The sequence below is a fragment of the Bufo gargarizans genome, chromosome 4 (genome assembly GCF_014858855.1).
Source record: "Bufo gargarizans isolate SCDJY-AF-19 chromosome 4, ASM1485885v1, whole genome shotgun sequence".
Taxonomy (NCBI): Eukaryota; Metazoa; Chordata; class Amphibia; order Anura; family Bufonidae; genus Bufo; species Bufo gargarizans.
Window position 1 is genome coordinate 323,549,440 of NC_058083.1, and position 118,007 is coordinate 323,667,446.

A 118,007-nucleotide genomic window follows, 5' to 3' on the forward strand; every position below is an offset into this window, starting at 1 on the left:
CTGACTTAAAGGGAATCTGTCACCAGTGACCTCCCTATCCAACTGTTTGTAAAGACACATAGCTGTAGTTCTACTGATAAAAACTCTGCTTCTCTTTTGATGATCTGAGGCTCCGTTCCTGAGTTATGATACTTTTTCTTAATATGGAACTTAGGCCTTTGGTGCAATGAAGGCGTCAACATTGATCTTCTTGCACCCAAGCTCCACTCATTTCTATGACCAGCCCCTGCCTCACTGCTTTGCCACTTCCTGGCCCTGTCAATCAAAGCAGCAAGGGAGGGGCTGGGCAGAAAAAGGAGCAGAGTTCGGGTGCAAAGAGAGCAGTGGTGATGCCCTCATTGCACCAAAGGCATAATTTGCATATTAAGAAAAAGTATCATAACTCGGTAACAAAGTCTCAGATCAGCAAAAGAAAAACAGGAGAACTACAGCAATATGTCTATACAACTGACTATAGGTGGATAGTGAGGTTGCTGGTGACAGATTACCTTTAACCCCTTCACAATATCTGTAAAAAAAAAGGAAAAAATATGTTTTTAAAACTAAAAAAAAGGAAAAAAAATCTCCCTTTCCCCAGAATAAAAATAAACAATATAAAAAATTAAGATCATTTGCACCGTCACATCCCAAAGTGACTGAACTATTAAAATATAATTTTTAATTTATCCCATATGGTGAACACTGTGAAGGAAAAAAAATGAAAATGCTCATTTCAATGTTTTTTCGTCACTTCACCTCCCCATACAAATTGAATGAAAAGTGATAAAAAAGTCATACACACTCCAAAATGGTATCACTGAGAACTACAGATCAGCCAACAAATAATGAGCCCTCACACAGCTCTGTAGACATAAGTATAAAATGTTATGGGGGTGGCAACATATGGTGATGAAAAGAAAAAGAAAATTTCCCAAGTTTTTATTTCAAAGGGTTGTCTCACTTCAGCAAATGACATTTATCATGTACAAAAAGTTAATACAAGGCACTTACTAATGTATTGTAATGCAATCCAGCAGTGTTGCTGTGCTTGCACACTATAGGAAAAAGCACCAGCCTATGTGAGCTCTTATGGTCTCAGTCACCAGAGAGGCTGGCGCTTTTTTCTATAGTGTGCAAGCACGGCCACCGATGCTGGATTGCAAGGTGGTCGTAACTGTGGAAAAGAGCAGTGTATAATGTGAAGGAAAAATGAGTTTGCCAGAAAAGGAAGCAATATGGACAATCACAATACATTAGCAAGTGTCTTGTATTAACTTTCTCTACAGAATAAATGCCACTTGCTGAAGTGAGACAACCCCTTAAAGTATTAAAACACAAGAAAAACTATTGAAATGAGGTATCTTTGTAATGGTACTGACCCAGAGAATAAAGAGAACAGGTCAATTTTACTACATAAGGCACGAAACCCATAAAACTATGCAGAATTGCGTTTATTTTTATTTACAGCTTCCCACTACATTGTGTATATATATATAAAATGTATAATATTAAATGGTGTCATTAGAAAGTACAACTTACCCCGCAGAAAACAAGCCCTCATACAGCTATGTGAATGGAAAAATAAAAAAGTTATGGCTCCAGGAAGGCAGGGAGTGAAAAACACAAAAAGTTGCTGCCTCATGAAGAGGTATGGTAAATAGCATAAAACATTATGTAACAAAAAATATAATCAGCTTGATTTTTTCAGCAGATGGTGATTGTTTAGAGCAGGCGCTTAAGCTGAATTATCTACCATGTGCTTCTCATGAACCCACATCATTTACAGGCCACTTATTTACCTCAATTATTGGTAGAGTATTAAAATTGCATTACTTAGAAATGCTTGCTACAGGCCTCAAGTAATGCACAGAAGACCCAGTGTACATTTAGCAGCAGGGGATCACTTGGACAATCTCCACAAAAATGATTCGCTAATCAGACATAGACATATCCAGAGGTGCAAGGGCATTTTATAACATTGGTGCTTAAATAGGAGATGTTGGAGGAGCGGTTGAGTTGAAGTATGGGTCATTTTTAAAGAGAGAAAACTTACATGGATATATGTGGGAAATGTAGTGCCAGGCAGCTGCTACCAAGCAGCCAAATAGTCACGATCATGGCATGCGTAGAACAGCGTTCTCCCATACATGGAGTATTTCATTCAGTTTTGGGGAGATGTCAGGAGCGGGCAACCAAATATATGGAAAAAAGGTTTCCACATTTGTAGAATGATTTCTTTACTGTAAGACTATGGAACTAGCTTGAAGAAGGTGTCTTGTTATTTAAAGGGGGATCTAAATAATGTAGTGGGGAGGGGGCGGCACCATTTGGCAAGTTTGTGGGAGGACATTTATTTCTTAGGAGGCCGGCTGGGCACTGCAGGGGGGCGTTACTGGGCACTAGAGCAGAGTAATAACGCCCCCCATGGCACCTTGAGACTTCATTTGCATATCAGAAAAATCGCTTTTTAGTAAGAATGAAAAGTTGAATAAAAGAAAGAAGACACATGTAGGTAAGAAGGTACTTTATTGCACATTGCTATGTTAACGGATTTATATGGTCAAAATAGGTGACAGATTCCCTTTAAGATGGTAAATAATAATACTTTTTGAGCAGGGCAAAAAAGTTCACACAAACTCAAAACTTGTTTATGTCAAAGAAAAACTGTATACGTATCAAACTGTTTTCAGGATGTATCCTCAGAAAGCTGAAGCTTCTGCTTCTATTGATTCTCACTGATCCACTGCTCTGCCAGGAACATAAAGGACCATCAGTAGCCTTATTACCTTTCTGCCGACTGAAGAATGAAAAGGCTTTTGTGGTTCACAACATTCCTGTATTTTCCTTATTCACCAGCCCACAGCCTGAGCGGAGAACAGCCGTTGTGTATTATTGTGAAAATGTCACCAATAAAAATCTGGACAATCCTGCACCTCAGGAGACCAAAAGAGAGGCTACAGTTAGAAACAAGAGCCCCCCAGCCATCCTTATTAGGGACCACTGAAAAGGCTTCCTTTTCCATTACTTATAACTAACTCAAGCATGTCTGCTTCCCCAGGTAACAGTCTTGTAACACTCCTGTGTCATCTCTTCAACGTACATGGGCTTATCCATCATTTTCAGCTCGACATGGTGAAATTGCACAGGTTTCTAGGTAAGTCTACCCAGGCTGTATGTAATATGTGACCTCCCATGCAGGGATCTAAAACTGTACAGAGACCTGACATATCTATTTTAGTAAATACTAGTACTTCTCCTCAAGTCATTCTGGGGGGATGATTTCTTAAAACGAGACATTTTTTCATCCCTTTGTTATTCCTCTTGGAGATATATAAATACATTGACATTACAATTACTCAATAGGGCATGCCCTTAAACATTTACACAATGCTGTCCAGTCTCTGCCGTTTCAATTCATTCATACATTTCCAGGATGAGTAACAGAGGAGCATCATAGTACAGAGATCTCAGAAAACCAGTTGTTTTTTCATGGGAAATACAAGTATCTACTAAAACTGATATGTCAGTAGAATTGATAGGTTAAAAACATAGGGGAACATTTATTTAGACCTGCGTTTTCCACTGTGGTTTCAAGTCCCTCTCACATGCTTCTACATAAGTTTGGCGCTTTGTTGGCAGGCCATGCAAGAGACTTAACTCTATGCCAGCCTTTTTTCTGACATAGATTTAAAAGGCTTTTCCAAGATCTTTTGACTAGTGACCTATCCTCTGGATAAGTCGTCAGTATCTGATCATTTTTTTGAGAAGGCATCGGCACTGGCAGTAGCACCACAGCCTTTCAGTTCACCAAGCACAGCGCCGTCCATTGTATAGCTGCTGTGCTTGGGATCGCAGCTCAGTCCCATTCACTTCAATGGGGCTGATCTAGGCCATGTGACCAATGAATGTGACGTCACATGGCCTAGCTGTGAGAAAGCAGTAGCGCTACTGCCAGCACCCGTGCTTTCTCAAACAGCTGATCAGTGGGGGTCCTGGGTGTCGGACCCCCAATGATCAAATACTGATGGCCTATCCAGAGGACAGGTCATCAGTAAAAAGATCTTGGAAAACCCTTTTAAGGTATTTTCCACGCCAAAAGCCAGTGAGGAAAATGATAAATTAGACACGCTTACCACCTTTCCCGACACTTTTCCAAAGTGGCAATGTCATTACCATTACCTTGCATACGTTTCTTAAAGAATTTGACTAGACAATGTTAGTACACAAAGTAATGAAGCATTTAGCTATAGGTTATGTGTTTTTCTTTATGATGGGAATGACTTTGTTTAATACATATGTTTACTTGGTAACTGTTTTTAGTCATGGTTCAGGAAGACTACCATAGTCAAAACCCATATCACAATGCTGCCCATGCTGCAGATGTCACACAAGCTATGCACTGCTATCTAAAAGAGCCAAAGGTATGTATATTCTGTGTTTTTTATGGAATGCTGTGGTTAGTTATAATGCCTACATATTACTGCATATGCAGTTCATGTCATATATACTTCTTAAGAATGATTTCCTGGAACTCAGATAATCTGCCATTGAAGGGTTTTTTCAGTCATCAAAAACATGCACATGATTTATCACTTACAAATGTAGGGGGTCATTTACTAACCGGAAACACACCTATATTTCTGCCGCAGATTGGGGCACAAAGGTTATTTGCGCCACAATCTGCAACTTCTTCTATGCTCATGCCAAGTCTAAAAAAATTGTGATGTTATTGTGATGTGGGCGGGGAAGGGAACGGGCTGGCCCGTCTCATTCATCATTTTCTACACCTGGTTTAGGCTTAGAAAATGGTCTCAATGTAAGACAGCAAGGAAGCTGTCTTACATATTTATTTATTATATGCACGTATATAGCGCTGCTATATTCCACAGCTTTACTGACAATAGCATTTAACTGTCCCCAATGGGGCTCACAATCTAAGGTCCCTATCAGTAGGTCTTTGGAGTGTGGGAGGAAACCGGAGTATCTGGAGGAAACCCACGAAAACACATGGAGAACATACAAACTCCATGGAGATGGTGACCTTGGTCAGATTCGAACCTAGGACCCCAGCGCTAACCACTGAGCCACCGTGCTGCCCATATAGAATCAGTGGTGGATGCGCCGAAGTTATGGAGAGGCCTGCGCCTCTACATAAATTTGGCGATCCACCGCCAGCTGAGGGGTTATTAAGTCTGGCGTCTAAAATGCTGGTCTTAATAAATGTGCCCCTGTATTTCTATAAGCGCAAAAAAAAAAAACTTCAATTTTATAATTTAATTGCTGTGCAAAAATTATTATAATTAGGTTGATAGATCTTAAAATTTTTATGGATCTTTTGTTTTCTGTATATTATGATTTTGTTAGTTAAGGAAAGAGGCAAAATGGCTGGGTTTAGGGCTATAGCTATCCTATAGCAATTGCAGGTTTCTCCAGTAAATATACAGAGCAATGACCTGTTAGATATAATATACAGTAGATATAGGACACGTAGGTATGTCATTAGCCTCTTTGAGGGGATGGATGTCATGGCAGATGCCGCTGTGTAGCCATACCATGAAGGATGCTTCATTAATATTCCTAAAGAAGCTAGCTGCAGAGGTTGCTATGTTCTTGTAAATCTTTACTGCTACTACTAGGTCATTTAGCTGCTGCTTGCAGAAAGTAATCATCTGCTTACGTCACACAGCTTGCCAGCTACCTAACTCCTCTGGACATAATGCTCGGGCTGCTGGCAGCAGCTGCACACGATGTGGATCACCCAGGAGTAAACCAGCCATTTTTGATAAAAACTAAACACCATCTTGCCAGCCTGTACCAGGTAACAATATGTGAGCTTTATGTGTCCAAACAAAAGTATTTACTGTATGTATACAAAATCTGTGTTTTTGGGAATCCCCATGTGTATCGCCGTTAGCAGTTATTATCTATATTAAAAAGAACCTATCAGCATGAAAATGTTGCCTGATGTGAAGGCATCATTTCATAGATTTGGAGACGCTAAGTGCAGAGATGTAAAGGTTTAGTAATTGTACTTGTTAGGCTACATGCACACGACCGCAAACTGCAAAAAAACGGAAGCCGCCCGCGTGCCTTCCGCAATTTGCGGAACGGAATGGGCGGCCCATTGTAGAAATGCCTATTCTTGTCTGCAAAACGGACAAGAATAGGACATGCTATATTTTTTTTTTTGCGGGGCCACGGAACGGTGCAACGGATGCGGACAGCACACCGAGTGCTGTCCACATCTTTTGCAGCCCCATTGAAATGAATGGGTCCGCATCCGAGCCGCAAAAACGACGGCTCGGATGCGGGACCAAAACAACGGTCGTGTGCATGAGGCCTTAGATTGTGATTTCCTAAAAGCGGCTCTGTCACCTGGATCCGCCCTACCCGACCAGACATATAGGTAAGGTTGATGACGCTGTTTAAAAGATACCTGTCTTATGTCTGTCGGTGGTATAGTTGCGGAGAAAATTCACCAGAAGGTGAGCTTATGCAGTTTAAACACCGCTCCAGTGACAACTCTCTGCTTTTCATCACCCCCTGCCTTTAGATTGACAGCACTAGATCGCACTCGTGTCCAGAACGGCGCGTGCGCGCAACATCTTCAGCTCCATCTCGACAAGTGAAGATGTTGTGTGCATGCGACGTTCTGGACACGAAGGGGGTATAGGGGCGTGATAAAAAGCAGAGGGGTGTCATTATGGAGCACCAGGGGCGCCGCTGCAGCAGTGCTTGAATCACATAAGCCCGCCTCCTGGTACTCATTAGTTAATTTGCATAATTGTTAAAGTTAATTTTTCTCCGCAACAATACTACCACTAGATAATCATCGGCTATATGCCTGGTAGCGTAGGGTTGATCTGGGTGTAACTCAGTTACACATAGTATATACATAATAAATGAATAATAACTAACCTATAGTTAGCACATCATAAACCATAATAGTGACTGCATTATGGATGCTCTCTGATCCTTCTCTGACAATATATATTCATGCCATTTTTGTTTCTTCCGAAGAACACATCTGTTTTAGAGAACCATCACTGGAGGTCCACTGTCGGCATGCTGAGAGAATCAAGCCTATTTGCACATTTGTCAAAGGAAATCACGTAAGTATTATAAAAGAGCGGAACTCTGATATTTGTATATATCCTTAAAATGTAAAAAAAAATACGCCCTAAAACACAAGGTCATTCTCTTCATACACTTTGTCGATAGAAAGAAAATATACAAAAAACTTGCAGGAAATATCTCTGATGTCAAATGGGAGGGTCATTGGGGATATAGATGGGTAAACCAGCCACATGGCGTGTCCAGAGCTTCTAAATGAAAAAATGATTACAACATTCATCTTAGTACTGCAGTAAAGAATGAAATGATGAAGACTGAGGAGGAATGGTTCATTATGACATCAGTGAGTCCCAAAGAAACAGACAGGAGCTGCTATGATGTTTTAGTAAAGTAAAAACTGTCATGAGCCCAGTCTAACTGGTGGTGTGGTGTAAGGCCTCTTGCACACAAACGTTTCTTTTTTTCAGTTTACGTTCCGTTTTTTGCGTTCCGTATAAGGACTGTATACGGAACCATTCATCTCAATGGATCCGCAAAAAAACGAAAGGTACTCCGTATGCCTTCTTTTTCCTTTTTTTTTTCAAAGATAGAACATGTCCTATTATTGTCCGCATAACGGACAAGGATAGTACTGTTCTATCAGGGGCCAGCTATTCCATTCCGCCAAAAACGGAATGCACACGGATTCATCCGTACTTTTTGCAGATCCGTTTTTTTGCGGAACGCAAAATACTGAAAAAGCCATACGGTCGTGTGCAAGAGTCCTAAGGATAATTCATATGTATTGGGTCAGGTTTGGACAGAATGACTTAGAAGGGGGTCTGCAATTGCATTATAACCCCCCTTGTGACTACCACTTGCCCCGTAGAGTGTAGGATAATATACAATGGAATGTTTCATGCAATATGATCATGATTTGACATTGCTGTTGGTGGCTTTGATGAGATGGAACAAGCTGTGTCTGGACTCCTGGACCGATCACAGGTTTAATGACCCGAACTTACTGCATCGTAGGGATCTGTTATGCTGAGTTTGGGTCATTAAACTTGTGGTCGGGCCATGAACCACATCCAGTATCTGGAATCTAGCCTTAGGGGCCATTCACATACTATCTTTAGCTGACAGAATTTGGCCATGAGGTCGCTGCACAGAATCCGCCTTTCATTGTTTCCAATGGGAGGCTGCCCTGCCGCAACCATTTCAAGCGGAGACTACCATTGAAATCAATGGCATTCCACATTGCCCACTGGCGGCTTGCCAGCAGAAGGCACCTCCAAATGGCACCTAAGGCATTTAAAAGCCAAAGCCAGGATTGAATCCAGAAAGCAGGAAACTTATAAAGAAAAGATTTGATACTTTTCCCCTCTTTGTTATATACTCATGTGTTTAATTCAAAAACTGTATTAAAAATTGCCACCAAAACCTAATTCTAACCTTATATAATCACACAAGGAGCATCTTGCATCTCATTACTCACCTTAACCACTTGATGTTATTTCAGGCTTGATATTGAACAGCAGTTGGGTTCTCTAATATTATCGACAGACATCAATCGTCAGAATGAGTTTCTAGGCCGATTTAAAGATCACCTTGACAACAAAGATCTCATCTTGACAGATTCAGACCACCGGCATTTTATGTTGCAGGTAATAACAAAAATATTCAAGTCAAAAGCGTGAGCAAGTCCCATGAGCAGTTTGACTCCTATTAAGTATTGCATTGTATATCCTGAGAGGGTACAGACCATGTTGGGCACAACCTCTGTGTGTAAAAACACTGGGGCAGATTTACTAATCAAACTGATCCAGTCTACTGCTGTACATGCCACAGTTATTAGCTGTTTTAGACTCTTTTTGCACTTTGCCTGAAAGGGCCCATGGCTTAGGAAAGGAGGTGGCTTAAAATGTGCTAAGGTGTATCAGAATTGTGCCAATCCTTAGTCCAGAAAGTAAAGTAGTCGTAAAATAAATCAACTAATAGTCGGTGTCAATTTAGACAAAAGTGTCTAAAGATGCAACAAATTTATCATACAGCATGAGCGTCTGTGATAAATTTGTCACATTTCTGGACTGTCTAATCCAAGCTTACACTTTTTAATTATTAAGATTAGTGAATCTGTCCCTTTGTGTTAAAAAAAAGTATAAGAGTGATAGATTAGGGTCGTTTTACATAGTGTATATCACCCCTGAACAAGTGGCGATCAATGATATACAAGCCTATCAGCACTAATTTTCACATGGCCCTTTGCAAACAGAATAAGAGATATATGATTGTTACGACAATCATGAATTCAGTTGCATATTGTCAGCAGTACATCCCCCGTTTACATGGGGTGATGTACTGCTGACAAATTTTGATTCTTAGTTCCGCATATAAAATGTGATCATCCGGCATTTGTTTATTTATCGGGTGATCGGTGGTATGTTTACAGGGGGCAATGATGAGAAACAAGTGTTTTTCGTTCCTGATGATCAGCCTGTGTTAAAGGGCTAACACGAAATATTAAAATTACAGGCTAGTTTTACAAGAAAAAGAAAAACTTTGGGGCCTGTAAAAGCTTGTAATTATAATGCTTCTGGTTTGCCAGTAAGGTGTCACTTTTACTTTTGTCTTTGCACACAGAGGTAACATTGTACATGCCTAACGTGTGGGCAACTATTTGACTTGATCATCATACAGACATTTACTTAACTTTCCCAGTGTTTATGAGGAGGGAGCCAAGTGCTTTGCTTGGTGCACTGAAACGTTAAACAGACAATCCCTGCAAAATGTTACAGTGTACATTTCAGAGCTTGAGAGCACAGTATAGCATGACAAAAGGAATAGAATCGGCCAATATGGGACATGAACTGTATGTACAGACATGAGACCTGACATATGATTATTAAAGGGAACCTGTCATCAGCTTTCTGCTGACCTCACTGAGGGCAGGATAAAGTAGTGACAGAAATGCTGTTGTCAGCAGTGTGTCACTCATCAGCTAAAAGTAAGAGGTTGCTGAGAACCAGCATCATAATCATTGCAGCCCAGGCGTGAAAAGAGTCAAATCTACCTGAGAAGAGTCATGGTTATTCATAATCTCATGCACTCTCACCCATCTGCTGATGATTGGCAGTTCTCTCCTAGAGAGAAAGGGAGAAAACTAGGTAGAAGCCTGTCAGTCATCAGCAGGTGGGCAGGAATTCATGAATAACCAGGACTCTTCTCAGGTGGCCAGGACTCTTTTCCAGGCCCAGTCTGCAATGATTGTGATGTTGGTTCTCGGCAACCACTGACTTTTAGCTCCTGAGTGACACACCGCTGAGATCAGCATTTCTTTCACTACTTTATGCTGCCCTCAGCGAGGTCAGCATAAAGTTGATGACAGGTTCCCTTTAAATATTTTAAACCTATTGTTCATGTACCGAATTACAATTTCAGATTGCCCTGAAGTGTGCTGACATCTGCAATCCATGCCGTGTGTGGGAGCTGAGCAAGCAGTGGAGTGAGAGAGTCTGTGAAGAATTCTACAGACAAGGTTAGATACTGCCAGGAATTGATGGCAGCTTGTCCAGCATTGCTGGGCCAAACCAATAACCTCCATCTATTTTTTTTTAACAAAGTTTAAAAGATCCTCTCGGGACAAAGCCAAATCTCAGGATAAAGTGAATTAGCATTGCTTGTCTTCATTTCTGTAATTATGCAGTGGGTAAGATAAGCTGTTCAACAGAACCTCTGGCTGTGTTCACACTGGAGTTTAGTAGCTCCAGTCTCCTGCCCATCATTCATCAAAATGAGAAAGGAAAACTTTCATAAGTATGGAGCTGGGAGCTCTTCCTGTAATTCTAACGACAGAGAAAAAGGGATGTATTATTGTACCACAGGCTTCCTTATCCTTGTACACTGGCATCTACTGTACTGACTTCTACAGGAAGCGGAAAACTACACCAGTCAAGCCCATGGAACAACTCTGTGCCTTAACTGTTATAGTGGCACATACTCACCACCACTGTTGTTAGTAAATTCGGGACATTTAAGCACCAGCCCCAGGAATGTACCAAACCCACATAGGACTTCCCAATTGGCAGGACTGTCTCTAAAAATTAGGGACAGTCCCTCCAAATTGAGGACTATTGGCAACTATGGTGGATGCCATGGTTATGAGAACAATGAGCCACATCTAAGGGGAAAACAAAACTGCCTGTATCAACCATAGCATAGCTTTCATATTTCCAGAGTAGATTTCTTAGGAGGTTTTGATAAATGAGCATGTCTGGCACTTACTGGGATATAGTGCTTGACACTAAGGAGGTTACTTTGGTTGGGGCATTCCTCTGGTCTTAGATGGCTGTTTCTGTATCTTCCAAAGAGTTTTATGGACCTGCACTCTATACAACTTCTCAACTGTGGACATGCTGCTAAGGGGGGACAGGGGCCTGAGACTAGTGATATGTAAGGGTCCCAGTGATCTAACACTGTGTATAGGTTAATGGGAAAAAAACCCTGTTATGTTGGGGCCTTGTGCGAAAATAAAAAAAATCTATTTTCCCCATCATTCTCTGCTCAGTACCCCGTAATGGCAAAGTGAAAAAAGAATTTTATAAATTTTTGCCAGTTTATAAAAAAATAATATTCAGACCCTTTACTCAGGACTTATTTGAAGCACCTTTGGCACCAATTACAGCCTCCAGTCATCTTGGGTATGATGCCACAAGTTTTGCACACTTGAGTATGGGGATTTTCTGCATACATGTCCCCATCCAATGATTCTGTTTTCTGCAGGGTCCCCTTTCACTGCTAAAGACCGTTCCATGAATATACTATCAGAGACCTGGCCATAAATGTGTTGAACCCAGGATTATTGAGCAACGTATAGTGTGTCTTTAAACAAAGCCATTCCAGAATGCTATGTTCAGGAATGTACAAATACATGTCTACCGCACAAGTCTCTCATTAAACCCATTAAATTACATTGTGCAGTTGCATTTCCAGCATATCTGTCTGAAAGGGATAAAGCAGCCTATTAAATGCCTCTCTACTGCTGTGAATTTTATTTCTGGACTCCCAATGGGCATGTAATGGGTATGCAGTCAGTTAGCAGGGTAATGGCTAAAATGATTTTTTTTTTATCTTCTGCCTAGGAGACCTTGAACGGAAGTTTGGCCTAGAAATAAGCCCACTTTGCAATCAACAAAAAGACTCAATACCCAGTATACAAGTTGGTAAGTACATTTAAAACCAAATCATCATTGTCATATCTAATTAGTAACACATTTTAACCAGAAGCAATACATCTATCCAGTCATCTTTAATTTCTTGACATAGCTCAGGAATTATTATTAAAAGAATGAGTGTGGTAAAAGTAACAGTAGAACAATACAAAAAGTGAAGCTTCCATAGAGTAGTATTCGGCTGTGTTCACTCATTTGGGGCTATTTTTAAAGGGGTTGTACGGCAGATTAAATTTCTGTAAAGAAAAGGTTAATAACACTGTTCACATTTTGGTGCTTACTGGTCCATCGAAATACAGGAAACGACTGTCCAGCCAATCACCAGCTGAGGCGGGTTACCACTATGGTCATTGACTGACTGAGTGCTCACCAAAAAGTAGAGACCAGCAGTGGACCAGGAAGCAGCAGAACAGGAGCGGTAGGGGAATAGTAATATGAGTATGGTTTATTTTTCACCATTTATCCTTTCACGTCACCAAAGGTGGATCTTAAACAAAGGAACATTTACATGAAAGGCAAGGTTCACAAGTAGAGATGAGCGAACTTCTGTTTTAAGTTCGGCGTCTAAAGTTCGGGGGCGGGTTAGCGGAGAATCCCGATCTGGAACCGGATATGGATTCCGACTTCCGTTGTGGTCCGTGGTAGCGGAATCAATAATGGCCGATTATTGATTCCGCTACCACGGACCACAACGGAAGTCGGAATCCATATCCGGTTCCAGATCGGGATTCTCCGCTAACCCGCCCCCGAACTTTAGACGCCGAACTTAAAACAGAAGTTCGCTCATCTCTATTCACAAGTACAGTATGGTGCAGTTTATGATGTGCTTTTGTAGCCAATGTATAATGGGATCTGGCCGGTTTCTGACATAAATGTTGGCATTCAGCTGGACAAAAAGTACTGCGTGCAGTATCCTTTCTCCGACCAAAAGACAGCATTAATGCTAGAAAGCAGCCTGTTCCCCGTTGGATCCCATTATAGTCAATGAGTATTCGGTGATGTGCGGCAGTGTGTGGCTATGCCAGATATACGATGAACTCCGGCAGTCTGCTCCTCTGCTGGAACAGACTGCCCAAGTTCACAATGCATATGTAAACCTAGCCTTAGCTAAGGTTGTGGTTACAGAACAGAAAAATGAAGAAGAAAACAGATCTGCTTTATTTTAATGCATCAGTTGTGCTCAGTTTTCATCGGTTTTTGTCCGTTCCGTCAGGTTTCAGTTATTTTTGACGGGAGAAAAAGTGCAGCAGGCAGGACTTTTTCTGCCATCAAAAATAAATGATGTCTGTCAAATCTGAAATTGAGCACAACTGATGCCCATTCAAACAAATAGGGATTAAAACTGATCCATTTTTTTTTCTGTTCTTCTGACGGATAAGAAAAAACGGAAACCCCTTAGCTAATTTAGGCAAAAGTTGTTTCTTTCTTTCATACATTTATATACTTGCAATACGTAGCCAGAACAGGGAAGCCAATCTTATTAGTAAAGTTTGGGTCCTGAGCTGGTGCTATCTGCTCTATGATCAGTAGGGGACATCCTTATCTTACCACATTTGGTCAGTGGTTGGCCCAGAAGCAACCAATTGAAGGTAAAAACGTACAAAAGTAAAAAATACATTTATTATTTCAAAAAGTTAAACTAATGCCACATTATTGCCCTTTTAGACAAGATACGAGTTTGCATTTTTCCAAACGTATTTGAACTTATTTTCTTTTCAATTGTCCTTAGGCTTCATGACCTACATTGCAGAGCCACTGTTTGTGGAGTGGGCAAGATTCACTGGAGACACTCCTCTATCTGTAAATATGATAAATCACCTCAGGAAGAACAGGTCCAAGTGGAGGGCCCTTTTACATAAGCAGCGCAGCAAGAGCAATGATCGATTGGGGCCAGTTACTGAAGGAAAAGATGACCAAAAGATCGGTGAAGGTGGAGGTCCCTAGAGACCAGATCTTTTTATGTCATTGCTGCCTTTTCCTTAGCTGCTTTCAATGAAGAGGGATTCATATCAACCTCAGGTGGGCTGTTGTTGCTTTTCACAACAGGTCTAAGAGAGGTCAGAAGGAAGCGGCGTATAGTTATCCGGGTAACAGTGGTTGCCTACTGCCCTGTCTGGTATCATGTTCTATCAGCCCTTTTTCAGCATTTCTCACTTACTTCAGAGTGGGCAAGACCAGCACCCTAATTTCTAATGATCAAACTGATTAGACAGGAGGACACCGGGATAGGTGGATTCTCCTGAATGAACCTTCCAACTGGAGGATGCCATATGCAGACTAATGTAGCAGCATATAGCGCTTTTTACAAGCTATCCCCAACCTCTTGAGTGACATCCAGCCATGTTCACTAAAGCAAATACGAAATAACGAACAAAACCACAGCCTAAAGGGGAAAAAAAAACACCAGCATCAACTGGACTCAGAAGAGATCTATCTGACAAGACAACTTTATATTCTCATGTAAAGTATCACAAGCGAGATATTGTCTTTATTTTTACTTTTTATATTATGTAGATCAGAAGAAAAGATTTGAATGAAGCACTAGCCACACTACCCTACAAATGTACAGACACTTTTGAATGTTTTCACACCACTTTCGATTTAACAAGCGACTCTCGCTGAAAGGAGAGATTGAATAAACTGTTAGCTGGACTTGTTTGGCTTTTTACACCTCATTTTCATCACAAAGAGTTTATAAATGTCATTACAGCAGATGTATTTAGCATCCGCTCTATTTTCTGTATCTGCTCTATTTTCTGTATATACGGAGCTACTGATCCCCATGCCAAAATACTGATGAGTTGTGAAACTGCTACCTGTACAGATATTGGCACTGTGAACAGAAAACTGTTACATTGAAGAAAAAATATATATTATATCATGTGTAAATATGGTATGTAGAGGATTATTTCTAATAGAGCACTCATTTACAGATAAAGGCCTTAAATTTGAACTTGTAACGTTTCAGTCGTTGTATTATCCACCTAATTCACTAATGCCTTTGGTCAAACGTTAACAGTCTCTGTACGGATAGTCACTTTGAAATCGAATACTAGGACTTATTTGCCAATATCGCATTTTTAGTGGAGGATTAACACTTGATCAGAGCAGTCAATCAGAATATATACTGTATGTTTGTACAGCAGGCTAAAATCCTCAACACAGAAACAGAATACAGTATATTCTAAATGTGGACAGGCCCCAATTATACATTTACCTGCTGTTGCCCTTGTAATAAGGTGTTGTACCGTTCCCAAGCCACATAGACCTTGAAAATCCTCAATGTAATGCAGCTACTGTACAGCAGCAGCAAAGATTACATTTTATTAATACCGACCTTCAACTTTGTAATTACTACAGAAGACAAACACAGTTGCCCAGATTTTTTAATAAAGCAGGACAACTGTTTTCAGGATCCTCTTATTCTGATTTTAAATCTCCATCACATTGATAAATCTGCTACCTCTGTGACATCTGCACCAGCTTCTCCAGCTCCAACACTCTGCACCACCATGGAGCTTCTGTAAGGCAAATCTAAATATTCGCCACCCATAGAAAGAGAGTGTGGGGGTGAGGTACAGTACATGCGTGTATGGAAACTCTTGACGGGTCATCTGTGTCCAGTGGAGTTAGGAGTGGAAACTAAAATGACAATATGTTATATTTATTGTTTTTTTTATGTTATTATGATATTAGGATGATACATTGATAGAAAAAGAGAGCCTAATAATGTGCTTTTTATTTTTAAGTAGTTTGTAAAAAAAATTACTCCCTACATATAAATGCATGCACATATACAGTATCTTATGAAGACAAGTCATAGGAGGAGATTCGTTAAAGGGAACCTGTCACCTGGATTTTGGGTACAGAGCTGAGGACACAGGTTGCTAGATGGCCGCTAGCACATCCGCAATACCCAGTCCCCATAGCTCTGTGTGCTTTTATTGTGTCAAAAACCAATTTGATACATATGCAAATTAACCTGAGATGAGTCCTGTCCCTGACTCATCTCAGGGACAGGACTCATCTCAGTTTAATTTGCATATGTTTTAAATCTTTTTTTTTTACAAAATAAAAAAAAAAACAGAGCTATGGGGACTGGGTATTGCGGATGTGCTAGCGGCCATCTAGCAACCCATGTCCTCAGCTCTATACACAAAATCCCAGTGACAGGTTCCCTTTAAGACCATTGTTTTGTACACTGGTCTTAATCTGTGTGGCCCTGGCATGAGGTGCACCACAATTATTAAGAGGTGCACGACTCTTAAAGGGGTTATCAGAGTGTTTAATACTGATGACATAGCCTCAGGATAGGTGATCGTTATCTGATTGGTGGGAGTCCGACACCTGGCACCCCTTCCAATCAGCTGTTTGAAGAGGTCGCAGTGCTCCGGTAAGCGGCACGGTCTCTTCCTAGGCCAGTGCTGTCACATTCTTTGATCACATGGCCTAGATGCAATGGGGCTGAGTTGCAATACCAAGCACAGCTGCTATCCAATGGACGGTCCTGTGCTTGGCAAGCTGTGAGGAGGACCCAGCACTCATCGGAGCGCTATAGCCTCTTCAAATAGCTGATTGGCGAGGGTGCAGGATGTTAGACATCACCAGTCAGATGCTGATGACCTATCCTGAGTATGGGTCATCAGTATTAAACATTTGGGAAAACCTCCTTAACAATTCTGGTATACCTCGGTCACCCATGCCAGGAGCTGGCGTAGATTTTAGGTGTAATGTGCACCATTTTTCTGGCACGCATATTGTTAAGTATTTTAGGCCCTGGCAATCTTACCCTCTTCCTGCCTATGCCTCACCCACTTTGTTTTACAAAAGTAGTAAGGGAGATGAAAAAAGGGATAAAGTTGCAAATTGTGGCGCAAAACTGAACCGAAATTTGCAACTTTTCCACGTTAATAATGAATAGAATATGGAAATGACGTGTTAAATTTAAAGAGCCTGTGGACATCTGGGGAAGCAGCAGAAGATTCACTGTGCAAACGCCGATTTGCTCAGTAACTTGGTGCCTGCGCAGTGGATCTGATGAACGCTGCTTTTCGAGCTCTTTAGACCCACTGCTGCAAGAACTCAGGATTGGACGAGATGTCTAGCCCTGCCATTCAAAAGGGGGGATTCAGAGAGCAGTTCTAGAGGTGCTCTTAGCACACTGGCCAACCCCCTGCTGCTCCAAATTCCTAAAATACCTAAATATCAAAATTAATATATGTGCACACTTATTAAGCCTGGAGAGGGAAATAAATATATTGTTCTACTCAGCATTATCAACCCTACCAGGCAATATGCCTGGTGTAATAGGGTTGATCATGCTAACAGAGGCTCTTTAAAGGAAATCTTCACCCAGATTTTATTCTTTAATCCATCTTAAACAATTTTTAGTCAGTGGATAATGCTGGCCATGATTTCTACTTGCAACTCATAGGCGACTCACACACATTAGATCAATGACGGTCAATCCTACTAATAGCAGTGCGATCCACTAACAATTTAATTTGTCACGCTAAACAAGGATCAGACTTGTTAGATTACAACATGTCAATGTTATCTTACCTGAAAATAAGCTAATGCTACAGGAGTCTGGAATTTTTCTTTACTGGTTTGAAATTTGATAATTATGGGTTTGGAGAGAAAGCCGTAAGACAAACCAGTGACTAGGGCCAGTCGTAGAATCAATGTGTTGACTAGAACATGACCATGCATCATTTATATCTCATTGAACATTGGGTAACAATTATGGTTTCATTGAGCCTAGTTATTGTATATGTATAGAATGGAGGATGATCACTTCCATTTGCAGAAACAAGTTACAATATAGTGTGCTAAGATCATGCTTTCAGTCCGAGCTGTGTGATCTACTCATGTATGATATTTAGTGTATCAGATCAAATGTACATACAGGAAAAAAATATATAATTGATGACTGCCAGGATATATTGCCATAAATACTTGGTCTACTAATAAGAGTAATGATAGTAATATATTTTAAACTAGCTTCACTTCCAAAACCTCTTTTTCTGTAATCTGATAGCAATAAAATACCTTATAACATGCTGCTGTGGAATGTCAATACTGAAAGCTGTAAACCAGTCTTCACAAATAGTCCCAAATCTGGACCAGATAGCCTGGTCGTGTAATATCCCGATATGATTGTAAGCACTGGTGATCATAATATCATATGAGTGCAGGACAATAGCCCCGCGGGCGGCCCGATGCTCAAAGCATGATAGTAACCTATGCTGCTGTGCTCTCCCGTGCACACAATGTATGCCGCTCCGGGACATATGGCCCGCTCATGGACCGTATGTCTCAGAGGGCATACGGTTGTGTGCATGAACTCTTAATGGGAACCTGTTGTTCATTTTATGCTAAACTCATCGAGGGCAGCATAAAGTAGTGACAGATGCGCTTATTTCCGCGGTGTGTCACTCATCAGCTAAAAGTAAGAGGTTGTCGAGAACTATTATCCTAATCATTGCAGCCCAGGCCTAGAAAAGAGTCAAATCTACCTGAGAAGAGTCCTGGTTATTATAATCTCCTGCTCTCTCGCCTATCTTCTCCTTACTTTTCTCCCTAGTAGAGAACTGCCAATCATCAGCAGATGGGCGAGGAGAGCAGGATATTATAATAACCATGACTCTTCTCAGGTGGCCGTGACTCTTTTCAAGGCTTGGGTTGCAATGATTAGGATAATGGTTCTCAGCAACCTCTTACTTTTAGCTCATGAGTGACACAGCGCTGACATCAGAGCATCTGTCACTATGTTATGCTGCCCTGAGTGAGTTGAGGACAGGTTCCCTTTAAAATCAACAACATTTCATTTGTGCTGAGCTTTCACAAGTATCCTGGGTTTAAAGGGGTTGTCTGTTTTATTAAACCCATCTTCAAATGTGCATGTTGAGCTAATTGAGCTCATCTGAGATCAATAAGCCAGAGTTGCGTGCAGATACACAAAGCATCTTCATTTATGACATCACATCTAGTTTCAGTGGGCATCTAATGCTTCTTTACCAGTGGCAGCACTGTAGATTTGCTGCCAGGTTCCCCTGAATAGTACAGCTGATTGCTAATATTATCAAGGGACTTTTCTAACAAAAAGGGCTGTCAAAAAAACACACAACCCCTTTACGTGCATTAAAGCAATTTAATCAAGCCCCATCTATGACTTAGGAAAATATTAACTGATTAGATGCATTTAGAGTCTTACGGTGCAGATATGCAATCTTCTATATTGTATAGAACCTATTGGCCTTTATGTCCTCCCAAAGTAGCGTCCATCAAGCAGTACTATTATACCCAAATATTAAAGGGCACAAAGAGCAGGAATGTTAAGGGAATAAGGTGCTGCATAATACTCTGCTTTAGAAAGCCTCAAAAAGTCTATATTTTTATTTTGTAAAGGTCGTCGTAGAGTTGTGGATAGGAGAAATGTATAACTAATAATCGAATATGATTATTTATAGTGCCATTGAACAGTCTCTTTATGTCAGTCATGCAAGAAGTTCATACTGTATTTTAATTTAAGTTTTTTCATTTGATTCTGTACATAGTGTGTATGGCATTTGATATAATATAGGTAAAATCTATATGAACTATATAAACATATTCAATAAGTGCCTACCTAGTATGGCGACAAATCAGTAGGGTTAATCTTTTTCTTTTTAAGTTACTTTGTGCCACATTTGTAATAAATTAGGGAAGCATTACATTTCATGAATGAGGCTAGCTTGTGGATGTGCTCTGAACTATGGAAGCGCTGTCGGAGATGTACCTTAACAACCACTGGTCTACTGAAGGATCTGAGAGAACATATATATGTGCACCTTAATGACTCTTATGTAATATTTTGTCTCATCCACTGCTGCAACAAAAATCTGCATGGAATCCACGCCTGTAGTGCGTATTTAAATCTGCAGCGTGTCGATGTATTCTACCACGGATTTCACCCTTTGCAATGCATAGGGTGAAATCAGTGGCAGATCCGCAGCACATACACATGTAGATTTTGCTTCACGTTTGTTGTAGAGTTTTCTGTTGATATGTAAGTCCATAGTGGATGCACACTTTTCATGGGAAATTTAATATTTGGATACAACTTTTTTAGAATTAGAATGTATATTCATCTTTAAAGGGGTTGTCTGGGCTTTACAAAGGGATGGCCTATCATCAGGGCCATCACTAGCCGATTGTTGCGGGTCTGACCACTTGCACCCCCGTCGATCAGCTGTTCGAGTATAGCTCAGTCAAGTGGACAGCACTGCTGTCATTAAAGTCCACTACAAGGTTAAGTTCTGTTGCGGACTGCCAGTGATGGACACCCAAACAGCTGATAATCAGGGTTGCGGAGTGTCGGAATCCCGTTCCGGGACATAACCCAATCAGCTAGTTATAGTCCATCCTGAGCATAGGTCATCAATTGGTAATGCCCAGAAAAACCCTTTACATCTAGTTTCAGAGCTTAGATGGCTGTTGTAAAGTAGAGCTATTATTAATATACCTCCTCTGCTAGACAGTACGTAGGTCCTACTTGCTTCTTGAAGAGGACCTGTCATTATCTTGACATGTCTGTTTTAATGAAGCTTGCAATCCTCATGCAATAACGATTCTGGGGTATCTTTTCCTATAAAGGCCGTTCACACCTCAGATTTTGTCCCCGGAATTTTGGTGTGGACAACGTGTGTTCTGTCTCCTATTGTTTTCAATAGGATAACTTTAACCAACTGGAATACACCTTTAAGGATGCCTAGACTCGATGGCCTAGTTCCCTATGAAAAGGTGCAAAAGTTATCCGTGTGTCTTCAGCAGCAAAAATATTTAGAAGGTAATCTAATGTACCCGATAGAGTGTACTCAACAGATGTAAAGACTTGGCCACATTTTGACACACAACACAGACAATGGGCAGTCCATACTAATCTCTCGGTAGACAATAAAGGCTTGCTACATGATCATTTTGTCACGTTATTTCTAATATGTTGTTGACCACATACTTTGACTCCAGTTTCAAGCTTTAGGTTAATAAAACAGTTGTTTCTACTTATGCTTAGTACGATTGCATAGTTGTAACATTTACATTCATTAAAATAACAAGACTACCACATTTTGTTTCCTTTAGACTATAACTAAATTGCCCAATAGAATTTGGCGATGTTCTTCTATCTGTGAAACAGATTATGGCTAGGGTTACATGTCACATGGCCAAAGATCGCAGTGCATTGCTGCCTGCATCGCAACTTATGAAAGTGAGTGGAGCGGTGTTGTTGAACCGCAGGTTGACACAATCCGAAAATATTCTGCAGATTTGGATTTCTTCCAGCTATCATGTGGGCTGCAACCTGACCATATTCACTTTCATTAGCTGTGATGTAGGCTACGCTACACGGCAATCTTTTGGCAGCGGCATAATTCACTGTGTAACCCTAGCCTAAAAGTTAGCTATGATCTTGCATGTGGTTTGATTTATTCTGCCCAACCTGATCAACACTGGGCAAATGTCCCAAAGTTATAATTTTTAATTGAGGATTTACTACTTCATTTTTTTCTACAGTGCTAAAATATGTTTCCTTTAGACAGACTTTTGCAGTGGTTGTAGACAATTACTGTAGCCTAAGTAGGACTGTAGAAGAAGCAATGCTTTAAGAGAGAGAATACCTTCATAATTCAGCATGTGATGGAGCAACCCTTTGAGGTACAGTATGGGCCTAGACTACGCTTGGGGTATTATGGACTGTACCAGTAATACGACACTGTAAATTTACCCTAGTTATGTTTTATTTCAGTCATTATCATGACAAACGACTGGCCCAAGATAAAAAAAAAAACACATACATTTCAATACCAGGCAGAATGTTATATTAGAATCATTCAAATCCTATTGGAAAATCGTGTAAAATTGTACAATAATTAGTTGCTTTGTAATATAATTAATTAGTGCCAAAGGTTTGTTGTGTTAAGGTTGTAGCAGTTGATTTACTCAGACGATAGCATGCTAAGGCTTTAAATGTGTAAGGATCACCTTTATTCATCACATGTCACTGAGACACGTAGGATGGAATTAGTAGGGGTTTATGTAGTGAGACCAGTGTTGATTGCCAGATTAACGGATTTAGACAGCCCGACCTGCAAGGCAATTATTGGGAAGGGACCCTTCCTTTCCAATAACTGCCTGCTCGTCAGTGCCGTAAAGACCTGCATTTACAGGCAGCAATCTCCTCCACTGGTAGCAGCTTGTTCACACAACATGATCTGCCTAGAACCGATTATTTAATGTGCTGCACAAAAGATAATTTCACCCAATAAACAAGAATTTTGCTCATTTATCCGGTGATGGGCAGCACATTTAAACTGGCTTATTATGACGAGCATTCATTTCTGACAGTTGGGCCATTCAAATCACGCGTTAAGAGGCCGCAGTGCGCCTGTATTGTTTTTTACTTGAGGATCTCTGCAACTGACGGTCTCATAGTCTTAAAGCAGTATTCTGCATCAACCTGGATAGGGGATGTGAACTCCGATCCTCCTGCTCAATAAGATGCTACCTTTTCAACCTTACTGGTTCCCTTCAAATAGGAAAACTGATGACCAAGGCTACATTTGGCACCAATGCTTTTCTTAAAAACGGCATTCTCTGATGGTATGGGGGCCGTGGGGACGTGAAAATGGACAAAATAGGACATTTTTTGGACGTCTGTTATTCATGGCCAAAAAAAACAACCATGTCCCAGCGCCATGTCTCTCTCAAACAGCTGATCATGGGTGTGCCAGGAGTCAGACCCCCACTGATCAGATATCAGGTCATCAATATTTAGGTCCCCCCAAAAAAACACAATCATGGTGCCCTTTAGGAAGATATTTTTTTAATAAACGCATTATAAGAAATTTTTATACCTTCTATATATATTCCGAGTGTACATAATAGTAGCATATAACAATAATAATATTTTTACCACATTATTACTTTATTGGAAAAAAAATAAAACAGATTCCTGTATGGAAACTGTAATGTCTTTTCACTAAAAGGCAAGTCTTTCTCCTACGGTTAACCTACAGCATTCCAGGGAATTACTGTCAAATGGGTCTCAAATATATAGTCCTGTAGGTGAATGTATGGATCATCAGGCGATGACGCTTGAGGATCAAGGAGAAAATATGAGAGATTTTCCTTTCTGCTAAGCAGAAGTTCATGTGTTCTCATTCTAAAGTTTGTACAGGAATAATCTTTAATGAGAGATTGACGTAAAACATAAGGGCAGAAAACTTTCAGCAATTACTTTTCAGCAGGATGAAAATTGTCAGATGAAATGTCAGCATCCTGTCATCACACACTGCGATGTAGCCAAGGTTGGAAAAATTTCATAACTTTTTTGGCGCCAGGACAAACAAAAATATATGGCCTGTGGTCTTGCAGCATCTTATAATAATAAGGAATGTAGCCATAATGGTTCAAAGCTGTATCTGCCTCTAGGATTGTCTTCTACTACGTGATCATTTACATGGGTCAGAAACTTACCAGCTTTGTTTATGTCTGCCACTGACTAAAGTTAGTTTTGTAAATTTTTGAATGCGTGCCATCATATGTGAAAGAGAGAAATAAACAAGCGTGCCCAAGGAGGGGGCAGAAGCAAATGCCTTGTTTTTATGCCTGCCAGGCCTCATCTGTTATGTGGGGTTGAAGTAAATCTCTCAGCAGGCTCTGAGAGTTAAACCTATGGATAAAGCGTTCCTGAATTCTGCAGGCCAAGAAAACGTGTATGTGAAAAGTGTCTTTATCACCCTAGGCACCATCTTACTGTGCAATCATTTTAAAGTGGTGGCACTATCACAAGTGAAGAGCAACTTACAGTCAGTCAGGAGCAGCATTGCTTCTGTGGGACAGTAGGAAAATGCTCCCTGTGGAAACTCTCAAATGGCACAAGAGAGAGTCCCCCCCCAAAAAAAGATCAAAATGGGCAACCAATTGTGGTTCACAGTTTTGCCACCCAGCACAGATACAGTAGGCCTTGTATTTGTTTTCCCCTCCAAATAGTTTTCATGATCCTTGGGCCTATGGGTCCTGCACAGATTCTTGCCATCTAGTAGCACCACCAAGGGCAGCCGCAGATGCACTGCGTGCCTTGGTGGTGTGCACACCCTTAAAAAGTGGGCCTCAGACTTACCCTTATTTGCCGTTAACATGTTTTTTAAAATATCCTATGGCTGCCATTGGGAAACCTCCAATAAATAATGTACCACAGCCATCCAGGTTGTTTCTAGATCTTGCAGAATGGGAGCATGTAGGTTTATTTTTCTATTCTTAGAAGAATAACTGTGGTCTCCAAAAATCTTCTAACATATGAAGTTTTATCATTATCTGTATGTTTTAAATTATCATCTGTAATGCGATTCTGTCGACCCCTGGACTTTTATACAGCTTGTCATATAATGCAATGAGAAAGGGTCAAATGAAGATTGTTTTTGTCTTGTAAATGTCTCTTCTTTTTGGGTAATGGCTGTTGTGAAGCATATTCTGTTATTCTTGTACAGAAAATCACATACTTGTATAAAACACAATTATTGTAGAGCATTTTATATGTCACACCAGTCAAGTTGAAAAGAAAACATTGTGTAACAAACAATGTGGTGACTGCTTTGCAGTGATGCCAAGAATTAAATCACAGACTTAACTGTATCTTTCAACAATTCTGCTGTAAATTATCTATCAAGTCACGAGATGACAACTAATAAAAATATGGGAAGGTTGTCCTGTGTTGTCTGCGGTCCATTTGTTTGAAGGAGTGATTAGAGTCGAGTTTTGTTGAGATCTCGTTTAACTTTTGTCAAATAAGATAAAGCATGGATAAATGCTGTCATTTATCATTACACCACCCTGTACAGTTCAATGGGGAGCACATTGTACATAGATATAAATGAACTTCTGTGGATGAAGAAGGCCGAGATCTCAATGATAAATCACACAAACTCATACAAGAGTGAAATGTTTTATTGGTTAAAGCACACAAATGTATTTATTTTAAGCACTTATATAACGCTATTATATTCCTCAGCCCTTTACAGACATTAGCATCCAACTGTCCTCAATAGCGCTCACAATCTAAGTTCCCCATCAGTATGTAGACAATCTCCTCTCCCTGGCATCTGTAGGCATACAGTAAAGTTGCAGGCTGAAGGTTGGTACAAGATAAACCCACAACATTGAAAACTATGGTCTTGTCTCCTGCATTGATTGAGTGTAAAGAACCCCCTTCAGGTTATTGCTGCGTTAGGAGTTTGGTACATTTGATCCAAAAAGACTTGAAAACACTCAGAAATCATATCCTCTCCAGCACTGTCACCCTGATTGTCCCGCCAGTGTGTGTTGACTTGTCCTACAGTTATGACGTGTTGTGCATTCATTCATAAGAACTACAGTGGCCTCATGCCTCACATAGCTACCGTGGTCATGTACATATGTACAGTGACTCGTTGCCGCAAGGAAGTAAACAGAGACCAAATGGGAACTGCTGAAGTGGTGGTGGAGGACTTACTTGGGGTGTATGATTTTGCCACATTGACTGCTTTTAGTTATTAAAAAAAAATCCTGGATAACCCCTTTAAAAACTTTGCAAAACTATACTTCGAAATATAGTAAAGATGCCACAGTAATGTTACCACCTAAAACTTTGCATAAGACACAGGTGAAATAAAATACTGTGAAATTCTCTTTCAACCATCCAAAATTACACAGAAGAAATCCCCACCACTGTAGTGGACCTTATAAAGAGATACTGCAGTTCAAGAAAGAAAATTCACATTAACCAATAGAAGACTTACCCGGTGCCCTCCTTTTCACCTTTCCACTGCAGATCCGGATGTGAACTGCATTCTAGCATCAAAACATCATCCCATCTGTACAAATGCGATTACAAATTGTAATGGATACTGGTCAGTACATTACGCATTTTGCAGAATGGAATGACTGGACTCTAATAGAACAGGCCTATCTTTGTCTGTAATGCGGATAAGAATAGGACATGTTGTATAATTTTGCGGACAGCACAGAAGGACACACAGAGTGCTGTACGCATCTTTTGCAGCCCCATTGAAGGGAATGGGTTCGCATCCGACCCGTCAGATTGGATGTGGACCCAAACCATGGCCGTGTGCTTGAGCCCTAACAGAGTTTAAGCTGTTTTGTACGCAGAATAGGCTAAAATTCCTCCAAGCCGAGGACTGATTGACAATTGCCAGAAATGTTTAGTAGTAGTTATTGCTGTACATGGGGGTCACACCAGATACTGAAAGCAAAGGGTCATATAAATTTTGCCACTCACAGATGTAATATTGGATCATTTGGATCTCATTTCTTTGATTTGGTTATCTTTATCTACTTTTAGGACATGTGAAAATCTGATGTAGCATTAGGTCAAATTGATGCAGAAATGTTGAAAATGTTGAAGAGTTCCCAAACTTTTAAGCACCTCTGTATATGTGGCTGACCTGATCCACTAACAGTTAGGGCTGTATTACACCTGCAGTTGAGCATTACGATTGTAACGCTTCCTTCCCGACAATCGCCTGCTCATCAGTGAAGTAGACCATTGTATTTACATGCAGCGATCTCCTCCACCCAATGGGAGGAGTAATCGCTAAAGCCATCGCTCGACCTTATACAGAATCGTTATTTGCTGACAGCATGATCTGCCGCCAGCAAAACATTTTTAGCCTGCATAAAAATGCTATTGCCTGATAGACGATTGCCGCCACTTTTACACAGACAGATCATCACTAACGAGCATTCCTACAAACGCTTGTTAACGACCCTCTGTAGGTCTGATACAATCATATATTACTATATTAACTGAAAAGCACCTGTTTTCTTCCAACCTACTAACACGTTTTCTTGGGATAGAAACTTTTGTCTAGGGAACTATGTTGAAAGTGAGCCAAGTGGTAAATTCCACGTCACACGGAAATACTGGTTTATAGAACACATTGTGCAAGAAGCATCCCCACAAACTTAAAAACATCTGTGTTTCCAGCTGCTGTGTAAGCCCCCGGGATGTTATTTTGTGGGAATGTTAACTCCATTTTAAATACTTCTCCAACTTGGAGGTCAACAGATCTACATCATAAAGCAGGTGTCACTTATATTAACAAAAAACACAGGCTGACACAATAGGCTTCAAGTGTACATTGCTGCTAGGAGAATAATGCGCTTAGGTTCCGCAGGCCAAGCAGCACTCAGTAGTGGCGTCCGCAGGATTTTGTCACACTGGAATTTATATTTGCTGCGACAATCATATCCGTCATACACTGCACAGAATATACCCGTGGGCCTCCAACAGAAACAAGAGGGAGAAAAGACAAAAACTGTCTGTTGTCCATAACCACAACACAGCCAACCACAACACAGCTTTCACTTCTTGTGAAACAATAGAGGAGGGATTTGAAGACTGAACATTTATCATTTTCCCCCATGCCACTTTTCTGGTGTAAAGAAGATGAAAACCTTGTGCTTGCATCTTTTAAAATGCCACTGTGCCTAAATCTAGACAAAAGTGGCATTTCTATGCCACCCTTGCCACTTTCCCAAAAAAGGGGGCATGATGTGGGCAGACAGTTTGCCCAGTGAATTCATCGCCTAATTTATGACGAAGCGTCCAGCGGCAGCACAGGAGATATCATAGACCAGTCTATGATAAATTCCCCCCAATGAGAGCAACATAATAAGCACTAACACATGCTAGTACATTAAAGGCTGCCTGACTTGTCTGGGTTCAGAGCTGAACCTGGACATATCCCCATCTTCACTCCTCCGGTCCTCCTGCCCTAAATTGCGCAGGGCAAAGGCATTTTCTGGATATCCAGTGATGTACCGGGCTCTCCATGGGGACTGCTAGGTGGCGGCTTCCACGTAGCAGTGAGTCCGGTGATGTCACTGGCACTAATGAGCGGGCAAACCCGCCCATAAGAGCCACTGACATCACTGGGAACACTGCTGGGTGGAAGCCTCCACCTAGCAGTGTAAAAACATAAACAAAACAGCCCTTGCCCTGTGCAATACATGAAATGCTCCGATGCTCATATCAGAGGGGCCGAACAGGTGAAGATGGGGATAAGTCCGGGTTTAGCTCTGAAACCGGACAACCCCTTTAACAGTTATAAGTCTGGCTTTACACACTGCATTTACCAGCAGTTTTTCAGTCTTTTTTGGGGGAGGACGAGTCTATAGGAAAGATTGTACTTCTCTTTTTAGACTCCCTTCCTAGTTTTCTCTTAAAGCTGGCATAAAAATAGCATCACAGTGGTACATGTAACAGAACCTTAAGACATCTTTGTTCCAAAGTTTTAGATCACTCTTAACACTCTACAGCCAATAATGCACTCAACAGTCTTGACCACTGTACAAGCAAATGTCATCGCCCCATCTCAAAATGGTACCAATAAAATAAAAATGACAGCCCTGCAAATAAATAAATAAATAAATAAAAAGCCCTCACTTATTCTGTACATAGAAATATTTTTTTTTTTATGGGTGTGAAAATATGGCAATGCAAAAAAAAAAAAAAGTTCTCTCAAAGGTTTGTATTTCTTTAAAAGTAGTAAAACAAGACAAAAACCATATAAATTTTGTATCACTGTAATTGTACTAACCCACAGAATGAGGTTGTCATGTAATTTCTAGTAAACAGTACACACTATAAAAACACAAAAAATTACAGTTGTTTTTTTTTCTAATTTCAACCCACAAAGAATGTTTGTCTTGTTTTTCAGTACAAGATATGGTAAAATTACTGGTAAATGGTTCCATTAAAAAAAAACAAAAAAAACAACTGGCCCTAAAAAAAAAAAAAAAAACAATAAATTAAAAATAGGCAGTGTGCTGAAAGACTTAAAGCAGTGTGCGGTTCCATTGCTAGGGATGACTGACAATTTTTGGGAGACAGAACGGGGCTGAGTGGTGATACCAAGCACAGCCACTATTAAATAGACGGGGGCCAGTGCCTTCTCGGACCCCAACCAATCAGATATCCTTTTAAGCCTGCTGTGTGATTTCCCTTGCTGGAAGAAAACACACCATAACTGCAGGTATTTTGTTGTAAAAACCGCATGGGTTTTTTTATGCGTTTTTTGCTGTACCTAAAACGCAGCACAGTCGTGACATGTCCCAGCATCCTTTGGGAATACTTAAATTTACTGCCTGACCTAAAGGAGGATAATGTTACCCAAATGTTGCTGGTCAAGTTTTCCATATCAATATACACTCACCTAAAGAATTATTAGGAACACCTGTTCTATTTCTCATTGGTTGACTAGATAATCGCATTAATCACATGGCAGTTGCTTCAATGCATGTAGGGTTGTGGTCCTGGTCAAGACAATCTCCTGAACTCCAAACTGAATGTCAGAATGGGAAAGAAAGCTGGGCTACAAGAGCAGAAGACCCCACCGGGTACCACTCATCTCCACTTCAAATAGGAAAAAGAGGCTACAATTTGCACGAGCTCACCAAAATTGGACTGTTGAAGACTGGAAAAATGTTGCCTGGTCTGATGAGTCTCGATTACTGTTGAGACATTCAAATGGTTGAGTCCGAATTTGGCGTCAACAGAATGAGAACATGTATCCATCATGCCTTGTTACCACTGTGCAGGCTGGTGGTGGTGGTGTAATGGTGTGGGGGATGTTTTCTGGGCACACTTTAGGCCCCTTAGTGCCAATTGACCATCGTTTAAATGCCACGGGCTACCAGAGCATTGTTTCTGACCATGTCCATCCCTTCATGACCACCATGTACCTATCCTCTGGTGGCTACTGTCACAACTACATGTCACAAAGCTCGAATCATTTCAAATTGGTTTCTTGAACATGACAATGAGTTCACTGTACTAAAATGGCCCCCACAGTCACCAGATCTCCACCCAAAAGAGCATCTTTGGGATGTGGTGGAACGGGAGCTTCGTGCCCTGGATGTGCATCCCTCAAATCTCCATCAACTGCAAGATGATATCATATCAATATGGGCCAATATTTCTAAAGAATGCTATCAGCACCTTGTTGAATCAATGCCACATAGAATTAAGGCAGTTCTGAAGGCAAAAGGGGGTCCAACACCGTATTAGTATGGTGTTCCTAATAATTCTTTAGGTGAGTGTATATTAGTGTAATCTCTTCAGCACATGCTAGTGAATTGCCATCAGGTGAATTGTATTACATATGAAATTCTCTTTATAGCTTAAGGATGCCCCCTAGTGGAGCAATATGGTATAACACAATAAAGGAATGTAAAACAAGATTTTTTGTGAAACTCACCTGTAAAATCTCTTTCTCGCAGGGTTCATTGGGGGACACAGGACCGTGGGATGTCCTAAAGCAGTGCACGGGGAGGGGGAAAAAAAATCCACGCCATGGAATAGCTCTCTCTCGAATGCTTAAAGCACTGCTGCCTGCGTGACCCGGGGGCCCGGAGCAGCACTGGCGATGCCTAGGAAGCACCTGGCAAAAAAAACTTGGTGAACGTGCGCCAGGAACACCAAGGTGCTGCCTTATACAACCCCGAAGCTGATGCAGGGTGAAACATGTACTGTATCTCACAAAGAGCTGACCACTGGTCAGATGTCCCGGTCCCGAACTCCGCTGGGCGGTGTCTTGCCCCGGGAGCGGAATGCCTAAGCAGCCGCCAACGGATCCACCTGGAACACCCCTTGGAGACCATCGAGCGCTTCCAAGGACCTCCAGGAATGACCAGGTAAAAATCCGCACAGCGGAAAAAGCTAGTCATGGACAAGCAAACCTCCGAGCTCGAATTCATTCTGATGGAGAGCTCACTCGAGGGAGAGGGAGAAGGAAAAAGAAGGGAAGACAATGTCCTGTCGACGTGGAAGGCGGTGACAACCGTCAGCAAAAATAAGGTAATGGGCGGAGCACTGCCCTGTGAGAGTACCTGACAAGAAAAACGTACGTAGAAGAAAGGCACTCCCAAATCCCAAATTTGTTGGGTGGAAAAGCCCGCCCCCAGGAATTCCACCTTCCCAGAAATAAAAAGAGGGGAAGAAGACTTGCAGAGAGGGGACATGATCCTCACTGAAACGCCACCAAATGACCCATCGGTCATCTGGACGAAACCAGGTACCTGGCCCTAACTCTGGATGCAGAACCAAAATCCCAGGCAACAGGATACACCTCTGCTAAAGAGAGACGGTCCACAGAAGTGGTCGCTTGGCAGACCGATGCCCTAGAGCCGAAGAGGCTTGCGGAGAGACTGAAAAGCTGGTTGATAACCCACATAGAGAAACGCCTGAATCAGACACGCCCCACCGCAGCCAAAGGAACCAATACATGTGAGATAGGTAGAGTAAAGCCGGTGCGAGAACCGCCAACGGTGAGGAGCTCCATCAGTGACCATATATTGACAGCGTGGCAACGCCGCCTGACGAAAATTTCGACCAGACCAAGATAAGAGAAATACCCCTGCTGGATGGAGTGCGATGACGTCGTCCAACGCCCCACCCGTACCAGGGAACACTGGTCAGATAGGAAAAAAATTATGAGGGGAGTCCAGAGCAGTGGCACGCATGGCTACTGGTCAGGTAGATAGAAGGGAGAGACAAGCAACCAGCGGCTCGAGGAGGAAGAAGAAATAGAAAAGGTGTTCCGTTCCCAGAACGAAACGTCCATCAGTGGTGGTAAGGCATGACAGGACCCCCGCTCCGCCTGGCATGGTGAGTCTTGTAGGTTACCCACGGAATGGGTAGTGAAAAGGTATGATCACCATCGGACTGATCTGACAGACATTATTCATGTCGTAAGAGAGATCATTGTGGATACAGGTAGCACACCCAGGATCAAGAGGAAAGATTTACCTGTAAAAGGAGGGTGTGGAGGAGTCACAGTCCACCAGCCAGGACCGGAAACAATACCCCGTGTCAATGCAGATGAGGGGAAAGTAGTAATGTAGGAGCCACCAAGGCTTGTGGGGTGGCCGTGAACCCGGAGCCAGAGAAGGAAAAAGATGGAAGGAGAGAAAAACGAAGGAGCTGTGGAGGAAGAACCCTATTATGTCGTGACAACGCAAATACTCCTCGTATCATCGTAGTCACAGCATGTCCCGTCAATTCTGAGGGGAAGATCTGAGGACTTGCAGTATGTCATGGAACCCTACTGCCCCAGTTAAGTAGAGCTAGCCTAAAACATCCCACCAGACAAGGGCACTGAACAGGAGCAACCGCCAAGCTAGCGTCAGGGAAGAACCCATACCTGAGGGGGAACGCCCCACTGCAACATCTACGACCCTTAGCACCAGCGTAAAAGGTGCTATTGACCACAGGGGCGTACAATGAAAAACAGAGGTGTTAGGAGCGACAATACGCCCCAAAGAAGCTCCTGTACTTCTTGGGACGTAGGGCGTTTTACAGCGTGTTCGTACGCGCTGTAAAACGCTCAGGTGAGAACCATGCCCATAGGGAAACATTGGTTTTTGCCTGTTGAGTGTTTTACAGCGCGAAGGAACGCGCTGTAAAACGCTCAGGTGTGAACCTAGCCTTAAACTTAAACCAGAGTGTCAGCATAACCACTTTCCCAGATAAGGAGGAGTGGAGCTAGAGAATACAGAGTAAGTGCGACCCTCGACTCGCTGAAGCGGAATTACAATATTATGTGCAATGGCGTACGCCCTTCACATTGTTGAGGACAAATACCATGACCAAATGAGATGTGGGTCTCTAGGATACTGAAGTGTTGCCGGGTAACTCCCTGAGAGGACAGAGGGTGACATATTCAAGCCCCAAACCAGTACCGAAAAGGAAAAAGGCCACAACGGCCATGGTATCCACTGTAGGTATCCATAGTTACCAGATGAAGAGTCCAGGGCACCAAAAGAAGCCAAATCTAGAGCCCTGGCACAGTGGGGGTGCAGCGTCTCAAGATGCTTAGTTATCCACCCGTTAGCGATCACTAATGAATGGGTAAAATAAAGGTAAGCATGGAGATGTCGATGTGACTGAAGAAATAACCTCCAGTGGTGGTGCAATATTCCGCTTAAGGAAGAAAGTAGCGCAACCGTCAGAACCGTATCCAACGGTACTGGAAGTACCCCATCAATGGAGTTTGACAATGCCTATGTTGAGCACTGCCTCAGTGGTAGTGCAACAATTCCACCCCAAAGGGGGAACAATGCATACTGCAAGAACCGTATCCCGAGGAAGTGCAAGCACCCCTCCTAAGGAAAGGGGTGATGCATACGGCAGGAACTGAATCCAATGTCAGAGAGAGTATGCCACTTAAAAGAGTATGCATATCGCGAGTCCTGTACCCGGTGAGAGTGCAATTACTCCACCTAGAGAGGGGTAATGCATACGGGAAACACTGTGCCCTAACGCCACTTATGGAAGAGGCTAATGCATACGGTAAGTATTGTACCCGTGGAAATGCAATTCCACCACCTACAGAAGGGGGAACGCCTACCGCCGGCGCTGAAGCCAGTGCTAGTGCTGTTAGTCCACCTATGGAAGGAGGTAATGTCTAAGGCAAGTACTGTATCCAGTAATAGTGCAAATACTCCGCCTAAGGAAGGGAGTAATGCATACGACAAATACTGCAGCCTAACGTGAACGCAAACTTGGAAGATTGCGCTGGGTAATGACAGAGTCCAAATGACAGAGCAGTTAAATGCAAGGTATAAAAACCAACTGGCCAAACACACACATAAATAATAAGTTTTTCCTACAGAGATAAAGGGACTATAACATATACCAGTATGTACCTGACTAGGGTCCATGGGTGCATGGCTCATCCTGCTTTCTGTACGGCTGTCCAACTGAGGCTTGGTACACATAGCTCTGGAGCTGGCTAAAGCAGAATGGCAACATATTCTATTAATGCACAAAGGCCACCATATGCAGCATGCATCACCACCAAGACTGGTAGCAAGGGATCTTCTATTACTGAAGATCCTGGGAATGAGACAATGGGCACACCTGCTGATCTTTTCCTAAAAATGTCATAACCATACTACTAATTGTAATTCAAATACTAATACTGGAAGACTGGCACTCTCAACACATGGAGTTGTATGGTTTGAATGCAGGTCACAAAATTTATTGATAGGTACATAAAAGGTTAAAAAGCTAAAATGTGTTAATACATATACTAACAGTAATTATCACAATATGGTGCCAGTGATAGCAAATATATCAAAGTCATATATTTCCTTATTCTATATTGCAGATCATTCCTTATAGTAGTCCACAATTAAATGCCTGTAAAGAAAAAATAACAAGAGAGAATAGCGAAAAGGGAAGATCCTCCTTCTTCTCCTCCTTAATGAGAGGAAAGGTCCAATGGGAAGGGGAGAAGCGTCCCCGAAACGCGTCTGGTTTCCAGTGATCCGACCAAAGATCCAACTATGACCCACTTATAAGAAGATATCTTCTATACCCTGCGAGAAAATAGTGCACTTTAAATTCTATTGGCCGCAACAACTAAAGTTTGAGCCTTAGAAAATCGGAAGAAAGGACCAACGAGCGAAATCCTGAGTGCTGATACGTCACTTCCGGAGCGACGAACTCGTCTCTGAATCCACGTGGGACGCTGACCAAGTAACAGCCGGGACGCCGGCTCTCAGCGGAACCCCGAAATATCCGAGTGACCGACCGGCATGAAGAAAAGGTAAGCCCACATAGTGGGTTGTTACTAGGCATATTCCAAATTGCAAAGTTCGCATAAGATACAAAAAGAAACATTATATTTAAAGTTTATTACAACCGGAACACTCATACCATTGGACCTTTCCTCTCATTAAGGAGGAGAAGAAGGAGGATCTTCCCTTTTCGCTATTCTCTCTTGTTATTTTTTCTTTACAGGCATTTAATTGTGGACTACTATAAGGAATGATCTGCAATATAGAATAAGGAAATATATGACTTTGATATATTTGCTATCACTGGCACCATATTGTGATAATTACTGTTAGTATATGTATTAACACATTTTAGCTTTTTAACCTTTTATGTACCTATCAATAAATTTTGTGACCTGCATTCAAACCATACGACTCCATGTGTTGAGAGTGCCAGTCTTCCAGTATTATATATTTTGTAACCGTAAAGGGTGAGTCACTCATAGACTAGAGCACCTCTTAGTGGTTGCGAGCGGGTGTAGCTATTTCCTATATTACTCCTTTTTGTAATTCAAATACTACCTGGTCTGACACACTATATGGACAAAAGTATTGGGAGACCTCATTACACCTACAGGAGCTTTTATGACATCCCATTCTAAATCCATAGGCATCCATTTGTAGTTGCCTCCCTTTGCCACTTAAACAATTTTCACTCTTATGGAAAGGCTTTCTATAAGATAGCAATAAAAAATTAAAATACATTGGTATAGGATGGTATTTCTAAGCTACTTTTGTTCTCCATACTGTAACATGAAAATCTCTTGCCAATAAAATCGCTGCTAAACCTGCAGCGATTATATCACTTCAGCTGCTGTGATTTATAATTGATATTCAAGTTACTAAATGGATTCCCTACAGACAGAAATTTATTTTAGTATTTTCTCTTCTTGAATCTTTATTAAACACTTCAAAAAAAAAAAAAAATACACAGATTTTTTGGTAGTGTGACAAAAAATGTCTCAGCCTTACTGACCCTCCTACATACTGTGGTTAGCATTGCTGCATTGTATAGTACCTGGCTAAAATAAGAAAAAAGGAGAATTTTTATATACTCACCTGTAAAATCTTTATTACCAAGTTCATTGGGGGACACAGGACCATGGGTGTAGCTGCTGCCTTTAGGAGGTGGACACTAAGCCAAAAAAGCTCCTTCTGCCAGCTAATACACCCTCCTGCCAGGAGTGAGCTACCCAGTTTGTACACTAGCAGTAGGAGCAGTAAAAAGGCTAAATAAAAAAGAAACATGAGATGGTTTGGAACCTAGGAATTGAGGACACGTACAGCGAACAGTGGAAACACCCAACAGAGAACAAACAATGCGAGAGAACTGGGTGGGTCCTGTGTCCCCCAATGAACTCAGAGAGAAAGAGATTTTACAGGTGAGTACACAAAAAATCTAAATTTCTTGCTTGCGTCATTAGGGGACACAGGCCGGTGGGATGTTCAAAAGCATTCCTTAAGGGATGGAGGGAACAAGAGACGCCAATGGACACATACAGGAGACTGAAAATGAAAAAGAAATATAATATTATTTATATATATATATATAAAAAGCAAAAAACGGAACAGCACCTCCTGAAACAAATCGCAGGTGCAAGCTACCCGGCAATAATACAGCAAACAAATAAAGTATTATTGCCGGGTAGCTTGCACCTGCGATTTGTCTCAGGAGGTGCTGTTCCGTTTTTTGCTTATATGTATATTATAGAGGACCAGGCATCCTCTCTGGAACTTGGCACTCCCCACCCCTTGGTGTTTTTAATCAGAGTGAAAATGGATCTGGACCCTCCATGTTAGAGTAGGTCCCACCTGATAAGAAGCTACCTTGTCGTCTGGTAGGTGGGCCCGACGTATTTTTGATCAATAATATGCGCTAAGAGCTTCTTCACTGCTTTGCAGTAAGTATTGGCGTCATGTATTTGACCCTGTCTTAGTGCATTTAGTGGTGTGCCGCTACTTTATTTGTTTGCTATATATATATATATATATATATATATAAATATACACTGTCACAAGGGTGTCAAGAACCACGCCTGACTCCGTTATACCCGGGGTCAGGAAGTCGCAGCGGTTGGCTGCGCGCTCTATGTAGTAAGATAGGGCTGTTTCCTTATGGTAGCTTTCTGGGTTTGCTTTGCAACCCTTTTTGGCTCACTCAGGGATCCGTAGCTCCTTCTCCTCAGCTGTTCCTTGTCCAGCACTCCCAACCTCCTTATATTCCCCTCTCACACTTCTCTGGTTGCCAGATATAGAGCTTCCTGCCTGGACTTCTATACTGACCCACTGTAGCTGTGTTGCTGCGTTCTCTGGTTGTTGGTCCAGAATGTTTCCCTCCGAATCCCTGTTGGACCTTTGTGGTCTGCTGTGGTCGCCCACCTGGGTGTTTGTCTGTCCTCTCCCTCTTAGTGTCAGTGGTGCGGACTAGCGATCCCACCGGCCCGTTCACTATCTAGGGCTCATTTTAGGGAAAGCCAGGGTTTAGGCACGTGATCGCCGCACGGATGAGGAACCCGTCTAGGGACGTCAGGGCAGTCAGGTGCCAGCCGCAAGGTGAGTCAGGGGTCACCACCTTTCCCTCTACCTTGGGCAGGGCTTTCCCTTTTCCCTCCCTGTGCGTGACGCCGGTCATTACATACACAGTACAGACCAAAAGTTTGGACACACATTCTCATTCAAAGAGTTTTCTTTATTTTCATGACTATGAAAATTGTAGATTCACACTGAAGGCATCAAAACTATGAATTAACACATGTGGAATTATATACATAACAAAAAAGTGTGAAACAACTGAAAATATGTCATATTCTAGGTTCTTCAAAGTAGCCACCTTTTGCTTTGATTACTGCTTTGCACACTCTTGGCATTCTCTTGAGCTTCAAGAGGTAGTCACCTGAAATGGTCTTCCAACAGTCTTGAAGGAGTTCCCAGAGATGCTTAGCACTTGTTGGCCCTTTTGCCTTCACTCTGCGGTCCAGCTCACCCCAAACCATCTCGATTGGGTTCAGGTCCGGTGACTGTGGAGGCCAGGTCATCTGGCGCAGCACCCCATCACCCTCCTTCATGGTCAAATAACCCTTACACAGCCTGGAGGTGTGTTTGGGGTCATTGTCCTGTTGTCCTGTTGAAAAATAAATGATGGTCCAACTAAACGCAAACCGGACGGAATAGCATGCCGCTGCAAGATGCTGTGGTAGCCATGCTGGTTCAGTATGCCTTCAATTTTGAATAAATCCCCAACAGTGTCACCAGCAAAGCACCCCCACACCATCACACCTCCTCCTCCATGCTTCACGGTGGGAACCAGGCATGTAGAGTCCATCCGTTCACCTTTTCTGCGTCGCACAAAGATACGGTGGTTGGAACCAAAGATCTCAAATTTGGACTCATCAGACCAAAGCACAGATTTCCACTGGTCTAATGTCCATTCCTTGTGTTCTTTAGCCCAAACAAGTCTCTTCTGCTTGTTGCCTGTCCTTAGCAGTGGTTTCCTAGCAGATATTCTACCATGAAGGCCTGATTCACACAGTCTCCTCTTAACAGTTGTTCTAGAGATGTGTCTGCTGCTAGAACTCTGTGTGGCATTGACCTGGTCTTTAATCTGAGCTGCTGTTAACCTGCGATTTCTGAGGCTGGTGACTCAGATGAACTTATCCTCCGCAGCAGAGGTGACTCTTGGTCTTCCTTTCCTGGGGCAGTCCGCATGTGAGACAGTTTCTTTGTAGCGCTTGATGGTTTTTGTGATGGCACTTGGGGACACTTTCAAAGTTTTCCCAATTTTTCAGACTGACTGACCTTCATTTCCTAAAGTAATGATGGCCACTCGTTTTTCTTTACTTAGCTGCTTTTTTCTTGCCATAATACAAATTCTAACAGTCTATTCAGTAGGACTATCAGTTGTGTATCCACCTGACTTCTCCACAACGCAACTGATGGTCCCAACCCCATTTATAAGGCAAGAAATCCCACTTATTAAACCTGACAGGGCATCCCTGTGAAGTGAAAACCATTTCAGATGACTACCTCTTGAAGCTCATCAAGAGAATGCCAAGAGTCTGCAAAGCAGTAATCAAAGCAAAAGGTGGCTACTTTGAAGAACCTAGAATATGACATATTTTCAGTTGTTTCGCACTTTTTTGTTATGTATATAATTCCACGTGTGTTAATTCATAGTTTTGATGCCTTCAGTGTGAATCTACAATTTTCATAGTCATGAAAATAAAGAAAACTCTTTGAATGAGAAGGTGTGTCCAAACTTTTGGTCTGTACTGTATATGCAATAAAAAAGCATAATTGGTATTGCCACATCTAAAAATGCCCAAACTATTTTGGCTACCTTGCTCCCACCATAAAAATAAAAATAAAAAGTAATCAAGAAGTAGTATGTATCCCACAATGATACTAATAAAATAAAAACGACAGCCGTGCAAAAAAAAACCCCAAAAAAAAAACCTCACTCATAGAAATAAAAAAAATGCAATGGGTGTGAAAATATGGCAATGCAAAGAAAAAAGTTCTCTCAAAGGTTTGCATTTCTTTAAAAGTAGTAAAACCATAAAAACCATAGAAATTTGGTATCACTGTAATTGTACTAACCCACAGAATGAGGTTATCATGTCATTTCTAGTCAACAGTACACACTCTAAAAACTGGCAAAAATGGCAGTTATGTTTTTTCTAATTTCAACCCACACAGAATGTTAGTCTTGTTTTTCAGTGCAAGATATGGTACCAGTAAATGATTCCATTAAAAAAGTTTTCCATATCTTGCCTACAGCATATACAGCACCCTGCAACCAAGGGAGGCTTCTGCAGGGGCAAAGGTATGCACCTGGTAACATTTTGGGAATGTGTCTAGAGATGACCACATAGCCACCTTACAGACCAGGAGAGCTGATGTGCAGTGGTGCACTGCTCATGCCCTGGTCAAATGAGAAGTGACTCAGAGAGGGGGGTTTCTTGTCTTGGCGTGGTAGGCCTCAGAAATAGAGTGTATAAGAATAAGGTCTTATCGGGCACTCAGACATGTTCTAGTCAGACATCTTACATCTCTGAGAAAAATATACCATGCAACAGCACTCTGCAAACCAAATAAAGTACAATAATGCCATAGTTATAAAAAATATTCTGGTGCTGATGCTACGCTTATTTTGTAAATTTGAGATTCTTGGCAAATACATTTTGTACAAAATTATTTGGGCCTGTCTGCCACACGTCAAGGCGATCTCTGTAAGACAGGAACCTAACACTAAATGCTACCTGTTATGTGCCATAACGGCCACCATAAAATTCAGGGAGTGCAGGTTCCACATGCATGCTGGGTCCACTCTACTTTTTATCATTTTCATTTTTTTTAAATCAAAACTGGCCCAAATAATTTTGTACAAAATGTATTTGCCAAGAATCTCATTTACAAAATAACCGTAGCATTAGCACCAGAATATTTTCTATTACTATGGCATTATTGTACTTTATTTGGTTTGCAGAGTGCTGTTGCATTGTTTTTTTCTTTGTGTTTCTAGCCATGGCAGCGCGCACCTGCGCAGTGGGATGTGCTGACTGACCCCCTTTTTCTTTGCATCTTACATCTCTACAGCAAAGAATTTAGGAGCAGTAACTTCTCCATATGCATATAAATTCTAATGTGTCCTGTTCTTGGTAGAGAACAAAATTATTTGGTAATCAATTATACGACATGTCTTCTAATAGATGTAACTATGTGGTAATCTTGACCTAGTGGAAAGTAGAGGCATGTGGCGTCCAAGTGATAGGTTAATGTACTTAATTGACCTTTCTAGTAAAGGATGTTAATGCATTTCCTAATTTGTACAAGTTTTTGTGAAAAAGTCCGTAACTGGTTTCGATGTTTTATGACTTTGCATTCTGTAGTCTGTCTGCTCTCTAAACCTACTCTGCTGTTTGTCTCCAATAAACATGTAAGTTCCTTTCTAAAAAGAATTGTCTCAAGAATCTACTTCAGCTGCAAGACAACATCTATATTTTGGAGAGAGCGTTCCCGAGGATGGGATGGAAAATGGCTAAAGAAGGAAGTACAATGTCCTCGTTAAGTTTAAAGGAGGAAACAATCTTAGGGAGAAAGGATGGTACCAAGGCAGAGTAATGCCTTATCCCGGTGAAGTACATCAACTCGTCTAATGAATATGATGGCAACTAAAAAGGCTACTTTTCAAGAGAGGAGACAAAGTGAAATTACCCTGAGGGGATTTAAGGGAGCTGACTGGGCATTAAGGACCAAGTTCAAATCCCATGATGGAGAAGGAGGATGATAGAGCAGAGCAGGCTACCCCTTAGAGAAAAGTCTTAATTGGTGCCTTTTAAGTCAGTGTATGTTGAAAAATAACAGAAAGGGCAGACAACTGGCCCTTAAGTAAACTGGGTCCAAGGCCTAGGTCCAGGCCATGTTGCATGAAGAAAAAGATCCAGGACAGAAAAAATATAAGTGGTGGTAGACAACATTCCTCACACCAATGGAAAAAAAAAAAAAAAGACCAAGTTCTATGATAGAGTATAGCCGAGGCATGTTTCCTGACCATCATAGTCTGTGCCATGCGATTATTATTGTCGGGATGACCTCCATTTTGCTACTCCGAAGAACCCAGGAGCTTCATAAGGGGAAACACATACAGGCGGCTGATGTTGTTTCAGGGAGATACCAGGGTGTCCACTGCTCCTGCCAGCTCGCATACCTGAGCCATAAAAGGTGGGAAGTTTGTGGTTGAGCATGGAAGCCATCAGTCCAGGTCCAGGCAACCCCAGCAGAGACAGTGCATCGAAGACTTTTGGATGAAGAGACCACTTACCTGGGTTTATTCTTTCCCTGCTCATAAGGTCTGCTGTCCAATAGTCCACCACTCGGGACCTGGACCGCTAATAAGGCCAGCACATGATCCTCTGCCCACCTCAGGATCTTGGATATTCTGCCATGCCCACCTTGATGAGTGAGGTAGCATTGTCCATCTGGATCTGGATCGGCACACCGCATAGGAGGAAGTCCAGTGAAGAAGGGATAGGTAGATGATGCGAAGTTCCAAGATATTGATTAGAAGCTTGAATTCCTTCAGTGACAACATCTCTTGAAGATAGCCGTGGCAAGCCTTGGAACCTTTAGAAGGGCCGAGGCTACCACAGCGAATGAACGGCTCCCCCTGTCTAAGCATAGGGGAGGCCGTTTGGGCACTGGGGGCACAGCGCTCTTGGGGAAACGCAGCTCAGATTCTGTGGTCACAATCACAACATCTGAGAGGTTAAATATCTGTACACAGCATCCACCGGCTATAGCGCCTGCTCCTAGCGTGCCATCTTTAAAGACCCAACATACACCATACATATACGACACGTCAGGAATGGGTTAAGTAGATTCCTTCCAGATTTATCAACTGAGCCTTTTTAACAAGTCACAAAATGGGTGGCAAAGAAAGTGGAGTAACATCTCAAGACAGTAGCGTTACAGTGGGTTTACATGAGGTGAGCAGCAGATTGTCAGAAAGAAGCGTTCCTTCCTGACAACTGGCTGCTCGTTCAGTGGAGGAGGAATAATAATAATAAACGAAGAAAGAAGAAGAAAGAATAATATAATATAAGTAATATGTATTAGCTTTCAAAAAATAAATATATATATTATTTTCAATATAAGAAGGACATACTGTAGGATAATGTGGAAGAAAAAAATCTGAATTAAAAAACGTTGACACTTCTGCCAAGATTCAGATCTGGGATCTTCACATGCAAAACCACTTACCCACCAAGCTATAGCATTAGCACGTGTCTTTTCTATGTTTATAAGCTAATACGTATTACTGGTGTCTGTATAATCATATATTGTGCCTGTGAATACAGCAGTGATATGTAGATTAGCTTTCTGAGCAGATCTCAGTGTGGTGAAGCTATAGTACATAGTGTATATGATATTTACATGATCGCAGAAAAGCTCTGCCCTCAGCTGGATGGCTAGCAATGTCAATCAATGGGATGGGGGAGTGTGCAGTGCTCAAAGGATTCAGACCCACCTCCGAGTGCTTGAAAATCTAATTTGCATATGAATAAAAACAGATCTCTCTGCAGCTGTTTATCGTACAGACAAAAGAAATGTATCATTTTAATAAGCATGATGAGCCCTACCAGGCAGTATGTCTGGTTTAAAGGGGTTTTCGGGTTACCATAAAAATAACTTACGGTATGTTTTAGACTAATTCATCAATAATTACCTAATAAAATTTTAAATTTTACATATGTACCGTTCAGTAGTTATAAAAGTAGTTTTCTTCCTCTGCTACCCACTGTGTTTCCATGGCATCGACCTGTAGTTCTGAGCCTTTGTTAGGTCGAGCATGCTCAGTGTGTTAGGTCCTTTAGCTAAGTGTCTTGTGAAACAAGGAGAGTGTTCGTGTGCTGCTGATTACTGAGTATATCTGTGATATCAGGCAGCTAATCACTAAACATCAACACTCACAGCAGGAAAGCTGGGGATTGTGGGGGTTGTAGTCTTTGAAGTCTCGTGAGGGAAGATTAGGCGCCATGATACTCATTGTGTTGCAGGCTCACACAGGAGCTAGACAAATGGATTGCAAGGTAAAATGAAGCTCTGGTTATATGTATAGGTATGGGTTCTGGTTGGGTCACAGCTTGCAGCCTTAATGCAGTTTTTCCAAAAATAAGTTATTTTACCGGAATACCCCTTTAATAGGGTTGATCTTGGTGACAGAGCCTTTTTAAGTAATCCCCATAGCCAAGTACAGTGCTCGGCTATCTACAGAACTCATAGAAATGAATGGAGTGGCTGATCACATACTTGACCAGCTGCTTCGTTTATTTTTGAGGGCTCCATGGGGTATGAGGCACCCGTTTTCATGATTAGTGGAGGTCCTAGTTGTAGAACCTCCACCGATCTGGTACTTATTCCCTATCCGGTGGGTAGGGGATAACTTGATATAACCGGAATACCCCTTTAATCCCCCACTTGTCTCTTCTAGCTGCAGATGCAGCAGATTTGTTACATAAATTAACACAACAGTCCCAGTCATCTGTGTGAGACGTGATCCCATTCACAATTACAAGTCGCAGAAATTTTTGCTTTGTGTGAATATACCCCAAAGCTCCACTGTTTCAGTATAAACTGCAGGCATACAGAACAGCACAGACAAGTGAAACTCAACTTTAATACATCGCAATAACGAAGTAGTGAGAATATTACCATGTCCCTTGGTTTAGAGCAGGCATGCTCAACCTGCGGTCCTCCAGCTGTTGTAAAACTACTACTCCCACAATGCCCTGCTGTAGGCTGAAAGCAGTAGGCTGTTCGGGCATGCTGGGAGTTTTAGTTTTGTAACAGCTGGAGGGCCGCAGGTTCAGCATGCCTGGTTTAGAGGTCTCAGAATTAGTACTAGGAATTGAAAAATAAGAAAATCAAGAGAAGTTTGGAGATAAAACAAATTTATTTTAAAATTATTTACAAAAACAGGAGTATGTACAACATTTCCTTGTGAACATGTAAAGTGTAATAAAAAAGCAGCATCTCTTGGTTTTACATGACTGTAAATTGAGAAATGGCTAAAACCATGAAAATTAACAACGTAAAAACAAAAACAGACAAAAAAAATAATAATAATTAAATGGGTTAACCTGTAAACAAAAGTTACCGCCTATCCGCTGGATAGAAGATAACTAAATGATTGGTGGAGTTCAGAACACTGGGACCCCCACAAATCCTGAGAAACGGGTGTCCTGTACCCCCATCTTGATGGAGCGGGAGGCAGAGCATACGCCCAGCAGTACCATTCATTCTGCATGGAGCTGCCAGAAATAGCTGACCAGTCCTGTTTCTCTGTATCGGTGGGGTTCCCAGCAGTCAGACCTTCATCGACCAGTTAGTTATATCCCTATCCAGTGGGCTGGGGACAACTTTTGGTTACCAGTATACCCCTTTAATACAAAAACTGCAAGTATGAGCTAGTGCAATAGCTTTGCCAGCTTTATAAGGTAAAAACACATGAAGCATTAGTTCTTGCATAGCACACAGCCATCAGTAGTCTGCCAACAAGCCCAGCAAGAGTTCACATCTCAGACAGCTTTTTGCTTTCCCAACATAGGTTCATCAGGAAAAATTGCTGCACAGTAATGTAAGCTCATTCCATTATAAACTGCCCATACACATGGGGTAAAAAAAATCTAGTACAATCAGAAAGTAGATTTTAAACCCCAATTTCCATAATTTAGTACCATGACGGTCATCTTACATTGGGAGAATTATCCCACACAGCCTTTCCACTGCTATTTAAAGGAATTCTCCATATTTTATCAGTTACATGTGGTTTACTGTTCTGCCTTGTTATGAACTCCTACTTGTCATTAACAGCATGGCCAAAGTAATCGAATTTTCTCAACACATAGAACTTTAATACTGATGACATAGACTCCCTACTCTACTATACGACTCCCAGCACCCCTGTCAATAACATGTTTTAAGGGGACCTTTCACTACAATAAAAAATCTAAACTAAGTATACAGACATGTAGAGCGGCGCCCGGGGATCTCCCTGCACTTACTATTATCCCTGGGCGCCGCTCCGTTCTCCCGGTATAGGCTCCGGTATCTTCAGATTTTAGGCTCAACTGGGGAGGAGCCTGCCGGCGTGTCCTTATCCCAGTCTGTAGTGCTGGCCAATCGCAGCGCTTGGCTCATAGCCCTAGAGTTTTTTTTTCTCTCAGGCTATGAGCTGAGCGCTGCGATTGGCCAGCACTCCAGCCTGGGAGAAGGAGACGCTGGCAGGCTCCATCCAGTTGAGCCGAACATATGAAGATACCGGAGCCTATACCGGAAGAATGGAGCGGCGCCCAGGGATAATAGTAAGTGCAGGGAGATCCCTGGGCGCCGCTCTCCATGTCTGTATGCTTAGTTTTGCTTTTTTATTGTAGTGAAAGGTCCTCTTTAAATGTGACTTCATTCATGGACTTTGTGCAGCTCAGTCCCTTTCAAGTGGATTGAGAAGCCATACCAAACACAGCCATTATACAAAGCATGGCAGTGTGCTTGGTGTGGTTTTAAGCATTCGATCGGCAACGTTGACAAGAATCTGATATTGATGAGGTATCCTGGGGATATGTCATCAGTATTGAATTCCCAGAAAACCTGGTTAATATGTATGAACGTTGGACAAGAGCATACAAGGTGAAAGATTTATGGTTCTTAAGTCACTATGGGCCAAGAAAGTTCTGGGTATTGTATAGCGTTTCTTACGTCATCAGTGTTGACCTGGTCATTTGGTCTTAGGTGACAACACAAATATATTTAAAGTGAAATGCATAGCATTTTTAATAATAGGTAAAAGGGAGGTGCTACAGTCATGTAACATACCAGGGCCATCCATTATTTTCACTTTGGTTCCTCACATGCAAATTTCCTAGATGCTCTGCACACTATATAACAAAATAAAACAAGGTGGCTGCATGCTACTGGACTGAAGAGGAGAGGTTACCAGAAAAATGTTGCCGTTTCTGACCTCACTCAGTGCTCTGCAGCTATTGGCTGAAGCTTCACCTCACAGACGTCCTGCTTTCCCTGCCCCCTACATTTATTGGGTACATAACATTGAAATCAACATCTCTCTCTTTAGATGCAGAGAGTTACACAAAATGGAGGAAAAGGCTCAATGTATTACCAGTATAGTGTGCAGAGCGAACGCAGGGGGTGGGCCGAGGAGGAAGTGTGTGAGGTGAAGCTTCACCAAGTGATCTCAGAGGAAGGACATTTTTGGGGAAATGTCTCTCCTACAGCCCATTAACATGCCATCATATTGTTATCCCCTATGGTGTCAAGGACCTATAGTGTAGAAAGAACATTAGAGACTTGCATGGCAGGGGTTAGAGTGAAAAAATTATTGGCTCTGGTAGGTAACATGACCCTAGTAGCTATTTTTGCCTGGAGTGTTGTATTAAAGGGAGTCTGTCACCACATTTTAGCATGCTAGACCGTTAAAATAGGGTTATGTGATCTACCCAGAACATAAAAACGGTACCTTTGTTGTAGAAAACAGACTTTTCTTTTTGCCGAAAATGAACTTATAAGATTATGTTCTGAGCCCTCTCAAGTGCCCAGGGCGGTCTCTCAATCCTCGGAGCCCCAGGCAGGCACCTCCTAAACGGCTCATAACCCCGCCCTCCGTGCGCCTCTGCCCGCCCGTTTACTCCCCTCCCCTGTCCTTTTCCACTGCTGCTGTGCGGTCCAAATCGTAGCGGGCGCATGCGCAGTAGGTATTGCGATGCCCTGCCAGGAGCGGGCATCGCATTGCGCATGCGCCCGCTACGATTTGGACCGCACAGCCGCAGTGGAAAAGGACAGGGGAGGGGAGTAAACGGGCGGGCAGAGGCGCACGGAGGGCGGAGTTATGAGCCGTTTAGGAGGTGCCTGCCTGGGGCTCCGAGGATTGAGAGACCGCCCTGGGCACTTGAGAGGGCTCAGAACATAATCTTATAAGTTCATTTTCGGCAAAAAGAAAAGTCCGTTTTCTACAACAAAGGTACAGTTTTTATGTTCTGGGTGGATCACATAACCCTATTTTAATGGTCTAACATGCTAAAATGTGGTGACAGACTCCCTTTAAAAGGGTATTTTGGCAAGTAACCTATTCATAGCAAATGGCATACTGTCTGGGGGAACCGTCACCAAGACATACAGCAATTGGAAAAATGATGGATTCCGTGTACCCCATTACTACTCTAAAATGTAAGAGACTACGGGGGGCATGGCCTGACCGGGCATGTAAGCAGAAGCATGGTGTGGAGGTCCTGGCCAAGTCTCCTGTATATTCTCCGGTTACCTGCTGTTTTGCTGGACAACTTGCCACTATCCTGTGTGGAACTGCTCCCCCAACTAAGTATAATGGAGGATCAGGTACCGCCTGTAAAAAAGAGACCTTCAGTGTGTAATACACAACGTCTCACTACTTATATCTAAATCTGATGATCTTGAGAACAGACCGAGACCTAATAATGTCAGAATAATTGGTGTGCCTGAACACGCTGAGGGAGGTGATGCTCTTACGTTTATGGAGAAATGGTCTGCTGATAAAATTGGAAGAAGCAGAGACGATGCAAGCATTTTTACAAAGGTCTATAGGGCTTGACAATCTTTTTTGCTGTACATTTACAGGGGTTGTCCAATCATTACGGTTCATCTATCCACAGGATAGGCAATACAGGTTTAATTGTTGAATGGCGCTGCAGCCCCATTTATTTTCATGTAGACAGCCGGTGGGCAGTGCCATTAAGAATGAATAGATCATCACTCGATTCAAACGAGAGACTCAGGGCACCTCACTCTCGTGATCGTGACTACTTCTGATTAGTGGAACCCCAGCAGATCAGACATTTATGCCATAGCTTACCCATAATAGGCTATCAGAATTCAACTTTAAGAAAAGCCTTTGTACACTAAATCAACTCAACCAACAGACTTTTACAGTAAAATGAACTTCAAAAAGAATCCCCTGGCTTCAATGAATAAAAAAAATAATGGAGTTGCCCATTATGCTGTGCTAGTTGCAATAATAGATATTCACACGTTTTTCCCAAAAAACTTCCAAAACAGGTTCCGTCACGTCACGCATGGACTTGCCTACTTGTAAGTTCTCTCTGTGTTCTTTTCCCCACAGGCTTTAGCAGGTGGCGCCCAAACTACAAATGAAGAACATGGGGAAGGGGGGGAATAAATAAGTTATTAAAAAATAAAATAAAATCTGAGTTCTGTGGTTTTATCATGTCTGTATTTTTTGTATCATATCTGTCATTCAAGATTTCTTTGAGAACAGTGATCATGTTAGCTTTATCATAACTGCATGGGAATTCCAAAAGATGATGACTAAAGAAGCCTAGCCAATAAAGGTCTAGACCAGGGATGGCCAACCTGCGGCTCTCCAGCTGTTGTAGTTTTGCAACAGCTGGAGAGCCTCAGGTTGGCCATCCTGGTGTAGACATTCTGAGACCAATCTTTCTAGTTACCCTGAATAGTATAAAAAAAGAGAAAAAAAAAAAAAAGTTCTATAGTGTCTATCTAAGGCTACTTTCACACTTGCGTTAGGAGCGGATCCGTCTGGTGTCTGCACAGACGGATCCGCTCCTATAATGCAAACGCTTGCATCCGTTCAGAACGGATCCGTTTGCATAACTGTTTATTTCAGATCTGATTTTTCACTTCGGAAAACTCAGATCCGACAGTATATTCTAAACACAGAAGCGTTCCCATGGTGATGGGGACGCTTCATGTTAGAATATACTGAGAACTGTGTACACGACTGCCCCCTGCTGCCTGGCAGATGCTGCCAGGCAGCAGGGGGCAGACGCCCCCCCCCTCCTGTATTTAACTTATTGGTGGCCAGTGCGGCCCCCCCTCCCTCCCCAGTATTAAATATGACCAGTGCGGCCTCCCCCTCCCTCCCTCCCTCCCCAGTATTAAATATTACCAGTGCGGCCCCCACCCTCTATATTTATTGGTGGCCGGGCCAGTGCGGATTCCAAGTATTGTGAGCAGTGCGGCCTCCCCTCTCCCCCCCTAATTAAAATCACCCCCCCCCCCCATCATTGGTGGCAGCGGAGAGTACCGATCGGAGTCCCAGTTTAAATCGCTGGGGCTCCGATCGGTTACCATGGCAACCAAGACGCTATTGCAGTCTTGGCTGCCATGGTTACTTGGCAATAAATACAAGCATTATACTTACCTGAAGAGCTGCGATGTCTGACCGGCCGGGAGCTCCTCCTACTGGTAAGTGAAAGGTCTGTGCGGCGCATTGCCTATAGCACAGACCTGTCACTTACCAGTAGGAGGAGCGCCCGGCCGGTCAGACATCGCAGCTCTTCAGGTAAGTATAATGCTTGTATTTATTGCTAAGTAACCATGGCAGCCAAGACTGCAATAGCGTCTTGGTTGCCATGGTAACCGATCGGAGCCCCAGCGATTTAAACTGGGACTCCGATCGGTACTCTCCGCTGCCACCAATGATGGGGGGGGGGGTGATTTTAATTAGGGGGGGAGAGGGGAGGCCGCACTGCTCACAATACTTGGAATCCGCACTGGCCCGGCCACCAATAAATATAGAGGGAGGGGGCCGCACTGGTAATATTTAATACTGGGGAGGGAGGGAGGGGGAGGCCGCACTGGTCATATTTAATACTGGGGAGGGAGGGGGAGGCCGCCGCACTGGTAATATTTAATACTGGGGAGGGAGGGGGAGGCCGCACTGGTCATATTTAACACTGGGGAGGGAGGGAGGGGGAGGCCGCCGCACTGGTAATATTTAATACTGGGGAGGGAGGGGGGCCCGCACTGGCCACCAATAAGTTAATTACAGGAGGAGGGGGGAGGGTCTGCCCCCTGCTGCCTGGCAGCATCTGCCAGGCAGCAGGGGGCAGTCATGTACACAGTTCTCAGTATATTCTAACATGAAGCGTCCCCATCACCATGGGAACGCCTCTGTGTTAGAATATACTGTCGGATCTGAGGTTTACGATGTAACTCAAATCCGATGGTATATTCTAACATAGAGGCGTTCCCATGGTGATGGGGACGCTTCAAGTTAAAATATACCATCGGATCGGAGCAAACTCCGATCTGATGGGGACTCCTGACTTTGCATTGAATGGGGGACGGATCAGTTTGAAATTGCACCATATTGTGTCAACGTCAAACGGATCCGTCCCCATTGACTTGCATTGTAAGTCTGGACGGATCCGTTTGGCTCCGCACGGCCAGGCGGACACGAAAACGCTGCAAGCAACGTTCAGGTGTCCGCCTGCTGAGCGGAGCGGAGGCCAAACGGTGCCAAACTGATGCATTCTGAGCGGATCCGCATCCACTCAGAATGCATTGGGGCTGTACGGATCCGTTCGGGGCCGCTTGTGAGAGCCTTCAAACGGAACTCACAAGCGGAGCCCCGAACGCTAGTGTGAAAGTAGCCTAAGGCTCATAACAGAGCAATGAAAGGCCACTTATTTATTTGCATCACATATAGTATATACTGCCCTTTGGGTATAAGAGATTAAACAGTGGCTGTGCCTGTAGCCAGTGTCCCCAAGATCAGGAACTAAATTTCGAATTAAAAGCGCTGTCCAGGCTTATATACTTATATAGTACAGGCCCTAATTCACCATGTTAAAACAGATGACCTTATGTGACTGCTTCATGCAATACATTAGTGGTCCCCAACCATCTCCTGCTGTGTGGCTCGCCATGGGAGTCCTGAATTATGACCATATGTACTGACTACTGACACTGTTGCAGACCTATCCTAGATTTACCACCAAACAGTGCCAATTTGGATGGTTTAATAATAGTTTCACATTAAAATATTTATCAGTAAATTAGCAATTTCATGTTTTCTGTTTCTCCACATTCAAAATTTCTCTTCACTATTTTTGAATTGCAAGTTGCTCCTGACCATCATTGAAAGTGGAATGTGGCTCACAACATACACAATTTTGGGGACCTCTGCAATACATGATTACCACAGACTACCGTGTGGAAGGTCCATGCCCAAACTTCTGCTTATTAATCTTTTGTATGGTTGATTTTCAGTTCATCACTTAAAGGCTATGTACACCTTCAGAACTGCTATGGAGGTCACTATTAAGGCAGCAGGGTACTGTGAGGTCACTGTTAAAGGGGCGGGCCACTGAGCAGGTCACTGTCAAAGGAGTGGGCTGCTGTGGAGGTCCCATTTTAAAGTGGCGGAGCACTGTGGGGGGGGGGGGGGGGTCAGTATAAAGGGGTGAGGACTGTGGAGTTCACCGTTAAAGGGGCGGGGTGCTGTAGAAGTCACTGTTATGGGGGATACTGTCGATATCTTTTAACAACACACACAAACATTAAAGGGGTTCTGCAGTTTTTTTAACTGATGATCTATCCTCTGGATAGATCATCAGCATCTGATCGGCGGGGGTCCGACACCCGGGACCCCTGCCTATCAGCTGTTTGAAGAGAAGTACGCTACACCTTAAGTGGAGCGTGTGGACTGCTGGGGGCGCACGAGACAACCAAACAAGGACCGTGTTTTAATTTCGGCAGTATTCCATTTATTTATAAGACAACGCGTTTCGGGGTAAAGTCCCCTTTATCAAGTCTGAGCCGGGAAGGTTAGGAGAGTGTCACGGCTTATCTGGAGAGGCACGTGTTCTCTTCATTTCCATTACCCTAGTGGCAGGGTGGCCCCTGCCCAAGGTGTTAGGACGGATCTTGGCTGCACCAACCATCCCTTATCTATACTTGATCTCCATTGCAGTTGCATCCAATTGATGCAACCGCAGTAGGTGAGCAAACCATTTCTTTCATTAGAAATTTGTTTGTTTGAATTTACTTACCCTATGAGCGCCTTCTCTATCCCATTGGCCATCATTTGCTATCAGCTGTTTGAGAAGGTAGCGGCGCTGGCAGTAGTGCCGTGGCCTTCTTACTGTTTACAGCAGGCCCAGTGACGTCATAACCAGTATCAATGGCCATTGATACTGGTCGTGATGTCACTGGGCCTGTGGTAAACAGTGAGAAGGCCACGGCACTACTGCCAGCGCCGCTGCCTTCTCAAACAGCTGATCGGCAGAGGTCCCGGGTGTCGGGCCCCCGCCGATCAGATGCTGATGATCTATTCAGAGGATAGATCATCAGTTAAAAAAACTGCAGAACCCCTTTAAATGAAACAGATGAAATATACCCGTGCCAAGCCGGGTTCTTGTGCTAGTACAATAATAAATAGCCCCTGAAGGTGTACAGAGCCTTTAAGTAAATGTTATCTATACAGTACCATTGGGGTTTCAGGACTAGAGAACGGAGAGTCCTCGTAAGATCTATTTTCTTTATCGTACGAGTCATCTTTATGCCTGTGTGCAAACTTCTGCTTTAAAGCGCGGGCTATAATAGCTGCCGGGTCTGTTGGATCATTGAGAGAACGTCTCTTCTTGTCTTTCCGGGTTAAGGGTGTGCCGCCGGGGGATCTAAAGGAAGGGAGGAAAAGTCAGCTACATTTATCAGCAAATGCCTAATAAACTATAGAGACAGCACAGCAGTGAAAGAAAAAACAGGTAAATAATCTTACCTTTCAACCGTACGAAGCTTGATGGTATTTATGCCTTTTAAAACATCCATCATACTGGGAAGCTTATCCACAGCATCTCTTTCCATTGGGCTGCGCTTGTGAGAAGCTTTACGTTCCTTTATAAGACTAATGGCAGATTTTGCAGAGTTGAGGTTAGAAGGAAGGGCTGGAGGTGGTGGTGGTGGAGGGGGCGGTGGGGCTGGTGTTGTACATTGGGAGAATTGTGCAGAAAGGGGTGTAGAAGCTAAAGATGGAGGTGGAAGGGCATTACTTGGGCTGCCAACAGAGCATATTGATTCTGTATCTGAAAAGGGAATGTAATAAAACAAGTATGTAGCCAAGTGTTCAACCAATAAACTGTAAACCCCAACATGCAGTGCATTGTGAATGTTATAGAGGAGCTGAGCAGATTGAAATATTTTTTTTGGGGGAAAGAGTCAGTAAAAGCTTTACTCCGATTTCAGCTGTACACCGGGGAGGTGTTATTACTGATTGATAACATTCTCTGTGTAATTGTGTATACAGAGATAGCTGTCAGTCACTGATAGTTGTACACAGGGGAGATGTTATCAGTGATTGATAGCATTCTATGTGTAATTGTGTATACAGAGATAGCTGTCAGTCACTGATAGTTGTACACAGGTGAGGTGTTATCAGTGATTGATAGTATTCTCTGTGTAAGTGTGTATACATAGATAGCTGTCAGTCATAGATAACACCAACCCATGTACTTAGAGCTGTACACGTGGATGATCTTAAGTTCATGGAGGGGAACAGACTTAAATGTGTAAAATCTTCTCCCATAAAACCATATATCAATCTGCTCAGCTCCTCCTGCTCTATAACCTGCTACTTGCAAATTACACTGCACTTCATGGAGACAAGTCTTCTTTAATAGGAAATTTTTCATTCATGAAACTGAACCAAGAAATAAAAATACATCACTGACTTACAGGACTGTGTGGCTTTTGACTCTTGCATGGCGACAATACCAGCGATCTGCGCTCGCAGCTGAACCAGCTCATCCTCTAAAGCTGCTATTTTCTGAAAGGCATGGTCATTTGCAGGAAGAAGACTGATCTCAGACACTCTGTTGCCCGACACGATAGTCAGAAATCCGGAATCTGTGTTAGGGGGTCCCGCTAAGTGGACTTCTCCCATGGACTTGTTTGATGGAAAATCATGTCTGATAGAAAAAAAGATCATTATCACTATAAAGACATCAAAGGGGTTCTCCGGTAACAATGCAATTTTACCAAGTATCAGAGCCTGCTCCACTAAGCTAAGGATTCATACTTACCTGCTCACCGAACTGCCTTCAGTGTCTACATCCTCTAGTCCCCACACTGTTTTCCTTTGCTGCAGCATGGGCATGGTCACATACTCTGCTGCCGACTGGCTTCAGCAGTTGCTGCTTGTGGCCAAATAACTGCTGAAGCCAGTCATTGGCTGCAGCAGAGCATGTAACCATTCAGCACTGGAAGATGAATATACCGGAGGCAGCCTGGAGGACCACAGAGGCAGGGAGCCGGTCAGTCTGAATCCTTAGCTTAGTAGGTCATGCTGCTGGCACTTGGTAACATGGCATTTTTACCGGAGAACCCCTCTAATCAAGCGCTACACTAGGTATCAAAGTATCCCCCTCCTGTGTGTTGGCACATCATCAAATAACATGATCACTAGGGGGCGCTGTTGAGGAAACAAGCCAGTCTGCCTCTTCCACTCTGCTCCGTCTGCAGGACATTATCCTGTGCATGCATATTAAGCAAAGGGGTGAGAGAAGCAGAAGGGGATGTTGGGACTTCTAATTCTTCGTCAAGCCGAAACTGCAAGTTCTGCCTCAACCTGTGAGGTTTATGAGCTGCTCTGGCATAACACTGGGGTCCAGTGAGTGACAGAAAATAACAATACATGTAGCCATGACTGAAGTGGTTTTCTTTTTTTTTTTTTTTTTTAAAAGATCCCTACATAAACCCTTTAGGAGTAATAAAATGAGAGATTACCACCTAAATCGGGTGTAAGTCATAACATTGTCATCCAACAGACATGGGGCATCTGCCAAAGAAGGGATGTCAGATCTCTTCATAGCCTCGTATTCTTCAGATTCTAACACTCCAGGTCCCAAGACTTTCTGCAAGGAAGAAAATATAGACATTAAACATTTGTAACTGGATAGAAAACTTCTGCACGTAAAGGGGTTGTTCCATCTAGTCCTTTCATGGCAGAGATAGGAAAAACTGCAGTCAATGCCAGGGGTGGGCACACTTACAGAAACCACTAAGCAGACAGCGCTCTGTTGTCTCCATAACTACCATAGCAGTGAAATGGAGCTACGGAAACAGCGGAGTTTGCCGAACTCCCATTCACTACTCTGGGATACATGGAAACAGTGGAGCGCTGGCCATTCCTTAATTTCGTCTACCTTGGCTGGCACTTACTACAACCCCTTTAAACAAACTGAACAGGTCGACCCTACTGCTAAGTTAAAGGGGTTCTGCAGTTCGTTTAAACTGATGATCTATCCTCTGGATTGAGCATCAGCATCTGATCAGCGGGGGTCTGACACCCGGGACCCCCGCCGATCAGCTGCTGGAGAAGGCAGCGGCGCTCCAGGAGCGCCGCGGCCTTCTTACTGTTTACCGCTGGCCCAGTGACGTCACAACTAGTATCAACTGGCCTGGGCGGGGCTAAGCTCTGTTCACTTGAATGGAGCTTAGCCCCGCCCAGGCCAGTTGATACAAGTCGTGACATCACTGGGCCTGCGGTAAACAGTGAGAAGGCCGAGCCGCTGCTTTCTCCAGCAGCTGATTGGCAGGGGTCCCGGGTGTCGGACCCCCGCCAATCAGATGCTGATCTATCCAGAGGCTAGATCATCAGTTTAAACAAACTGCAGAACCCCTTTAATTGATCTTCATAATTACACTGTCGACTTTAAGGTGGCGATATCACATCCTAACCCTGTAAATAAAGATCTAGGACCCGCAATTGATAGCCATTTATGGTGGCTACACCTGGGAAAAGGTGGCCCATGGCAGGTGCGGTGCATCCCCTTTTAAGCACCCAGTGTGACTAATGACGTATGTGTGAATTCATATGTGATGGTGTCACTGCCTTGCTGATGTCAGTACTGAGGATGACTGTGGTGGGAGGGATGTAAGTGAAATAGGCTTGTGATTAGGGCTGCAGCTAACGATTATTTGAATAATCGATTAGTTGCCGATTAATTTCTACGATTAATCGACAAAAACGACAAAATTACAAAACAGAGGTTTATATGATCTTACTTGAAAAAATATGTTCAAAGGCCATATTAAAACAAATTGTGGACGACACTTATGGGGGGATCTGTGGACGACACTTATGGGGGGATCTGTGGACGACACTTATGGGGGGGATCTGTGGACGACACTTATGGGGGGGGATCTGTGGACGACACTTATGGGGGGGGATCTGTGGACGACACTTATGGGGGGGGGATCTGTGGACGACACTTATGGGGGGGGATCTGTGGACGACACTATGGGGGGGGATCTGTGGACGACACTTATGGGGGGGGATCTGTGGACGACACTTATGGGGGGGATCTGTGGACGACACTTATGGGGGGGATCTGTGGACGACACTTATGGGGGGATCTGTGGACGACACTTATGGGGGGGATCTGTGGACGACACTTATGGGGGGGGATCTGTGGACGACACTTATGGGGGGGGGGATCTGTGGACGACACTTATGGGGGGGGGGATCTGTGGACGACACTTATGGGGGGGGGGATCTGTGGACGACACTTATGGGGGGGGGGATCTGTGGACGACACTTATGGGGGGGGGGATCTGTGGACGACACTTATGGGGGGGGGATCTGTGGACGACACTTATGGGGGGGGGATCTGTGGACGACACTTATGGGGGGGGGATCTGTGGACGACACTTATGGGGGGGGGATCTGTGGACGACACTTATGGGGGGGGGATCTGTGGACGACACTTATGGGGGGGGGATCTGTGGACGACACTTATGGGGGGGGATCTGTGGACGACACTTATGGGGGGATCTGTGGACGACACTTATGGGGGGATCTGTGGACGACACTTATGGGGGGATCTGTGGACGACACTTATGGGGGGATCTGTGGACGACACTTATGGGGGGATCTGTGGACGACACTTATGGGGGGATCTGTGGACGACACTTATGGGGGATCTGTGGACGACACTTATGGGGGGATCTGTGGACGACACTTATGGGGGGATCTGTGGACGACACTTATGGGGGGATCTGTGGACGACACTTATGGGGGATCTGTGGACGACACTTATGGGGGGATCTGTGGACGACACTTATGGGGGGATCTGTGGACGACACTTATGGGGGGGATCTGTGGACGACACTTATGGGGGGGATCTGTGGACGGCGCAGTTATGGAGAGGGGATCTGTGGACGGCGCAGTTATGGAGAGGGGATCTGTGGACGGCGCAGTTATGGAGAGGGGATCTGTGGACGGCGCAGTTATGGAGAGGGGATCTGTGGACGGCGCAGTTATGGAGAGGGGATCTGTGGACGGCGCAGTTATGGAGAGGGGATCTGTGGACGGCGCAGTTATGGAGAGGGGATCTGTGGACGGCGCAGTTATGGAGAGGGGATCTGTGGACGGCGCAGTTATGGAGAGGGGATCTGTGGACGGCGCAGTTATGGAGAGGGGATCTGTGGACGGCGCAGTTATGGAGAGGGGATCTGTGGACGGCGCAGTTATGGAGAGGGGATCTGTGGACGGCGCAGTTATGGAGAGGGGATCTGTGGACGGCGCAGTTATGGAGAGGGGATCTGTGGACGGCGCAGTTATGGAGAGGGGATCTGTGGACGGCGCAGTTATGGAGAGGGGATCTGTGGACGGCGCAGTTATGGAGAGGGGATCTGTGGACGGCGCAGTTATGGAGAGGGGATCTGTGGACGGCGCAGTTATGGAGAGGGGATCTGTGGACGGCGCAGTTATGGAGAGGGGATCTGTGGACGGCGCAGTTATGGAGAGGGGATCTGTGGACGGCGCAGTTATGGAGAGGGGATCTGTGGACGGCGCAGTTATGGAGAGGGGATCTGTGGACGGCGCAGTTATGGAGAGGGGATCTGTGGACGGCGCAGTTATGGAGAGGGGATCTGTGGACGGCGCAGTTATGGAGAGGGGATCTGTGGACGGCGCAGTTATGGAGAGGGGATCTGTGGACGGCGCAGTTATGGAGAGGGGATCTGTGGACGGCGCAGTTATGGAGAGGGGATCTGTGGACGGCGCAGTTATGGAGAGGGGATCTGTGGACGGCGCAGTTATGGAGAGGGGATCTGTGGACGGCGCAGTTATGGAGAGGGGATCTGTGGACGGCGCAGTTATGGAGAGGGGATCTGTGGACGGCGCAGTTATGGAGAGGGGATCTGTGGACGGCGCAGTTATGGAGAGGGGATCTGTGGACGGCGCAGTTATGGAGAGGGGATCTGTGGACGGCGCAGTTATGGAGAGGGGATCTGTGGACGGCGCAGTTATGGAGAGGGGAGGGGATCTGTGGACGGCGCAGTTATGGAGAGGGGATCTGTGGACGGCGCAGTTATGGAGAGGGATCTGTGGACGGCGCAGTTATGGAGAGGGGATCTGTGGACGGCGCAGTTATGGAGAGGGGATCTGTGGACGGCGCAGTTATGGAGAGGGGATCTGTGGACGGCGCAGTTATGGAGAGGGGATCTGTGGACGGCGCAGTTATGGAGAGGGGATCTGTGGACGGCGCAGTTATGGAGAGGGGATCTGTGGACGGCGCAGTTATGGAGAGGGGATCTGTGGACGGCGCAGTTATGGAGAGGGGATCTGTGGACGGCGCAGTTATGGAGAGGGGATCTGTGGACGGCGCAGTTATGGAGAGGGGATCTGTGGACGGCGCAGTTATGGAGAGGGGATCTGTGGACGGCGCAGTTATGGAGAGGGGATCTGTGGACGGCGCAGTTATGGAGAGGGGATCTGTGGACGGCGCAGTTATGGAGAGGGGATCTGTGGACGGCGCAGTAGGGGATCTGTGGACGGCGCAGTTATGGAGAGGGGATCTGTGGACGGCGCAGTTATGGAGAGGGGGATCTGTGGACGGCGCAGTTATGGAGAGGGGGATCTGTGGCGGCGCAGTTATGGAGAGGGGGATCTGTGGGCGGCGCAGTTATGGAGAGGGGGATCTGTGGGCGGCGCAGTTATGGAGAGGGGGATCTGTGGGCGGCGCAGTTATGGAGAGGGGGATCTGTGGGCGGCGCAGTTATGGAGAGGGGGATCTGTGGGCGGCGCAGTTATGGAGAGGGGGATCTGTGGGCGGCGCAGTTATGGAGAGGGGGATCTGTGGGCGGCGCAGTTATGGAGAGGGGGATCTGTGGGCGGCGCAGTTATGGAGAGGGGGATCTGTGGGCGGCGCAGTTATGGAGAGGGGGATCTGTGGGCGGCGCAGTTATGGAGAGGGGGATCTGTGGGCGGCGCAGTTATGGAGAGGGGGATCTGTGGGCGGCGCAGTTATGGAGAGGGGGATCTGTGGGCGGCGCAGTTATGGAGAGGGGGATCTGTGGGCGGCGCAGTTATGGAGAGGGGGATCTGTGGGCGGCGCAGTTATGGAGAGGGGGATCTGTGGGCGGCGCAGTTATGGAGAGGGGGATCTGTGGGCGGCGCAGTTATGGAGAGGGGGATCTGTGGGCGGCGCAGTTATGGAGAGGGGGATCTGTGGGCGGCGCAGTTATGGAGAGGGGGATCTGTGGGCGGCGCAGTTATGGAGAGGGGGATCTGTGGGTGGCGCAGTTATGGAGAGGGGGATCTGTGGGTGGCGCAGTTATGGAGAGGGGGATCTGTGGGTGGCGCAGTTATGGAGAGGGGGATATGTGCACTGTTATGGGCATAACAGTGCACAGATCCCTTTCCTCATAACAGTGCACAGATCCCCCTTCCCATAGCAGTGCCATACACAGACCCCCCCATCTCCCCATAGCAGTGCTATACACAGACCCCCCCTCCCCATAGCAGTGCCATAGACAGATCCTCCCCCATCTCCCCATAGCAGTGCTATACACAGACCCCCCCCTCCCCATAGCAGTGCCATAGACAGATCCTCCCCCCTCCCCATAGCAGTGCTATACACAGACCCCCCCTCCCCATAGCAGTGCCATAGACAGATCCTCCCCCCCTCCCCATAACAGCCCCGACCCCGATGCTTATAAGTCGGACTAATCACCGTCTGCATCTTTATTTTACCTTTTTACAATGACGCTCCTGTAACAGCCAGGCAGAGCGGACGGCGGCGTAACGTCACTCACTCACGTGACGCACCTGCTCCGCCCACCTCATGAATGAAGGAGGCGGAGCAGGCGTGTCACGTGAGTGAGTGACGTTACGCCGCCGTCCGCTCTGCCTGGCTGTTACAGGAGCGTCATTGTAAAAAGGTAAAATAAAGATGCAGGGACCGCCCGCCCGCCCGCATAGCAACGAATCGGCGATTATTCGATAACTGGATTCGTCGACAACGAATCCAGTTATCGAATATAATCGATTACATCGATTAATCGTTGCAGCCCTACTTGTGATCTCTTAATGCTCAAATGGACAACTTCAGTGATGCTCACTGGTGAGAAGGGCACCGTCATCAGAAAGGGTGCTGGCCCTATAAATTGGGACACCCAGCTAGCAGACAGTCTCAATGGCTTAACATGGAAATACGGAAAGTCCATACTGCAGATCTGGTGTGTCTCCTTTAAGGCTTCTTAGCAGCTGATCATGCCATGGGCATGAGATCATGGGAATGGGGTCAACGGTAATGACGACTTGGTGGGAATAAAGTGGATTCTTGGTAAGGCACCAGTGCATATGTTGACATACCTGGGGTTTTTTAGGTCACAGAAGTTATGATGTCATAAAGGACAACGTAATTGGACCCAGTGCTGCTGACAACCAAGGTATTTGCACCCGGGAACATAGGTGGACCATGCTGGAGGCACTGTATAAGGCTGAGGGCTCTTTCACACGAGTGGATGCCCTGCGGGTAATCCGCTGCATTAAAGAGAGCCAAGCCCCGTTCCAGACAGCAGAGACACGGAGCATTAACATGATTGATAATGCTCTTTGCCTCTTTGTGACCTTTTTACTACAAAATCACGGTGACAACTTTATCTCACTGTGATTTTGTAGTAAAAAGGTCACAGACAGGCGCAGAGCATTATCAATCAGGTTACTGCTCCGTGTCTCTGCTGTCCGGAACAGGGCTTGGCACTCTTTCACGCAGCGGATTACCCGCACGGCATCTGCTCGTGTGAAAGAGCCCTTAGTAATATGGAATTCTGACTAGGGGTGGGCGATATGGCCTAAAATCTATATTGCGATATAATTTTAAGCATGTGCGATATGCGATATATATTGCGATATATTGTTTTCTATATTGGGGGGGGGGGGTGTTTAAATTTTATTTATTTTTTACTTTTTATTTATTAACTATTGGCCTCCTTAAGGGCTAGAACCCTTGTCATATTCACCCTAATAGAGCTCTATAGAGGACTTTACACTCTCCCTGCTGCCCTGTGCATAGTGCACACAACAGCAGGGAGCTGACCATGGCGGCAGCCTCTGATCTGCCCCCCTTCCCCAGCCTCTGATCTGCCCCCTTCCCCAGCCTCTGATCTTCTCCCCAGCCTCTGATCTGCCCCCCCTTCCCCAGCCTCTGATCTTCTCCCCAGCCTCTGATCTGCCCCCCCTTCCCCAGCCTCTGATCTTCTCCCCAGCCTCTGATCTTCTCCCCAGCCTCTGATCTGCCCCCCTTCCCCAGCCTCTGATCTTTTCCCCAGCCTCTGATCTGCCCCCCTTCCCCAGCCTCTGATCTTCTCCCCAGCCTCTGATCTTCTCCCCAGCCTCTGATCTTCTCCCCAGCCTCTGATCTGCCCCCCTTCCCCAGCCTCTGATCTGCCCCCCTTCCCCAGCCTCTGATCTGCCCCCCTTCCCCAGCCTCTGATCTGCCCCCCTTCCCCAGCCTCTGATCTGCCCCCCTTCCCCAGCCTCTGATCTGCCCCCCTTCCCCAGCCTCTGATCTGCCCCCCTTCCCCAGCCTCTGATCTTCTCCCCAGCCTCTGATCTGCCCCCCTTCCCCAGCCTCTGATCTGCCCCCCTTCCCCAGCCTCTGATCTTTTCCCCAGCCTCTGATCTGCCCCCCTTCCCCAGCCTCTGATCTGCCTCCCTTCCCCAGCCTCTGATCTGCCCCCTCTGGTAACGCAAACCCCCCCTCCCCAGTATTAATCATTGGTGGCAGTGGCCACAGGGTCCCCCTCCTCCCCCCCCATCATTGGTGGCAGTTTGCAGTTCCGATCGGAGCCCCAGCAGTGTAATGCTGGGGCTCCGATCGGTTACCATGGCAGCCAGGAGTCACGCTGCTGAAGTCCTGGCTGCCATGGTATGTTAGTGAGCAGAGAGCAGCGCATTATACTCACGTGCGCTGTGGCCGCCGGTCGCTCCTTCTTCTCATAGGTCTGTGCGGCGCATTGCTAATGCTGTAAGCATTAGCTATCCGCCGCACAGACAGAAGAAGGAGCGACCGGCAGCCACAGCGCACGTGAGTATAATGCGCTGCTCTCTGCTCACTAACATACCATGACAGCCAGGACTTCAGCAGCGTGACTCCTGGCTGCCATGGTAACCGATCGGAGCCCCAGCATTACACTGCTGGGGCTCCGATCGGAACTGCAAACTGCCACCAATGATGGGGGGGAGGAGGGGGACCCTGAGGGATATGGCCGGCACATTCATTGGTAGTGCAGTGGCCACAGTCCCTCCCCTCCTCCTCCTACTCTGTCCTCATTGGTGTTCAGCGGCAGCCGCGCACAGTGGGGAGGGAGAGACTCCCTCCTCCCCCCTCCTCCTCCCTCCACTGTGCCGGCCGGCTCAGAACATGGTGCGCGCGATCATATCGCGGTCCGGCGATATAGGCGATATGGCGAAAATCCATATCGTGGCCCAAATTCATATCGCATATCGCCTATACCGCCCACCCCTAATTCTGACCCTATACAATTAAATTTGAGACCTACAGCTACCAGACATTCATAGTGTTAGCATGCAAGAGAAGTCCATTTGACAGGTGTTTAACCACCTCCGGACCGCCTAACGCAGATGTGCGGTCCGGAGGTGGCGGCCCTGCGCAGAGTCACGCATATATGCGTCATCTCGCGAGGGCCGGGATTTCCTGTGAACGCGCGCACACAGGCGCGCGCGCTCACAGGAACGGAAGGTAAGCGAGTGGATCTCCAGCCTGCCAGCAGCGATCGCTCGCTGGCAGGCTGGAGATCTGATTTTTTTTTAACCCCTAACAGGTATATTAGACGCTGTTTTGATAACAGCGTCTAATATACCTGCTACCTGGTCCTCTGGTGGTCCCTTTTGTTAGGATCGACCACCAGAGGACTCAGGTAGCTCAGTACAGTCGCACCAAACACCACACTACACTACACCCCCCCCCCCCGGTCACTTATTAACCCCTTATAAACCACTGATCACCCGATATAAACTCCCTGATCACCCCCCTGTCATTGATCACCCCCCTGTCATTGATCACCCCCCTGTCAGGCTCCGTTCAGACGTCCGTATGATTTTTACGGATACATGGATCGGATCCACAAAACGCATACGGACGTCTGAATGGAGCCTTACAGGGGGGTGATCAATGACAAGTGGGTGATCACGCATATAGACTTCCTGATCACTTCCCTGTCATTGATCACCCCTCTGTCGATTGATCACCCCCCTGTAAGGCTCCATTCAGACGTCCGTATGATTTTTACGGATCCACGGATACATGGATCGGATCCGCAAAACACATGCGGACGTCTGAATGGAGCCTTACAGGGGGGTTATCAATGACAGGGGGTGATCAGGGTGATCACCCCCCTGTCACTGATCACCCCCCTGTAAGGCTCCATTCAGACGTCCGTATGATTTTTACGGATCCATGGATCGGATCCGCAAAACACATGTGGACGTCTGAATGGAGCCTTACAGGGGGGGTGATCAGTGACAGGGGGGTGATCACCCTGATCACCCCCTGTCATCGATAACCCCCCTGTAAGGCTCCATTCAGACGTCCACATGTGTTTTGCGGATCCGATCCATGTATCCATGGATCCGTAAAAATCATACGGACGTCTGAATGGAGCCTTACCAGGGGGGTGATCAGGGAGTCTATATGGGTGATCACTCCCCCTGTCATTGATCACTCCCCCTGTCATTGATCACTCCCCCTGTCATTGATCACTCCCCCTGTCATTGATCACTCCCCCTGTCATTGATCACTCCCCCTGTCATTGATCACTCCCCCTGTAAGGCTCCATTCAGACATTTTTTTGGCCCAAGTTAGCGGAAATTTTTTGTTTGTTTTTGTTTTTTCTTACAAAGTCTCATATTCCACTAACTTGAGTCAAAAAATAAAATCTCACATGAACTCGCCATACCCCTCACGGAATCCAAATGCGTAAACATTTTTAGACATTTATATTCCAGACTTCTTCTCACGCTTTAGGGCCCCTAAAAAGCCAGGGCAGTATAAATACCCCACATGTGACCCCATTTCGGAAAGAAGACACCCCAAGGTATTCGCTGAGGGGCATATTGAGTCCATGAAAGATTGAAATTTTTGTCCTAAGTTAGCGGAAAGTGAGACTTTGTGAGAAAAAAACAAAAAAAATCAATTTCCGCTAACTTATGCAAAAAAAAAAAAAATTTTCTATGAACTCGCCAGGCCCCTCATTGAATACCTTGGGGTGTCTTCTTTCCAAAGTGGGGTCACATGTGGGGTATTTATACTGCCCTGGCTTTTTAGGGGCCCGAAAGTGTGAGAAGAAGTCTGGGATCCAAATGTCTAAAAATGCCCTCCTAAAAGGAATTTGGGCACCTTTGCGCATCTAGGCTGCAAAAAAGTGTCACACATCTGGTATCGCCGTACTCAGGAGAAGTTGGGCAATGTGTTTTGGGGTGTCATTTTACATATACCCATGCTGGGTGAGAGAAATATCTTGGTCAAATGCCAACTTTGTATAAAAAAATGGGAAAAGTTATCTTTTGCCAAGATATTTCTCTCACCCAGCATGGGTATATGTAAAATGACACCCCAAAACACATTCCCCAACTTCTCCTGAGTACGGCGATACCAAATGTGTGACACTTTTTAGCAGCCAAGGTGGGCAAAGGGGCACATATTCCAAAGAGCACCTTTCGGATTTCACAGGCTATTTTTTACAGATTTTGATTGCAAAGTACTTCTTACACATTTGGGCCCCTAAATTGCCAGGGCAGTATAACTACGCCACAAGTGACCCCATTTTGGAAAGAAGACACCCCAAGGTATTCCGTGAGGGGCATGGCGAGTTCCTAGAATTTTTTATTTTTTGTCACAAGTTAGCGGAAAATGATGATTTTTCTTTTTTTTTCTTTTTTCCTTACAAAGTCTCATATTCCACTAACTTGCGACAAAAAATAAAAAATTCTAGGAACTCGCCGTGCCCCTCACGGAATACCTTGGGGTGTCTTCTTTCCAAAATGGGGTCACTTGTGGCGTAGTTATACTGCCCTGGCAATTTAGGGGCCCAAATGTGTGAGAAGTACCTTGCAATCAAAATGTGTAAAAAATGGCCTGCAAAATCCGAAAGGTGCACTTTGGAATATGTGCCCCTTTGCCCACCTTGGCAGCAAAAATGTGTGACACATCTGGTATCACCGTACTCAGGAGAAGTTGGGGAATGTGTTTTGGGGTGTCATTTTACATATACCCATGCTGGGTGAGAAAAATATCTTGGTCAAATGCCAACTTTGTATAAAAAAATGGGCAAAGTTGTCTTTTGCCAAGATATTTCTCTCACCCAGCATGGGTATATGTAAAATGACACCCCAAAACACATTCCCCAACTTCTCCTGAGTACGGCGATACCAGATGTGTGACACTTTTTTTGCTGCCAAGGTGGGCAAAGGGGCACATATTCCAAAGTGCACCTTTCGGATTTCACCGGTCATTTTTTACACATTTTGATTGCAAAGTACTTCTCACACATTTGGGCCCCTAAATTGCCAGGGCAGTATAACTACGCCACGAGTGACCCCATTTTGGAAAGAAGACACCCCAAGGTATTCTGTGAGGGGCACGGCGAGTTCCTAGAATTTTTTATTTTTTGTCGCAAGTTAGTGGAATATGAGACTTTGTAAGAAAAAAAAAAGTAAGAAAAAAAAAAAAAAAAAAAAAAAAAAAATCATCATCATTTTCCGCTAACTTGTGACAAAAAATAAAAAGTTCTATGAACTCACTATGCCCATCAGCGAATACCTTAGGGTGTCTACTTTCCGAAATGGGGTCATTTGTGGGGTTTTTCTACTGTTTGGGCATTGTAGATCCTCAGGAATCATGACAGGTGCTCAGAAAATCAGAGCCGTTTCAAAAAGCGGAAATTCACATTTTCGTACCATAGTGTGTAAACGCTATAACTTTTACCCAAACTAGGGCTGCAGTAAACGAATATTTTTGTAATCGAGTATTCTATCGATTATATTTCTCGATTCATCGAGTAATCTAATAAGAAAAAGCTACTTAAAATAACGTACGTAATTAGGTATGTATAAAGTTATTGGTTTGAAGGCATGCCTAATGCCAAGGTGCTTCCATTAACCCCTCCAAACCAATAACTTTATACATGCCCATTGGGTTTGGAGGGGTTAATGGAAGCACCTTGGCATTAGGCATGTATAAAGTTATTGGTCTGAAGAGGTTAATGAAAGCATCGGAGGTGCCTTCATTAACCCCTCTCTAAACCAATAACTTTATACATGCCAAGGTGGTGCTTGCAGCCTCCATTAACCACTCTCTCTCCATCTGCCTCCCCCCAGCCTCTGATCTGCTTGCCCCCGCCTCTGATCTGGCTCCCCCCCCCCAGCCTCTGATCTGGCCCCCCCCAGCCTCTGATCTGGCCCCCCCCAGCCTCTGATCTGGCCCCCCCCAGCCTCTGATCTGGCTCCCCCCCCCAGCCTCTGATCTGGCTCCCCCCCCAGCCTCTGATCTGGCTCCCCCCCCCAGCCTCTGATCTGGCTCCCCCCCCCAGCCTCTGATCTGCCTCCCCCCCCCAGCCTCTGATCTGCCTCCCCCCCCCAGCCTCTGATCTGCCTCCCCCCCCAGCCTCTGATCTGCCTCCCCCCCCCAGCCTCTGATCTGCCTCCCCCCCCCAGCCTCTGATCTGCCTCCCCCCCCCAGCCTCTGATCTGCCTCCCCCCCCCAGCCTCTGATCTGCCTCCCCCCCCAGCCTCTGATCTGCCTCCCCCCCCCAGCCTCTGATCTGCCTCCCCCCCAGCCTCTGATCTGCCTCCCCCCCTCCCCCCAGCCTCTGATCTGCCTCCCCCCCTCCCCCCAGCCTCTGATCTGCCTCCCCCCTCCCCCCAGCTTCTGATCTGCCTCCCCCCAGCCTCTGATCTGCCTCCCCCCCTCCCCCCAGCTTCTGATCTGCCTCCCCCCCTCCCCCCAGCTTCTGATCTGCCTCCCCCCAGCCTCTGATCTGCCTCCCCCCCTCCCCCCAGCTTCTGATCTGCCTCCCCCCCTCCCCCCAGCTTCTGATCTGCCTCCCCCCAGCCTCTGATCTGCCTCCCCCCCTCCCCCCAGCTTCTGATCTGCCTCCCCCCCTCCCCCCAGCTTCTGATCTGCCTCCCCCCCTCCCCCCAGCTTCTGATCTGCCTCCCCCCCTCCCCCCAGCCTCTGATCTGCCTCCCCTCCCTCCCCCCAGCCTCTGATCTGCCTCCCCCAGCCTCTGATATGCCCCCTCTGGTAACGCAACCCCCCCTCCCCCCCTCCCTCCCCCCCTCCCCAGTATTAATCATTGGTGGCAGTGGCCACAGGGTCCCCCTCCTCCCCCCCATCATTGGTGGCAGTGTCAGTTCCGATCGGAGCCCCAGCAGTGTAATGCTGGGGCTCCGATCGGTTACCATGGGAGCCAGGACGCTGCTTAAGTCCTGGCTGCCATGGTATGTTAGTAGTGAGCAGAGAGCAGCGCATTATACTCACGTGCGCTGTGGCCGCCGGTCGCTCCTTCTCATAGGTCTGTGCGGCGCATTGCTAATGCTGTAAGCATTAGCAATCCGCCGCACAGACAGAAGAAGGTGCGACCGGCGGCCACAGCGCACGTGAGTATAATGCGCTGCTCTCTGCTCACTACTAACATACCATGGCAGCCAGGACTTAAGCAGCGTCCTGGCTCCCATGGTAACCGATCGGAGCCCCAGCATTACACTGCTGGGGCTCCGATCGGAACAGACACTGCCACCAATGATGGGGGGGAGGAGGGGGACCCTGTGGGATATGGCCGGCACATTAATTGGTGGTGCAGTGGCCACAGTCCCTCCCCTCCCCTCTTCCCCTCCTCCTCCTACTTGGTCTTCAGCGGCAGCCGCGCACAGTGGGGAGGGAGAGACTCCCTCCTCCCTCCGCTGTGCCGGCCGCTCAGTCCTGCCTCTCTGGCTCCGGAGGACACGGAAGTGGTGAGTGAGACGCTTAATTTCACTCCCGCTCCGTGATCACGTGATCTGAACGATTCCTCGATGCAGGGAAACTGCATCGATGAATTTTTTGACTCGATTTAATCGAGTTATTCGAATAATCGTTTCAGCCCTAACCCAAACCATTTTTTTTTTGCCCAAACATTTTTTTTTTATCAAAGACATGTAGAACAATAAATTTGGCGAAAAATTTATATATGGATGTCGTTTTTTTTGCAAAATTTTACAGCTGAAAGTGAAAAATTTCATTTTTTTGCAAAAAAATCGTTACATTTTGATTAATAACAAAAAAAGTAAAAATGTCAGCAGCAATAAAATACCACCAAATGAAAGCTCTATTAGTGAGAAGAAAAGGAGGTAAAATTCATTTGGGTGGTAAGTTGCATGACCGAGCGATAAACGGTGAAAGGAGTGTAGTGCAGAAGTGTAAAAAGTGCTCTGGTCAGGAAGGGGGTTTCAGCTAGCGGGGCTGAAGTGGTTAAAGGGGTTGTCTCATCATGGAAAATGGGGGCATATCGCTAGGATACGCTGTGGGATACGGAGCCCCGCCAGTGAAGGAGGACGCACTGCGCATGCGCAGCCGCCTTCCATTCATTTTCTATGGGGCCGGCGAAAATAGGCGAGAGCTAAAAAAAAAAAAAAAATTGCCGAGAGCTGGCTCGGCTATTTCCGTCGGTCCCATAGAAATGAATGGGAGCGGGGGCCGCGAATGCGCGGCGCGCTCCCATTCACTTTTACGGGGAGCTGGCCAGACCCGAGTCCTCCAGCCACCACCTTGCGGGGCTCCGTTCGACATGGGACCCGCACCTATAAGACAAAGGCGGCATATCCTAGCGATATGTCCTGTTGTCCATGATGAGACAACCACTTTAATCTGAAGGGTTAACTATAGGGCACCATGCACATGCTGTCGAGATTGCACAAACCTGAAAATGAGGTCTAGGACATCGTTCCAATGGCAGCAATGTTCCAATAATTCGAACCACACTACGAGTCCAGCCATAGTTCTTCCTTTCCAAAACCTGGATACACTAGAGGGGAACATATATTGGCATAAGCAAGAAAAACAAAACCCGGGTTTTTCCTACAAGGATTAAATAAATGTACCGTAATTATGCAATGCATGTGTGAAATCTGTCCACGGTCCCCAATCTGGAAAGCCTGTAGTTGTAAGTGACACAAGGACATCAGTTTGCCTCCGCTCAGTCACCATTCCGCTCCGGTGGCGGACACCACTGTCCGCCTCACGAAGCGGAGCCAAACGGAACCGTCCTGGCACGCAATGTAAGTCAATGGGGACAGATCTGTTTTCTCTGACACAATAGAAAACGGATCCGTCCCCCACTGACTTTCGGGGTTACTCTGTGCGCATTCTGTTTCCGTATGTCCGTTCCGCAAAAAAATACAACATGTCATATTATTATCCGCATTACGGACAAGGATAGTACTGTTCTATTAGTGGCCAGCTGTTCCGCTCCGCAAAATACAGAATGCATACGGATGTCATCCGTATTTTTTGAGGACCACAGAATACATACAGTCGTGTGCATGAGGCCTTATGCTGCATACCAGAAAATAAGCTGTTTGGATTTTTTAACCTGCCGCCTCTGCTGAAGTCTGTCACGGCTGACCTCACCCCGAGTACAGATCCCGGCTATATACCATTCGGTGTCTGCAGCACAGTGCTGGAGTAGTAAGGTCTGAACAGGAACCTAGGCAGCCTCTACTGAATGCAGTGAGGTTTCACATCCTGTGTCCACTGCAGAACTATACACAGAAAACCCATACAGTTCCCTAGATGACCACATAAAATACCCATTGTATGCAGTACCGTACCTGTATGTCAATGCCTTCAAACAGCACAGGAGGAAGGCGATTTGCTATAGCACGGACAATGCTACGTCTGCGAGTAAACCGTTCCCATACCGGCACGAGCTGGGTAACAGAATAGAAATGATTCTTAGGACAACACCAAACAATATTAAAGGCATGTTGGACATTGGGGGCATATTGCTAAGATATGTCCCCAATGTCGGATAGGTGCAAGTCCCAAAGTGCCGGAGAATTCGTTTTTTATGGCAGCGCCAAAAATAAATGGAGCAGTGGCCTCGCTTCCCATTGATTTCAATGGGACTTCCGAAAATAGCACGCTGCTCGGCTATTTTCAGCCCTCCAACAGACAGCTGAGCATGAACGGTGCGTCCCCTCTGGCACTTTGTGGGTTCTGTTCCAAGTATAGGTGAAGGTCTCAACGTTGGGACCCACACCTACCAGACATTGGGGGCATGTCCAAGATGGGATGAGACATACAGACAAGGGATGGACAATGACTACGGGTAGATTCATTAAATGGAGTTTCCTAGGATAGGGAATAGGTGTCTGATCTCCTGGGGTCCAACCCGTGGGACCACCACTCTCTTCACTTTTACGGACTGCCACGTACAGCACTCCATGCTGTCTCCAATAATCAGATAAAAGTGAACGGTGCGGATGTCACACATGCAAACCACTGCTCCATTCTCATGATCGCCGGGAGTGCCAGTGGGCAGATCCCAAAGGGGTCTCCAAGATTTGGACATTGTCACCAAAAGCCATAAATATGTAAGAACCAGACAAACACAACTTTCATATGTACTCAAAGTCCAATGAGCTGTGATGTGACCACGAGGCCGCACTGATCAAGTCACGTGGCTCAGTGGTTAGAGATATACTTACAATAGTCCCCGTCCCCTGAGGGTGATCACAATCTGTTTTCTACCTCCTATACACATCTTAGACCTCATTCACACATCGGAAATCTGGTGGGAATTCTGCAGCAAAAAGCCACCAGCGGTCACGCAGAATCTGCCTCCCATAGTAGCGGACGTGTCCCTGGTGCCTATAAACTGCATCCACCTGAAGGGCAGCGTGGCCAACGGGAGGAGGGTTCTACCCGTCTGCTTGCAGATTTGTGGTACAGAATCTATGTCAAATTTCCAATTCCGTAAGCGCCATGTGAAAGAGGCCTTAGGAAGCCCATTTTTGCTTTTTCACAGTGTAGTAGAGAACCTGTGGAAGCCGCCAACAAGAAAGCCGTTTCCATTGTACTTCAGGAGAATATAATACAGGGGACGGAGCAGGAAACACCCCTTCTGCTCAGAGCGGCCATTCCTTCAATGGCCGACAGGTAACCCTCTGGACATCATGCGCACCAGCTTATCTCCCTGGAGAAGAAAGGATTGGGCATGCTGAAACTGTACATGCCCGATTCTTCTTTCTCCCGATATCTTTGGGCGAGAGCTGGCTCAGCTGACCTTGCTCTTATATGTATGAAGCCAGCAGTAAGAATAATCAGCCACTTGTTCCTTTCGGAGATGGAACGAGACTGAAGGGCAAGCCTGTGTGCCCACTCTTATGCCCACACCCCCCGGTATATAAACACCTGTACCAACCTGCTCAGCTGGGATACCCAGATATTCTAGGAGTTGTCTGAGAAGCTCCAAAAGCAGAGACATTTCTAAGCCTTGTAGATTACTCCGTTCACAGCACAACCTCTTCACATTCCACGCATCCCCGACTTCTCACCCTGGAAAACAATGAAACGTTATCTGCCGTCACCTCACTTCAGACTGAGGAGGGGCTGACACAGAAGACCATGTGACTGCTATGGGTCCGCGGAAGGGTGCCGAACCCCATCTCTTCCCAACAAGAGAACGCTGCATCTTCACACAGCTGCCACTAGGAGGAGCTTAGTGCAAATAGTATTACTACCGATTGCAATGGAAACTGTAAGCGTATACACTGAGCTCCCCCTAGTGGCGGCTGCAGGCAGACAGTTTTGTATTATATGCACATCCCCCACTTTTTCCAACATAGAAGTCAGATAAAGTAGGTGAGGGGCAGGCGACTTTTTATTACAATTTCTTCTGCTTCAGGGGATGGTCTGGGACTAAATCATTTTTCTCCCTTATGCTCGCAGCCTGCCCCTGCTAGGGAAAGAATCATACTTGCCTGCTCCCAGAGGTAACAGATCATGTGATCGTGCCAGGAAGGAAGCGAACAAGATGGGAAATAGGATTCTTATAGCGGGGGGCAGGCTGCAAGCATCAGGGGAAACATTTAGTCCAGGACAAACCCTTTAAAGCAGAAGATTTTTGCTAAAAATCTGGGACATTGGCCTTTATGTTCTATGCTGCCTGGGAGTGTCTGATGCACAGGTACTGGGTGGGGGAGGGGCCCCTACTAAGTGTGCAGCCTAGTACACGGCACAGACAGATCACATGGCCGCCGTACAGTATACAAGCTATCCAGCGTTAGCACTCACAGTCCCGGAGCAGTCCACGCCTCGCCTCATCCGTGTCCGCCCGGCTGGAGAGTGACAGTGCTCGGTGCCCTCCGCTCAGCTTCGTTCACAGACGAGACTCATTCAAACGCAGCGCTGCGAGATCACGTCCCGCGCTAGGATTGGACAGTTCAGGTTCGTGAGGACACGTGACAGACTCCGCAGCCAATCAGCTGCCGGCGTCACTGTGGGTTGGGCGAGGTAACGGCCGCCGAAGTCCCTGAGGCAGGAGAGCTGCTGTGAGCGGACACCTCAGGGAAAGCGTGACCGGGAGGACCGTGCCCGTTATAGCCAGCCGGTGAGATGTACGTCTTTTATTCCGTGTCCAGTGACGTAGAGAGGGCATTCCTAATGTAAAGTTGTAGTAAGTGTTCTGAGACCCCCCGCCATGGTATAGGTGTCAGTGCCCCCTGGTGAACTGGTAGTGCTGAGGCAGGGGTGGCGCTGTTTTGGAAAAGGTCATATGTGCCACCAGGGATGGACTGACCATGGACCTTCTACGGAAACCTCCTGGTAGGGGGCCACCTGAGCCCTCCTTGTGGCCACTAGGCGGGTCTTCCCTTCTGACCCCTGAATTCAACTGTATTCCTTTCCTGAGGCAACTGGAGTAGGTGGCAGCTGGCACTGCCCACCACAGAGGGGCAGTTTTGGGGCATTATATTTTAGTATTTGACCTGCTGGGTGGTATAATGTGCCAATTGCTGGCCTCGCCTACTTGTGTTGCCCTGACTTCTGTCCATTTGAACCTGTCTACAACATTGGACCACTTTTAGTTTTTTCCATGGCCACTTTAAAGGGTTTTTCTGGGATTTTAATATTGAGGACCTATCCCCAGGATCAGTGGGGGTCCACTTGTAGTAAAGCAGGACAAACATCAGTGCATGAAGCTGACACAGAGACATTTACTGTACCTGAGTGCACCGAGCAGAGCATGGCAGGGTTACACTGTCAGCGACTGAGAGGGTGAAGATTCCAGTGTTCCGTGATATTTCCCTACCCTCGTCACTTCCTGTTGTGACGCGGCCGCACCGGACATGACGTTCCTAGCTTTGGAAGGAGGTGTGACGCGCAGGCGCAAAACGACGGGGTAGGGAAATTTCACACCAGAGTTGGGGAGAAGGGGGCCACCTAATGCGCTTGCGCCTTACCTCTCAGCTGGCTCCAGGTGATCAGACACCGCGCGTGCGCAATGAGTGGTAGGGAGATTTAACAGAACAAATGGCCATCAGATCTCCCTACTCCCACACTGCACAGGTGTGGTGATTGGATGGATGTTCGGTATAAGAGATCTCCCTGTCCGCTGGTGCGCACACGCGGTGTATCCCGACAGGAGTTGTTAGCCACGCTTGCGCACAGGCCTGTAATTTTTCCCTACCCTTTAACCGCTGCTGAGGCTCCCGGCGCATGCGCAGTGTTGGCCGGTGTCCAGCTGAGAGGTAAGGCTCAAGCGCATTAGGTGGCCCCGACTCTGTGAAATTTCCCTACCCTGTCGTTGTGCGCCTGTGCGACACACCTCCTTCCAAAGCTGGGAATGTCATGTCTGGTGCAGCCGCGTCACAACAGGAAGTGACAAGGGTAGGGAAATATCACGGAACACCGGTTGATCTGCAGAGCTGAGAGAGTAGAACTCTGCATCAGAGGGTTCAGCACTGGAAATGAGGGGTTCACTTCACACCCAAAACACCTATTACTGACTTACATACTGCAGTCACTTTTCACCTAAAGTCATTGATTCTGCAGAAGTCACTCTCATCATCCTCTACAGTCACTGTCACTTGCAAGATGCTTGCAGAAGAATGAAATCCCGACCCCGTGGCACAGGACACTAAATTCTCTCTGCTGGGCGCTAGGCAAGCCAGTCAGCAGCAGGCTCTGCAAGCACCGCTAATGCTGATTGGCCAGCCCAGCAGCGACCAGAGGTCGCACTACATTTTTTCTGGAAGAGTAAAAATACTCCTTTCACCATTTTTGAGGAATATTTTTAGCCGAGGAGGAGTATGACATTTGCTGTAATTCATATACTGTATGTGAGGGTGGTTGTTTACGTTTCCGTCACATTGGGCGTCCCACCCTTCTTTACCTTGTGCCTTGTGTTATCTCTTATGTCATTTAATTATGTCAATAAATTACATATATTTTATGTGTGTTCTCTTATCATTATGGGGTCATTGGTTTGTATTAGGGCTGCACGATATGGGAATTTTGTGCGATTGCGATTAGGGCCCTAAAAATTGCGATAACGATATGCGATGCGATATTTTAAGGGAATTGTGCTAGAGGTCTATTTGCTTGGATTTTCCCATATGAGCCGCTGACGCGGCTGGGTATGACATGGTTATGGGGGATCTGTGGATGATGCACTGTTATGGGGGGGATCTGTGGATGATGCACTGTTATGGGGGGGATCTGTGGATGATGCTCTGTTATGGGGGAGGATCTGTGGATGAAGCACTGTTATGAGGGGGATCTGTGGATGAGGCACTGTTATGGGGGGGGGATCTGTGGATGAGGCACTGTTATGGGGGAGGGATCTGTGGATGGTGCACTGTTATGGGGGAGGGATCTGTGGATGATGCACTGTTATGGGGGGGGGATCTGTGGATGATGCACTGTTATGGGGGGGGGGATCTGTGGATGATGCACTGTTATGGGGGGGGGGATCTGTGGATGATGCACTGTTATGGGGGGGGGGATCTGTGGATGATGCACTGTTATGGGGGGGGGATCTGTGGATGATGCACTGTTATGGGGGGGGAATCTGTGGATGATGCACTGTTATGGGGGGGGATCTGTGGATGATGCACTGTTATGGGGGGGGGGATCTGTGGATGATGCACTGTTATGGGGGGGGGATCTGTGGATGATGCACTGTTATGGGGGGGAATCTGTGGATGATGCACTGTTATGGGGGGGAATCTGTGGATGATGCACTGTTATGGGGGGGGGGAATCTGTGGATGATGCACTGTTATGGGGGGGGGGAATCTGTGGATGATGCACTGTTATGGGGGGGGGAATCTGTGGATGATGCACTGTTATGGGGGGGGGGGGGATCTGTGGATGATGCACTGTTATGGGGGGGGGAAAATCTGTGGATGATGCACTGTTATGGGGGGGGGAATCTGTGGATGATGCACTGTTATGGGGGGGGGAATCTGTGGATGATGCACTGTTATGGGGGGGGAATCTGTGGATGATGCACATATAGCATCTTATGCTGGTCCCCTCATGTGTCCTAAACTGCGCACATAACTGGCTTTGTGTGTAAAGTATTTTACTACTGTGTGAAACAAGCTCTCTCCTATTGATAAAATGGCCAGCCTCTGTACTCACTTTCACTATGAATGCACTGCAGCGAGCTGGCCGGCCGGCGCGTGACTGACGTCACTTAGTCACGCTTCTGCTTCCTGAATTAAGTGGGAGGAGCTAAGTGACGTCAGTCAAGCGCCGGCCGGCTCGATGCCGCTCGCTGCAGTGCATTCATAGTGAAAGTGAGTACAGAGGCTGGCCATTTTATCAATAGGAGAGAGCATGGAAGAAGTTCTGTGGATTTGCAGTGTGGATTCTACAGCACAAATCCGTGGTGTACATTATAATACATGTGCATGAGGGTTTAACCACCTCCGGACCGCCTGACGCGAGTATGCGCCCGCGCGTGCGCAGTTCGCGCCGACATTTCGTTCAGGACCATTTCGTCAGCAACCTGCCAGCCAATGATCGTGGCTGGCAGGTTGCTGATTTTTAAAAAAGCCAATCACAGAGCCATATATCAGATCATATTTGTAAATATGATCTGTTATATGGCTGCCTGCTCCTCTGCTGGTTCTTTTCGTCGGTTGGATCCAGCAGAGGAGCAGGCTACACAGTGAGTACACCAAACAGCACACTTTAGCCCCAGATCACCCCCCTGAACCCCAATTAACCCTTTGATCACCCCTGTCAATCACAAGTGAAAAGAAAAAAGTGATCAGTGCAAACTGTCACTTTTTTTTTTCACTGTTATTGACCGTTAGGTTTTAGGTATAGTTTAGGTCCCTTGGTTAGGTAGTTAGCGATCAGTTAGCGCCCAGCCCACCGCACCGCAGTCCGTTATTCGCTGATTAGCGTATCGCTAATCAGCATTTGTACTTTTATAGTATCTGTAAGTGATCAGAACTGATCACAGTCAGATCTATAATAGTATTAGTGTCACTTTAGTTCGCCCTCCACCCAAAACGCAGTGTTTGCCCGATCAGGCCTGATCGGTCGCCCACACGTGCGTTCGCCCACACCCGCCCCACCGCAGTGACCAAAAAAAATTTTTTTTTGATCACTGCACATTCACTTTACACGCACTGCGGCGATAAAAAAATCAGTTTTGATATTTTTTATCAACCGCAGCGGCCTCCGGTACTTCGCTAGCCTCCCCTTTGTAAGACAGGCTTGCTTTTTTTTTTCTTGGGTAGTCTCAGGGAATACCCCTAAATTTAGTTGCCCACATGTCTAACAGGGGGTATTCCTCTGAAGAGGCCTACAGGCTTCTGACCCAGTCGGATGAGGAGTGGGAACCCTCATCTGATGAATCCAGCGGGTCAGAATACGAACCTGTAGAAAGCAGTGGCTCTCTGACCCAAAGTTCGGACGAGGAGGCTGAGGTCCCTGATACCACCAGGCGTACCCGGCCCCGTGTCGCTAGACCGCAGGTTGCGCAGGATCCGCTTCAAGAGCAGCAGAGTGGGGCTGGTGCTGTCGGATTACGTGGTGAGGCATACACCAGCAGCCCAGCCCTCCCTGGACCTAGTACCAGCACTGCCGTACAACCTGGTGAAGTAGCGAGCACCAGAAGGGCAGTTGAAGCTGGTACGGTGGCACGTGCAGTAGTGACCCCGTCGCAGCCACCGCAAAGACGTGCCCGTAGAGCCCCTAGAATCCCAGAGGTGCTGGCAAACCCTGATTGGCAGTCCCCAACTTCAGCCGCACCTGTAGTTTTCCCTTTCACTGCCCAGTCTGGAGTTCGGGTTGAGACAGCTCAGATCGGTTCGGCCCTGGGATTTTTTGAGCTGTTCTTGACTGCGGAGCTTTTAGACATAGTTGTGGCCGAAACAAACAGGTATGCCACACAATTTATCACCGCTAACCCGGGAAGCTTTTATGCCCAGCCTTTCCGGTGGAAACCAGTCCAAGTTTCCGAACTTAAAACTTTTCTGGGCCTCCTCCTCAACATGGGCCTGACAAAAAAGCATGAATTGCGGTCATATTGGTCCACGAACCCGATCCATCACATGCCCATGTTCTCTGCTGCTATGTCCAGGGCACGTTTTGAGGCCATCCTGCGGTTCCTGCACTTTAGTGACAACACCGCCTCCCGTCCCAGGGGGCCACCCTGCTTTTGACCGGCTCCACAAAATTCGGCCCCTCATAGACCATTTCAACCAGAAATTTGCAGATATTTATACCCCAGAGCAAAACATCTGCATAGACGAGTCCCTGATACATTTTACCGGGCGCCTTGGCTTCAAACAATACATCCCAAGCAAGCGCGCCCGGTATGGGGTCAAATTGTATAAGCTCTGTGAAAGGGCCACAGGCTATACCCACAAATTTCGTGTCTATGAGGGAAAAGATCAGACCCTGGAGCCGGTCGGTTGCCCTGACTACCTGGGGAGCAGTGGGAAGACAGTTTGGGACTTGGTGTCACCCTTATTCGGCAAGGGGTACCATCTTTATGTGGACAATTTTTACACAAGTGTGGCCCTCTTTAGGCATTTGTTTCTAGAACGGATTGGCGCCTGTGGTACCGCGCGAACTAGTCGCGCGGGCTTCCCCCAACGGCTCGTTACCACCCGTCTTGCAAGGGGGCAGAGGGCCGCACTGTGTAACGAAGAACTGCTCGCGGTGAAATGGAGAGACAAGCGTGACGTTTACATGCACTCCTCCATTCACGCAGACACGACAATCCAAATTGAGCGAGCAACCAGAGTCATTGAAAAGCCCCTCTCGGTCCACGACTATAATTTGCTCATGGGAGGGGTGGACTTCAATGACCAGATGTTGTCTCCGTATTTAGTTTCCCGACGCTGGTATAAGAAGGTGTCTGTATATTTAATTCAATTGGCTCTGTACAATAGTTTTGTTCTCTACAGTAAGGCTGGGAGAACTGGATCCTTCCTCAAATTTCAGGAAGAGATCATCGAGAACCTCCTGTATCCAGGAGGTTCCGTGGCCCCAACCACCAGTGTAGTTAGCCGTCTACACGAGCGACATTTCCCCAATGTCGTTCCTGGTACCTCAACCCAACAGTCACCCCGAAAAAGATGTTGTGTCTGTAGCAGGAGTGGAATAAGGCGTGACACCCGCTATTTCTGTCCTGACTGTCCTGACCACCCTGCCCTATGCTTTGGAGAGTGTTTCCGGAAGTACCACTCACAGGTACACTATTAGCATAGGGATCATCTCACCAGGACAGGCACACAGGGCTATTAGGGCCCATTCACTCACTGCTGCTGCAAACGTCTCCTTTCACATGGGACAAAGTGCATAACGCACTTCGCCACATCTTTGGGCGATTTGCGCTTTGCACATTGACCCATGGGGAAGGAGAGGTTTGTTCTATAAAGGTAAAAAAAAAAATAAAAAAAATAAAAACACACCAGTAAGCAAACACGTTAATGTTCAGTTAAAAAAGTTAAAGTTACATGTTCTGTTGCAAAGTTAATAAAATTATTGCGTTGCGGCCTGGTTTTTTCTTTTTTTTATTTTCAATGATTTATTCATCCACATCGATTGATGTGAATGGAGAAATCTGGTTTGCCAGGGCATACGAGCTAAGTGGGTATGGATGTAGGGCGGAGCTCCTATGTCCTGGCAGACGCCTTTCCCCTCCATTTTTTTTTTTTTTGGCAGAGATTTTTTCATCCACATTGATCGATGCGAATGAAGAAATCTGTGCCGTTCATTTTTTTCTTTCAGCCCAGAGGCTGAACGGAAAAAAAAATCTCATTACCTGTATGCTCAATATAAGGAGAATAGCAGAAACTCCTAATGCTGGCCATACATGTAATGATTGCGGAGACCCTCAAATGCCAGGGCAGTACAAACACCCCACAACTGACCCCATTTCGGAAAGAAGACACCCCAAGGTATTCCGTGAGGGGCATATTGAGTCCATGAAAGATTGAAATTTTTGTCCTAAGTTAGCGGAAAGTGAGACTTTGTGAGAAAAAACAAAAAAAAAAATCAATTTCCGCTAACTTATGCAAAAAAAAAAAATTTCTATGAACTTGCCAGGCCCCTCATTGGATACCTTGGGGTGTCTTCTTTCCAAAGTGGGGTCACATGTGGGGTATTTATACTGCCCTGGCTTTTTAGGGGCCCTAAAGCGTGAGAAGAAGTCTGGGATCCAAATGTCAAAAAATGCCCTCCTAAAAGGAATTTGGGCACCTTTGCGCATCTAGGCTGCAAAAAAGTGTCACACATCTGGTATCGCCGTACTCAGGAGAAGTTGGGGAATGTGTTTTGGGGTGTCATTTTACATATACCCATGCTGGGTGAGAAAAATATCTTGGTCAAATGCCAACTTTGTATAAAAAAATGGGAAAAGTTGTCTTTTGCCAAGATATTTCTCTCACCCAGCATGGGTATATGTAAAATGACACCCCAAAACACATTCCCCAACTTCTCCTGAGTACGGCGATACCAGATGTGTGACACTTTTTTGATGCCAAGGTGGGCAAAGGGGCACATATTCCAAAGTGCACCTTTCGGATTTCACCGGTCATTTTTTACACATTTTGATTGCAAAGTTCTTCTCACACATTTGGGCCCCTAAATTGCCAGGGCAGTATAACTACCCCACAAGTGACCCCATTTTGGAAAGAAGACACCCCAAGGTATTCCGTGAGGGGCACTGCGAGTTCCTAGAATTTATTTATTTTTGTCACAAGTTAGTGGAATATGAGACTTTGTAAGAAAAAATAAAAAATAAAAAATCATCATCATTTTCCGCTAACTTGTGACAAAAAATAAAAAGTTCTATGAACTCACTATGCCCATCAGCGAATACCTTAGGGTGTCTACTTTCCGAAATGGGGTCATTTGTGGGGTTTTTCTACTGTTTGGGCATTGTAGAACCTCAGGAATCATGACAGGTGCTCAGAAAGTCAGAGCTGTTTCAAAAAGCGGAAATTCACATTTTTGTACCATAGTTTGTAAATGCTATAACTTTTACCCAAACCATTTTTTTTTTTGCCCAAACATTTTTTTTTTTATCAAAGACATGTAGAACAATAAATTTGGCGAAAAATTTATATATGGATGTCGTTTTTTTTGCAAAATTTTACAGCTGAAAGTGAAAAATGTCATTTTTTTGCAAAAAAATCGTTACATTTTGATTAATAACAAAAAAAGTAAAAATGTCAGCAGCAATAAAATACCAACAAATGAAAGCTCCATTAGTGAGAAGAAAAGGAGGTAAAATTCATTTGGGTGGTAAGTTGCATGACCGAGCGATAAACGGTGAAAGGAGTGTAGTGCCGAAGTGTAAAAAGTGCTCTGGTCATGAAGGGGGTTTCACCTAGCGGGGCTGAGGTGGTTAAGAAGACCCTCCAGGCAGAGTCTAAAAATTCTGCCCAGAAATAAGATCAGGGTGCGGATTTCCATATCTGCAGTGTTCTCCTTCCTGTGTGGAAATTTTGTAGATGTTATCCCTTCCCTGCATAGGGAAGAATTCGCTGGAAATCCATAGCACAATTCACAGGTAACGCGCGCCGATTTTGCAGTGGATTTACAGCACCTTTTTGGCAATATCCATGCTGGACTCGTGGACTAAGGCTGGGTTCACACCTGAGCGTTTTACAGCGCGTTCCTACGCGCTGTAAAACGCTCAACACATGAAAACCAATGCTTCCCTATGGCCCTGGTTCACACTTGAGCGTTTTCCAGCGCGTTTGAACGCGCTGAAAAACGCCCTACGCTCAAAAAAGTACTTGCGCGACTTTGAGGCGTTTTGTTGCGCGTTTGCGCCCATAGGATTGCATAGGAACGCGCAAATATGTTCGTTTGCGCGTTTTTGACCAGAAAAACGCGCGGCCGAAGGCGCGTTTGGCACATAGCAACAGTCCTAAAAGGCCACACCCTAGAGATCTGCAGGTGTCTAGCCTGACCAAGATGGAGGAAGCAGGCTGTGATAGTGAGACACTGATCAGGCTTGTGCAGGCAAAACGCTGCCTGTATGACATCCAAGATGCCAAGTACAAGAATCGGAGAAGCAGGCAGCAGGCATGGGAGGATATTGGAGCAAGCATTTGGCCACAGTGGAAGACATTCTCAAAAGCTGTGAAAGAAAGCAAAGGTATTTACATGTGTGTTCTGAGTGTAAAATAAAAAAACTCCTTGTGTGCACTGGTGTAAAATCTCTATGTAATAGTCCAGCCCAGCTCGACCTGCGGCCCTCCAGCTGTTGTCCAACTCCAACTCCCAATATGCTGTGCTGCATTTACTTGCTGTAGCCTGTTAAGCATGCATGGAGTTTTGCAGTTTTGCTTCAGCTGGAGGGCCGCAGCTTCACCATCACCCACATTCTTGCACAATGTAGTCGGCCAGTATGCTCAATTTGCACTTGTTCCAATCTGGAAATGTATTTTACCTTCAAATGTTGGCCTACATTAGTGGTGCGGATTTGGGTTTTAAAGTTGATATGGATATTGTCAACCTTGAAACATTATTGTGCTTGTGGGCTATTGCAGCACTGGCACATGATAGGTGATTGTATGTGTATATATAGTACCAGTATTGGGCACATAAATGGGATCCCTAATTCCGCCCACATTGTTTTCCCTTGTTTTAATGGACGAGTATTAGGCACATAAATGGGATCCCTAATTCCGCCCACATTGTTTTCCCTTGTTAAAGGACGAGGATTGGCGGCCACTATTGGGGCTCCTACAAGGGGCACGATATCGGGGAAAACACGCCATTGCACTAATTCGCTCTTCAAATATTTTATTTAACCCATTACAATAACCAACGAAAAATGAATATTACAAGTAACAGAAACAATTTGAGCAGATGCAAAATACTAAATAATATACCATTAAATGGCTTGCATTTGCCACGGTAACTCCCCCTGTGGCGACATAAAATAAGCCGCAAAGTGGTCCCGAATGGCCGCAGCATGTGTGGTCCCACGCACACCTCTGCGATTCTGGCCCTCCATGGAATGGCTCAACGAATCATCAAAATTGAAGCCATCCCTTTCTCGGACAAAATTGTGAAGAGCACATGCTGCCTTCACAACCGAGATGGCGGTCTCCAATTTCAAATTTATGGGAGAGTGCAGAACTCGCCATTTGTTGGCTAAGATGCCAAATGCACATTCCACCACCCTGCGTGCTCTGGTCAGGCGATAGTTAAAAACACGCCGCTTAATGCATAAATTACGGGAGGAGTATGGCCTCATAAGGTGCTCACCTAGACCAAATGCCTCGTCACCCACAAAAACAAAAGGCATAGAGGGATAACTGGTGCCAGGCAGTGTGGTGTTTCCGGGAAGGTCAAGGCCATTACTACTGAGCAATTGACCAAACTCAGAATGGCCAAAAACAGCAGAGTCCGAGCTGCTGCCATAGGACCCCACATCGATATAACGAAAAGAATAGTTGGCATCACATACCGCAAAAAGAACAAACGAAAAGTATTTTTTATAATTAAAAAACTGACTGCCACTCCTCATTGGCTTCAGAACACGGATGTGTTTTCCATCAATTGCTCCGACACAGTTCGGGAAATTGCAGGTATTTTGAAAAGTATCCGCTATTTTCATCCACTCCTCCTTGTTTGGTTGGCCCATCACAACAGCATGAAGGACCTGCCAAATGGTGCTGCAGGTTTCCCTCACAATCACACTGGCTGTGGATTTCCCGATCTGGAAGGCGTAGTGCAGACTGGTCAACGATTGGCCTGTAGCTAAATAGCTGTAAAAAATGAGTGTAAAGCAAAAAATACAATTAAAGGATGTAATTTTATTTGTATTATAGTAAACATCCTAAAAAGCAAGTGGAAGAGCCTCAAAGATGCCTTCATTCGTCATCGGCGCAAAGAGAAGGAACAGAGGAGTGGAGCTTCGCCAAGTGCACGGTCCAGCTATGTCCATGCGGAGGAAATGGCCTTTCTAATCCCATGCACTGAAATGCGTAGGTGAGTCCAGGGCATACACATGCAGGAGAGGGTGTGGTATGACATGCATTCACTTTCATATCTTGCGCATACTTATGTATATTTTCATGTTCACAGCACCGATAGTAGCTGGTCGAAAAGACAACAGCAGGAGGAGGAAGAGGAGGACGTCACCAGGGACAGTGAGGCCTGTGCATCTACGGGGCCACTAAGTCCACCTCCACCCGATCCCACCCCTACATTCCAAACACCCTCACAGCCTGCACCACCTGTCGTGGATCCCGAAAACATTCAGACTCACCGTCCAAAACGGAAAAGATCCGATCGCCAGGAGGACCGCCTAATTGCATGCCTGGATGCACTTGCGCATCCTGCACCCAAACTCGCTAGTGATGCCCATTTCTTACTGAGTTTGGAGGCTAGAATGCTGCTAGTTCCCCCAAGTCGCAATACTGAAGCGAGGGAAACCTTAACAAGGGCCCTAGACAGCTTCATTCCACATGATGACATCACACAGCCCAACAATGCACCACAATATCCACCACAATATCCACCACCACATCCACCACAACATCCACCACAATATCCACCACCCACTCACACATACACATCACAAACATACCCACAAACTAACATACCACACCCTCACGACACGTGGCACACACAACCACAATCATCATACAGCTATGCCTCCACTAGCATGGGCACCAACACCTCCACCACCACTCAAATGCAACCTGGCCAGCAATCAGGCGGAATGAGAGAGCCCATGCGGGATAACGAGCCACAATACCAAAACCTGTGAGAAGTGGCATACTTAATTTGGTGCATCAGGGGTGTTGTTCCTTCATTGTTAAGATCGGTACATTACCGATTAATTTTGATTTAAAATTTACAAAAGTTCTGTTGATTGTGTTAAACCCAGTTTGCAAATTGTTTGAGGAACTGTAAGATGTGATTACTTTTCTAAAATATAAAAACTTTTGCAAACATTTTTGAACTCTTATTTAGAACAGATTGTTTGCTAAGGAAAAATGTGGGGAAACTATGTATGGTATCTATATGCAAAATGTAAAAAGCATACACATACAATCCCCCCCTCAAAAACACTTGAAACATCACAACCACAAGTAAAAAATAACTAAGCCCACACTAATATACAGTCAACACACAATGCAAATGCTTTATTAGGCCACAATTACAGTCTAATTACCGCAAAGTTATGATCAGTCTTTCCGCTGGTGGAATACTGTCCCGCATGAATGTGTCCTGACGTTGTAAATGGGTGCCCAACAACCCCAGGAGCTCATCAAAGCTGTTGCAAACGAAAATGGTGAGGGTTAACAATAGCAAATTAAAAAATGGTACCTTCACAATTGTAACCCCACTCATAGAACTATTGTATTTGTACTAACCTGGTGATGGACATCCGCGTGTATGCCCAAAATTTGTCTTCATGGGCCCGGAGGGTCTCGTACAGTGCCCAGAACTGTCCCCTTTCCTGTCGGTTGGCAATGACAGGATGGACCCAGAAGCGTCGCCTGCTCTCTCTCCTACGCCTCAAACGTAGGAGAAGGATTGCAGACACAATAGCCGCAAATGGTCGCCTTCTGGAGTATTCCATGGTCGCAAACAATCCAATACACTCTCTCCAAACACATGAAATTGATCACCTCCATTGCACTATCATTAGACACCTTTCATATAGACGGGCCTGTTTTTTCATTGGACAGCAATACTGTCAATCACACAAACGCGCGTTCGACGCGCGTTTACTAAGGACAAAAACGCGCAACAAAAACGCGCAGAAAACGCGCATGTTGTCGCGCATAAAACGCGCATATCCAAAACGCTTAGGTCTGAACCCAGCCTCAGGCCTCATTCACTCAGCCATGTTTAGATTTCAGCCCACAAAATATGGATACCTTGCGTGTGCATTTGATATTTTTCTCAATCCCATTAACCCCTTAAGTACCAGGCCTATTTTTGGTCTTGCATGTTCGTTTTTTCCTCCCCATGTTCCAATGGCGATAATTTTGATATGATTATTTTCTGCGTCACAAGATGCATATTTTTTTAACGGCACCATTTAATTAACCATTTCTGTTATTGGAATATGGGAAAAAAATTCTTTGTGGGTTAAATTGAAAAAACCCCACAATTCCACCAAGGTTTTTTGGGTTTTGACATCAAGGGGGGTGATTGAGACTCCACTCCATACATCCCCTGCACCACCGTGACGTACCGGTACACCACTGGTTAACGGATAACTGTCATATTTTCATAAAAAAATCTATTTTAGCATATGTTACTGCTGCAGCAGCATTATGCATAAAGCATTTTTTAGTTTCTTCACTTACCACTGTTTTCCTTGAGTTTTCCCCTTAGTTCCGGCTGTTTTGAATCCTACATTATGAGGATCTTCTCAAGATGGCTCCTCTGCCAGTTCTCTGAGGCCAAAACTGCATTCCCTCAGGTCACATACAAACTTGCTGTAGCCAGCAGCTTCCTGCCAGCCAATCGGATTGAATTACTGAGAGACACGCCTCCTCACTCTGAAGCCTACTGCAGGCATGCAGTGTGAAGGACCGCCCCTCTGTCTTCCTAGCCGGAGACAGATGAGCCCTAGCAACTGTCTTTTAAGGGAGCAGTAGAAAGGGACAGGGGACATTAATAAAAGCTTTTATTATAAGGTAATTTCAGATCTTTTGGCAATCATTGACAGACTAAGGGCTCATTCAGAAGGCCATATAGTGTCCGCAAAAATGCAGATCCGTTTTTTTGCAGACAGTGCAGCATGTCCGCAAAAAAAGTGATTGCATTCCGTTTTTTTTGCTGATCCATAGACTTCAGTAGGGCCATGTCCTGATTTTCACGGACAAGTATTTTTTTGCTGAGCCATACAATGGAAGAAAAAGGCCCCATAGAAGTGAATAGGACAGCATCTAATCAACAAAAAAAAGGATCCGCATTTTTGCAAACACCATACGGCCGTCTGAATGAGCCCTAACTCGGGTATACATGCCTAGCTGTAATAGACTAGCAAAAAAAAAAATATATATATCTATGACTTATCCTTTAATAGAAAGGACTATTCTCTTTTGTCTGTCTGAAAAATTCAGATGGCATGAAAAATATGGTCGTGTGCACGAAGCCCTAGCTTAGATGTCTAGAGACGTCATCCATTTAGTCACTTACCTGCTCATGTGTCTTCTCCACTTTTACCTACCTTACAGCTTCAATCAAAAATGGATGCCGTGTCTGTTGTCACCCATCTGAGGAACCTGGCGTCTGAGCCACAGAATAGAGCAAGTATTGTGAGGGACAGGAGTTGCCTGGCGGGTCTCATCCTTTTTCTTAGTCATCAGGAAGCACGCGTGGTTGAAGCGGCTCTTCAGGTGAGCATTTTTAGTACACGCTCGAGAGTAATATAAAAGGGGGTATCTCTGTATAAGAGCTCATGCACACGACCGTTGTTTTGCGGTCCGTTTTTCACGGATCCATTGTTCCGTATCTGAGTTTGTTTGTTTTTCTCTGATTTAAGTCCTCTTCCGTTCCATTATTCCACAAAACATATCCGTATGGTTTCCGTATGCAATTGTATTTTTGCGGATCAGTAACAGTAACTAATTAATCACCAAACACATGAGCAATATGGGCTGGGCATAGCATTTCTACAGTATGGATCCGCAAAATACGGATGAAGTATGGATGTGTTCTGTGTGCGTTCCGTACTCCGTGTTTTATGGACAATAATAGTACCTTCCGTTGTTTTTGCAGACCCATTGAAGTGAATGGTTCAGCATACGGTCCGCAAAAAGAACGGAAGCGGAAAGAAACTACGTTCGCGTGCATGAGCCCTTGGGCTGTATTCACAAGCTGCAGCGGAAGTGCACCTGCGAGGTGACTGAAATCCACCCGGCATGGAATTCCACACAGTTTTAAATACCTCCAGATAAAAGCTTGGTTTTGCAGCTAAATGTCAGTTATGTGCCGATCCATTAAAATGAAATTGCTTTTAACTGCAGGAATTTAAAACTGTGCCCGATATACAGCTGCAGCGTGTGAACACAGCCTTAGGATTTTTATACTGATGGCGTGTCCTCTAGATAAGCCATCAATATTTAATCAGCGGGGGTCCGACATACTGCACCCCTGACAATCAGCTCTTCTCAAGTAGCTCTTCCACTGGATGTAACTAGTAGAAGCAGCAGCAGCGGAGCGGGGAGCCAGGTAAGTATATTCAATGTGAGGGGCCCGGCCTGTGGGGGAGCTTTTTATACTCTTGGATAACCCCTTTAAGCAACAATGGTATGAGGCCTGTATGTAGCTGCTACTGAGCTCAATATCGAAAAGAACCCCCTTCCTTCTGTAAGCTTAAGCCTTGGATATACTTTATTACTATGGAGTTGCATCGCCAGTACTTGCCCAACCTGATCACATTTTACAAATGAGAGCAATTTTAGTACAAATCGATTCCAAGCTTTTAATCTCCCTTCTGCAATCAGTTTTGTCCTATATTTCTTTCACAGACCATTCACTACTTATGTGAAAATCCTCATCATTGTGAAATAATGAGAAGTCAGCTTGGTATGATGGTGAGTCTGGAGAACATAAGGAACAGGTAACGCTTCCTGCAAAGGCTCAATGTATGCAGCATCTGTTTCCCCTTTATAGTGAGGTCAAAACCTGAGAGTGTACTTCAATCCTTCAGATGTTCGTAGTGCATTACGGCCGGCACCCCCATAGAAATGCCTATGCTTGTCTGCAATTGCGGACAAAAATAGGACATGCTCTTTTTTTCTTGGGTAGCTGTGGACCGTAAGATCGGGGCCACGCTCCGGAAATGCGGAGAGCACATAGTGTGCTCTCCGCATCTCTTCTGGCCACATAGAGAATGAATGGGTCCGCACCCGTTCCGGATAATTGCGGAACGGATGCAGACCCATTCTACGGACGTCTGAACGGAGCCTAAAGCTGGCAATACACATTCAATGGCCATCAGCCAATCCTTTGGCTGACAGCTGTCTATCCTGACTTCCCCATGCACATGTGCAATGGCCAAGTGTGCATGTGTATTCATCGGGGAGAATGGAGAAAGACTTCTGGCAGTGGCTGGAAGAGGAAAAGGACCGGGCAAAAATATTCAGTTCGCCTGATCCTTCTCTCAGGGGTTAGGAGCTCTCCATGGCCATTAGACCATTGGCTGAACCCACCATTCTTGTCAGGTTCAGACGACTACACTAATGTAAAATAATGCATTGAATTGTATTGTAATTAAATAACTGAGAGGCTAATGACATAGGCAGTGGCATGTCCTTTTGCAGTTTTAGGCTCTGTTCACACCTGCATGGATATTCCATTAGGAGCCTACATCACAGATTATGTCGTTTTTGCATGGAAAGCAATTTTTTTTTGTACTTTGGGAAAAAAAACAAAAAAATAATTTATTATAAGCCAGTGAGGTCTGTCTGGATCAGCCCCAGTGATGTGGCTTCCATTATAAGGGCTGTAGACATAGCCTACAGGTGTTGTAAGTTTTCAGACCTATCCTGTTAAGCAGGATCCCTGACATTGCTCTGTTATCGCTGGGGAAAGGTTGTCTTATTACTGTGTCCTTACTTTCTAATTATTGTATTCCTTGGTGAGTAACTTCATCTACTGTTGAAGTTTCTACAAATGGACACAGGGCGTACAGGTACGCCCTGATGTCCTGGTACTTAAGGACACAGGGCATACCTGTACGTCCTGTGTATTTCCGATCCGCGGCGGGCAGTGACCGGAACAAGGTGCCTGCTCAAATCATTGAACAGGCACCTTGGGTCATTGCGCGGGGGGACCAATGTTACATGCGTTCCACACCTTAGTTGATTTTAACTTGGAGGTCGGACAACCCCTTTTATATACAGGGAGTGCAGAATTATTAGGCAAATGAGTATTTTGACCACATCATCCTCTTTATGCATGTTGTCTTACTCCAAGCTGTATAGGCTCGAAAGCCTACTACCAATTAAGCATATTAGGTGATGTGCATCTCTGTAATGAGAAGGGGTGTGGTCTAATGACATCAACACCCTATATCAGGTGTGCATAATTATTAGGCAACTTCCTTTTCCTTTGGCAAAATGGGTCAAAAGAAGGACTTGACAGGCTCAGAAAAGTCAAAAATAGTGAGATATCTTGCAGAGGGATGCAGCACTCTTAAAATTGCAAAGCTTCTGAAGCGTGATCATCGAACAATCAAGCGTTTCATTCAAAATAGTCAACAGGAGTTGGTGTGGAGTTAAGGCTTCGCTTATTTGCACCCCATTATGGCATAACCCAAAACTTCTTAATCTAAATGACTCAAGCTGCCGCCAGTATTGGAGGACCAAAAATGTGCAGTACTTACACCAAGTGGTCAGTAGTGGACAAATTTTGTCCCTTACGGAATTAAGGGCAAATTTAGGTGAGGTGGCCTGGTTTGCATATTTTCAATTGAGGTTAGCACTTTCTAGCACCTTGAATAGTCACTTTTTTATTATAGATACCCCTGTATTTCTACAGGATCTAATTTGTAAGAAGACTGTCACGAGAATTAAACTAACTAATTAGGACTTTTTTTTTTTTTTTTGTTTCCTGCAAGGTGGGGGGTGGCTGGGAGGGGTTAGTTGGGGAAAATTCTATTTGTTCGATGTTTTTTATGTACTTTATTGATGAAGAATGTGAAAATAAAAAATTATATTATAAAAAAAAAAAAATAGTCAACAGGGTCGCAAGAAGCGTGTGGAAAAACCAAGGCGCAAAATAACTGCCCATGAACTGAGAAAAGTCAAGCGTGCAGCTGCCAAGATGCCACTTGCCACCAGTTTGGCCATATTTCAGAGCTGCAACATCACTGGAGTGCCCAAAAGCACAAGGTGTGCAATACTCAGAGACATGGCCAAGGTAAGAAAGGCTGAAAGACGACCACCACTGAACAAGACACACAAGCTGAAACGTCAAGACTGGGCCAAGAAATATCTCAAGACTGATTTTTCTAAGGTTTTATGGACTGATGAAATGAGAGTGAGTCTTGATGGGCCAGATGGATAGGCCCATGGCTGGATTGGTAAAGGGCAGAGAGCTCCAGTCCGACTCAGACGCCAGCAAGGTGGAGGTGGAGTACTGGTTTGGGCTGGTATCATCAAAGATGAGCTTGTGGGGCCTTTTCGGGTTGAGGATGGAGTCAAGCTCAACTCCCAGTCCTACTGCCAGTTTCTGGAAGACCCCTTCTTCAAGCAGTGGTACATGAAGAAGTCTGCATCCTTCAAGAAAAACATGATTTTCATGCAGGACAATGTTCCATCACACGCATCCAAGTACTCCACAGCGTGGCTGGCAAGAAAGGGTATAAAAGAAGAAAATCTAATGACATGGCCTCCTTGTTCACCTGATCTGAACCCCATTGAGAACCTGTGGTCCATCATCAAATGTGAGATTTACAAGGAGGGAAAACAGTACACCTCTCTGAACAGTGTCTGGGAGGCTGTGGTTGCTGCTGCACGCAATGTTGATGGTGAACAGATCAAAACACTGACAGAATCCATGGATGGCAGGCTTTTGAGTGTCCTTGCAAAGAAAGGTGGCTATATTGGTCACTGATTTGTTTTTGTTTTGTTTTTGAATGTCAGAAATGTATATTTGTGAATGTTGAGATGTTATATTGGTTTCACTGGTAAAAATAAATAATTGAAATGGGTATATATTAGTTTTTTGTTAAGTTGCCTAATAATGATGCACAGTAATAGTCACCTGCACACACAGATATCCCCCTAAAATAGCTAAAACTAAAAACAAACTAAAAACTACTTCCAAAAATATTCAGCTTTGATATTAATCAGTTTTTTGGGTTCATTGAGAACATGGTTGTTGTTCAATAATAAAATTAATCCTCAAAAATACAACTTGCCTAATAATTCTGCACTCCCTGTATATATATCTTGCATCTCTAGCTAGACAAGCTGGGTAGCATATCGGCTATTTCACTGATATATAGGAAAGAAAATAGCCAAACGCTGATCAGCTAGAACATTAAAGAGCCTCTATCAGCATGATCAATCCTATTAAACCGGGCATATCCTCAGGATAGGTCATTAATATCAGATTGTCGAGGTGCCCCTGCCAATCAGCTGTTTGACGTTGTAGCGGCACTGGTGCTGCTGCTTCAAAATTACATGTGCGCCATCTCATTTGCAGCAGCAGTGCAATGTAATTACAGCTTATTCTCCCATTTACTTCACAGCGAGAAAACGCGCTAGTAATTTGGAAGTGAAAGCAGCACTCACACAATCGCCACAACTGATCTGCGGGGATGTCGAGAGTCAGACCTATCCTCAGGATAGGTCATCAATATCTTTGCACTGCACAACCCCTTTAAAGTGAGTGTGGTTGGAACTCATGTTCCTCGAACCATTCCAGAACAATTTTTGCAGTGTGGCAAGGGGCATTATCCCGCAGAAAGAGGCCGCTGCCATTAAGGAATACCACTGATAGGAAGGGGTGTACTTGGTCTGAAATAGTATTTTAGGTAGGTGGTATGTGCCAAAGTGACATCCACATGAATGGCAGGACCCAAGGTTTCCCAGCAGTCTCTTCCAGCTAGTCTTCTTCCCACAGTGCACCCTGCTCTCTTGTCTCTTCCACAGGTAAGGCTACTTTCACACTTGCGCTTGATCGGATCCGTTCTGAACGGATCCGATCATATTAATGCAGACGGAGGCTCCGTTCAGTACGGATCCGTCTGCATTAATAACTTAGAAAAATTTCTAAGTGCGAAAGTAGCCTGAGCGGATCCGTTCAGACTTTCAATGTAAAGTCAATGGGGGACGGATCCGCTTGAAGATTGAGCCATATGGTGTCATCTTCAAGCGGATCCGTTCCCATTGACTTACATTGTAAGTCTGGACGGATCCGCACGGCCAGGCGGACAGCTGTCCGCCTGGCCGTGCGGAGGCGAGCGGAGCGGAGGCTGAACGCCGCCAGACTGATGCAGTCTGAGCGGATCCGCATCCATTCAGACTGCATCAGGGCTGGACGGAAGCGTTCTGCTCCGCTCGTGAGCTCCTTCAAACGGAGCTCACGAGCGGACAGCAGAACGCTCGTGTGAAAGTAGCCTAAGCAGCGCACCCACACCCGGCTGTCAACATAACGTAAAACAGAATGTGCAACTGTGCAGCCACTGAGCAGTCAAACCTTTCTGCAGCAATATGTGTGATCAGACCAGATCTGCTGTCCTTCTCTTCCTACACACATCACTAAGCCTTGGGGACCTATGACCCTGTTGTCGGATCGCTGCTTGTCCTATGTTCGGCCACTTTCCCTGCATACGAGGAAGATCTGTTGTGATCACTATAGATGAATGGCTCTTGCTAAGGCCTCGTTCACATTTCCATTTTTTCACTGACGTGTATTATCCACGTTTTCTGTGGACACTACATGTGCTCATTGATTTTAAATGTGTCTGTTCACATTTCAGTATTCGTGTTAATGACCGTGGGTCAGTAAAAAAAATCATGGGGACATGCACTACTTTGATCCGTGATGCGGACCAAGCGCGCCCATTGAAGTCTATGGGTCCGTAAAAATCACTGACACAACACGGATGTTGCGTCCGTTTTTCACTGAAGAATAATAAGAGATTCTTTAGAAATAAAATTTCTCGCCCATTTTCCTTGGGGGACACAGACCTTGGGTATAGCTCAGCTCCCTAGGAGGCGTGACACTAAGTAAAACTGTTAAGCCCCTCCTCCATCAGCTATACCCTCAGCCTGGAGATAGAGGCTACCAGTTTTAGCTTAGTGTCCAAGGAGGCAAGACACCCCCTGCTACTGCAGGGCTGTTTTCTCCTTGTTATTTTATTTTTTTCTTTTTTTTCTTCTAATTTTGTTATTTTATTTTTCCTAGGGATACCAGAGATGCAATCGACCTCTCTGCTCTCCCGGGGTTGAGCTGCGCCAGTGCCAATTTATCTGCACTGCTGCCTCCCCCACAGAAGCAATAGGAGGATCTGGGCAGCAATGGCTCCCCTACATCCCGCCAGCTAGGGGGTCGCCCGCACGCCAAGCCCCTCTTCCAGCTTCCTGCCACTGCGGTGCCAGTGGCTGAAGGGGCGACCCTGCTGGAAGGAACCGAGGGTGAAGACGTCGGTGGTAAGATGGCTATTCCAGCCCATACCCCGTCCCTATCTGACAGCATCTACCCCTCTGGGTATGGGGGGCACCCGTGGTCGCTCGTTCTGAGCATTCTAGAGACTCTCCCCAGCTCCCTGACAGGAAGCTCCTCAGATGTATATCACCCCCACGCTGTTTCTATCAGGGCACCAGCCTGCACGTGTTCTCTCTCCCTTCCTGCTGCCGCCGCTCCGTTCCTGAACGGGGGGCGGGGCTTAGCCCGACATCAGGCTGATCGGGCTCGGCGGGGCTCGGGACATGGTGGCAGTAAGGTCACCCACCTGGACATATCGCCGCGTTTTAAGGGCCTGCGGGCCTTTTATTTCTGGCATGTTTTCTCTTAACACTGTGAGTTTTCGGGCAGCATGGGGCGCGTCTTACACGCGCGCGCGCGTGTCATTTGGGGGCGGAGTTACGTTCTCCTTCACAGGAGACATTTCAAGCGCTGGAGGGGGCGGAGCCTGTTCCCCGCGCTTCTGCTGAGTTTTTTCCCGCGCTCCCTCACTCCTCAGGAAGCGGGGACGCGGTGGGAGACTCTAACTCCTGTGGACATCGCTCGGCACTGCTGTTTGCTGCTCTCGGCTCCTGCTGATCCGGACCTTACTACTGACGTTCTTCTGGGGCACTGGTAGGACAGTTAACCCTCTCCTAACCCTCCTGTTCAGCTGCTATAACCCTTGTGGTCTCTATATTGGAGTGCGTCCAACATTTCAGCATGTCAGATCCCACGGGTGCCCCCAAACCCTGGTACCATGCCTGTACCGCCTGCAAGGAACTTTTTCCGTGTGGGCAATCTGAGCCGCATTGCCTTGCATGTCAGGCCCCGGTGCAGGGCCCGCTTCCCGCTGCGCCCCCCGGTGCCTCTGAACCCCCTGATTGGGCTAGGTCTCTGTCTCAGGCAGTGGAAAGCCTCACACACGTAGTGGGCCGTCTCGTGGATAGACCGCCTCTCCCGCAGGCTGCCACAATCCCTGTCGCACCCGCTGGGAATACCGTTTCTGCCGCCCCCACTGGTTCCCTGCCTCCCAGCGAATCTTCCAGGGCCCGGCTTACCCAGAAACGTTCAAGGGTTGAGCGCACATCTTCTCCAGATGCTTCGCTCTCTCCGCCCTGCGTGCGAGCTCAGTCAAGTCTATCCTCTCACAGGGATACGCCTTCTGAGGGAAAACTGGCGGATTCGGACGTGGACATGGACTCAGAGCTTCCGTCCAAATTGTCGTCCGCGGTGGGGCATCTTATCACTAGCATCCGTGATACCTTTCAGATACACGATGACCCCCCCCAGTTCTGAGCAGGCCGGCGTGTCCTTCCTCCGCCCCAAACAGGCCTCCAAGGTTTTTCCCATACACGCTGACTTTTCTTCTGTGGTATCCAAGGCTTGGACTCGGCCTAACGTCCGCTTTATTACCCCCAAAAAGCTGGACATTTGTTATCCCTTTCCAGCGGATTCTGTAACCACGTGGACATCCCCGCCAAAGGTTGATCCTCCCGTGGCTCGCCTGTCCAAAAGCACTGCTATTCCTGTACAGGACGGATCTTCCCTCCAGTCTGCTGAGGACCGTCGTACGGAATCCCTCTCCAAGGCCATATTCACTGCCTCTGGTTCGGCCCTTAGACCGGTCTTTGCCTCCGCCTGGGTTGGTAAAGCGGTCTCTGAATGGGGTTTGCAACTGGAGCAGGAGTTAGGGTCGGACGTCCCGGTTCAGGACCTCCGTTCCTTAGCCCAGCTAATTATTCAGGCCGGAAACTTTATCTGTGAGGCCTCCCTTGATGCGGGTGCCCTCATTGCCCGTTCCTCGGCCCTGGCAGTTTCTGTCAGGAGGGAACTCTGGCTGAAGGTTTGAGCGGCGGACGCCGCTTCCAAACGCTCTTTGGCCGGCCTACCATTCACGGGTTCCCGCTTGTTCGGGACCCGTCTGGACGAACTTATATCAGAGGCCACGGGTGGGAAGAGTACTCACCTCCCCCAGTCCAGGCCAAAGGGCGCCCCTCGTGGTCGCGCTGGTTCGTCCCGCTTTCGGTCCTTTCGTAAGCCCACCGGGTCTAGACCCGCAGCCGGTTCTTCTTCCTCTGGCCCAGCCCAGGACAGACGCAAGAAGCCGTTTTTTCGGGCGCAACCTACCTGGCGCAAGGCCCAGCCTGCACGGGCTCCCACAGGCCAGCAGCCCTCTGCCTGAAGGTGTGCCCCCACCCACCCGGGTGGGGGGCCGCCTTCTCCTGTTCAGGAACGTTTGGCGGGCCCACATCTCAGACGCATGGGCGCTCGATATTGTATCTTGCGGGTACAAGATCGAATTTGCGTCCATTCCGCCAGACCGTTTCTTCCAGTCCCGTCCCCCGCGGGATCCCGTACGAGCGGCCGCCTTCTTCGCGGCCGTTCGCTCGCTAATGGACAAGGGTGTCGTCGCCCCTGTACCTCCGACGGAAAGGTTCAGGGGGTTCTATTCGAACCTCTTTGTGGTCCCCAAGAAGGAAGGCTCGGTGCGGCCGATCTTGGACCTAAAGCGCCTGAACCGCTTTCTCCGTCTGCAGAGATTCCGGATGGAGTCTCTCCGGTCCGCAGTGGCCTCCCTGGAACAGGGGGATTTCATGGCCTCAATCGACGTTCAGGATGCATACCTCCACGTTCCGGTTGCTTCATGTCATCACCGCTTCCTGCGCTTCGCGGTGGGGGACGATCACTTCCAATTCGTCGCCCTTCCCTTTGGTCTGGCGACGGCTCCTCGGGTGTTCACTAAGGTCCTGGCCCCTGTCTTGGCCCTTCTACGTTCAAGAAGTGTTTTTCTTCTTCCGTACTTGGACGACATCTTGGTCAAGGCACCCTCCTTTTCTCAGGCATCCGGCAGTGTGGATCTCACTCTGGAGACCCTGACGCGGTTTGGTTGGATTATCAACCACCCCAAGTCTTCCCTTACCCCCTCCAGACGGCTGATCTTCCTGGGGATGCTCCTGGATACGGAACTGGCGGAGGTCCGCCTTCCGTCGGACAAGCGTCTGGCCCTTCGCGGGTCGGTTCGCAGTCTCCTCCGTCTTCGCCGTCCTTCCCTCAGATCCAGCATGCGGTTGCTGGGGAAGATGGTTGCCTGTTTCGAAGCGGTGCCGTTCGCACAATTCCGATCCCGCACCTTTCAGAGGGCGATTCTGTCGGCCTGGGACAAATCACCGAGGAGTCTGGACAGGACCTTTCTTCTGCCTCCCCTGGCTCGGGCTTCCCTCAGCTGGTGGTTGCATATCCCTCTAAGGGGGAGGTCCTTCCTTCCACTGAACTGGCTGGTGATTACCACCGATGCCAGCTTACGGGGGTGGGGGGGGTTTTCCCTCCCCGATCCGTCCAGGGCGTTTGGTCTCTATCGGAGTCCAGACTTCCAATCAACATTCTGGAACTGAGGGCGGTTCTTTTGTCCCTCAGACACTGGAGCCATCTACTGAGGGGCCACCCTGTTCGGATCCAATCGGACAATGCCACGGCTGTGGCATACATAAACCATCAGGGAGGCACCTGCGGCGATGCAAGAGGTGTCCCTCATTCTCCTCTGGGCGGAGACGCACGTGCCAGCCTTGTCTGCGATTTACATCCCGGGGGTGGACAACTGGGCGGCGGATTTCCTCAGCCGGTCCACCATCGACCCGGGAGAATGGTCTCTGCACCCAGAGGTGTTCGAGGCCCTTTGTCTTCGCTGGGGTCGCCCCGACGTGGACCTCATGGCCTCCAAATTCAACCACAAGGTTCCCCTATACCTGGCCAGGGCACGGGACCCGAAGGCATACGGCGCCGACGCGCTCGTCCTTCCGTGGCGCGAATTCTCCCTTCTGTACGTCTTTCCTCCTTTTCCCCTCCTGCCACGGGTTCTTCGGAGGATCGCGGCAGAGGGCGTTCCCGCGATTCTAATCGCCCCGGATTGGCCCCGCCGGTCCTGGTACGCCGACCTCATGTTGCTGTTGGCAGACGCACCGTGGCCACTGCCCTCCAGGGAAGACCTTCTCTCTCAGGGTCCGATCTTCCACGAGCATTTAGGCTCGCTACGTTTGACGGCGTGGCTGTTGAGACCGCCGTCTTAACGCGACGGGGTTTCTCCGCGGACGTTGTCCGCACCATGATCCGTGCTCGTAAGCCCGTATCCTCTAGAATCTATCGGGTTTGGAGGTCCTATCTGGGGTTCTGTGAGTCCCGGAGTATCCCACCTCTCCGGTTTTCTCTTCCCACGGTCCTGTCCTTCCTCCAGTCGGGTCTGGACCTGGGGCTGGGCCTCAGTTCTCTGAAGGGACAGATTTCGGCGCTGTCTATTCTTCTCCAGCGTCCCCTGGCCCCTCTAGGGCCGATTAAGACCTTTTTGCAAGGGGTGGCTCACTCTGTTCCGCCGTACCGCCCTCCGGTTCCTTCCTGGGACCTGAATGTGGTGCTCTCGGCGCTCCAATCTGCCCCCTTCGAGCCTTTGCGGGAGGTCTCCCTTCGCCTTCTGTCCTGCAAGGTCATCTTTCTTGTGGCCATCACCTCTCTCCGACGGGTGTCGGAGTTAGCGGCTCTTTCTTGCTCCGATCCCTTCCTGGTCTTCCACCAGGATAAGGTTGTGCTTCGGCCTGTCCCGACCTTCCTGCCAAAGGTGGTCTCCGCCTTTCACATCAATGAGGACATCGTCCTTCCGTCGCTCTGTCCCTCTCCTTCCCACCCCAGAGAACGGGAACTGCACCGTCTGGACGTGGTCAGGGCGTTGAGAATTTACTTGGAGGTCACCGGATCCTTTTGGCGCACGGATTCCCTGTTTGTGGTTCCGGAGGGTTCGCGCAAGGGTTTGGCGGTCTCCAAGGTGGCCATTGCCCGTTTCATTAAACTGGCGGTGTCTGAGGCTTATCGAGCCAAGGGCAGGGCTCCGCCTTTCGGCGTCACTGCTCATTCCACCAGAGCAGTCGGGGCTTCCTGGGCGCAGAGGCATCGGGCCTCGGCTGAGCATTTGTGCAAAGCAGCCACTTGGTCCTCACTGCACACTTTCACGAGGTTCTGTAGAGTGCATACGCATGCATCAGCGGATGCTGCTTTGGGCCGCCTGGTTTTGCAGGCTGCGGTTTCCTGATGCTCCGGTGGTGCTCCGTCTTGGGTTGTGGTCCCTCCCTTCTTGGACTGCTCTTGAACGTCCCAAGGTCTGTGTCCCCCAAGGAAAATGGGCGAGAAAAGGAGATTTTTGTATAACTTACCAGTTAAATCTCTTTCTCGCTCTTCCTTGGGGGACACAGCACCCACCCTTCTGTGTTTTGGTTGTAGGGTTATGGTCTGGCGCCCCGTTGGGTTGCTGGCTGTTGTTTCCATTGTTGGTTGTTATCCTTTCACTACTTGGACACGCAACTGGTAGCCTCTATCTCCAGGCTGAGGGTATAGCTGATGGAGGAGGGGCTTAACAGTTTTACTTAGTGTCACGCCTCCTAGGGAGCTGAGCTATACCCAAGGTCTGTGTCCCCCAAGGAAGAGCGAGAAAGAGATTTAACTGGTAAGTTATACAAAAATCTCCTTTTTCAGCTGAGCAACTTCCGTGAATTACGGATGACACACGGATGGTAAACGCGAACCACCACGAATCCTTCACAGATACACGCGTATGTGACACGGACACAGAAAAATAAATGAAACCTGAAGCCACTCAGATCCTTATTCTTGACCATTTTTCCTGCTTCCAACACATCACCTTCACAAATTTTGTCATGAGATAATCGATGTAACTTATTTCACCCGGTATTAATGTTCTGGCTGATCAGTGCATAGAACAAGCTTTCTAATATTGGTCAGTCTGCATTTTTCTATAATACTTTTACAATAAAGAACAAGATGAGAACAAAGCCTTTCTATAACCTATTTATTACCTTTTCTTCAGTGACCTGAATAATCATATCAAACTACTGGCCCTTCGGATTCATAAGTCACTAAGCGTGCCAAGTCACGTACATACCCCAGAAACAAAGGCCAAGCAGCACAACCTGCAGTTCTTCATTTCAAGTGCAAACAAAAGAGCAAAAACCATAACACTCCATATCCATGGACTGGATGATCTGGTAAGGAATATGAACAGAGTTTTATATGCCCTGTGGTCCACTGGCATTAGATGTGTCACGATTATTAAAAGGCACACATCTCTTAATAACTGTGGCACATTTTGGGGCCATCTGTGCACCAGAACTGAAATCTAAGGCAGCTAGCATCCGGTGTAGATTTGGGGTATGATTTACGCCATAGTTTTGTGGCATGAACTAATACAAGTGCCAAGCCAAAGGCTGTGCAAAACCCCTAAAAAGTTGCAAATGTTTGCACAAGAGGGGATTTATGACTTTATGGTGCCAGAAAACTAGCATGCTGCGTTTAATAAATTCTTGTCACACAACTTATAGCTCGATTTCTATTGATGCATTTAAGGGGTATTCTCTACTCATACTTGATATTATCCCGTAGATATGCCATAACCTGCACTTACCTGGCGAACGGGGCTCCCTTCACCTGTCCTGGTGCGTCTGCCTCTGGTTGCTGCATTTAGTCGGTGAATGAATGGAGAGGTGGGCAGACCTGCTTCTCTGTCCATTCACTTCCAAGGGTTCTGGAAAAACCATAGCTCGCCTTTTATCCAAATAGGTCCTGTGAATGTGTGAGTTGGAATACCCATTTAAAGGTATCGGCATCAATCCAGAAATAGCCTTACATTATTTGGAGATTCTATTTAACCCCCTCCTGACAGAGGAATTTTGTGGAGTTTTTCTTATTTCCTTTTTTCTTTTCTGCCTTCACATTTTTATTTTTCTGCTAACAGGGGGCTTTTTTTTTTTTGGGCGGGACATGTACTTTCTAATGGCACCATTTAAAGTGGGCCTGTCACTCAAAAATGCAGTGCATCTGGTATAGAGCAAAGATTCAGTAAAACTTGTAATTTATATATTTGCTTTTTCTCACCATCAGTACAGGAGCTTATCCTGCTCTATAACATCTGCAGGTTGCTTTGCATTTTTTGTGACAGGTCCTCTTTAATATTACATACGATCTCATGGGAAGCTGGAAAAAAAATCCAAATGGGGTGGAACTGGGAAAAATAATTCTGCCACACTTTTACGGGTTTTTATGACGTTTCCTACTGTAATGTAGTAAAACTTATGTGTTAACTTTATTTTCCAGGTCAGTATGATCACAGCATTTCTTGTGTATTTATACTTAAAGGGGTTCTCCAGGCATTTTGTCCAATGTATAGTGCTAACCTGTAGAAGGACTTCGGAAGGACTTTGTTTTCTGTACAGGGAATGGAGGGATGATTTTTAATTTCTTAATATTTTTTAAAACTTTTTTTTTTTTTTTTTTTTTGTACATACATTTTTAGTCCCCCCCTAGGGGGCCTGAACATTGCTTATCCCATAGACTGCAATGATTTAACTTTGCAGTCTATGCAAGATAGAGACCTCTCAGGTGCTGTGGTCACAGTTGGCCACGGTATCTATTTCTAAGGAGCTAAAAGTCCATGGTTGGCGTTATCACTGATCATGGACTCTGCCTCCGGGTGGCTGCTGTGTAAAACAGCAGGTATCTGGCAGCTATGGCAACCACTCAACTCCTGAGCAGGCGACCTCTTTAAAAGAGCCAACATCTGCTATACATGTATAGCGGAGGTCAGGAAGGGGTTAATGTTTTGAACTAAAGCAAGAAGCTGGTTGTGGAAGGGAATGAACAATGTAAAGCTAGAACGTATACTTCTCCTATCTGCTGGATCCTGTGGAAGGAAGATAGTTTCACCACTACTTACCATTCTGTCTCGCTGCCGATTCTGCAGTCTGGGCTTTGCTCATGAGAACACCTGACTGGCTGCAAGCTCTTCTGGTGATTTTTCAACTGGATATTCTCAAACGGCTGCATAATGTACATCAGGCTGGCCAACCTGCGGCCCTCCAGCTGTTCTAAAACTACAATTCCCACCATGCCCTGCTGTAGGCTGATAGCTGTATGGGCATGCTCAGAGTTGAAGTTTTGCAACAGCTAGAGAGCCGCAGGTTGGCCATCCCTGATGTACATGTAACTGAACAGGAAAACCATAGTAGCATATCCATTCAAAGCACCAGCAGGTGCCCGCATGCAGTCATGTGAGCAGGGTCCAGAATGTGGAATTGGTGGCACGACAGAATGGTTAGTAGTGGTGAAACAATCGTACTACCCAGGTTGCATGAAGGCTAGAAAACCCCTTTTAAAGTTGTGACCTGTAATTACATATTTGGCATTGAAGGTGTTAATTAGAATTTTGACAAAATATGCAGTCAATCTTATTGGAGCATCTTTAATTCCAGGAAAGGAAATCCCTATGTGAAGAAGCATTATTGAAGGTGAAAGGAGTAATCAGCTTTACATTTCAGATAGCAATCAGGAGGTGCACCGTGCGGGTAAAGCCAGACCTGGCAACAGAGGTATGAGCATATGAAATGGTGCTAATATCCACTACCAAATTACAGTTTTATAATGAACTTATTTTTTAAGAACAGTTTGGTGATTATTCTTAAAATAATTTTAAAATCCTGCCGTTTTCACACTGACCACTAAGCCTGATAATAGGATTTCACTAAATTCCTCTTCTGTCGAAATTGCTTTTCAGCAGTCATCTCCTTATCACAAGCAGGATTACAATGACTGGTAAAATCTCTGTATATACAGGTCCTTCTCAAATAATTAGCATATTGTGATAAAGCTCATTATTTTCTGTAATGTACTGATAAACATTAGACTTTCATATATTTTAGATTCATTACACACCAACCAAAGTAGTTCAAGCCTTTTATTGTTTTAATATTGATGATTTTGGCATACAGCTCATGAAAACCCAAAATTCCTATCTCAAAAAATTAGCATATCGTGAAAAGGTTCTCTAAACGAGCTATTAACCTAATCATCTGAATCAACTAATTAACTCTAAACACCTGCAAAAGATTCCTGGGGCTTTTAAAAACTCCCAGCCTGGTTCATTACTCAAAACGGCAATCATGGGTAAGACTGCCGACCTGACTGCTGTCCAGAAGGCCATCATTGACACCCTCAAGCAAGAGGGTAAGACACAGAAAGAAATTTCTGAACGAATAGGCTGTTCCCAGAGTGCTGTATCAAGGCACCTCAGTGAGAAGTCTGTGGGAAGGAAAAAGTGTGGCAGAAAACGCTACACAACGAGAAGAGGTGACCGGACCCTGAGGAAGATTGTGGAGAAGGACCGATTCCAGACCTTGGGGGACCTGCGGAAGCAGTGGACTGAGTCTGGAGTAGAAACATCCAGAGCCACCGTGTACAGGCGTGTGCAGGAAATGGGCTACAGGTGCCGCATTCCCCAGGTCAAGCCACTTTTGAACCAGAAACAGCGGCAGAAGCGCCTGACCTGGGCTACAGAGAAGCAGCACTGGACTGTTGCTCAGTGGTCCAAAGTACTTTTTTGGGATGAAAGCAAATTTTGCATGTCATTCGGAAATCAAGGTGCCAGAGTCTGGCGGAAGACTGGGGAGAGGGAAATGCCAAAATGCCTGAAGTCCAGTGTCAAGTACCCACAGTCAGTGATGGTCTGGGGTGCCATGTCAGCTGCTGGTGTTGGTCCACTGTGTTTTATCAAGGGCAGGGTCAATGCAGCTAGCTATCAGGAGATTTTGGAGCACTTCATGCTTCCACCTGCTGAAAAGCTTTATGGAGATGAAGATTTCATTTTTCAGCACGACCTGGCACCTGCTCACAGTGCCAAAACCACTGGTAAATGGTTTACTGACCATGGTATTACTGTGCTCAATTGGCCTGCCAACTCTCCTGACCTGAACCCCATAGAGAATCTGTGAGATATTGGGAAGAGAAAGTTGAGAGACACAAGACCCAACACTCTGGATGAGCTTAAGGCCGCTATCGAAGTATCCTGGGCCTCCATAACACCTCAGCAGTGCCACAGGCTGATTGTCTCCACGCCACGCCGCATTGAAGCAGTCATTTCTGCAAAAGGATTCCCGACCAAGTATTGAGTGCATAACTGAACATAATTATTTGAAGGTTGACTTTTTTTGTATTAAAAACACTTTTCTTTTATTGGTCGGATGAAATATGCTAATTTTTTTAGATAGGAAATTTGGGTTTTCATGAGCTGTATGCCAAAATCATCAATATTAAAACAATAAAAGGCTTGAACTACTTCAGTTGTGTGTAATGATCTAAAATATATGAAAGTCTAATGTTTATCAGTACATTACCGAAAATAATGAACTTTATCACAATATGCTAATTTTTTGAGAAGGACCTGTAGATGACACAATCCAACATTCAGAATGGGTAATGGTCACAGGTTATCTACTCCCCCTTTCTCTGCACACATGATGCATAGGCATCTAGTTTCTATTGTCTGCGGCTCATAGGTGATAAAGACATGAACTTCGCTGGAGAGGAGCATACGGAAATGGTATTGAAGATGACCTGTCAAATATCTTGACTAATTATTTTCTCCATTAAATAACTCTATTCCTCCTGGAAATGCATGAATACATACAAATAAATTGATATGTTCGGTTCCACAAAGGTGCCCATTGTTTTGATGGTGAAAAAAATTGTCGTAATCTGGAAGGCATGTGACCATATCTGAAGCCATCCAATGGCAGCTTACTTTCGGTGTACTGTCCATTTGTATGTCCACGTTTATTATATTGCTGCTGTCCTTAACAGTGTTTAACATCCGCCATCGCAGAAACAAAAGTCCTGAAGGCGCAGCAGGTGATAAAGAATGACTGTGGGAAAGAGGTACGCACTGTCCAGAACACAGTAGGATGTTTTGGCATTTGGGGCGTTCAGTCCTACATATGGTTTTAGGCTGAGTACGTGAAAGTAGAAAAAAAACTAAATTACTATGCGGAAACTGTCAACGAGCTGAATGGTAGTGCCTTGATGTAAGTGCTTATTGACATGTGATGTAGAATATTGAATGGATGCAGATCCATCACTTGCTCATTGGCGAGGGCCATGCAGCCCCCAATGATACATCTCCACCCCATAGTATCTCTACGCTGCTGATTAGTACGTCACATGCTAGACATTTTCTGATAGAAGTTGCTGCTCGACTTATTCTTAGAATCAGAGGTGAGTACATGGCTTCAACTCTGCAAACTTTTTTGTATAGTAATTAATGTAACTCCTAAGAACGTAGTTTATAGTGACAACTCATAGCACAGATACATAAATTCTGTGTGGTTTACATGTATCTATAAATACTCACTCTGAACGGGTTGGTTAGTTGTAAACCTCTGAAGCTCTGCATTAGGCCTTATTCACACAGTCAGTGATTGTGAGCCAAAACCAGGATTGGAGCCTCCACAGGGATAAGGTATAATGGAAAGATCTGCACTTGGGTTTTGGTTCACTCTATTTCCCCTCTTATTAATAATTACAGTCAGCGGAGCAGAAATCTAGGTGAAAACTTAAAGGGAACCTGACATCAGCTTTCTGCTGACCTCACTGAGGGCAGCATACCTGAGTGACAGAAATGCTGATGTCAGCGGTGTGTCACTCATCAGCTAAAAGTAAGTGGTTGCTGAGAACCAGCATCTTAATCATTGCAGCCCAGGCGTGAGAAGAGACAAATCTACCTGAGAAGAGTCATGGTTATCCATAATCTCATGCACTCTCACCCATCTGCTGATTGGCAGTTCTCTCCTAGATAGAGAGGGAGAAAACTAGGTAGAAGACTGTCAGTCATCAGCAGGTGGGCAGGGAGAGCAGGAATCCATGAATAACCAGGACTCTTCTCAGATGCCGTGACTCTTTTCAAGGCCCAGTCTGCAACGATTGTGATGTTGGTTCTCGGCAACCACTTACTTTTAACTTATAAATGACAGATCGCTGAAATCAACTCACCTGTCTCTACTTTATTCTGCCGTTAGTATGGGCAGCATAAAGGTGATGACAGGTGCCCTTTAAGAAATCTCCAGGATGTGAACGATATTGCTATTGTCATTTATCAGGAACAATACCACACCTGTCCATTCTTTAACCACCTCCCGACCGCTGTACGCACCGATGCGTCCGGGAGGTGGTTGTTTAGTTCCTCCTGGACGCATCGGCGCGTCCTCTCGCGAGACGCGAGATTACGTCACAGCCGGCCCGCGCATGCGCATCGCGGGCCGGCATTTCACAGAAGACTATTTCGTCAGCAGCCTGCCGGCCACGATCATTGGCTGGCAGGCTGCTGATTTTTAAAAAATCCAATCAGCAGCCACATAACCCATCATATTAGTAAATATGATGGGGTTATATGGCTGCTGTGCTCCTCTGCTCCTTCTTTTGGTCGGTTGGTTCCAGCAGAGGAGCACATCTTTACTGTGAGTACCCACCACACCACATTTAGCCCCCAGATCACCCCAATTAACCCTTTGATCACCCCTTTTATCCCCCCCTGTCAATCACTAGTGAAAGGAAAAAAGTGATCAGTGCAAACTGTCACTTTTTTTTTTCACTGTTATTGACCGTTAGGTTTTAGGTATAGTTTAGGTCCCTTGGTTAGGTAGTTAGCGATCAGTTAGCGCCCAGCCCACCGCACCGCAGTCCGTTATTCGCTGATTAGCGTATCGCTAATCAGCATTTGTACTTTTATAGTATCTGAAAGTGATCAAAACTGATCACGGTCAGATCTATAATAGTACTAGTGTCACTTTAGTTCGCCCTCCACCCAAAACGCAGTGTTTGCCCGATCAGGCCTGATCGGTCGCCCACACGTGCGTTCGCCCACACCCGCCCCACCGCAGTGACAAAAAATTTTTTTTTTTTTGATCACTGCACATTCACTTTACACGCACTGCGGCGATAAAAAAAATCAGTTTTGATATTTTTTATCAACCGCAGCAGCCTCCGGTACTTCGCTAGCCTCCCCTTTGTAAGACAGGCTTGCTTTTTTTTTCTTGGGTAGTCTCAGGGAATACCCCTAAATTTAGTTGCCCACATGTCAAACAGGGGGTATTCCTCTGAAGAGGCCTACAGGCTTCTGACCCAGTCGGATGAGGAGTGGGAACCCTCATCTGATGAATCCAGCGGGTCAGAATACGAACCTGTAGAAAGCAGTGGCTCTCTGACCCAAAGTTCGGACGAGGAGGCTGAGGTCCCTGATAGCACCAGGCGTACCCGGCCCCGTGTCGCTAGACCGCAGGTTGCGCAGGATCCGCTTCAAGAGCAGCAGAGTGGGGCTGGTGCTGTCGGATTACGTGGTGAGGCATACACCAGCAGCCCAGCCCTTCCTGGACCTAGTACCAGCACTGCCGTACAACCTGGTGAAGTAGCGAGCACCAGAAGGGCAGTTGAAGCTGGTACGGTGGCACGTGCAGTAGTGACCCCGTCGCAGCCACCGCAAAGACGTGCCCGTAGAGCCCCTAGAATCCCAGAGGTGCTGGCAAACCCTGATTGGCAGTCCCCAACTTCAGCCGCACCCGTAGTTTTCCCTTTCACCGCCCAGTCTGGAGTTCGGGTTGAGACGGCTCAGATCGGTTCGGCCCTGGGATTTTTTGAGCTGTTCTTGACTGCGGAGCTTTTAGACTTAGTCGTGGCAGAGACAAACCGGTATGCCACACAATTTATCACCGCTAACCCGGAAAGCTTTTATGCCCAGCCTTTCCGGTGGAAACCAGTCCAAGTTTCCGAATTTAAAACTTTTCTGGGCCTCCTCCTCAACATGGACCTGACAAAAAAACATGAATTGCGGTCATATTGGTCCACGAACCCAATTCATCACATGCCCATGTTCTCTGCTGCTATGTCCAGGACACGATTTGAGGTCATCCTGCGTTTCCTGCACTTTAGCGACAACACCGCCTCCCGTCCCAGGGGCCACCCTGCTTTTGACCGGCTCCACAAAATTCGGCCCCTCATAGACCATTTCAACCAGAAATTTGCAGATTTGTATACCCCTGAGCAAAACATCTCGACAGTTTGGGACTTGGTGTCACCCTTATTCGGCAAGGGGTACCATCTTTATGTGGACAATTTCTACACAAGTGTGGCCCTCTTTAGGCATTTGTTTCTAGAACGGATTGGCGCCTGTGGTACCGCGCGAACTAGTCGCGCGGGCTTCCCCCAACGGCTCGTTAGCACCCGTCTTGCAAGGGGGCAGAGGGCCGCACTGTGTAACGAAGAACTGCTCGCGGTGAAATGGAGAGACAAGCGTGACGTTTACATGCTCTCCTCCATTCACGCAGACACGACAATCCAAATTGAGCGAGCAACCCGTGTCATTGAAAAGCCCCTCTCAGTCCACGACTATAACCTCCACATGGGAGGGGTCGACTTCAATGACCAGATGTTGGCTCCGTATTTAGTTTCCCGACGCACCAGACGCTGGTATAAGAAGGTGTCTGTATATTTAATTCAATTGGCTCTGTACAATAGTTTTGTTCTCTACAGTAAGGCTGGGAGAACTGGATCCTTCCTCAAATTTCAGGAAGAGATCATCGCGAACCTCCTGTATCCAGGAGGTTCCGTGGCCCCATCCACCAGTGTAGTTAGCCGTCTACACGAGCGACACTTCCCCAGTGTCGTTGCTGGTACCTCAAACCGACCGCCACCCCGAAAAAAATGTCGTGTCTGAAGCAGGAGTGGAATAAGGCGTGACACCCGTTATTTCTGTCCTGACTGTCCCGACCACCCTGCCCTATGCTTAGGGGAGTGTTTCCGAAAGTACCACACACAGGTACACCTAGCATAGGGATCACATCTCACCAGGATAGGCACACAGGGCTATTAGGGCACATTCACTCACAGCTGCTGCAAACGTCTCCTTTCACATGGGACAAAGTGCATAACGCACTTCGCCACATCTTTGGGCGATTTGCGCTTTGCACATTGACCCATGGGGAAGGAGAGGTTTGTTCTATAAAGGTAAAAAAAAAACAAAAAAAAAAAACAGGTAAGCAAAGCATGTTTAGTTCCAAAAGTTAAAGTTACATGTTCTGTTCCAAAGTTAATAAAATTATTGCGTTGTGGCCTGGTTTTTTCTTTTTTTTTTTTTTTTTTTTTTTTTGTCTTTTTACCTTCCAGGTGGACCAACCGATCTACTAGCTGCAGCACCGATGTGCATTCTGACAGAAGCATTGCGCTGCTGTCAGATTACACGCAAGTCGGTGTATGCGGCGCTGCAAGACGGGATTTTCTCCTCTGCAGTGACAGATACGTTTGCCGAGGCATACGAGCTGAGGAGGAGGCGGCGTTCCTATGCTTTGGCAAGCATTTTGTATGTATATATATATATATATATATATATATATATATATATATATATATATAAAAAAAAAAAATCCCGGCAATGATTTATTCATCCACATCGATTGATGCGAATGGAGAAATCTGGTTTGCCAGGGCATACGAGCTAAGTGGGTATGGATGTAGGGCGGAGCTCCTATGTCCTGGCAGACGCCTTTCCCCTCCATTTTTTTTTTTTGGCTGAGATTTTTTCATCCACATTGATCGATGCGAATGAAGAAATCTGTGCCGTTCATTTTTTTCTTTCAGCCCAGAGGCTGAACGGAAAAAAAAATCTCATTACCTGTATGCTCAATATAAGGAGAATAGCAGAAACTCCTAATGCTGGCCATACATGTAATGATTGCGGAGACCCTCAAATGCCAGGGCAGTACAAACACCCCACAACTGACCCCATTTTGGAAAGAAGACACCCCAAGGTATTTGCTGAGGGGCATATTGAGTCCATGAAAGATTGAAATTTTTGTCCTAAGTTAGCGGAAAGTGAGACTTTGTGAGAAAAAACAAAAAAAAATCAATTTCCGCTAACTTATGCGAAAAAAAATAAAATTCTATGAACTTGCCAGGCCCCTCATTGGATACCTTGGGGTGTCTTATTTCCAAATTGGGGTCACATGTGGGGTATTTATACTGCCCTGGCTTTTTAGGGGCCCTAAAGCGTGAGAAGAAGTCTGGGATCCAAATGTCTAAAAATGCCCTCCTAAAAGGAATTTGGGCCCCTTTGCGCATCTAGGCTGCAAAAAAGTGTGACACATCTGGTATCGCCGTACTCAGAAGAAGTTGGGGAATGTGTTTTGGGGTGTCATTTTACATATACCCATGCTGGGTGAGAAAAATATCTTGGTCAAATGCCAACTTTGTATAAAAAAAATGGGAAAAGTTGTCGTTTGCCAAGATATTTCTCTCACCCAGCATGGGTATATGTAAAATGACACCCCAAAACACATTCCCCAACTTCTCCTGAGTACGGCGATACCAGATGTGTGACACTTTTTTGATGCCAAGGTGGGCAAAGGGGCGCATATTCCAAAGTGCACCTTTCGTATTTCACCGGTCATTTTTTACAGATTTTGATTGCAAAGTACTTCTCACACATATGGGCCCCTAAATTGCCAGGGCAGTATAACTACGCCACAAGTGACCCCATTTTGGAAAGAAGACACCCCAAGGTATTCTGTGAGGGGCATGGCGAGTTCCTAGAATTTTTTATTTTTTGTCGCAAGTTAGTGGAAAATGAGACTTTGTAAGAAAAAAAAAAAAAATAAAAATCATCATCATTTTCCGCTAACTTGTGACAAAAAATAAAAAGTTCTATGAACTCACTATGCCCATCAGCGAATACCTTAGGGTGTCTACTTTCCGAAATGGGGTCATTTGTGGGGTAGTTATACTGTTTGGGCATTGTAGAACCTCAGGAATCATGACAGGTGCTCAGAAAATCAGAGCCGTTTCAAAAAGCGGAAATTCACATTTTTGTACCATAGTTTGTAAATGCTATAACTTTTACCCAAACATTTTTTTTTTTATCAAAGACATGTAGAACTATAAATTTAGCGAAAAATTTATATATGGATGTCGTTTTTTTTGCAAAATTTCACAGCTGAAAGTGAAAAATGTCATTTCTCGCCCATTTTCCTTGGGGGACACAGACCTTGGTATAGCTCAGCTCCCTAGGAGGCGTGACACTAAGTAAAACTGTTAAGCCCCTCCTCCATCAGCTATACCCTCAGCCTGGAGATAGAGGCTACCAGTTTTAGCTTAGTGTCCAAGGAGGCAAGACACTCCCTGCTACTGCAGGGCTGTTTTCTCCTTGTTATTTTTACTTTTTCATCTGCGATTTACATCCCGGGGGTGGACAACTGGGCGGCGGATTTCCTCAGCCGGTCCACCATCGACCCGGGAGAATGGTCCCTGCACCCAGAGGTGTTCGAAGCCCTTTGTCTTCGCTGGGGTCGCCCCGACGTGGACCTCATGGCCTCCAAATTCAACCACAAGGTCCCCCTATACCTGGCCAGGGCACGGGACCCGAAGGCATACGGCGCCGACGCGCTCGTCCTTCCGTGGCGCGAATTCTCCCTTCTGTACGTCTTTCCTCCTTTTCCCCTCCTGCCACGGGTTCTTCGGAGGATCGCGGCAGAGGGCGTCCCCGCGATTCTAATCGCCCCGGATTGGCCCCGCCGGTCTTGGTACGCCGACCTAATGTTGCTGTTGGCAGACGCACCGTGGCCACTGCCCTCCAGGGAAGACCTTCTCTCTCAGGGACCGATCTTCCACGAGCATTTAGGCTCGCTACGTTTGACGGCGTGGCTATTGAGACCGCCGTCTTAACGCGACGGGGTTTCTCCGCGGACGTAGTCCGCACCATGATCCGGGCTCGTAAGCCCGTATCCTCTAGGATCTACTATCGGGTTTGGAGGTCCTATCTGGGGTTCTGTGAGTCCCGGAGCATCCCACCTCTCCGGTTTTCTCTTCCCACAATCCTGTCCTTCCTCCAGTCGGGTCTGGACCTGGGGCTGTGCCTCAGTTCTCTGAAGGGTCAGATTTCGGCGCTGTCTATTTTTCTCCAGCGTCCCCTGGCCCCTCTAGGGCCAATTAAGACCTTCTTACAAGGGGTGGCTCACTCTGTTCCGCCGTACCGCCCTCCAGTTCCTTCCTGGGACCTGAATGTGGTGCTCTCGGCGCTCCAATCAGCCCCCTTCGAGCCTTTACGGGAGGTCTCCCTTCGCCTTCTGTCCTGCAAGGTCATCTTTCTTGTGGCCGTCACGTCTCTCCGACGGGTGTCGGAGTTAGCGGCTCTTTCTTGCTCCGAACCTTTCCTGATCTTCCACCAGGATAAGGTTGTGCTTCGGCCTGTCCCCCGACTTTCCTGCCAAAGGTGGTCTCCGCCTTTCACATCAATGAGGACATCGTCCTTCCGTCGCTCTGTCCCTCTCCTTCCCACCCCAGAGAACGGGAACTGCACCGTCTGGATGTGGTCAGGGCGTTGAGGATTTACTTGGAGGTCACCGGGTCCTTTCGGCGCACGGACTCCCTGTTTGTGGTTCCGGAGGGTTCGCGCAGAGGGTTGGCGGTCTCCAAGGTGGCTATTGCCCGTTTCATTAAACTGGCGGTGTCTGAGGCTTATCGAGCCAAGGGCAGACCTCCGCCTTTCGGCGTCACTGCTCATTCCACCAGAGCAGTCGGAGCTTCCTGGGCGCAGAGGCATCGGGCCTCGGCTGAACAGTTGTGCAAAGCAGCCACTTGGTCCTCTCTGCACACTTTCACAAAGTTCTATAGGGTGCATACGCATCCATCAGCGGATGCTGCTTTGGGCCGCCTGGTTTTGCAGGCAGCGGTTTCCTGATGCTCTGGTGGTGTTCCGCCTTGGGTTTGTGGTCCCTCCCTTCTTGGACTGCTCTTGAACGTCCCAAGGTCTGTGTCCCCCAAGGAAAATGGGCGAGAAAAGGAGATTTTTTGTATAACTTACCAGTTAAATCTCTTTCTCGCTCTTCCTTGGGGGACACAGCACCCACCCTTCTGTGTTTGGTTACAGGGTTATGGTCTGGCGCACCGTTGGGTTGCTGGCTGGTTGTTTCCGTTATTGGTTGTTATCCTTTCACTACTTGGACACGCAACTGGTAGCCTCTATCTCCAGGCTGAGGGTATAGCTGATGGAGGAGGGGCTTAACAGTTTTACTTAGTGTCACGCCTCCTAGGGAGCTGAGCTATACCAAGGTCTGTGTCCCCCAAGGAAGAGCGAGAAAGAGATTTAACTGGTAAGTTATACAAAAAATCTCATTTTTTTTGCAAAAAAATCGTTATATTTTGATTAATAACAAAAAAAGTAAAAATGTCAGCAGCAATAAAATACCACCAAATGAAAGCTCCATTAGTGAGAAGAAAAGGAGGTAAAATTCATTTGGGTGGTAAGTTGCATGACCGAGCGATAAACGGTGAAAGGAGTGTAGTGCCGAAGTGTAAAAAGTGGCCTGGTCATGAAGGGGGTTTCACCTAGCGGGGCTGAAGTGGTTAAAGGGCCCCTGTCGGCAGATTTGTACCTATGAAACTGGCTGACCTGTTGCATATGCACATGGCAGCTGAAGGCATCTGTGTTGGTCCCATGTCCATTTGTGCCCGCATGGCTAAGAAAAATGATGTTTTAATACATACAAATAAGCCTCTAGGGGCAATGGCATTAGACCTAGAGCAGGCATGTCCAAACTGCGGTCCTCCAGCTGTTCCAAAACTACAACTCCCAGCATGCCTGGATAGTTGTAGTTTTGCAACAGCTGGAGGGCTGCAGTTTGGACATGCCTGGCCTAGAGGCGCTACTCTTTGCACTTTGACACTGCCAGGCAGGCGTGATGATATTTACACTGCCTGGTCTGTCAAAGCGCAGAGGGTGCGGTGAGACCTGAATCTCTAGGTGTAACAGCAACACCCCCATTGCTCCTAGCAGCTCATTTGCATATAATAAAACATCATTTTTCTCAGCAATGAGGGCACATATGAACATGGGACCAACACAGATGCCTTCAGCTTCCAAGTGCACATGTAACAGGTCAGCCAGTTTCCTAGGTACAAATCTGCTGACAGGGGCCCTTAACTGGAAATATACCATAACTGTGGATAGTAGTACTGTTTCTGGTAAGACAGCCATGTTTTATTCATCCTGTACAAGCTGTTTGAGAATTCCTATGTGTAAACCTTGCCTGCTGTCTTCCCTTTGCATAGGTTTATGTTCCACTGCCAGTTATGAACAATCCAGTGGAAAAGATCCAGTGCTTACCGGACTACTTGCCAGAAGAGGAGAGTCCTCAGAAAGATCTGGAAAAGGCTTTAACCCGTCCTACGTCAAAGGATGAATCTCGTGGAAGTTGGCTAAATGCAGCAGCCGGTTTTCTTAGTAAAACTTTTTACTGGTGACCTCCATGAAATGTTCATCAATGTACATATTGTCCTGTGTATTTCTATGTGATCTATTACAATTAGAAACACTAGAAGTTTCTCGGAATATGTGAGCTTCACACTAGGATCTACCTGACTGTTTTTGTAGCTAGATATCAGGCAATTCTGTGTCATGTACAAGAAGACTTTATTCCATGGGGTGGGAGGCTCACTAGACCAGGACTGAAATCTGCACCAAACCAGCTGAATGCAGCATTGGTAGTCGCATCTCAAACTGGGGGAAGGAAAAATAATTTGTCTTGGCAAATTCTACCTGATGCCAGTTCTTCTCAGAGAAGAAGACCGGCACTTCGCAGGGATGTAGATCAAAAAGGATGATTTATTTGGCCACATATTAAAGTGGCATACTGATGCGTTTCAACACTGGTGTGCTTTCATCAGACTGCAATGAAACATCTTACACTCAAGCTATTTATATACAAATGAAACACTAAGGAACTGACATCATCAGAGGAACGCCACCTCCCTGATTAAACATAAAATTTGCATCCACTCTGCACTGGCGAAGATTTTCAATCAAATATAGTCCATTTTTGCAGTGATTAGTCACGCTGAAGAAAGAAAGAAATATATTTATCAAACTCCATAAGGCCGAATGCCTTATAGGAAGCAGGACACATTGTATTCACGATTGAGGCCCCTGGGCTCCATTGTCTGCAAACGATGGATCCAGTAGGCCTCTCTTTTCAATAACAGTTTATTTCTATCACCCCCTCGACGAGGTAATGATACACCTTCAATGATCTGATACCTCAACTGTGAAATATTATGGGTTTTTTTCATGAAAGTGAAGGGGTATTGGAAGTAATAAATTCTGTTTACGGATAGTAGATTTGTGCTTACTTAGTCTGTCCTTCATTCTCATCGAGGTTTCCCCCACATGGACATTTGAGAATGTAAACCACAAATCTACTATCACAGGTGAACGTGCCCCTTATTGGAATATTTTCACCTGAGTGAGGATGGGAGAAATATGAACCCTTTATTATAACGCTGGAACAATTGACACAATTTCAACAAGGAAACGTGCCCCGTCTAGGTGTAGATAAAATACTCTGTCCTCTTTCTATTTTATTACTTCCCACATCTGCCCGGACTATTTTATCCCTAATATTTTCTGCCTGTTTGTAGCATATCATGGGTGGCCTCTGAAACTCACCTATCTGTGGATAGGACTTAGAGATAATATATGCCAATGTTGATTGACAATAGTCCTCAGGCGCTGGGACCAGGGATGGTATTTAATCACTAGAGGGATCCTTGTTTCTTTTTTGATTCTATCTGGCAGTATATTCACAGCTTTATTGCGCTGTATTTTCAATAAATCAGGGGGGTAGCCTTGCTCTCTAAACTTATTGGTCATGTCGTCTAATCTTGTTCGACACATATCCTTATCACTAACAATCCGTCTAACCCTCTGGTATTGTGAATATGGGATAGATTCCTTGATGGTTGCTGGGTGACTACTTGAAAAGGACAGCAAACTATTCCTATCAGCCACTTTAATATGTGACCAAATAAATCATCCTTTTTGATCTACATCCCTGCGAAGTGCCGGTCTTCTTCTCTGCAACGTTTGTTTGGACGCCATTCCACGGACACGTGCACCGCAAACTCTACAGCCGCCCTGTCTTCTACTAGAGCCAGTTCTTCTCAGTCTTGTATCACTTATCACTGTATGATTTTTGTTAGTTTTGTATACAGGTACTTCTAAAAAAAAATTAGCATATTGTGATAAAGTTCATTATTTTCTGTAATGTACTGATAAACATTAGACTTTCATATATTTTAGATTCATTACACACCAACTGAAGTAGTTCAAGCCTTTTATTGTTTTAATATTGATGATTTTGGCATACAGCTCATGAAAACCCAAAATTCCTATCTAAAAAAATTAGCATATCATGAAAAGGTTCTCTAAGGGTACTTTCACACTTGCGGCAGGACGGATCCGACAGGCTGTTCACCAGCCTACAATGGGGACGGGGGCGGAGCTCCGGCGCTGCACGGAGAAAGCCGCCGGACTAAAAAGCCTGACATGCAGTAATTTTAGTCCGGCGGCCTTTCTCCGTGCAGCGCCGGAGCTCCGCCCCCATTGTAGTCAATGGGGACGGAGCGGCGGTCCGCGGGCACGGCGAAATAGCCGCAGGACGGATCCGACATGGTGAACAGCCTGTCAGATCCGTCCTGCCGCTAGTGTGAAACTAGCCTTAACGAGCTATTAACCTAATCATCTGAATCAACTAATTAACTCTAAACACCTGCAAAAGATTCCTGAGGCTTTTAAAAACTCCCAGCCTGGTTCATTACTCAAAACCGCAATCATGGGTAAGACTGCCGACCTGACTGCTGTCCAGAAGGCCATCATTGACACCCTCAAGCAAGAGGGTAAGACACAGAAAGAAATTTCTGAACGAATAGGCTGTTCCCAGAGTGCTGTATCAAGGCACCTCAGTGGGAAGTCTGTGGGAAGGAAAAAGTGTGGCAGAAAACGCTGCACAACGAGAAGAGGTGCCCGGACCCTGAGGAAGATTGTGGAGAAGGACCGATTCCAGACCTTGGGGGACCTGTGGAAGCAGTGGACTGAGTCTGGAGTAGAAACATCCAGAGCCACCATGTACAGGCGTGTGCAGGAAATGGGCTACAGGTGCCGCATTCCCCAGGTCAAGCCACTTTTGAACCAGAAACAGCGGCAGAAGCACCTGACCTGGGCTACAGAGAAGCAGCACTGGACTGTTGCTCAGTGGTCCAAAGTACTTTTTTCGGATGAAAGCAAATTTTGCATGTCATTCGGAAATCAAGGTGCCAGAGTCTGGAGGAAGACTGGGGAGAGGGAAATGCCAAAATGCCTGAAGTCCAGTGTCAAGTACCCACAGTCAGTGATGGTCTGGGTGCCATGTCAGCTGCTGGTGTTGGTCCACTGTGTTTTATCAAGGGCAGGGTCAATGCAGCTAGCTATCAGGAGATTTTGGAGCACTTCATGCTTCCATCTGCTGAAAAGCTTTATGGAGATGAAGATTTCATTTTTCAGCACGACCTGGCACCTGCTCACAGTGCCAAAACCACTGGGAAATGGTTTACTGACCATGGTATTACTGTGCTCAATTGGCCTGCCAACTCTCCTGACCTGAACCCCATAGTGAATCTGTGGGATATTGGGAAGAGAAAGTTGAGAGACGCAAGAGCCAACACTCTGGATGAGCTTAAGGCCGCTATCGAAGCATCCTGGGCCTCCATAACACCTCAGCAGTGCCACAGGCTGATTGCCTCCATGCCACGCCGCATTGAAGCAGTCATTTCTGCAAAAGGATTCCCGACCAAGTATTGAGCGCATAACTGAACATAATTATTTGAAGGTTGACTTTTTTTGTATTAAAAACACTTTTCTTTTATTGGTCGGATGAAAAATGCTAATTTTTTGAGATAGGAAATTTGGGTTTTCATGAGCTGTATGCCAAAATCATCAATATTAAAACAATAAAAGGCTTGAACTACTTCAGTTGGTGTGTAATGAATCTAAAATATATGAAAGTCTAATGTTTATCAGTACATTACAGAAAATAATGAACTAT

At 45.9% G+C, this 118,007-nt stretch overlaps 4 protein-coding genes across 7 annotated transcripts in view; 2 read left to right on the forward strand and 2 right to left on the reverse strand.

The window, feature by feature from the left end:
* PDE7B (phosphodiesterase 7B) overlaps positions 1–15,216 on the forward strand; it is a 362,595-nt gene extending 347,379 nt beyond the window's left edge. For both annotated transcript variants that reach the window (XM_044290083.1, XM_044290082.1), the window contains 8 exons: positions 3,038–3,133; positions 4,300–4,400; positions 5,666–5,797; positions 7,000–7,091; positions 8,555–8,699; positions 10,474–10,570; positions 12,174–12,254; positions 13,993–15,216. In XM_044290083.1, the coding sequence (XP_044146018.1) occupies positions 3,038–3,133; positions 4,300–4,400; positions 5,666–5,797; positions 7,000–7,091; positions 8,555–8,699; positions 10,474–10,570; positions 12,174–12,254; positions 13,993–14,207 (959 nt within the window). In that variant the 3' untranslated portion in view covers positions 14,208–15,216. The remainder of the gene's footprint in view (positions 1–3,037; positions 3,134–4,299; positions 4,401–5,665; positions 5,798–6,999; positions 7,092–8,554; positions 8,700–10,473; positions 10,571–12,173; positions 12,255–13,992) is intronic.
* A 32,297-nt stretch (positions 15,217–47,513) lies between these two features.
* Positions 47,514–72,985, reverse strand: MTFR2 (mitochondrial fission regulator 2). The gene is made up of 9 exons (XM_044291851.1): positions 72,878–72,985; positions 72,006–72,139; positions 70,411–70,509; positions 69,501–69,605; positions 55,023–55,147; positions 53,970–54,202; positions 53,017–53,320; positions 52,726–52,915; positions 47,514–48,613 (listed from the first exon to the last, which is right to left on the reverse strand). The coding sequence occupies exons 2-9, from the start codon at positions 72,066–72,068 to the stop codon at positions 48,539–48,541; spliced, it is 1,194 nt and encodes a 397-aa protein (XP_044147786.1). The 5' UTR covers positions 72,069–72,139; positions 72,878–72,985; the 3' UTR covers positions 47,514–48,538.
* Positions 72,986–73,089: 104 nt separating this feature from the next.
* LOC122934718 (armadillo repeat-containing protein 1-like) lies at positions 73,090–115,795 on the forward strand. 3 transcript variants are annotated; one of them, XM_044290381.1, is made up of 7 exons: positions 73,090–73,193; positions 87,282–87,443; positions 88,578–88,669; positions 100,097–100,274; positions 102,534–102,650; positions 104,917–104,991; positions 114,202–115,795. In XM_044290381.1, exons 2-7 carry the CDS (start codon positions 87,294–87,296, stop codon positions 114,391–114,393), a joined length of 804 nt encoding a protein of 267 aa, XP_044146316.1. In that variant the 5' UTR covers positions 73,090–73,193; positions 87,282–87,293; the 3' UTR covers positions 114,394–115,795. The 3 variants fall into 3 exon arrangements, with proteins under 3 accessions (XP_044146316.1, XP_044146315.1, XP_044146317.1); XM_044290380.1 differs by having other exon boundaries at positions 73,091–73,200; XM_044290382.1 differs by lacking the exon at positions 104,917–104,991 and having other exon boundaries at positions 73,091–73,200.
* Positions 82,964–85,802, reverse strand: LOC122935407 (protein ALP1-like). The gene is made up of 3 exons (XM_044291179.1): positions 85,461–85,802; positions 85,259–85,360; positions 82,964–83,843 (listed from the first exon to the last, which is right to left on the reverse strand). Exons 1-3 carry the CDS (start codon positions 85,667–85,669, stop codon positions 82,964–82,966), a joined length of 1,191 nt encoding a protein of 396 aa, XP_044147114.1. The 5' UTR covers positions 85,670–85,802.
* Positions 115,796–118,007: the final 2,212 nt, after the last annotated feature.

Bases quoted from the DNA above. Each gene is read 5' to 3' on its own strand.
- LOC122935407 (XM_044291179.1), bottom strand. From the start codon at position 85,669: ATGGAATACTCCAGAAGGCGACCATTTGCGGCTATTGTGTCTGCAATC. The intron at 85,361-85,460 runs GTTAGTACAAAT...CGTTTGCAACAG, and splicing joins ACGCGGATGTCCATCACCAG to CTTTGATGAGCTCCTGGGGT. The intron at 83,844-85,258 runs GTAATTAGACTG...CATTTTTTACAG, and splicing joins AGACTGATCATAACTTTGCG to CTATTTAGCTACAGGCCAAT.
- MTFR2 (XM_044291851.1), bottom strand. From the start codon at position 72,068: ATGTCTCTGCTTTTGGAGCTTCTCAGACAACTCCTAGAATATCTGGGT. The intron at 69,606-70,410 runs GTACGGTACTGC...GTTCCCCTCTAG, and splicing joins TTGAAGGCATTGACATACAG to TGTATCCAGGTTTTGGAAAG. The intron at 55,148-69,500 runs GTTTGTGCAATC...TCTTCCTTGCAG, and splicing joins GTCCTAGACCTCATTTTCAG to AAAGTCTTGGGACCTGGAGT.
- LOC122934718 (XM_044290381.1), top strand. From the start codon at position 87,294: ATGGATGCCGTGTCTGTTGTCACCCATCTGAGGAACCTGGCGTCTGAG. The intron at 87,444-88,577 runs GTGAGCATTTTT...TTTCTTTCACAG, and splicing joins TGGTTGAAGCGGCTCTTCAG to ACCATTCACTACTTATGTGA. The intron at 102,651-104,916 runs GTATGAGCATAT...TGTCCTTAACAG, and splicing joins AGCCAGACCTGGCAACAGAG to TGTTTAACATCCGCCATCGC.